Source organism: Felis catus, chromosome B1 (genome assembly GCF_018350175.1).
Source record: "Felis catus isolate Fca126 chromosome B1, F.catus_Fca126_mat1.0, whole genome shotgun sequence".
In the NCBI taxonomy this organism is placed as follows: Eukaryota; Metazoa; Chordata; class Mammalia; order Carnivora; family Felidae; genus Felis; species Felis catus.
Window position 1 is genome coordinate 89889512 of NC_058371.1, and position 144179 is coordinate 90033690.

Genomic DNA, 144179 nt, shown 5'->3' on the forward strand with positions numbered 1-144179 from the left:
AATTTTGTGTCTGTTATTTTGTTTTCAGGAAATTCTAATATATCTTCCCACTGGAAACCACTGTTCCAGAGTTTTCCAATTACATGCTTTTACTTGATTAACCACACACTGCCATTTAATAATACTACGTTCTTTTCTTAGAATTCTTTTCCCCTTGAATTCTACAGACCATTCTCTCTTTGTTTTACTTCTACCTCATGTGTTCTTTTCTCCCAGTGTTTTCCCTGTTCCAATACTCTAGAACCTTTTCTCAATCACCAGTTGGCCTTTTGATATTTCTGCTCTGCTGTCATAGCACCTGGTGTCTAAATACTTAGAGTGTGGTTTATGGAGTATAACAGCCTGAATGGAAAACGTCTGGCTTTCAGCAAGTCTTAAAACTATGTAAGACTCACTTTTTCTTCTATAAGGTACAGGTTAGTAACAGACACCTCATAATGGTAAAAAATGATACACACAATTCAGTTAATACTTTTAACACAGATCCTGATACATAATAAGTACTCCATAAATGAATTGTGTTTGTGTAGTGCATACTATTTTCCATTGGAATTGAAGATTTGCTTGCCAGATTCTCAGTTTTTTTGAGGGTCAAGATTTTGATTTTTTTTTAGATACGTTATTCCAAATTGGTAACATAGTGTCGGGTCCATAAGAAGATGTTGAATAATATATATGTATATACGTGATCCATATACATGTATACATAGATATATCTGTGTGTACATATTTGTACATGTATATATATATATATATATATGTGTATGTATATACATATATATGTATATATGTATATATAATAGAATTACCTAAGCCTGAATTTAACAATAATTAAAATAATTAAAAATAAAAAATTCTCACATTTGAAAAAAATCCTACTATTTTCACTATCTACTAGAAAAATATTTACACATTTAACAAAAAATTGGAAATTTTCAAAACACCCACTTAAGAAGGCCCTTAAATGTAAAGCAACAATATAATAATAATGATATTAGTAGTATAGTAAATGTATTTTCAGTTCTGTGCAACAGTAATTAATTGTAAAAGATTTTCCAAGAGTATGGAGCATTCAAAAAATGTTTTAATTTTTTTTTTAATTTTTTACTTATTTTTGAGAGAGAAACAGAGAGACAGAGATCATGAGTGGGGGAGGGGCAGAGAGAGAGGAAGACAGAATCTGAGCAGGTTCCAGGCTCTGACCTGTTAGCACAGAGCCCAATGCGGGGCTTGAACTCAAGAACCGTGAGATCATGACCTGAGTGGAAGCCTGGCGCTCAACCGACTGAGCTACCCAGACGCCCCAATGTTGATTTTTGAGAGAGAGATAGAGTTCAAGTGGGGGAGAGGCAGGAAAAGGGGGAGGCAGAATCCAAGGCAGGCTCTAGCCTCTGAGCTTTCAGCACAGAGCCTGATGCGGGGCTCGAATTCATGGACTGGGAGATCATGACCTGAGCCAATGTCGGATGCTTAACCGACTGAGCCACCCAGGTGCCTCTATGGGTATGGAGCATTCAAATATAAGCCAGACATATCCCCGATTGTAAGTAGTTCAAAATATAGAGAAACAAAACATTTATTGAAAAAAATTACCTCTATTACCAGGTAGATGGATTAGAAGAGAATATTCTTGGAATACGAAGACAAGAGAGATTAATTTACCCATAGAAAATTGGAGGTCTCTTTTTTTTTTTCCTTCACCTCCCCCATGGGTTTCTGTTAAGTTTCTCAGGATCCACATAAGAGTAAAAACATATGGTATCTGTCTTTCTCTGTATGGCTTATTTCACTTAGCATCACACTCTCCAGTTCCATCCACATTGCTACAAAGGTTAGAGTGGGAGAGAGCCAAAGCATAAGAGATTCTTAAAAACTGAGAACAAACAGAGGGCTGATGGGGGGTTGGTGATGGGTATTGAGGAGGACACCTGCTGGGAGGAACACTGGGTGTTGTATGGAAACCAATTTGAAAATAAATTTCATATATTTATTTTTTTTAATTTTTTTAACATTTATTTTTGAGACAGAGGGAGACAGAGCATGAACGGGGGAGGGGCAGAGAGAGAAGGAGACACAGAATCGGAAGCAGGCTCCAGTCTCTGAGCCATCAGCCCAGAGCCTGACGCGGGGCTCGAACTCACAGACCGCGAGATCGTGACCTGGCTGAAGTTGGACGCTTAACCGACTGCGCCACCCAGGCGCCCCTAAATTTCATATATTTAAAAAAAAAGAAAAGAAAAGAAAATTGGAGGTCTCAGGGAAACTCAATCTTGTCAATTTGACTCAAGTCTGACAAATGTTTTATTTTTAAAATAAAAAGCACATCAACTGTAGGAAATAACTTGAGTAAATTCATTGAGTTGTGGAAATGCAGTTCATATCCATAAAAGTAGTTCAGGGTGGATGAGTGTAAACTTAGTGAAAAGAAACAGTGTAAAGAGAAGGCCAGAGCAATTATAACAGGTTTCTAGTGGACATTGAATTTAGCATACAGACTAGTTTAATCATTCTTACTTAGGTATTGCTGGGGTAGTGAGAGAACCACGAACAAGGGAATTATGAGATATGAATTATCTGGATTTATACTGCTAAGTGTCAGATGGTGTGATATCTGTATTCATTGAAATAAAAACTGGAGGTGAGGAAGCAAGATGGAGACTTTCGCCAAACTGTGTTCTGGAATGAAAGAATGATACGGTAAGTTGAGAGACACTTATTAGTTTATATATTCCATGCACATGCTGCAAGATTACTGGCCATTATAAAAGTCTACAAAGTTAATATTATGGGAAAAAGAAAAATGTTATTATTAGGAGTAATTCTATACAGATACCTTTAAGGAAATATTTTGATAGATTTTGCTCACCTAGAAGAGAAAGGGACAAAGACACGGATGATTATGGTTAAATGAAAAAGATCTTTGCAAAACATCATAAACTTTTAATTATAACTTGTTATAGTAGAAGCTGATGGAAAAGTTATATGCTTTAAAAGTCTATCAATAATGTTTTCCTAATGTTCATATGTTTACCAGCAATTTCTAGCAATCTGTATCGGTGAAGAATAAATATGAAAATAACACAATCATCCTATAAAGGTTGGAATAACTTTCCCTGATTGTTATTTTATTTGACACTATGTCATGAAGTTTATATTAACATTAGTAATGCCAAACTTTTTTGCAGACAGATGAGATACCATAATGTATTTAATGATATCTTGACAGTATGTTGATGATTGCATTGCAACATTTATATGGGAAGATAAGCATTTTTAATCTGCTGTCAGATTAAACCAGTTGGAGAAAAATGCGCTTGAATGTTCCACTGTTACTTTCTATGCCTTTGACATCAAGCTTTAGAACAGCAAAATTCAGTGAATGATAGCCTGTTATCTTTCAGATGTTTGTAAAGAAATATGTGATTCAATTAAATTTTCCAAAGTTATTTCTGTAGGCAAAATACATTATCAGTTGCTGGATGTCTGTTGACACAAATATAAAGTCATAGTTATGGTTACATGCTTATTTGCACACACTATCTCTTTTAACAAATGGACTTCAGTTTTAGAACTGTTTTAAGTGCACCTCAAAATTGAGCTGAAAGTACAGATATTTCCATATATTCTTGCCCCCACACATTTATAGCTTCTTCCACTATTCACACACCCCCAAAAGAGTGGGAAATTTGGTATAATCAATAAACCTACACTGACACATCATTCTCACCAAGAATCCATAGTTTACATTACACACTTTTAATGCATATTCTGTAAGTTTGGACAAATACATAATGACATGTATCCACTATCATAGCGACATACAGAGAAGCTTCACTCCCTAAAAATCCTTGGTGCTCCACTTATTCATCCCTCATTCCCCTCTGTCAGCTCTTTTTAAATGGTGTGAAAAATAAGATGATGATCACTCAGACAGCAATGGTAAAAAATAAGAAAGGTAGAATGGATAAAATGAAGTAAATGACAGTCACTCTTATTGAAGTGATGAATTAATGTAATTTTAGTTTAAAAAATCATTGATTAGGGGCGCCTGGGTGGCGCAGTCGGTTAAGCGTCCGACTTCAGCCAGGTCACGATCTCGCGGTCCGTGAGTTCGAGCCCCGCGTCAGGCTCTGGGCTGATGGCTCAGAGCCTGGAGCCTGTTTCCGATTCTGTGTCTCCCTCTCTCTCTGCCCCTCCCCCGTTCATGCTCTGTCTCTCTCTGTCCCAAAAAATAAATAAACGTTGAAAAAAAAATTTTAAAAATCATTGATTAACTGTATTATATAGATCAGCATATCTTTGTGGTGATTTCATGCTTTTATTAAATGGAAGTTTTCAAATTATAACTCATTGTAACCATTATTTTTTTTAAAGGAGATAGAAGTTTATTGGATACCCTGCAAGGAAGCAGTGGCGAAGACACCAGAGGAGAGGCTGTCTGCCTTATTGAGACCATTCATATTCCATAACGATAAAGATGAAAAGTACAATCTGAAAAAGGATAGCATATCTACAGTGATATATGCCTTTGTCGTTTTAACAATATGCCAGGTATTTTTATATTTTGTGAGTAAATGAACAAATCATTTGGAACATCAAAGGAGTTCATTCAATTGCAAGTAGTGTTGCTATTTATTGTAGTTGGAAAATGAATATTTATTTTAATGTAGATTAGAATTAATTTTCATTTCTGTTTTAGTCATCCATAAAACCATGTATGAAATATAGCAAAAAGAGAAAACAGAGTAACTCAATGTCATATAATCTGTCTCAGACAGATGCTATTTGTTTAAGTGTATTTTCTTTAATGTTGCCTTTGGAACATGAGTCTGCCAAGACATAATTTTCCTCAAAACTTAATCATCGTTCTTTCAAACACCAAAGTTTAAAATAACTGCTACTTTTTTGTATTTATTTTGGCCTAACTGAATTCCACAAAGGTTTTAATGTAGTTTACCAGGTAACTATAACATTAAAAAAAAAACACCATGTTAAAATCTGAAAAAGTAACATAGACATAACATTGAGGACTTAGAAAAAAAGTAAATTTAATTCTGAGTCCCACTTAATGTAAAATTTGGGCAGCAATGTTTTATTCTCTTCATCTGAGCTTTTAAAGCAGAACAGGAATCACAATAATTTATATGATTGATGTCGAATAAAATGAAAGTCATTTCTAGCTGATTCCCAAGAGAGACCTTCAAAGCACATCAGTCATTTAAACGATTTTGTTCTCTTTCTCTGTCTCAGACTAACTCAAGTCACCAACATCTTGCCTGTGGACTAATAAAACATTTTCCTGTTGGTCTTTTCATCCACTTTTTACTAGTCTTCTACACACACATAGCAGTATGTTCTCCACACAGACGTGTGATCCTTTAAGAATGAGCAGATTTTGTATGATTGCTTCCCAGAAAACTTCCAATGGTTATCTCAAACCCTTGGAATGCAATATGAACTTCTTACTCTGACTTGTATGTTCTCACGTTATGAGGCTATTGAAGACCACTGTGGCTCAAATAACACATCCCATCTCTTCCATTCCAGTCATATTGAACCTTTCTACCACTCTAGAACACTTCACAAAACTCTTAAATGGAGGACTGGACACATGCTATGACAGAAACATGAAACCCTCTTCTTTTTTCTTTTAAAACAAACATTTATTTGTTTGTTTATTTATTTATTTATTTATTTATTTATTTATTATTTATATTTTGAGGGGGAGGGGAAATGGGAGAGGGAAAGAGAGAATTCCAAGAAGGCAGGCTCTGCGCTGTCATCACAGAGCCCAAGTAGGGGCTCACTGTCAGGACCATAAGATGATGATCTGAGCTGAAATCAAGAGTTGGCTACTTACCCGACTGAGCCGCCAAGGAGCCCCACATGAAACACTTTTCATTCTGATATGCAAATGTCTCACTTCCTTGTTTCGTATCTGAAGTGTCAGGAGTCTTTCCTTACAAACCTGTATTTTCAAAAAGCAACCTCAGTGGAGCCTTGTGCAAACATCATCTCAGTGAAACCTCTGACCACCCTGGCTCGCCCTGTCCAAATTCCTCTATATATCTTCATGGCATTCATTTTCTTCTAATATACTTTTTCACTTATTATTTTTTCTGTGTTTGCCTCTCTCTCTCTCTCTGTCTACTAGAATGAAAGCTTCTTGTGGGAACGAATTTTTGACTTCTTTGTTCCATACGGTGTCGCCAGTGCCTGTCACAGTGTATAGCACTTTGTAGGTGTTCAATAGACATTTGTTGGCTGAATGAAAAAACTAATTTTTTTTTAAAGCAACCTTAGTCTTTCTCTCATCTATTACTTACCCCACTTAGCTTTTCTATACAGCATTTAATGTGATCCGTTATTGTATGTTTATTGATTTTAATGTGTCCTCATTGGAATTAAGCCCTAGAAGCTAAAGGACTGTTTTTGTCTGTTTTGATGAGACCACTGGACATAAAGTAGTATCCAACATATATAAAAAAATCAATAAAATTTTAGCAAGTAATGCAAGAATTGATAATTGACACAAAACCATAGATATTTTTTTTTTCTGGCACTTATAACTGAGACAATTTATTTTAAAGGCTTCTCATAAAGGAGAAGACAATGTTAATCACTATGTGCAATAATTTATCTAAATGGTTATAATGGTTGGTTTTGTAGAACTTTACAAACTTTAATTTCAAAGCATAACTCAAGAGCAGAATACTTTGGGGGTAAGGCATGAAGGAAGGACATGCAAGACAAGGTGATCTAAGTTGCATCTTGGTGCAATTCCAGCTTGATCCTTGCATAATAAATAATTATAAGAATGGTTGACGATACCCTTCGTATGCTGTCTGTAAATTTCTCTCGAAGGGGCTTTTGATCAAAGTTTGGCAATAAAAATTTGAGGTTACATTTTATGCAAGGACTTGGGAGTGCTTTAAATATAGCATTAAACCCAAACCAAGAGAAAAATGATTCATAAATCACATAAACATATTATTTAAAATATTTTCCATAATTTTGAAGTTTCTGTTCCAACTTGAAAATGATTACCACCTTTTTAATTGTCTATTATGGTTGGGAGCACTCCTTGTAGATCTTACCCGGCTTTTCAGCAGAAAAGACATCTTTCTATAAAAGAGAAATATTAAAAATGATGTATAGGTGTGGAGACACTCCAGACATTCTTTTATTCCATACTGGCAACTGTTTCTGAATTTTAAATCTAATCCTAAAAGCCCCTCATGAGTCTATCTAAATAACTAAAAATCTTAAGTCTTAAATTCAAAATTTTAATGTTAGAAAAATAAATATAAAATTAAAAGCTATAGATTTTATGAAAAATAATATATTTTCTCCAATTCGCCTTTATAATATTATTCCCAATTATTTTTTAATATAACCAAATCCTGAAGGTCAGTATCATTCTACATTATGCCCTAATTTTCTCATGGGAAATAAAAAACAAATGGCTCATCACTAGATTGGCCAAAGGTAATATGAGGCTTTGGAATTTATTCTAACAGTTAAAATGAAAATACTTTTATATCTGGATTAAATGGGAAATCCAAAGTTTACCTTAAAATAGTCCATTTGTCTTATTAGGAAATTAATGCTGCAAATAATTCATCAATATTTAGGAATAGATCTTGATGATCTAAAGAAACAAATAAACTATAGTGATATGTGCTAAAAATATCATGGATAATTGATTTAAAATTTTAGTCAATAGTAATTTGATATTTTACTAGTGTGTTATTTTTAAGTACTGTTTTTATAGCTAACAAATATACTAAAATCAATTGTATTGTCTATATTTTTTAGTATTAAATAGTTTTTTTTATTTGTTATGGAAACATCATTTTCACAAGATGCATCCCCAAAAAGGAGGAATTCTCTATAAAAGTGGTAATATGTCCACCATATTGCTCATTTTGGATAGTCATGTGCACATTAGCATGTTAAATGCTGTCAAAAATTGTATAAACACATATTCCAAAAACTGAGGCAGACAACTGCTTTACTTTCATGGATGTTATCTTGATTGCAAGGCAAAAGGAGAAATGGAAACAAAGGGAGGTTTCCTCTCACATACCCTACAAAATAAAAAAGAAGTATATACACACAGTTGTATAAAAAACTACATAATATCGCTTTCTAATAGAGATGTATATTTGAAACCTATTACTAACAGCAAAATAGCTACCTGTTAAAGAACATTCAATATGCATTAGGTAGGGGTAAAGTTATTAAAATTGTGTATCACAGTTTAGTTTCCTACAACGCTACCAGATGGAGAAAATGAGGATTGATGATGTCAATTAACTTGGCCAAGGACAATCACCTAGACATTGGCAGAGCCCGGATTGGTTGACACCGAATTATAATTCCTAAACACCACAATACATGTTGTCTAGGATCCTAGGTAAATCTATGAGTTTGTCAAAGGTTTCTTGAATGTTAACTATGTGTCAAATAGTCTTCTAAATGCTGGTAGTTGAAAAGCCACAGTTTTAAGATCTAGTAACAAAACTGTTAGAAAAAACAAAAAAAGTCTAGCTTTTGTGGAGCTTAGTGGGGAGAAATATACAATACAATGAATAAATACAGCATTTCAGAAAATGGTAGATGCTCTGGAAATGAATAAAGCTAGATAAGTGAGATCAGGACTGAGAAGGCAAGGGTAGTGGTGGCAATAAGGAACACATTTTTGCAATTTAGAACGGAAAACTAGCAGTGAATTCATCATTCATATCACCTCTTATTCTGATAATAAAAAATTAATCTATGAAGCAAAGAAAAAAGTAGAAAAAGGCATTTTTATTCATTTTGAATGCTGTTAAATATACATAGATACTATAAAATTAACATTTTATCCATTTTTAAGTGTATATTTCAGTAGCATTAACTGCATTCACACTGTTGTGAACGATCACCACTACCCATCTTCAGAACATTTTTTATCAGAATATTTTTATCATCACAAAAACTCTTTGTCCATTAAATAATAATTTTCCATTTGCCCTCTCTCCAGTGGGTGGTAACAACTATTCTATTTTCTGTATCGTGAATTTGGCCTATTCTAATTACCTCATAAAAAAATGCACAATATTGGTCCTTTTGTGTCCGGCCTAATATCCTTAATACTTATCTACCTTGTAGTATGTTGGAATTTCATTTCTTTCTAAGGTTGAATAATATTCCATTGTATATCTATCTATCTATCTATCTATCTATCTCTCTCTCTATCTATCTATACCTTATGTTGTTGCTCCATTCATGTATTGATGGACATTTGGGTTGTTGTATCTTTTGGATTTTTTTAATAATATTGCTGTCAATATGGATGCACAAATGTCTGTTTCAGTCCCTGCTTTAATTGTTGGATGGTATGTATTCATAGGTGGAAATGTTGGATCTTATGGTAATACTATGTTTGTTTGTGTGTTTCTTTGTTTGTTTGTTTATTTATTTTGAGGAATCACCATACTTTTTCCACAGTGGGTGCACCATGTTACGTGGTACCAGCAATTCAAAGGGTTCCAATTTCACCACTACCTAACCAAACCTTGTTATTATTAGTTTTGGGGTTTTGTTTGTTTGTGTGTTTGTTTTGCATTTCCTTAATGATTTGTGATTTTGAACATCATTACATGTTCATTTAGCAGTATTTACATGTTACATGTGCTGTATACATGTGTATATCTTCTTTGAAGAAATGTCTATTCAAATCCTTTGCCCATTTTATAAGGAATTTATTGTTACTGTTGTTGTTTTTGCTGAGTTTTAGTACATACTGGAATTTAATCCTTTAACAGGTATATGACTTACAAATATTACTTCTATTCTGTGGGTTGCTGTTGTTGTCTGCTGATAATGTCCTTTCCTGCACAGAAGTTTAAACTTTGATGTGCCACATTTTTTCCCTTTTTTTCTTATTCTTTTTGTGCCATATCCAAGAATTAATAGTTGAATCCAACATGATGAATATTTTCTCTATGTTTTTCTCTAGTTTTATAATTTTAGGTCTTATGTTTAGGTATTTGATGCATTTTGAGTTAATTTTTGCACATAGTGTAAGGTATTATTCTTTTAAATAATGGTATTGTTTTCCCAGCACTATTTGACTTGCTTTCCCTTTGAAACATCTTAGCACATTTGTAAAAATAATTTAACCATGTATGTGAAGATTTATTTCTGGGTTCTCCATTCCATTCCCTCCCGTTCCATTCATTTTCAAGTTAATCTTTATGCTAGTACACGGTTGTAATAGGTTTGAAATTAGAAGTGTGATTAATTTCTTTAACTTTGTTTTTCTTTTGATTTCTCCAGCTTTGTTATTTTTCAAGATTATTTTGGCTATTTGATGTGCCTTGAGATTCCACATGAATTTTAGGACAGTTTTTCTGTATCTGAAAAAAATGTTCATTGGGATTTTGATCATTTGTAATCACTGGGTAATATTGAGATCCGAACAATAAGTCTTCCAATTCATGAACATAGGATGTCTTTCCATTTATTCATTATTTACATTTAATTACCTGCATAAATGCCTTATGGTTTTCAGTGTACAGGTCATTTGCTTCCTTAAGTTCATTCTGAAGTACTTTATTCTTTTTGATGTTCTTGCTAAGGGAATTTTGTTAAATCTTCTTTTTGTGGTTTTCATTGTATAAAAATGCAACTGATTTTTACATGTTGATTTTCTATACTTAAAGTTTGCTTAATATATTTATTAGATCTAATAGTGGTGTGTGTGTGTGTGTGTGTGTGTGTGTAAGAGAGAGAGAGAGAGAGAGAGAGAGAGAGAGATCACTCTGGATGTTTCTATGAGGGTGTTTTTGCATGACATTAATAATTAAATCAATAGAGGGGCGCCTGGGTGGCGCTGTCGGTTAAGCGTCCGACTTCAGCCAGGTCACGATCTCGCGGTCCGGCAGTTCGAGCCCCGCGTCGGGCTCTGGGCTGATGGCTGGGAGCCTGGAGCCTGTTTCCGATTCTGTGTCTCCCTCTCTCTCTGCCCCTCCCCCGTTCATGCTCTGTCTCTCTCTATCCCAAAAATAAATAAATGTTGAAAAAAAAATTAAAAAAAAAAATAATTAAATCAATAGATTCTCAGTGAAGCAGTGACTGTCCATAATGTAGATGAGCCTCACTCAATTGTTTGAAGACCTGAATAGAACAAAAGACTAACCTCTCCCAAGCAAGAGGGAATTCTGCCAATAGTCTTCAGATCAACTGCAACATTGGCTTTTTCCTGAGTTCCAGACTTCCAGCCTACCCTAAAAATTTTGGACTTATAAGCCTTCATAATTGCATGAGCCAATTTCTTATTTTTTTTAATATGTTATCTATTCTTAAGAGAGAGAGACAGAGAGAGGGAGAGAGAGACCATTCATGAGCAAAGGAGGGACATGGAGAGAGGGGGACACAGAATCTGAAGCAGGCTCCAGGTTCTGAACTGTCAACACAGAGCCCCATGTGGGGCTCGAACTCACAAGCCATGAGATCATGACCCTAGCCAAAATCGGATGCTCAACCAACTAAGCCACGCAGGTGTCCCTTCTTTTTTAATTTCTTAAAATAAATATTTTTGTCTATACATACATATATATACGTATATATATATACGTATATATATGTATATATATACGTATATATATACATATATATACATATATATACATATACACACACACACACACACACACACACATCCTATTAGGTCTGTTTCTCTGGAAAAGCCTAATACAAGCTCCAAATCTGGACTAGAAGAGATGTGGGCAACATGACAGCTATTTTAGGGCAAATATTAAATGCAGAGGCAATTTTGGGAGGCTTAACAATGCTAATCTATAGAACAAGAGGTCATAGTAGCAAACTCAAATGAAGATGGAAAAGGATAGTGGGCTGTGTGATGTGCGCTATTGCTGCCACAGGAGACTAATGAGTGTTCTTGTGAGAGTAGTGATCAAATAATGAGCCCAGGGAAAAATCAATTTAATACATAAAGCAGGATTGTCAAGTAAAATAGTGACTCACAGGTTTGATACATCTGGAAACTGGAAAACTTTATTAGCTGCTCAGGGGATAAATTTTCCTATATAAATAAAAAAGATATTAACAGGATAAACAAAATGATGAGAAGCAAAGAGTACATGCAGAAGATCCAGTACGTATATAAATAAATTCCATATAGAAAACACAGTGTAGACAAAAGAAACTAATCATCAAAGTAAAGTTAAAAAAAAATTAATGATTTGTAAACCCATACAAACCTATGAAATTATGGGACAATTAATGGATATAAGCTAATTCTTTCTAGTGCACCCTCTGCACCACCACTCACATGCACACATGTAATGATAAAGTTTGCATATTTTTTTAATTATCAGGATTAAAATAAGGCTAAAATATGAACTCCATAAGGCTAAAATATGGACATGATGACTCTCATATTTCATAATGAAAAAGTCACTTTTGTATGTAAAGTTGAAAATAATATTTGATGACTCCATCCCAGATACAAATGTATCTGTAAAAGTGTTTTAAAATTTTTATTTATTTATTTATGTATTTTTAATGTTTGTTTATTTTTGAGAGAAAGAGAGAGAGAGGGAGAGAGAGAGAGAGAATGTGAGCAGGGAAGGGGGAAGGGCAGGAAGAGAGGGGGACAGAGGATCTCAAGTGGACTCATTAGTGAGTTCAGTGTGGGGCTTAAACTCACAAACCATGAGATTATGACCTGAGCTGAAGTTGGATGATCAACCAACTGAGCCATTCAGGTGCCCCCTATTATTATTTTAATTATTCACTGTGTCTACATCTGTATCTGTGTATATTTGTATTCATTCAGTTCCAGTTTATTTTGCTTTCCCATTAAATCTCAGAACAATAATTAGAAATATTCACATGTATTTCCCACCCAGGAATAATTAATGCAGGCAACATTCATGAACACTGTCTCACGAGCAGATGAAAGAATTTATTTATGTTTATACTTTTCACTACTACCTATTTTAGCTATTATTGTTAGTTATTATTACTTAATTAATATTTTATTTATTGCTTTTTTGTAGTAAGCATTTATTATTTATACTACCACAAGTCATTATACTTTGGGGAAAATGTCTTATTGGGTAAAACTAAGTTTTACCCACAGGAAATCAAGAAAAAGACTAATAGCTCAGCAAAAAGAGACTTAGTATGAAATGTGAGAAACTTTTTAAAAAAAATTTTTAATCCTTAATTTATTTTTTTGAGAGATAGACAGAGCTTGAGCAGGATAGGGGCAGAGAGAGAGGGAGACACAGAATCATTATTAGAGGATTAAAAAACTGAGTACTATGGGGCACCTGGGTGGCTCAATCAGTTAAGTATCAGATTCTTGATTAAGGTTCATGTCATGATCTTGTGGTTCACTGGTTCCAGTCCCACACTGGGCTCTGAGCTGGCAGTGTGGAGCCTGCTTGGGATTCTTCTCTCTGCCTCTCTCTCTCTCTCTCTCTCTCTCTCTCTCTCTCTCTCTCTCTCAAAATAAATGAATAAGCTTAAAAAACAAAGACAAAACAAAACAAAATAATAGCAATAAAACCTGAGAACTATGGGTGGAAACCCTCATCAAACAGATAGTAATCAAGGTCACATTTCAAAGGTCATAAAATGCAAGACTGGGCAAAAGAACATGACATTGAATGGAGGCTCCATGTATCTTATAACCCACAAGCAGCAGAATTGGTAGAAAGGGGGAAAAAAAAAAGGAACATTAAAGCAGCAGATTAAATTGTTAATAGGTAAAAACACCTTGGCCAGGGAGACTAAAGTACTATCCCAGTCTTTAAGACATTTGAGTGGTCAACCAGTAGGGCCCGTTGCCCCACATGCCAGACTGGGGCCCCTGCTGAGGCACCCAACACCATAAAGATGTGGAAGTCTTGGGAAGCAGCCCCGCCCTTATGTTCACTGTGAATCAATGTGCTATGCTGCTGAGAATACCAAGCCCCATCAGACCTAGAAAAGGAATCATCAACTGGAATTTGCAGTGGAAGAACCACCCTTGGGATCTTTGCACCCTTGAATAAGCAGGATCTGCTCAATCTCTGTTGGGATCCTTGGTCCTGCTGCAATGGACTATACCTGAAATGGAACATCTACCATTGGAAGAGGAGAGAAGATAATAGTCCTGGTCTGGCATATCCTGCCCCCAGTCCATCTCCTCATTCCTGGCAGTGTTATCTCTCTTAGCCAACATGTATGGTATGCATAGCCAGGTTAGATTCCTAAAGCTACAGCCACATTAACATCTAAAGATTAGGCCACAAGTGTAATTCTTATAGAAGCAGAAGATCTGCCCATATACATTTCTACTAAATTTCTATCTTTTCAGCCTTGCACCTCTGCTGCTCCTGTGGTATCCAATCACAAGATGAAAAACTTTTGAAAATATCTTTGTACAACAGGCCTACTCATATGCTCATCAAAGAAATCAATCCAACTGTTGAGTGTTTGGGTCGCTGCCCCTGTTTAGTTCCTGAGGATTTCCATGGTTGGTATCACCTCCGCCCCAGGAAAGGGATTAAAAGACACTAAAATAGTATATTAAAGAATAAGCTACACTGGACATAGGTATTCTTTTTTTGTACAACAAACTATAAAAGTAGTCTTTTATAATTATTAACCAAATTTTTACCAGAAGGATCCTGGAATACCACAATCGGAGCCGTGGGTGGTTATGCTCAGATCTGGAAGGGGTTTATATGGTTTGCCCAGGGTTATGGACCAAGTCACTCTAAGGAGAATCAACCCAATTATACTACAAATGTGGAGTGGATATCCCTGGAGCTATTTAGTCATCCTATCACATTAAGGGAGAATGACTGGTTTGGCACTGATTCGTTGTGACACCCAGGTATTTATGGGGTAGCACCAATGGAACCCCATGGTTGTATGGCCTAAATCTTCAGCCATTGATTCCACCTTCATGGTTGGGCTGCTGCACCCTGAGCTTGCCCTTGGCACAAGAAAGAATTTGCCCAGCAGTAACAATGGCTGTCAATCTCCCTCTCTTCAAGGCCATATGGACATGTTCTTTTACTGGTATGATCATTTGGCTGATGTCTTTGTTCCCTCCATAGGCCTGAAGGATGTTATAGCACACGATAGAAGCTCTTAATAAATTCACTCAGCAAGCCCTGAATGATAGCCAACAAAACTTGTCCTTATTAAATGCTGAAATGACTCTAATGAGAAAAGCTGTCCTCTAAAACAGGATGGCCTTGGACATTATTACTACCTTACAAGGAGGCACCTATGCCATTATCCAAACAGAGCATTATGTGTTTGTACCTGATGAGTCTGTTAATGTATCATCTTTATTAAATCACAGGAAGACACAAATGAATGCTCTAAGTGATCCAACCCCCAGCCAAGGGGATTTAATAAATTGATGGTTTAGATCCCAGGGCTTGTGATGGAAAACGTTGTCAGATTTGGAGAATTACTGTGTTAATCTGTATTTTCTCTTGCATGTGCCTATATTGTTGCTGGAGCACCCACCTCCAATGAAGCTAGATAGCTGCCCAAAGAGAGTCCTCCACATACATGAAATCCCTTGCTGACCACTCAGGGCCCATTGAAGAAGAGGGGGGACATGAGATTGTAATAACCAGTCACGAATGGTGAACTATTGGGGACTGTCATCAAAAAGACAAGACTCCAGGGACGCCTGGGTGGCGCAGTCGGTTAAGCGTCCGACTTCAGCCAGGTCACGATCTCGCGGTCCGTGAGTTCGAGCCCCGCATCAGGCTCTGGGCTGATGGCTCGGAGCCTGAAGCCTGTTCCGATTCTGTGTCTCCCTCTCTCTCTGCCCCTCCCCCGTTCATGCTCTGTCTCTCTCTCTCCCAAAAATAAATAAACGTTGAAAAAAAAGACAAGACTCCTAATTGACTCTTCAGTTGGACAGAGGCAACTGGAGGCTTCTCATCCCCTCCTCTGTCCTTAGAATATAGGTTTTGCATGTCTTTCCCTCTCTCAGAAGCTGCTCCAAGGACATAGGCTTGAGATGGTGATACGGTGTTGAAAACACCTGCATGGTATAGGTGACTGAGCACAGTTAAGGCCTCTTTATAAACTTCTAAGATTTGGAAGTCTGAGTGCAGGGATCCATTTGTCTTTCTACATCCAAGTCAAGCATGACATGTAAGTTACTCTTGCTTTTAAAACTACCAACCTGGGGGTGCCTGGGTGGCTCAGTTGGTTGGTTGAGCTTCCGACTTCAGCTCAGGTCATGATCTTACCGTCTGTGAGTTCGAACCCTGCATTGAGCTCTGTGATGACAGCTCAGAGCCTGGAGCCTGCTTCAGATTCTGTGTCTCCCTCTCTTTCTGACCCTCCCCCGTTCACGCTCTGTGTCTCTCTGTCTCAAAAATAAATACACATTAAAAAAAATGTTTTTTTAAAGTACCAACCTGGACTCTTTCCTTGGTTTCTCCCTGCCATCTGAATACAGGGGCCAAATTCAAATTTTATCAGGGAAGTCCTAGAGGTTTGCAAATCAACGATTATATATCCCTTCTTAAATAAATATCTATTCATAATCTTTCTCACATGTAATTGTGATATTTACCTCTTTTACTTAGTTCTAAGAGTACTTTTATGTACCAAACACAAGTCCTTTATCAGATAATATAATTTGCAAGTATTTTCTTCCATTCTGTGAGTTATCTTTTGACTGTATAAATTAGACTTTATCAAAATATAAAAAGTGATAAAATATTATTTCACTTTTGCTTTTTTTTTCCAGAAACCTTTGCCTAGAAAAAATTTTTACTTCTATTTTTTTGTTTTAGGGTTTTTATAGAATTAGCTCTTATATTTAGATCTATGATCCTTTTGAATATTTTTTGTGTGTATGCAGGGTATAATTTGAGAATCCAAATTCATGTTTTGCATGTATATATCCAATTGTTTCAGAATCGTTTGCTAACAAGAATTCTCCCCCCCCCCACTAAAATGTCTTGGCACCTTGTCAAGTATCAATTGATGATAAAAGTTAGAATTTATTTCTGGACTCTCTATTCTATTGCATTAAATCTATATGTTTGTGTTTATGCCAATACTACATAGCCTTAAATACAATGGTTGTATGAGAAGTTTTGAAATCAGAAGTGTAAGGCTCCAACTTTTTCTTTTTCCAGATTTTTTTTTTTTTTACTATTCTGGGTTACTTACATTTTTGTATTAATTGGAGTCAGCTAGATAGTTTCGGAAAAATTGGTAGAAACATGGTATTTTGATAGTGGCTTCATTGCATCTGTATTTAATTTGGTTGCATTGCCATCTAATAAGATTATCTTCTGAACCATAAACATAGAATGTTTTTTCTATTTATTTAGGTCTTCTTTAATTTCTTTCAATAATGTTTTCTGGTTTTCAGTATTTCAAAATAAATTTCAAAATTTATTTTCTTAAATTTATTCCTAAATATATTTTTCTTTTTGACAGTATTGGAAATAAAATTATTTTATAATTGTATTTTTTTCAGTTAAAGAGCATATAAATACAATTTCTTTTTCTGAATTCATCATGTATCCTGCAAGCTCCTTTATCCTGCCTAAAACCAAGGATTCTAGATAGCCAGATTTGGACATCATATCTAGAAGTTAAGCCTAACGAATTGCACATATTATTAATACAATTTATTTTTGTGTGTGTCCAATAAGTTAGTTGCTTCTAATCTCTCTCTGATGTAATAGGACATATTGGACATATTCTGCATATGAAAAGCAATGTTGAAAATACAAGTGTGAATGAAGAAATAGTAGAAGTGAACCATGAATTAGCTGACCTCCTGAGAGCAGGTCTTACACATCTCAATAATAAATACTAGCTTCCCCTTGTTCATTATTAGCATCAAGCACTTCATATAATCAAATATTTATATAGGTAGATGACATAAAAATATTAACAAATCATTTTTAAGATACCTTAATCAATACAAATAAATCAAGGGAGCTGAAAAACTACAGAACTCATATTTTAGCTACTTTTTTCCTGTGCTGCGGTCACTTTTCACTACTTTGGTTTTGGAACAAATCAGGATTACTATGTTCCTCTTCTGATTTGCCGAATGAACATGGCTCCCCACTGGCTCTTGTCCTGCTCTACTGAGAGTTGCTCAGTACATCAGTGTTGATACCATCTTGAACTCTGGAAGAAAATCCTCTTGATATCATAGTATGTTACAGTAGAGCAGCAGGTAATTGAATATGTGATTGCCCACGGTTACAGGTCGCAGTATTGTTCAGTCTCTTTAGTCTCACACAATTAGTGCATAAGAATGCTTGGATGTATAATATGTTACTACAGGCTCAAATGTTATAAAAATTATTCAGAAGAAAAATTGTAATAGCTGTTTTTTTAAATATATTATGCCAATATTCTCATACAATCCAAGGAAAAAGTACCCAAGAAGTTCCATCTTTTATAGGGATCACTATTTTCCAATTTAGCTCTATTAACCTCTAGTACCTCTAAGGCATTATCTTCTTTTAAACTCTATCACTAATAATCATGATATTTAGCACTTAGATAAAAATTGAGCTTATTTTAGGATTATCTCCCTATCTTTGAGTCTCAGTTCCTCAGTATAGATTAAACTTCCAAGAAGTTCAAATTAAGCAATGCTTAATTGCCTTGCACTCTGCTTTTTACACAACAGGTGAGGGTAAAGTTATTCTTGTTCCCTTCAATGTCTACTACTCTTTGGTACAGAGCAGAAAGGAAAAGGTCAAGAGCAGACGAATGCACATTCCCTCCAAAGCTAGGAATTTTGGGGAAACGAGTGATTTTGATCAGGCATCCCTGTACACAAAGTAAAGGTATTTACTAAAAAGGGTGGCTATAAAATGTTTCTGTAAGGTTATAGTAATATCTGGACCCTTTATAGAAAACAAACCTGGAACAAATTTATAGAGCAGATAGAATGGAGTGGTCATACAAGCAATGTAATTAAATTGAGAATAAAATGAAAGTATGCCAAAACTGAAGTATCTTCCCTCTATATTAATGTTTCTACTTATGAAATTCAAAAACGTGTCGATTTCTCCCAAAGTAAGAAAAAAATAGGGGGGTGGAGGTGGCGGGGGGAACTGCAAGGGAAAAAAAGAGCTTTTTAATGGAGTCATAACACATGTTTCGGGTTTCTTCAGGAAAAACATGTTACATCTGTGCATGATACATGTTTGCAACCTTTGAATCATTAGTAAAGCTTGATGTAGAGTAAGATTTATAATTTGCCTGAGTTACCAGTGAAGTTCAATCTTTTTTTTTTTTTAATACACAGTGATGCATTTCCCATTGTTCATGTTTCTTTGAGTTAAAGTCAGGTATATACTCAAATATACTCTTCCTTAGGATAAACACAGAGTTTCAGGGATACTCTAAATCCACTAGCGCAAAGAGAAAGAAGAGAGTCTTTGTCAAGAGCTACATGAGTTAATGCACAATTATCCACTTACCTGGGAAATCACAGCACTCATGATGACAGATATCAACAGCAGTGGTAGTAGTGGTGAAAGCAGAAGCAGTAAACACATATTTGTTATATGAATAAAAACGGATTCCAAATTTCAAACATTGGCCAAGAGACTGGCCTGGGGACCGTCATTAGTTTACTATTACCTGTGGTGCCTCAGATGATATCTGCTGGTAAACTGAATTAATATTTATTCTTTGCACTTACATCATAACCATAGGAAGATTTAAACATAAGAGATATTCTAGTTTATTGCTATCTTAATTAGTATATACATTTGAATTTGATTAAACAAGAAAATTCTATCTGAATCAATAAACTAGTAGTGCATTTAAAAAAAATTAGCTTTTGTTTATTACTGACAGAGACAGAGCATGAGCATGGGAGGGGCAGAGAGAGGGGAGGATACAGAATCGGAAACAGGCTCCAGGCTCTGAGCTGTCAACACAGAGCCCAACGCAGGGCTCGAACTTACAAACTTCAAGATTATGACCTGAGCTGAAGTTGGACGCTTAATGAACTGAGCCATGCCCCAAATAGTGCATTTTAATAGTTGTAAATACAGGATTGCTAGCCAGAGAAATAGAGTGTCACCTACTAGATATATTCATGATAAAACAATTTTCAGAATTCAAATGGTGAATAACAGCATCCAAAAAATTCTGAACATACTACCAAGTACTACCCCTATTTTTCCCACATTTCTTTTTTGCCAATCTGTGTGTTTTCATTCATGGGATATAAAACTTTCCATAAACATTTCAATTGACTGTGTGACATTTATAGGAATAACAAAATTAATTCAGATAGCCTGCAAGTTTAAGAGGAAAAAGCCACTATGTATTTGTGTCTAGGCTCCTGACAAGTCCTTTTAATAAATAAGGATGTTGTTAAAAATTAGTAATATGACAAGACTTCTTTCACACAAGCTGGGTTTTTTTTGCTAAATATATCATTATGCCTACTGCATATAAAGTTTCAAAAGATACATGTATAGAAGTAGATATATTACAAAAGACACTTAGAAGTATGTAGGTAGATATAAAAACCTAATCTCAGTTGTGATCAGAAATCATTATAAAAATTTATACACCATTCAAGAGGTAGTTTAATATATTTTCAGATACATTCTCACTTAAAAAAATTGTATTCCATTAACATAATTAATAGAAAATTCAGATTTTTCTACTTTGCATAAAACCCATATATTAACTAGGAATTTTAGGTAATTTTTTCTTAAATTTGCAACAAATTTATTTATAATTTTTTAACTTAAAAAATTTTTTTCTGTGTTTTATTTATTTTTTTTTGAGAGAGAGACAGAGTGTGAGTGAGGGAGGGAGGGGCAGAGAGAGAAAGGGAGACACGGAATCCAAAGCAGGCTCCAGGCTCTGAGCTGTCAACACAGAGCCCATGCGGGGTTCGAACCGACAATCTGTGAGATCATGACCTGAGCTGAAGTCAGACGCTTAACTGACTGAGCCACCCAGGTGCCCCTATTTTTATTTTTTTTAATGTTTATTTATTTATTGAGAGAGAGAAAGAGCATGAGTAGGAGCGGAGCACAGAGAGAAGGAAACAGAATCTGAAGCAGACTCCAGGCTCCAAGCTGTCAGCACAGAGCACGATGTGGGGCTTGAACCCACAAACCATGAGGTCATGACCTGAGCTGAAGTTGGACGCTTAACCAACTGAGCCACCTGGGTGCCCCAGTTTGCCACAGTTTATATTTAGGTGTTTATTCCCTACTGAACAATCATTAATATGCAGCCACAGACTTGCAAAATATTTCTAATTAAGTACATTTTTCAGATAAATGAAACAGAAGTCTTTAAAAGGTATAGTGGACAACTCTGATGAAAATATCTGTCAAAATGAATTACATTTTTCATACTTAATAAGCCTCAAAGTTAGAAATAGACACAAATTAGAAATTTCAACTCTTTTCATTACATTACAGTAATTCTACAATGCAAAAAATAAAAACTAAAAGTATTTTAACTTCTCACAGGAATGTATCTCTCTGCTCTGAGCCATCCACTTTAGAGTCAGAACTCAGGATTCACCATACCACTGACAGGTTAAAGTACCAGGACGCTTACCAGAAAATGTTTATGTTTTAGCACTTTTCAACTTTTCAGTTTTTCTGTATTAGCTTTCCTATTGAGGTCTTCTTTAATTATGAGATCTGTAGATAACTTGCTTAAGTTCAATGACCCCATTTATGAAATGGAGTTGATTGTTCGCAACTCGTGTAATTTAACAGAATTACCTAGAACTATTAGCCACTGTAAGTGATTTTGTTTTAGGCAAGGTATCATTCACCTAAGTAATCTACGTCGGAATTTGGCATACAGATAATGATCAAAAAAAGGTCAATTGCTTCTTCCAATTTATGATTAAACAGGTTATATCTGCTGCTGGTGTATCTAATAGGCTCTGGCAACATCCTTGATCTCAGCCTACATGACACCGACTAATAAGATAATCAGAGAGAAAAGTTACATTTTAGTAATTTGTATCCATATGACAATTATTCTGATTTTTAGGAGAGAATAAGTGAATCAATGAAAAATAAAAACTTTTAAAATATTCTTAAAATATTTTAGAGAACTTTGAGAAGCCTTTCAGAAACACACAAAAAAGAAAATAAACTGGCTAGGTCTGCTTATCCATTTATCTATATGCCTACCTACCTATTTAACGTCTGTTTAGAACGAATATGAGTCATAGCAAATAGTGCTTGTTACTTGGCAAGGATTCCTCAAATAGTGCTTTGCATTCAGTACTTACTTTAGCCCAGAAAGGTGGTTCTTTTTAGGATTCTTCTCTTCTTTGCTTTTTGTTTTTGAGTTTATCTATTTATTTTGAGAGAGAAAACGCAAGTGAAGGAAGGGCAGAGACAGAAGAAGAGAAAGAGAATCGCAAGAAGCTTCTGCACTGTCCATACAGAATCCGCAAGGACTCCAACTCACCAAACATGAGATCATGACCTGAAGCCGAAGTCAGACACTTAGCCAACTGAGCCACCCAGTAGCCCCAGGATTATTTTCTATAAAAGAAAATTATACATAACTCAGGAAACATCAGATACAGGGTAAATGCCAGCCCCAAAATCACATATGTAAAGAAAAACTTACAAATGTAAAGACACATTGATGTAGTTCATATTAAGATTTTTTTAAAGAAATTTCTTTTTTTTTTTTTAATTTTTTTTTCAACGTTTATTTATTTTGGGGACAGAGAGAGACAGAGCATGAACGGGGGAGGGGCAGAGAGAGAGGGAGACACAGAATCGGAAACAGGCTCCAGGCTCTGAGCCATCAGCCCAGAGCCTGACGCGGGGCTCGAACTCACAGACCGCGAGATCGTGACCTGGCTGAAGTCGGACACTTAACCGACTGCGCCACCCAGGCGCCCCTAAAGAAATTTCTAATATTGAATTCTAAATTGAAGCTCAGAGAAGGTAGATAGTTTCCCTCAAATCACATATGAAACAGCCAGAGTTTGAATCCAGAGTTACTCCTCCTGGAAGCTAGAGTTTGAACCATCACATAGCACTAAGTAATCCTTATTTCAGTAATAGCATTATCTTATGCAGTATCACCTTTCCCTGAGTACTTGTCCATAATAACACCTTCTGAGCTTTGTTGCCCACAATTCACCTTTCCCAAATCCCTTCTTTCTTAAATTTCTTCTGATACATCATAATGGACTTGAGAAAGCACATATCAAAGATATTGAATTGTGTTAGATAATTCATCTTCCCGTTATAACGTAGCATTTTCCATTAAATTTTGTGGTGACTAACGTGGGTTATTTCAAGCAATAGGGCAGGCTTGAGTCAGATCATCTAAGATCTCTTTAAAACATGCCATGGAACTCTCAAACAAATATCATCAACAGGATACAAAAATTATATATTCACATATTCTGGGAAGACACAGGGTGATTGGCTATGTTTACATGTTTACAGCTGAAGAACAATAAATCGTACTTAATACTATTCTAAGAATACATAACTCAGGAAACATCAATAAAGACCATGGGAATCACTTCCTCTAAACAGACAAATTAAATTTCACTATAGAAATGTCCTTTCCTGAGAGTATTGCATACCACATACGGTCATGTCTATAACAAATGAAACGGATGAATAGAATCTGACACATGATCAACATTTAATGTATGTTGCTACAGTGATAGTGACGATGCATGCACGCATAAAGTTTTGAATCTGCTTTCGCAAGCATCTAAGTTGTTTTAAGTAATACATTACACCTATAGAGAAATTTTAAAAAGGATCATGAAGCTTGTAGTGGGTTTGGTTGTTTTCCTGTGTTAAAAGTCAAAGTTTGTCTTGCCATACAACCTTTGCAAAAAGTGTGTCCTTACAACTGAGTTTCATATAGAGTAAGTATAATGACCTTTCTTTATTCTCACATATTTTCCATCTGCAATGTGTTGAACAAATGCATTCATAGGAAGGGCTTCTAACCAGAAACAAATTTAAAAACCTCCTTCTAATATGTGTATATAAATGGATAAAACTTCATTTTCAACCGCAATACCTTTATCTTGGAATCCATATCAAAACTGGAAGAGAAACCAGGAAATATTCTGATGTTGCTTAAATCCTGGTTTGTGCCAAATCACTTTCATATGCTTATATTTCTATCATAACAACAATTTTACATTAAACTCATTTCTATTTTGACATTAAAAACGGAGATTTCAAGGGGTGCCTGGGTGGCTCAGTTGGTTAAGCAACTGACTCTTAATTTCAACTCAGGTCATGATCTCACAGTTTGTGAGTTTGAGCCCCACATCAGGCTCTGCATTGACAATGTGGAACCTTCTTGGGATTCTCTCTCTCCCTTTCCTGCTGTTCTCCTCCCCTCCCTCTCTCTCTCAAAATGGATCAATCAATCAATCAATCAATAACTTGAGACTTGAAGATTAAGTAACTATTGATTTCTAGCGCTTATAATTGTATGTTAAAAATTAGCCTTCAGGCTTTACAGACTACAAAGAAGAATATAATGTCTATTGGTATATTTTCCTTAAAACTTTCATAGTGTTTTCCATATTTAAGGACATCTAAAAATATTTGTATATTAAGTGAATGGATGAAAACCACATAGTTACATAAAAACACAAACTCAAGTTTATGCTCCTTCGGAACATTAATTACTGAAAGTCAAAACCTATGTGCATGACATGAAATAAAAATGAAAAACATGCGATGAAAGCAGATTATTTTGATCAGTGGAATGTTAAGTTGATGCTGTTCACTTCATCAGTACCCTATTCCCCTACAAAATTGCAGCTGCCAGTTTAAAACTTGGTGCCAATATTTCCACAGTCTACAGGTCATCCCTCTCTTACTTGTGGTGTTGTAAATTAGATTTTCAGGAAACAAACTCTGAGATTCTGAGATTGTTGTTCTGTATGTTAATCAGAATGTTCTTTAAGGAAAAATACGGTGCAGATGGAAGGAAGCAATATCAGACAGAGGGAGAAGTTGAGCTGTGATACAGTTGCTACGGAGAATTCATCTAAAAGGGGTGCTGGACCATTTAGAATGGGCCTGCAGAGTGGTCTCAGTCATGAAGAGTGCTGTGGGCTCTTATAACCCACTGTTGGCTAATCCTTAGCTGTGTGTTGCCTCCAGGGAGGGGTGCATAACTTTTGGAAAGGTAGCTGGATTTCTTAAGCTGAGGATAATTCCTGGAGAAGGATTTAGCTGAGAATGAAATCCATGTGCCAGAGCACAGCATACACATGGAGTTTTAGTGTCTAGATAAATGACAAAAGGGGTTTATCACATCAGTATGTCCAGTGAAACTCATGTAACATATTAGGGCAGAGACAGATGTCACTATTACTGGGCAGTTCTTGCAAGAAGTGCTTGATTCTGTCCAAGAAAAATGCCTCATGATTCCATTATGGGAAATAGAGTTTGTGTAGCTGCCTGGGAGCAGGTTATGTATGTGATCATCTTTCAAGATGGAAGTTTGCAGGGAACATTTCTCAACTTACCTTCTAGAAGCTGATAAAGAAAACATCCTCACTGGAATGGAAGTTGAGTGACCTAGTGGTGGTGACCAGACTTAGCTCCAGAACACTGCCGTCCGTGTTTTGCCCTTTGCTACAAGGTTCCTAATTCCTATTTCTGTCATGAGTAATTCTTAATTCCTTTCTCTGTAGTTTATTTCAGATAGACCCTTCCTACACACAAGCTAATAATACTTACTACATTATTAATAATGATAGTAATGGGTAAAACTTTCAATACTCAATATGTGCCTGAAATTTTCAAAAAAATTTTTTATGTGTTAGAGTACATTAAATGAGGGAAAACTTAGTTATGACAAAAGATCCAAAATTACAGTAGCACAAAGACAGTAAGTTTTATTTTCTCTCATGTCACAGTAATGGTATGAATGTTTCCCATCTAAAGGACATTTATGCTTTTCATAGTTATTTGGGAATCCAGCCTCCTTCTAAGCCGCTGATGTACCATACTTGAGAAAATTGTCATCCTTTTCATGATTGAAGTTCCATTGGGACTTTGTCCTGATCTTTGAAAGAGAAGGAGTGGGTGGAAGACTTACTTTCGATATCTTTGTCGCCAGACCAGAAATGGCACATATCACTTAAATCCATCAGCAGTTTTTGGTTACTTGCTGGTAACTCATTACAAGGGAAGATGGTACAAAGTATCTGACTTGGCAGAAATGTGTCTGACCAGAGCTATGTTATAATGAAAGAAAACAAACAAACAAACTGGATTTGGGTGGAAAACTAGCAGCTGCACTGGAAAATTCACCAGTGGATTTTCTGTTTTCAACACCTGTCCTTTTTCTTTACTTTCCTTAGGCTCAACATAAATACATTCTAGTCTTTGAGGGAAACAATACTCTCCTCAAATGATAACTATTACGAATACTTTTCCATGGATCTAGTCTTTAATATTCCCACCAGAAGGAGGGCATTTAGGAACTAAAATCAGACTTTTGTATTTTATGCTATTCTGAATCAGTATCTTAGCCACTTCGGTGAGAGGGATAGTAGTAAGAAAGAAGGGCTGAAGAGACAAGGGACAAAAAACATTAGAACTTCAAAAATATTGTCTTGTTATAAAAGTGCATGCAGAGATTAAAAATGTCATCCAGAAACCAATACTTTTAGTGAATAGTATGGAAAGAAGAAAAAATCATGGGAGAGAGGTTCTATCCAGAAATCCTCAAACTATTCTCTGCAACCCAAGCATTTTGAATATATCACATTATGACTCTTGTTTATTGTCCTTTTATTACCTTTTCTTTGGCTTGTCAATGCCTACATAGATGGAATCCTCTTTAATTCAACATGAAATTCATAACTCATAAAAAGAATTAGCTCTGCACAGGTCTTTGTCCCATGACCAGAAATGCATTAATCTGGACATTCTTCTCATTCTGAAATAAACGTGTTCCAATGACTGAACATATTTGAGTTAACTTTAAATGGTAGGAGAGATCTTGGAGATATTTCAGCTAAACTTTTTCATTTTAAACATTGGATGAGGAATTGTTAAATGCTTTCACATTATCACGTAGCTTATTTATTTCAGGTCAGGACTGGAATTTTGGTCTACTGACTCACTCTAATATTCATGCTAGCACACCCCACTGCCTTTCCATTCTTTTCCTCTCTTCTTTTTCAACATAATTATCCTTGTCACCCACTTTCTAACCATCTGACATTTTAATTAACTTTTCTAACATCAGAATCTAAAAGCTGATGAGCATTCCATTTTTCCCCCTTGTAATTCTTTTTGCTTTTAGTGTGGCATTTCCCAAAGTATATTCAGCTCAACTCTAGACACATAGAAATGTTCTAGGTAAAATAGACTCCTGGGCAATTAATTTGAGAAATATTGTGCATTATGACTTTTCTAATATGTATAATATACAGTAGTGTAATAAGCACTCTATGAAATAAATCTTTGAAATAGAAAAATGTTTAGCTGCTTAAACCATTATTTTTCAAATTTATATTTGTGATCTTTCTTCTATCTGCCTATCCCATTTGTTCCGTGTATTGTTTGGGAGAGTTGTTCAGAGTCATGTCCCATTACTTTTAAGATATCTCTCAATTGAAAGAATGATCAATCTGGACATAGTATTTCATATACTGAAACTTCTAGAAAAAGTCTGCTGACAGAATTGAAAGCGTCTGTGCAAGACACTGTTAACTTAATGAACATTTGTAAAGAACTCAGAATGATCTATATTATTAGAATTTCATATCACATATTCTCAGCATGTTTGCTGATAACATAGGAATATATATTATATTTATATTTTATTTTTTATATTATGTATGTTATATATATTTTAGCCAAATAACAGATTGGGAGAGGAGAAAGAGGATGCGAAAATGTAATAAAATATATTTGGAATATCAGATGCCTAAATTTAAAGGCCAAAATAAAAGTGTCAGAAAGAAGATACTACACCGGAAGACTTGATTCAGGGAAATATAATTACGTTATATAATGCACACGCACACACACACACACACACACACATAGATTAGATATAGATATAGATATAGATAGATATACTCAATCCAAATATTATTTCAAGAATAAAATCTATGCATACATATATTCAACTAATTTTGATTAACAATCTCAACATTGAGAACTTGGTTTTGATTGGCAAAGTACCAGTACTTTTTTTAAGATTTTTTTACTTATGTTTTTATACATTTTGTTGTTGTTGTTGTTGTTGTTGTTGTTGTTGTTGTTAGTAATCTCTACACCCAATGCGGGGCTCAAAGTCATGACCCTGAGATCAAGAGTTGTATGCCCTGCCAGCTGAGCCAGCTAGGTGCCCCTTTACTGCCACATATATTTTAAGCTTTGAAACATTTGGGTATAAAAATAAAGTCCTAATTCAATTCTATTTAGATTGCACTGATATTTATTAAATATAGTTTATATACATAGTTTCTTAAAATGTCTATAGTTTCAAAATATTATGCTAAACATAAAAGTTTTAAACACTTTGCCAACACAAATAATGCAAATGATTACCATTATTAGTATTAAATATTTTAAGGGCAATTTTACATTTTCACATAAAAGCTGCATTTTCCTAACTTGGTTTAAAAAGTCGGGTTAATTTCTAAGATATTTTATTTATAATTCCAAAATAATTAGAAAAGATATATGCTTTCGGTTCATTTTATGCTATATTTCAATAGTCTTTTGTGCTTATAAAAGGTTTAATACACATAATCTGTTATGCTTGAAAAATGATATGTAAAAAGTGATTGCATTCATTGTAGGAAAAAGGAAAATGAGTAGTTAAAATTATTTGTAACTTTTCTAGGGTCATAATATTAAAAGGAAAATCAAAGAGTTTGGTATAACTTCTTTATTTCTAAACTTTATTTCAGTTCCACCTTGTATAAAGTACTTCTGCATTTTGTTGGTGAAATAAATCTCCTGATTAGAAGATGGAAGTCTAGTGTCTTAAATCACAGTCCTTTTGAAAGATTCTAAAACATAAATATTTGGTCACAGTATATCTTTAATAAGTAATGATAATCATCAGAAGAAAGTGAAGCAGTGGGATGTGAGGTCAGACATTATGAGTTCTAATTCAGTTCTAACAAGGAACATCCAAACCTGGGTATTTTTGAGTTAATTATTCACATGGCATGTGATAGACAATCTTCATGTTAAGCTGCAAAGAGGAGTGAAATAACTGTTCAGAGAAAATAAATACATAATTAACTTATATAACAAAACAGTAACCAGCCGTTGGAAAAAAAAATGAAGTTGGAAAATTCTTCCTTCCCTTATTTCTTCAAATCCTAATCTTAAGAATGTTGAACCGAGAAAAAAAATGTCAAGTTTTAATTTAGCTTTCATTTATGGAAACGATCATTCTGATATTTTAATTGAAATCCTTTAAAATTCCCAACATTTTTAGGTCCAAAGCAATCTAGTTATGGTTAGCTATCTAGATGGATAGAAGCCTTTCCTGCTTGCTTTAAAAGGCATATCTCAAACTACTATGTCTTTATCATTCACCATGGAACAAAATTCTATTTACTGTTATTCAAACACTTGGAAGTCCTATCTTTTCCTTTTCATATTTTTCTTCACTGAAAGGAAAATCATTCTTGGTCTCCACTGGATCTTTGTTCCAAAATAGCCACTTGCCCACATTTATTTTATTTGTATACCTACATCTTGAAATATACATATGGGAGTGACTCAGCAAATAAGTGGATCCTTTTAAATACGTCACTCCAATAGTTTCTTTTTTCTTTCATTGACCTGCAAATATTATCTACTACTATGCTTTCTAAATCTCTTACGACTTGGAGATCATGACCTGAGCCAAAGTCGGACACTTAACCAACTGAGCCACCCAGATGCCTCCTACCTAAGTTACTTATTAAAATTTGTATATTTTCTGGTTTTATTCATCATCTCCTCTAAAAGCTACTAAATCAGAATATCTGGGTTTAGGTCCAGTAATAATTTTTAAGAAAATAATGATAAGATGTCCAGACAAATGTAGTTGGAAGTAAATAATTTTCTTTATTTTAATTAAATAAAGTTTAATCCATAGTTTATGGGAATATATAACTAATTTAAAATAATTTGAACATGAATTTTAATAGTCAATCTTTTCAACATAAAATTCTAGATGAATAATCACATATAAACAAATCAGATACCTTGGTTTATAGTAGATCGCAAAGTGATTTTATCATGTTACTTATACAGATAAAACTCTTTACTTTTAATTTTACTATTGATCATAGAGCTTTTCCATTTTAGTATGCTGTTTCTAAAATACAAATGTGATTTCATATTCACTATGTTTGAAGACTAACCTGCTTAACGTAATCTTCTACAATCTGATGAGAAGCTCTCCCTAACTTCTTGTTTTATCCTGCCCTTCATCAATTTCAGGGCTTCAGTAATAAGTAGCTTCTTTCAGTTTCTTGAATGAAATGGTCTCTTTTCCTTTTACCCTAATAAAAATGTTCACTCCTAATTTAACAAGTCATAACAGTGGAGTAAATCTACATATTTTATATAATATACCAAAAAACTGTATTAATAGGTATATACTTCAGATATAAACCAATAATGCAATAAATATAATAGCATGTGTGCAAATACAATTTATTTTAAAAATTAGCATATTTAAATGTACACTGATTGATAACAATGTTGAAAAGTTTATGGTGATATTGGAATAAATCAGGCATTGGTGTTGAGTTTTTATGTCTTAAAATTGAGAATATTTTAATGTGATTTTATGTTTTCCTCCAGGCATCTTCTGTTGGTTTATCTGCTCGTGCTGAAAAGTGCATTTGAAATAAGAAATGTTGCCACAGTGTACGCTCCAGATTATAACCACATATGTCTTTATTTTCCCCTAGAGTATCTATCATATAAATAATATCTTAAAAAAGTCCCCAAAGGATTAAATAAAACAATAAACATTAAGATTTTGCTGTTTATATTTTAAAATTTTATTTATATATAGGTCAAATAAAATTAATATTTTTCAGCTTTCAAATCCAATTAAGACTGAGAAACTGTGAAGCTAGTGACTGCTTTCTTCTATGTGTTTGTAGATAAAAGTTGTTTTAGGAAGGACATTTGCATATTTACTATATTTTTTAAGGAATGTGAAGGTTAACTTATTCTAAAGCATGTTCAGTGTCTGATATCTTAGAATTTTTTTTTTAAAGAGCAACAAGGCTAATGAAAAGGATTCCATTTATTCAAATGTCACTTCAGAGTGCATACAAGACTTAAAATTATGAAAATGGTTTACTAAGAACCTGTAGCTGGAGATGCTTTGAAATTAAAAGATGATCAGAGTCAAGTTTCAGGCATAAACATTAAATTACCTGAGCAGCTTTTGTCCACCATTATTTTCAGTTCAAGGAAAAAACTGACATTACTGATTTAGAGCCCTATCATCCAATCATTTCTTCATTTATAATAGCCTCAGGATTGAAATGAAATATCAGTTACAAAGTTAGGCAAGATTTAACAGATATTTCCAAGGCAAAAAAAAAAAAATCTACCAACACTATTTCTGACAGAGGCTTAATTATGACCCAAATTTTGCTATTACATTTCAAATTTAAAGTGGGTCTCAATTTCACTCTCCTGATCAAATAATTTCTTCTCAATCCTTCATCTTAACACTTCTTTACAATCTTAAGAATCTAGTTTATTTTCATCTCACCAGTGTCCTTGTCTGTTCCAGCCGTTATACTCTTTTTTCTCTTGATTCTTATACTACATTGGCTCATAGTGCATAGTAGTTACATTCAGCTTTTAAAACTTTCCCATTGTTTCATGTTCTTAGTCTTGTATCTCCAACTATCGAGGAGGAATTTTAATGACCAGGATGTGTCTCTGATTCCTTCTCCAATACTAAAGCTTGATAGAACTAAATAAACCACAGACGCCTATCATGATGATTGAGAGAGTAATCTGAAAGACTTTTATGGAGAGTATCTGAACAAAAAAACTATAGGCCACAAGAAAATTAGTGCCTTCTATATGCATTGAAATTCTGGGTGATTTTTTTCATCCCTTTTCTTTTTTTTTATGACTGAATTATGTTTATCAATATCATACAAGGCTAAAGAGTTTGCTAAAGTCCTGATTTATATATTCCAATTTGGGTAAATATATCAATGGAATATATTTTTATTATCTACATTATGGTGCAAATATCAGTAAGGGATACAAAAAATAGCCATGAGAATTCTTTTTAATTACTCCTTTTACTTTTTGCCTTTTTTTTCCCCCAAATGACTTCATGTTCTGAAATATTATTTCAGTCAGGCTGGGATAGTTAAGAAATGGAAAATTAAGCTTTTATTGTATTAGTATTGTTATGGCTCTGAATCAATATAAATTTAGACCAGAGCAAAATAATTTTGCCTTTAGCTGTGTCAATTTGACTAGCTATATATCTGTTAAGGTCAATAAAGCATGGCATGTAGTTCATAAATCTATCATTTATGGGATTTCTAGGGCTTGTGTGACATAGAATTGGAAATCACTGTGAAGTCTTCATAGAAGGTTTTTGTTTGCTTTGGTTTTGTTTGAATATATTTCGTGATTTCATTTAGCTGATTTGATAACTACATCCTGGAAATATGTATATATATCTTCACAGTCTCCATTTAATCTCAAACAAAATGTTTGTGTATCTGCAGTTTGAGGGGTGAGCAGAATGAAAAGATTCAATCTTGAATAGGTGCAAATGAAATTGGTCTCTGTTCCTCAGAAGTTTTGTGAATAATAGTGTTAACCATACATAATGAACCAGATCCTTTATTTTCCCCTAGAGCTTTCTATCATGTCTAAAATAAAGTCCGAAAAAGATTAAATAAAATAATAAACATTGAGATTTTTCTGTTTATATTTTAAATTATTATTTATATATAGGTCAAATAAAATTAATATTTTTCAGCTTTCAAATCCAATTAATGGATTGTAATCTAGTGCTATTGGCTATGAGTGTGAAGGCACCCACTATGACCTTTTTCTGCTTGTGGTAAACTCACACAGACATTTTCCCCATTGAAGCCAATGACTAGACCGGTTCTTGTGGTTCTTATTATGATTGCATGAGACACCTCTGCAACAACCATCAAGGGACTTTACAAAAAATGTGTATGACTCACAATTCCTGGAGGATACATGGCACATCTGGGGCCATACAACCAGGTCATAGATAGAGTGTATGTGTGTGTGTGTGTGTGTGTACCTGGGATTCTTCCTTTACTGGATCAGAGGGTGAAGTACCCAGGGTTTTGAGGCTTCACTCTTTATTGGTGAATTTAACACATAATGGCAGGAATGAAAGTACATGAAGGGAAACCCGGGTCCATTCAAGAAATCAGTCAGTTAACTGTGTCACCCAGGGCTTTCTAAAAAGGGGAGCTTCATGGGCAGGATGGCCTTGTTCTTCATCCAGTTGTGGGCTGGCAATGTGCTTATTTGAGATGGATGCCTTGGCAATCAAAAGCTTAACATCACTTACACTATATACCCTGTTTGCTTTTTTGTGCCTAAAGTTTTTCAGCAAAGGACAATCGTCTTCAAACTTCTTAAAGATAAGTTTTCTAATCTAGATATCTTAGTAATAGATAATACACCAAACATGCACGACTAGGTGTAAATGATTCATCAAATGGGTTTAAGAGCTTATTAGTAGAGCGAGTGGAGAAGGGAGAGGTGGTGACAAAGAGAACAAAGGCCTGAAGGACAGAGGAAAGAAGATCCATGTAAACAAGAACTTAACTTCAAAGCAGTTGAATTCATTAAAGATCTATTATGCCAATTTATTTTTTTTTTAATTTTTTTAACGTTTATTTATTTTTGAGACAGAGAGAGACAGAGCATGAACGGGGGAGGGACAGAGAGAGAGGGAGACACAGAATCGGAAGCAGGCTCCAGGCTCTGAGCCATCAGCCCAGAGTCCCACGCAGCGCTGGGACTCACGGACCGCGAGATCGTGACCTGAGCTAAAGTCGGACGCTTAACCGACTGAGCCACCCAGGCGCCCCAATTATGCCAATTTAAAAATGTTGCCTTTGGTAAAGGACATAATGTGGTTAGAGTTTAGAGAAATAAAAAATTATTTAACACCTTTCAGTGAACTGATAAAGTTAATAATCATTTTATTATCATAGTTATTTATTTGTTTATTTGTTTGTTTTTAGTGTTGACTACATGCCAAATACCATGTTTTGTGTTTTGAATAAATTATGTCATTAAATCCTTATGTTATTCTTGGCTATAAGTCATATTACTATTTCTACTGTACAGATAAGCATATTGGCCCTTTGAGTTCTCAGAAAACTTATGTTGGATTATCATTTAGTAAATGGCATAACAGTAATGTAGGATAGTTATGACTGATTTCAAAGTTTATACTCTTAACTACTGTACAGTTATGCACTTTTTCAGAGTAGTTGTATATGGAATTTAGAGAGGAAATTAGAAAAAGTGTATAAAAAGGGACAATTTAAAACCTCTACATATAGGTACCTGGGTGGCTCAGTCAGTTAAGTGTCTGACTTTGGCTCAGGTCATGATCTCACGGTTCATGGGTTTGAGCCCCACATGGGGCTCTGTGCTGACAGCTTAGACTGGTGCCTGCTTCAGATTCTGTGTCTCCCTCTCTGTCTGCTCCTCCCCCACTCACTCTCTGTTTCTCTGTCTCTCTCTCTCTCAAAAATAAAAATAATCTTAAAAAAAAAAAACACAACAACTCTACATAAACTTCATTGAGCAAAAAAAGTGAAGATGGTCACTAAATACTCTGCGGAACATAAAGTATAATTGGCATATTGATTCTTCACTAGGTCCCAAATCATGTATTGGCCATTAGACTTTCAGAAGCCAAATATGCCTAGTCCTATATTGGCCCTGGGGATGAAGCTCTTAGATCCTGATGTTCTTCTGTTTGAAGAAACAGAGACTGCTTCCGATAGAGGAAGTCCAAATCTTCTTAGCAGAGGCCATGCTTTTCTGTAAGACACCACAAAAAGTGTAGTTTCTCAACTGGAAAAAAAAAATGCAAATAGAAATGTTCTGAAGAAAGCAAACAAACAAACAAATATGTCATTTATAGTTTTACTACCAGGTTATTGTCAGGTAAAAGCTGGGGTGCAAGATTTTTCCCAACTAAGATACAATGTCGACTAGAAAACTACAATCCATTCCAAGTTTGCTTAAAGATCAATCTTGAAGAAGTCCTTTAACCTTCTATTCCAGATCTTATCTCTCTTCCTGGAAATGGAGCAGCAGGCTCATTGAAATCTCTCAACATCAAAAAAGCAATCTGAGTAGAAGAGTAGAACTTGGATTTGTTCTTTGCCCCTTCCTCTCTCACAAACTAGTCTTATTTATTTGATCATCGTACATAAATTCGGCTTCCTCAGAAACAGACTTTGAAACTAATATTTGCATTAGGGATATTTCTTGGCAAGGGATTTGGGAAGACATCCTTGTGATGGAGCAAGGAAAAGAGACTGTATGGATGGAAAAGTTGAATGGGAGTTAGGATGAGTCTCCAGAGAAGATGGAAACAGATGTAGCTGGCGGGCCTTTGAACTCCTGAATGGACCAATCATTGGATGAAGGCCACGCGGGAGAGGTAGAGCAGGTAATCTGGAACCCAGCAGCTTCCTTCCACAGAGGATTCCCTTAGGGAGAGTCTCGGTTGTGAGCTACCAGCAGGCAACACTTCTGCCCTGAGGAGAAGAGCTCTGAAAGGGAATCTGGGTGTTCTGCCCAAGTATCTACAACAATGAAGAACTACCAGCTCTAACTGTGCATGTGTATGTGTGGGGAGGGGTTATACAAACATCTAATTATATCTGTTAGAGTCCTGTCCATTATTAAAACAAAACAAAGGCCAAACTGCTTTTGTCACATTCACGTTGATTTAGGCTGAAAAGATGACTCACTTAAAAGTTATTACAGTATGGGGCGCCTGGGTGGCGCAGTCGGTTAAGCGTCCGACTTCAGCCAGGTCACGATCTCGCGGTCCGGGAGTTCGAGCCCCGCGTCGGGCTCTGGGCTGATGGCTCAGAGCCTGGAGCCTGTTTCCGATTCTGTGTCTCCCTCTCTCTGCCCCTCCCCCGTTCATGCTCTGTCTCTCTCTGTCCCAAAAATAAATAAAAAAACGTTGAAAAAAATTAAAAAAAAAAGTTATTACAGTACATGTGGTTACCCAAGAAACATTGAAAAATCAAACGTCTGGGTTTGTAGCAATTTAGTTCAGCATTGCCAAATAATGGGTGTGTGTGGATTATTTGTAATCATAGGTCCCTTGACTGTATCTGCAGTTTTAATTTCCCTAAGGTGAATTCTTCCAAATCCTGCTAAAGTCCAGGTTGTGCAAAGTGTGCTGGCTGCCCCGAGGCAAAGGGTGAAAGAGGTGAACTGAATATTAAAATGTCCCCAATAGTCAGTTTCACTGCTTATCAGTCTTTCCTAGAAGAAAGGTGAAAAACAACAGTTGCTGAGGCTCAGCAGTTAAACTGGGGAATCAGCCATATTCTGATGTAGAGTAAATTACATTCTGGGATTTGGGTAGATAAACGAATTAATGAGTGTCTTAACACACCTCTATTGCTTTCTCTTCCCGAGGCTTTTCACATCTTCAACTCACCTTCTCATTAATGTCTCCAAAATCACTCTTATTCTAAATGCAAAACATTGTGTCTATCATTGGCTCCAGACCAAAGGGAAATGTTTAAACTTCTTACCTATCTTGTGCACATCTATTCATAGAAGACAGACAGATGGACATCACTTATGAATTTTTTTTCAAGAAAGACTATTTTGTCTTTTCATATTTCAATTATACAGATCCAAAGTCTTTAAATGTATCCACAAAATCCATGAAGATACAATGCTCAACACAGTTAATTTAGATTCCCATTTCTACATATTGGAATATTCTGTCCATGAATGTATAGCAAATATATGAATCATACTTCTTTAGAGTCATGTACATTGCTTAGTACTGAAATGCACTTGTAATATCCATATCGACAGCGATGAGCAGAATATCTTGAATAGAAGAGACACATAATAATTGTGAAAAAGGTAACACTGAATTAAAAATTTCAAGAGAAAATAGGATGGATCATGCATTAGGTTTATCATACAAAATGTATTATTTTCCCACCCAATAAATTAAGGGAGATGCTTAGCTCTGCCTACCTGTTAATGAGGAATAACTAAATATTTTATAATTGTAAAGTGCTTTAAATTTGTGGATGGACACATAACAAGAGGCATTTTGCCCTCTTTGCATACCGCCCCCCATCACTTTAAAACAATGGAAGGTACAGAGGTCTCATTGAATCCTGCAACTAGGGATTTGTTAGGCCCCAAGATAGCGCTCACTGCTACTGTTTTGCATTTTATTTTCTTGAAGGAAATGTTTGTGACAGCTTAGGGGCTTCCTAGCTGGGAAATCAATTCCAAAAGGTTGGCATTGCAGTGACATGGAAACAACAATAATTTCAGGGATACATGGCCCTGACACTGGCATTCTGAAATTGGAAACCATGCAAATGGATGCGCAGGCATACACAAATACACAGGGGAGACCAAAAGAAAGAGACATACTAAGAAAAGACTACTGGCACCAACTGTGGTGGCCAAAGAGGATCACCATGAAATGGACACAAAGTCAGAAGATGACATTGTTAGTGCACATGTATGTACTTCCAAATTTAGTTAAGATAGTATTTTAGTACTCTTCTTTAAGTATTTGAGAATTACCTTAGAATAGAAAGTATAGACATATTGAAATGAGGAATAAAGTATTATATGATTAAATAGGTCCTAGATTTAGGTCAACTAGAATGGAGAACTCATTTGAATAAGTTGACAACAAATAAAATAATATAAAACAAAAAGTAAAAAATTGTTCCATAAGATTATAATATCATAGTATAAAACTCAATATGGTCAATTGAATGTAATAGCTGACTTTAATAAAGAATAACTACGTCAATTTAAAAAAAATCAGTTTCCTCCAGGATGGGTTGAATATTACTTTAAAAATTACCATTTTCCTTTGACAGGCATGGATCCATTGGCATATTTTTTTTCTTAGGGACAAATATCAGATATTTGAGCATATCCATATTTTTAGGTATTGGCTGCAATATCAATATTCATGTACTATATATTTAGATGAAAGCACTTTAGTTCTTTATACAGTGCCAACTGCCCCAAGAAGAATTTTAAAAAATATATGTTCTGTACATTTTAAGATATCTAGTTGTCTGGTATCATACCAATAATCACCTAGACATTTTCTGATATTTTCAATAGACACATTTTTCAATGCGCACACTGCCTTAATATATAAGTATTATTTTAATATCTTGAAGAAGCATAGGTTGGAAGGAAGGAAATATATATACACATATACTTTATACATTTGATTTCCCAATCTATTCTTTTTTCACAAAAAAATATGCATTTTACAATCTTTTAAGCTTTATCTAGAGTGCAAATATAACATATATAAAATTCTAAATGAGCAAGAGAAGGTTTAGAAAAATTCATATAAACTAATTATGCCATTTCAAAATTTTATCACACAGATCTACTTACACTCTTGTAGAGAAAAGTAACATTTGTCAAATGTTGGGGTGGGCTACTGACAAAGGCTTCAATCATGCAGAAAGCTGTTTTCAAATCCATTAAAAAAAAAAAGCAGGCACCATTTACATGATAAATTACTCCTAGACAAGAATCTTAGCTGACTACCCAAGTGCTTGATTCTGTTATCACTGATTTGTCCTTCAGTCTTCAACAGAATGAAAATGAAGGACTTACAACTAATTGTGCCAGGAAACAGAGCTAATTTCCTCATACTGCCAAAAAAAAAAATGCATTGTAAGCCATTAAACTGGAGAGAGAGAATAATATCATGTGCAATAACAAAGTATTATTAATGTCTTTATTGTCCTACGAAACGTCTTGATTGCTATTCTTAAGTAAATTTGCTTCTGAAAAGTTCTACAGATTTCCCTAAAGAACAATGAAAACCAAAGGTCTCAGTTAATAAAGTTTCAACATTTCTGAAAGAACTTTAAATTTTTTTCAGTTTAATTTGAAAATCAGAAGCCTTACCTGTGTAGGATAAATACAGGCTACTAGCATAAATATGACCTTTCATCTGAAGATATGTTATTAAAGTTAAAACTAAGAAATCACTTGCTCTCCACTCCTTTAACCTGATTAGTCATCAGTGAAATGAAAATGGAAACCACAATGTGAAACCATTTTATATGTGCCAAATTGGAAAAGATTAAAAATTAGGTAAAAGCAATTTTGGGAGTATTGTGAGATATGGAGTCTCTCATCCGCTGTTAATGAGGGCAACCGTTTTGGAAGAGATTTTGGCATTGTAAAACCAAACGGAAATGGAGTCATGTCAGGGACAAAATGGATACAGTCAATGCAGGCACATTAAGGAAACTTAACCTAACCATCTAGAAATTTACAGTTCTTCTCAGAAATCAGCAGAGGATATCAGCCAATCCCCAAATGCCAAGTCTGTTATCATCTCTGTACTTCCTTATTCCCTTGACTTAGCTACCCTGATCCAAATAAATAAAAAGACCACTATGCAACCTTTCAGCTGAAAAAACAAATTAACTTCACATTTACCCCATAAAAATCCTTTAGACTCTGAGCAATTCGAAACTCATTGTTCCTATGGCCTTGATTTTCTCAGACTGCAGATTCAAACTCTTGCAATAAACGAATCTTTCCCCCTTTGTTTTATTCAGTTTGTAGAGTCTAATTTTTGACATCATAATCGGTACAGTTAAATATGACTTATAACCATAACTATCCCCTTAGGAAGAGAACCTAAAGAATCTTCTGATAGAGATACCTTCAAAGAAAAAGGACACTTTCAAGGATAAAGAGAGGGACTTTCAAAGGTAAAGCTTTTTGGTTTTTTTGTTTGTTTGTTTGTTTTGTTTTTTTTAAATTGGGCTGTGGCTATGGAGGGTTTTTGTGTGTGTGTGTGTGTGATTTTCCTTTAAACTGGTCAGATAATTTTCATATGCATTGGTGTGTGTATAATACACTTAGCGACAAGAGGCATTTTATTTTCCTTTCCTTTCCTTTTCCCTTTTATGTCAAGTTAGAAAGCTGGTTTACTAAAATTCCTCCAGTGAGAATAAATATAATTGGCCATTTGGAATTCTCTCAGCTATAGCTGTGTCCTTGATGAGAAGAGGAGTCAAGCAAGACAGTATTTAAAGTTGTGAAGGATAATTGGGGCACATGGGTGGCTCAGTTGGTTGAGCATCTGACTTAGGCTTAGGTCATGATCTTGCCTTTGTGAGTTTAAGTGTCACATTGGGCTCTGTGCCTACAGCTCAGAGCCTAGAGCCTGCTTCAGATTCTGTGCCTCCCTCTCTCCCTCTCTGCCCCTCCCTGTTCAGGCTGTCTCTCTATCTCTCTCAAAGATAAACAAACATTAAGAAAAAAAAAAGGAAGGAGAACACTTTTTATTTATAAAATACTATATACTTTAGATTTTGTGTAAATTTGACCTATTTAGTACTTATGCAAGCACATATACTTGCAATAGGTTCTACCGAAACATTAGTGTTATTTGAAATTTTATTAACACACTAAAAGAGAAGTCTGCATGGAGAAGTTTGCCTATTTGCTCTTCTTATATTTTACCTCTTTTAAGCCCACCACGACATTCCTTCATGATTATTTGTTTAGAGGTTAAAGTGAAACAGCAGAGCCCCTACATGCATACTTGGAATTTCTTGATATTTTCCAGCTAAGTTAAGGTGTCTAAACTGGTTTCCTTTTCTATAAGGAAACAGACACAAAGATCTCTCATTCAGTTTTGCTCCTATCTCTACCTTCCTTCATATTTATCTACTACAAATTACAAATACAACATTCATAAGTCTATCTCAGTGGCAAAAGTAATTGTAAGTGACATTATTCTTCCATATAGATGAGTAATTGCAATTGATTATATAGCCTCCATTTATCACCTGCATAGGTTGTGCTATAACATCCATATCCACAATGCAGTGATAGCCCATGTTGCTGAGGAACCTAAACATTGCTACATCTTCTGATTTCTCATGATGTTCAGTTGGAGAGAGGGAGGATTACCTGGAGTACCATTTCACTGTTTATAAAATATTTACCTTGCATGAGAGAAATTTCCCTCTTATCTACACTGGATATTATATATCTGGTAGCAACAATAAATTTCTCAGTATTTATGTTTTTGATCACTTAGTTGTTACTTTTTTAATATTTATTGACTGTGTGTGTGTGTGTGTGTGTGTGTGTGACTTCCTATGTGTATTCATTCCCTATGTTCTTTTTTTCAATTCTTTTCCTTTTCCTTTTTTAAACTGTTTACCTGTTTTTCTATTGAATTAGATTAATTGCTTTCAAATTGTTTTGGGGTAATATATGATTACTATCTGATATATATGATTTCTATATACTATAAGGAACTGGCTCATTAGATTATGGAAGCTGAGAAATTCAAGATGTACAGGTGACAAACTGAAGACCCAGTAAAGCCAATGGTATTGTTACAGTGAAAGTCTGAGTTTGAAGGCAGAAGACAAATGTTTCAGCTGGAAGAGAGACAGAGAGAAAGAATTCTTTCTTACACTTTTATTCCATTCAGACCTTCAACAGATTGGATGAGGCCCACCCACAATGGGGAGAACTATCTGCTTTACATATGCAAATTACTTATACAGATGGTAATTACATATTCAAATGGTAACCATTCAAATGTTAATTCAAATCATTTATTCAAATGTTAATCTCATCCAGAAACACACTCACAGTCACACTGATAGATAATGTTTAACCAAATATCTGGGTACTCCATGACCCCAGTGAAGATGACACATACAATTACCATCACAGCTATATTAACATTAGACTCATATAAGCTGAAACACTTTTCTTGTTCTCATTTTTAGCTTTTAACTGTAGCTACATTGTCTTTTACCCAAAAATAATTAAATTTTTTTAATCTAATAAAATATTTCAATAATTACTTTATGACTTTTTTGCTTCCCTTGCTTAATAATTTCATAAAATTTAACTTTGACTTCAGATTAGGTCTGCATATTCTATCAATCCATTTACATGCTAATAAACTGGAGTTATAATTTGGAATTCATCAAACTGCATGAACTTTTTTTTTTCCCCTCATTCCTCAATCCCTTTATTTTCTTTTCATTTTCTTCCTCCAGGCCTATTAAGGTAAACATGGATATTGTTCAACTCTTTGAACAATACTTAAAGCTAACCTGGGATTTAGATGCATAAATTGGGTATTCAAAAACTAGAGGGCTTTACTCTTACAAATAAAATTAAAATATGAGCTCTTATCACATTTGCTACTAAAGAATAGTGTTGAATGAATGCTTCCTAACTGGTGATTTATGAAGACCCTGGGGCTTCTAATGATTTGAAAATATGCCACAGGCCAACTACTGTATATATTCTCAAGGCACTTACCAAGCCACAGTAAACACAGGTTACTATAATTTCTTTCCAGTAAATGAAGTCCTGATAAATTCTAGTAACATTTCCTTCTCCAAATAGCCTCCATTATTATATACATGAAGAACAAACATTGAAATCAGGTTTATTTTGCTGTCTGACGTTTTTAATAAACCTAGAATAAAATCTACAAATACTACATACATACATATTCCAAAATTTTAATATTTATTTGGGTCTGCAAAACAGTGGTTTCGTTATAAAAATATGTGGGAAAAATCCTTAGCACTGTGACCAGTGATATCCAAAGTAAATTAGATTTTCTTGTTAGTTTTCCTGGTTAAAATACTAAGCCTTTTTTTCTCTATTGTTCAGCCCAATTCCTTACCCTGTGAGCTCAGGGAAGGACAACTATAAAGAAAAAAAAAAAAAAAGGTACGCTCTGTGCATTATTTGACTATGATGTACATTTTACTATATAACTTCAAAAGAACTACAAATGAGTTATGAATTAATTTTCCTGTAACCCAGCTGTTCTCATTTTTCCCTTCATGATTTTTCCCTAAAGTTCCACTCCATCGCCTAATGAATTAAGAGAAAATTCAGTTCTAAAACTTGCATATTCAGGGACCTCCATACCGGTCTCATTTTATTTCTCACTAAGGAGCTTTACAAAACTTATGATTGCACTAACCAAAAATACCCAAATAAATGATTCTATTCATTGCTATTTGTCTTTGATCTTTGGGTTATTATAAATAATGTGGCAATAAACATTCACATATAAGTTTCTGAGTATACAAACATTTTTAGTTCTCTTGAATATATACCTAGAAGTAGAATTGCTTGCTGATAGGGGAAATATATGTTTAATATTTTAAGAAACTGTCAAACTATTTTCCAAAGAGATGAGACCATTTTATATACCCATTAACAGTGTATGAATTTTCTAGTTTCTCCACACACTTGCCTATACTTGTTATTTTTTTTTTAATAGATGTTATTTTTTAGAGCAGTGTCAGGTTCACAGCACCAGTGAGAAGGTATAAAGATTTCCCATGTAACCTTGCCCCTATATATGCTTACAGCTCCTTCCATTGTCAACATCCCACAGTAGAGTGGTGCATTTTGTACAACTGGTGAATTATATTGATACATCATTATTACCAAATATCTATACATTATGGTTCACTCTTGGTGGTGTTCACTCTATGGGTTTGGATAAATGTATAATGACAAATATCCATCATTATAGTATCATACAGAGTACTTTTACTGCCCTAGAAATCCTCTGTGCTCAATCTATTCATTCCTTCCCCCTCCCCCAGCCCGACTCCATAGAAAGCACTGATCCTATAAAATATAAACATTTTTTTGCCAATAGAACTACATTTTCCCTCCCTTTCTTTGTGTTAAATGTATATATTACATCTAAATATGTTCTAAACCCTGTGTTTTAATTAATGTTTTGTATACCTACATATTCCTATATGTATAAAATATACACATAAATATAAACCTATAAAATACAAACATTTTTTTGCCAATAGAACTACATTTTCTCTCCCTTTCTTTGTGTTAAATGTATATATTACATCTAAATATGTTCTAAACCCTGTGTTATAATTAATGTTTTGTATACCTACATATTCCAATATGTATAAAATATACACATAAATATAAACCTATAAAATACAAACATTTTTTTGCCAATAGAACTACATTTTCTCTCCCTTTCTTTCTGTTAAATGTATATATTACATCTAAATATGTTCTAAACCCTGTGTTATAATTAATGTTTTGTATACCCCTATGCCTTTTAAAGAAGCTAAGAGCAAAACGGCAATATTTATAGAGTTCTGTATATTAATCTACTTATTTTATCACTTCTTAGATTATAAATTTCTTCTTTTAGGTTTAACAACTGGGTGTCATTTCCTCAATCCAAATTAACTTCTTTACCCCATTCTTCCTTTACCCTGTTAGCATGTATATATCTCTATAAATCCAAAGATATAATTTTGTAATTATTGCTTTAAGTAGATTTAAAAAGTCAATGAAGAGAATGGAAATAAATATGTAATTATATGGTATTTCATAATTAGTTCCTCAATTACTTTTACCAATGCTCTTTATTTCTTCATGTCTATTTGAATCACTTCTGTTCCCACTTCTTTTCAACCTATATATCTTTAAAATATATATATTCTTATAAACTGTCTCTGATAGCAATAAATTCTAACAGTCTTTGTTACTAGTGACTATCTTTAATTCATCTTTATTTTTGAAAGATAGTTTTTCCAGATATAAGATTCTTGGTTGACAAGGTTTTTGTTTTTGTTTTTGCTTTTGTTTGGTTTAGTTTTTTTTTTTTTTTTCTACTTATTGTTTTACTGGCAGCATTTTGAATATGTCATTGTAGCAAGATTCTCACACAGAATTGTGACACTGAGGGAGGCTTTTCTGTCTAGGAAGCAACTTTATTTTTGCCAGCAATGGCTCAGTTGGGTTTGTACCTGAAGAACTGAGCCCTGAATACCATGTGATGTAGTTTTTTTAAATATATTTTTTACTTCTCTGTTTCCCATATATGGTAACACACAAACATGCAGTCTGATTAGGTGGTCTCATGTTACAAGGTCATGAGGGATGTCATGTACACATATAGCCAAGTTGCCTTGAGGTTTTTTGTTTTTTGTTTTTTGTTTTTTCTGTTTTTCCTTAGGGAGAGGACCCTACCACATCATCACACTGCCTTCCAGCCTTCTTCATCTTTGATGAGAAGTCAGTTTTTATACTTCATGTGATTTACTTGTATGTGATGTATCAATTTTTTCTTGCTGCTTGGAGATTTTCTTTTTGTCATTATATTTCAATTGGTTGACTATATGTGTCTAGGTATATATATCTATACCTTTGTTTTACCCCAGTTAGAGTTTGTTGAGATTCTTAGATATATAGATTGATGTGTTTAAAAGTAAGCTTGTTAAATTTGGAAAGATTTGGGCCATTATTTCTTCAAACATTTTTTTTCTTTTGTTCTGTTTTGTTCCTGTCCTTTCTCTTGTTCTTTCTGGTACTCCTTTACATGCAGGTTGATATACTCAATGGTGCTTCCTAGGTCTATGAGTCACCATTTTTTTTTCTCCATTACTCTTTCTGTTTTCAGAATGAATACTGTCTATTGATCTATCTTCAAATCTTATGCTTTCTTTATGCCAATCAAATCTATTGTCGCTCTCTTCTAGTATTTTTTTCATTTTAGTTATTGTATTTGTTAACTCTAGATTTCCATGTGATTAAATTATATAATTTTTTATCCTTTTATTCATATTCTCTATTTGATGAGTCGTCATCATTGTATTCTCCTTTAATTCTTTTAAAATAAGTCCCTTTAGTCTTTTGGACATATTTAAAGCACTCTGAAGTCTTTGTTTGCTAAATTCATTATGTTAGCCCTGCTTCCCAGGATTATCCCAGGTATGCCTAGCTTGGTGGTCAATCAGTGATTGGCCAGAGGTTATGCTTAAACCTTGAGCCATAAGGCTTTGACCTTTTGAATTATGCCTGTTTGTAACTTTAGGAATGCTTCCATACTTGGGGGAAGTTAAAAATCTGCCTTACATTCAACCAGTGACAATTGCTCACAACTCTCTCTGGTGTCTCCTGAATAGGCACAGCGTTGCACAGGTGAATACATTTCTGCACCAGAAGGGATGGAATTTGACATTAAGAGAACCCTCTATGATTATATCTATCCTTAACACTCCTTGTTAAATTTCTGATCAGTATGCCATTACTTCTCTTGCCCCCTTTGCATCACAGTGATATTAGCCCCCTCTAATTGTTTTCCACTGTGATTTCTACAAATTGTCTTTCGAAATTGATTTTTCGATGTTCTGCTCTACATAAAGTCAAACACCTAAGGTAAATCCATGAATAGACGTTTCTCAACATAGTGCTTGTAGTGAGGATGATGTGAAATACCTATCCTCATGGCCACCCAGAAGGGAATCTCTGTGCACTGAAGCTACAAATAAGTGCAGGAGGGAGTAGAAAGGGAACTGCCATTTTTCATGGCCTTCCTTTCTTGTCTGAAGTGGATTTGCTACACCATTCAGTCAGAGTTATGGCATGAGGAAGGAAACTGGGAGCACAACCCAGAACATAATATGCCCAAGAAGATACTGGGAGTGGGGGAGAGTAGAAAGGAGAAACCCTTGGCTTAATTGTCATAGACTTCATTGTTTTTACTGAGAATCAGCACATTTTTTGAATAAATTATTTTTAACTTGTATTCTCTCTGGTGAATTTCCAGAGATTTTATATGCTTGTATTTGGATATTTTGTCTACTTTTATTGTTGCTTTACTCTAGAGGGTTTTTGTTTTTTGAGCTCCTTACATAGACATTTAAGAAGTCCACCATATATTAACTTTTAATAATAGAAGTATTATTTTAGGAAAATATAAGCATCAATGCAGAACAAATGGGTTACCTATAAATCATTTATTTGAAACTAAACTGTAGTGACAAATATATTTTTACTTTAAAAGTTTTGATCAAAGAGTCTTGTACTCTTCAATGTATCATTAAAGTTTTAAAGAGAAATGCAGATATTTTACAATATGCACAGATTGAGAATATTTTATGTAAAATAATACTTAAAGATATGCTCTCATAAGAAAAGAAGTGTGATAACTAATTCAAGGCTGTCCTTATGCAAATGATTACATAAGACATAAAAGTAGTATAGATCGCTTTTCTTAGAGATTTATGTAAAATCATCATAAATACTATCCTAGGTATTGGATACCAATACCAATACCAAAAATTGGATATCCAATTTTTTCTCTAAAATTTCATCACGTTTTGCTTGTATATATGTTGCCATTAAACGCTTGATGTCACTCACAATTAATTCAAATATATGTCCAATTTCTTTGATTTTCCTACTAAACATTGCTTACATAGGCTTATCTTGCAAGGTATTCATTTTATTGGAAATTTGGGGAGTTACAATGAAATAGGTTAAATTACAGCACAGTAGAGAAATTAAAACCTAATGAAAGTATTATAGATTTCCACTTTAAAAATATCTGTCTTTGACATGTAATTGCACAACATAAGAAATAAATCCAAAAGTGATATGTAAACCCAGAAATATATTATAAAACAGAAGTGATGAATAAAATCAATATTAAAGAAGTTTAAAGCAATATACATTAAGCAATATAAGGTATTTATAAAAATAAATTTATAATAAAAATTAAGAGCCCTGTTATTCAGATTTTGTGTCCATGTTGAATATTTAAATACGAAAACTAAAACTGTTTAGAAATGAAAATAGAAATAGAATCATTAGCTACATGGAGACTTCAATATTCTGTATTGATATATGTAGGAAGCACAAAAATAAGTGCCTAGTGCATGACTTTGTAATAATTTCTCTACCTAAAGCTACAAAATATCTTAAAGATATTTTTATTTTATTCTTAACCACTCAGACCAACATAAATCTTAATGAAACATAAAGTATAGTCAAATACTTATGCTGAGAATATGCCTCACATGCATACGTTTATAGTTACTTTATTTTGTCTGTTCATTGTAGATTTAGGATTTATGAAGAGATATATAAAATAAACTTTTACAAAATTATGAAAAGCATTAATTTTTATTTTCTTAATTTTAGGATTTTAATTTAGTTTTCGTTTCTTCTATGCCGCACAGCAAAAGTCAAGGCCCTACTAATGTTATGTTATGCTTATGCCAGTAATTTGATCTCTTGTGAATAGACTTCTCCAAGGCGAGGAGCTCCCAGCTGTTTACCCATTTGGCTCATATTTAAGAGCAAGTAGGAAATCATGCTTCTTCATTGCCAAAATATTTCCCACTGCCAGTAGTACTGATAGCTTTCCCAGTGATGCTGAGGAAACCATAAGGTGATGTTTGAAAAATATAATTCAGAATATGTTCTTTCAACTTTCTAGTGTATATGCTGATATTTCAGATAAGGAGAAATACCATGAGAGTGAAGGAAATGCAATAATTAAGTTTTTCATATGGAGCTTAATTTTTGAAACCTTTAAAAATGTATAAGTTATAGTGGGTTCCCACAGGGATGTCATTAGGACCCTTGCGAGGAAAATAAATATAAGCCCTATTACTTGGAGTTTCAAAAAACATGTTTTAAAAGCATAGCAAATTTAGAAAGAAAAACTCATTTAAAAATCTACATGAATAGTAAGACTGATTCAAACAACATGTACAAAAAGAACACATTTCAGGAAAAATGAGATCTAAGGAACATCAAGAAATCAGTGCACTTTCAAAACAACTTGGATATCATAGTTTATCATTTAAGGTAGCCCAAACCTCCCATGTATTTAAAAGCCATATATATATATATATATATATATATATATATATATGTGTGTGTGTGTCTAATATATATATATATGTCTAATATATATATATATGTCTAATATATATATATATAAGTCTAATATATATATATATTAGACTTAGTTGGAAATATTGTTTTATTTGATCTGTGAAGCATGTTTATTTATACTTCTTTATAGAAGTAATTGTAATCCTCATACCTTAAATTTAAGTATTGAGGAAGCAATCATTTCAAAAGTTGTGAAGAAATTCCTAAGTAGAGAGAGTCTCCAGGATCCAGAAACAGTGCCTGGGTGGATCAAAGCAAAGCCTCTACGTGTTAATTTTAATATGGAGAAGTGGCAGTTGCAGAATCTTTCTAGGACCACACTTTAAGCTGAGGAGGAGGTAAGGACACTGGGATCAAGAACTGAGGACCGAATGAGTAGTAGGGACTTATCTGTTATCCTCCTCCTTGACCACTCCGTGTCAGCCACAAGCCACTCCCTGCTGTTCTTCAAACATGCCAGGCATACTCCAACCTTAGGGCTTTACACTAGCTGTTCACCTGCTTGGAATGCTCTTCCCCCATATATCTGTTGGCTCAATTTTATTCCTCCTTCAATCTTTGCTCACATAACATTTTTATGCTGACTTCCCTGTAGAATTACAGAAACCTGCCCACCATCCCTTCCATTGCTTTACCCTACTCTCCTTTCCATTTTATATTTATAATATGCTTTCCTTATTAGGGCACCTGGGTGACTCAGTCAGTGAAGCATCTGACTCTTGATTTTGGCTCAAGTCATGATCTCACAGTTCTGTGAGTTCTAGCCCCACATTGGCTCTGTGCTGACAGCACGGAGCCTGCTTGGGATTCTGCCTCCCTCTCTCTCTCTCTGCCACTTCCTTGCTCTCTCTCTCTCTCTCTCTCCCTCCTTCCCTCAAAAATAAATAAATAATCTTTAAAAGTAATATGCTTTCCTTATTATATAACTGTGTCCTCTCAATAAATAATTTACCCCTTTTTTTTTGTTATTGCCTGCTTTGTTTCTACCTTCTGGAATATATGCATACTGAGGTCAAGTGTATGCATAACTTAGTTATGTTAACTGGGGTGTTCTGCAGAGAATAATCTCCGCTACATAATAGACACCTGGTACATATTTCTTGAGTGAGTGACTAATGAGCATACCTTACAGACTAAACTCTAAACAGCATAGTAAACCACTGGTAGTACAGTCGTCTCAATCAATGCACAGACATTGCTATAAATGGGCTCTTGGTTTAATTCGTAGTTACTAATTATCCAATAATTAGTGACCATGATATTCAGAAATCATTTTAATTGCATCTTGATGCTAATCTGAATTCTTTCTTAGTTTTCCAAATACTTGTTGGCATTTCTCACCCCTAAATCTAGTTTTCCTTTATTCTATTCTCACATATTTATTCTAAACAATTTATATCTCACATATCTGTAATTTATTAAAATGCCTTTAAATGTAAATATCTTCTACAAGATATTTATCAGAAGTTTTGTTGGCTGGTTATTTATGTATTTTTTTCTTCTGCTGTCATGTGCATAAGTGCTACAATAGAGAATATTTGATAAAATTAAGAAAGAAAGAAAAAAAAAATACCACTATACACTCACCTCCCCAGAAGAATTCTGGAGAGGTAGTATAAGAGCTTTATTGATTTCTGTGGTTTTAGGTGGGACAAAAATAATTTGTGAGGATCAATAGATGAGCAATTTCCTTCTCACTAATTTTATATTGGATATTTTTAGCCTCCATTCTGTTATGCTATGTACCAGTTACCAAAGCATCCACCCCCACCATCTCCAAAACCCCTCCTTAGTGCCATATCTGAGATTAAACCCTGGAGTCCTGCTATCTACTTGTGAATACTGATACAAGATCTGAAGACATATTTTAGTTGACATTGCTGCTGGCTAGGACAGCTTCTCAGATTAAATACAAACTTTGACTTCAATCTGACTGGCTTTCTCTCTGTGACTTAGTCACTTAATATTATCATTTTTTCTGTTTTCTTTTCCTCATTTTAACTGTAAAGAATTAATCGAAATTATCTTAAATTTTTTTCATTTATCTAACTTTCTTTAAATCCAACATTCTCTTATAGATAGGAACTACATTCTGGTAATCTTTTCTTACATAAGGCCTCATTCAACTGTTATTGGTCACCAGATCCCTATAGTTAGTTGCTGCTTTCATAGAAAGGTGCTACTTTAACTCATGTACACAGACTCAGAAAGTAATTTCTTCTGGAAACACTACATAGAGCATGCATACAAACAGACAACCTGATAAGGTTAGTAATGTGATTCAAATTTGAAAAACTTACCATGATAGGCTCTTCAAATAGTCTACATCTGTAATTTTCACTGTAGTACTTGAACTAAACCAATATAAAGATCTGAAAGGCCCACATACCAAGAATCAAAGACCTTAAATCACAAGTCAAGGGAAGCATATATGTACATATGTGCACATATGTGATTGGCATACCACACCTATGTATAGCTAGTTTCTAATAAAGTTTTTTGGATAGTATTTTATATATCAAAAACTAGTATTTGTAATATCATACATTTACCTAAGATAAGAAAATCTAATTAGTTGCAAATTCTTCACTTAATAATGTGACTTAGCTTATTATCTAGATATGTCAGCTTTCGGCACCTGTGAAAAACAGCTTAATAAACTATAGTTTTCAAGAAGCTACGGTAAAATAAATAATGTATTTTGTGTTTTAATCTTCAAATATTAAAGCAGTTTGCCTCTCTCTGTCTCAAAAATAAATAAAAACATTAAAAAATAAAATAAAAAAATTAATAATAGATTTAGAGACAAAAGGATATAGAGTTACTCTTCAAGATAATAAATTAACACTTGCTAATTCTATTTTATGTATTGCAGGCTGTATATTACATCACATAACATAGGATTGTGAAGTTAGAAACATCATTAATCTCAAACAATTTAATACCAACTTTGGAGCCAAGAAATATAAAATAAGTTTCAGTTTTTAAATTTTTCAAAGTTCTATTAGGATTGAAATACATTTAAAAGAAAAAAAAAGAAAAACAGGGAATTTTTCAAAATGGAAACAACAAAATCAAAACAATGAAACAAATATAGAGAATGAGAATCAAAATGAAAGGAGATATAATCAAGAAGGAAGTGGATGAATTACAGAAATTGACACAGTTGATAAAAAAAATTGACCAAAATAATTAAATCCCAAACATTTGGTTTTGGGACAAATTATGTTTGTATTTTACAAATTTGTAAAAGTACTACGATTGATTGGTACTTGCCTTGCTTGCAAAATCAGTTTAAATTAAATCAAGCATTGGGTTCCTCCTATAGTTCCAAGATTTCCTTGTGTACTTGGAAAACCTGTAGATACCTAAGGTTACACATTAATACTTAAATGGACTTTCACTTTCAATTCCAAGATGTAGAGTCTGAAAGTTGACATTAGAAAATGTTGGACAGACTCAAAATCAATGATTTTTCTTGGATCCGTCTAAGAATCACGGTTTCCTGGCCAACAGCCATCCCAATTATTTAGAGAGATCAAGCACACCCAGAGAGAAAGAGCAACCAGGATGTGCTTACCTGAAGCCAACACTGTTGTTTCTGATAATTGCCTGTGTTGAAGTTGGCTGATATATCCTTCTCAGAATATTAAATGCTACTACACATCCATTGTCAAATCTAAGCATTCATCAACTCGCTCTGCCACAAAAGGAGCAGGAGAGACAAATATCAATACAACTACAAGCTACATTTTCCAAATTGTTTTCTAGTCAGCAAAATTTCAACAGTGGTAAAGATCCTTATATCCTAGATTAATATCCTACAGTCTGACCTCATCTGTCTTTGGTCAGAAAAGGGAGGAAGGACATAAAAAATGTAGTTGCAACAGTTAGGAATTGGCCTTTTGTTGCCAGGAGCTAACCTGACATTCACAGCCAAGTAAGTACAGCTAACCTTTGTGTTTTATTGAAAATAAAAATTATCAGGATACAGACAAAAGACAAGACCACTCTTTGATCTTGATAAATGAAGACCAAAATAAGACCACCCCATAGTCATATTTGAACTCATATAAAAATAAATCACAAAAATGACTATCCTAACATAAATGGCTACTGCTTATTCACCAATTAAAAGTCCCTCTGACTATACTTGCCCTTACATGATTACCCACACTTCATTCCTAACGTTTCTAGGTTAGCCTTTTTAAGATACTCAATCATAGATATACAACTATTTCCACACAACATCCGATCCAAAACAAAGCACCCCTTTCTTGAAAACTCTAAATCTACTAGTATCCTACAGTTCTCCATGGTGTTCATGGAGCCCCACAGTTCTCCATGGTGTTCATTCCTCTTTCACTGCAATGAGTTAATAGCCAACTTTTTTTTTAAAACTATATGTGTGTTCTTGGTGATCTTTAGTTGGAGAACACTGATATCTGTAATAAGAAAGATTTTACTCTGATATGAATAATCAGCTATTATTTCATTAATGGAAGTAATGAATCCAATTTGTATGCAATTATAATTGCTACTTCAACTGTGTTGTTTCCTTAAATTTATCTATAAAACTTTTTACTTAAAATTTTGTATCCCCCAAGGGTGCCTGGGTGGCTCAGTTAGTTAAGGGTCCAATTCTGGGTTTCAGCTCTGGTAATGATCTCATGCTTCATGAGTTCAACCCCCACATTAAGCTCTGAGCTGACAATGCTTAGCTTGTTTGAGATTTTCTCTCACTATCTCTCTCTCTCTCTCTCTCTCTCTCTCTCTGCTGCTCCCCAGGGTCTCTCTCTCTCTCTCTCTCTCTCTCTCTCCCTCTCTCAAAAATAAAATAAAATAATAAAATAAAATAAATAAAATTTTGTGTCTCCCAGAAGTTCACACATGTGGTCAGATCTATCCATACATGGCTCAGCCCTGGAGACCAATCCTAGGGAGTAATCGGGGACCTTTAAGCTTTTGTGTACAGGGACTGCCCCAGCCCTGCAAGCCATTTTCTGGGAACAGCAGTTTCCCTTACACTATGTTCCTGATATAAGCAGGGAAGGTCATTTGAGCCAGAGCCTTTTGGCCATGTGCCCAGAAGTTGCACAGGTCCTCTATAGAGGTCAGTTTTCCCAGATGTCCTGCATCAGGGACCTGTTAACTGTCCTGGTCCCTGGGCAGAAGCATTGAATAGACATTTTTCTAAAGAAGACATGCAGATGGCCAACAGGTACATGAAAAGATGCTCAACATCACTAATCATCAGGGAAATGCAAATTAAAACCACAATGGGATATCACCTCACATCTGTTAGAATGATTATTATCAAAAAGACTAGAAATAAAGGCACCTAGGTGGCTTAGTTGGTTAAGTGTCTGACTTCAACTCAGGTCATGATCTCATGGTTGGTGAGTTCAAGCCTACATTGGTCTCTGTAATGACAGCTCAGAGCCTAGAGCCTGCTTCAATTTTTGTGTCTCCCTCTCTCTCTGCCCCTCCCCCCTCTCATGCCCTGTCTCTCTCTTTCTCAAAAATAAATAAACATTAAAAACCTTTTTAAAAAGATTAGAAAATAACAAATGTTTTGTGAGGATGTGAAGAAAAGGAAACCTTGCTGGGATAGCAAACTGGTGCAGCCACTGTGGAAAACAATATGGAGGTCACAGAAAAAATTAAAGGTAGAACTACCATATGATGAAGAAGTTCTACTTTCTTGTGTTTATCGGAAGAAAAATGAAAACACTAATTCAGAAAAGATAGATGCACTCCTATGTTAATTGCATCATTATATATAATAGCCAAAATATGGAAGCAACTGAACTGTCCATCAATGGATGAATGCATAAAGAACTTGTGATACATGGGGCGCCTGGGTGGCTCAGTCGGTTAAGCTTCCAACTTTGGCTCAGGTCATGATCTTACAGTTTGTGTTCAAGCCCCGTGTCAGGCTCTATGCGGACAGCTCTGAGCCTGGAGCCTATTTCAAAATTTGTGTCTCCCTCTCTCTCTGCCCCTCTCCTGCTTGTGCTCTCTGTCTCATAAATAAATACATAAATAAATGTATATATATATATTTAAAGTTAGAAATTGTGATATGTGTATAACATGTAGTATTATTAAGCCATTAAAAAGTTAAAATCTCACCGTTTTTAACAACATGGATGGGCCTTGAGGTCATTATGCTAGGTGAAATAAGTAAGACAGAGAAATGGAAATTCCATATGATCTCTCATACGTGGAATCTTAAAACAAAAGAAAAGAAAACACAAGCTCATAGACACAGAGAACACACTGGTGGTTGCCAGGGGCAGGGGTGGGGGACAGGACAAATAGGTGAGTTGTTTTTGTTTTTTAGTTTAAATAAATTGAAAGATAAAAAAGGAAATTCACAATAGATTATGTGAAATGCTCCAGATCAGAGGTTTCTGGACACTCTACTGATTAATACGCATCCTAATTGACCTCTATATGTTAGCACTACACCTTCAGAAATGCATGCCTCATCACCAACATCTCCCTCCACTTCTTGCCCTACTGTGTTCTTGATAGTTTTAACTCTGTATAATTGTGTGTGTGTGTGTTTGTGTCTGTGTGTGTGTGCACATGTATGCATGTGTGTGTTCACATGTGCTGTTGAGAGAATTGTAAGTATGTTTTTCAATCAAGTGGCTGAAAGACAAAAAACAATTCACCAAAATGTCAATTCATTGTGTAGTATTATTTTGTAAATAGCCAGTTTGTTTAGTAACACATTCACTAAATAAACAAAGCTTTTTATATTATCTACATAAAGGTTTAGAAGAGTTCATGGACAAATGTATTTATTTCCAAAGTATATAAGTATCAAGATGTTTTTTCCAGGTTATATTTGAAACTGTCTTTTCACCAAAATTGGCTACATTTTGGATGCTTTTATGTCTTTTAAAAGTTATTATAGAAGAAACATTTCCAAAAACATAGTGAAAAGAGTTGAGTGAAACTGCAGTTTCATTAGATGGAATTATGAATAGGTATTGCAGAACATATTGAAGTAAATTCAGTGAGTAGCATCATAGTAGGGTTTGCTTTTTGGATGCTGTTTTTGCTACACATTTAAGCATACTCTCTCCTTTTGTGTCCATTAATTTTGCCCATAGTTGATAACATCACCTTATTTTCTTTTTAATTTATATATATATATATATATATATATATATATATATATATTTGCTTATTGTCTATGTTTCCTACACTGAAATGTAAGCTTTCAGAAACAGGAAGCTTTTTTTGTTCAGTGCCGAGTTCCCAGTGCCTATAAATAGTATATACTCAATAATAAAATAATAACTGTGGTAGATAGTGTTCCCAATACCTATTCACTCCTTTCAGCACACCCTTTTGTAAGAGAATTGTATACTTCCTTACTTCTTGTTATTGAATTTAGTCACATGATTTGCCTTGGCCAAAATAATATGAATAGATTGTTGGCTGGCCCATTTTAAAAGGGTTTTAAATGATCTGTAGATCAGTGAACAAACAATATTTTTTTAAGTTTATTTATTTATTGAGAGAGAGAGAAAGAGAGCCGAGGAGGGGCAGAGAGAAAGAGAGATCTCATGAATTGCAAAATTGAGAGGGACTCAATCTTATAAACCACAAAATTATGACCTGAGCTCAAATCAAGAGTTGGATGTTTAACTGACTGAGCTACCCAGGCGTCCTAAGAAATAAATATTTTTTGTGGTAAGTCAATGAGTTTAGTGTAGTTATACTGCATTATCGAAGCAAAGGCTACAAAGTACTGTAATTTATACTTATATAATGTTTACTATAAACCAGATACTGTTCATGCTACATTACATATTTATCATATATATAGTGAGGATAACATATTCAATCTATCAGTGAGGTAGATACTACTATCAGCTAAATTTTACATATGACAAATCTGAGGCATAGAGTTTATTTTACATACTTAGGTTTATATAAACTATCAGTTGTAGAGCTAAGATTTCAACTAAGCCTTTTAGTCCAGGATTAAGTTTGTCAGATTTAGCAAATAAAAACTTCAGGGTGCTAGTTAATTTGAATTGTGTATAAATGATGGATGAGTTGGTTGTGTGTGTGTGTGTGTGTGTGTGTGTGTGTCTGTTTCTCCCAAATGTTGTAAAGGTGTCCTGCATTTTATCTGCACTCTTATCCCAAGTTTTTTTTTTCTTAACCACAATTGTATTATTTCTTTATAAATATTTGTAGAACAAATGGATGACCAAAAATGATAAGAATGCCATTTGTGTTAGGACTCAATTTGTGTTTGTGTTAATTCTCTTAAGATGTTTATGGCATATACTTGTTGCTTGTTTCTAAGTCAGCAAGCCTCACTGCATCATCAAACTATGATCAGACTTGTAGGTTGAATCCATTGTTTCCATTCTGTCTTAGTGCATCTGGGCTGTGTTGGACACAGCCAGCTAGGAGACCAAAAGAATGGCTTTGAGAAAGAGGCATCCATGGGAGACATTCTGAGTTGGCCATCGACCTCTGTGTAGGGAAGGATGGCTCATATGTTAGGTACTTGTGGACCACTGTGTGAGTATGGGAACACTTTGAAAATGCTAGTTGGTCTAATGTTTGAGGAACTGTGCCCAGCACACTGTGACAAAGAAGGGAGATGAAGGACTGCCACAGTTGGCTGGCCTCTACTGTGGGCTATTCAGTCGGATTCTGATGCCCAAAGAGAAGTTGAAACTCAAATCAGAAAATTAGAAGAGCTGAGGTTAGAGAAGGACATGCGGTTGTCCATCACTACTCTGGCTTCTGAGGTGGCTTAGGAGGTGGGACAACAAGAAGTTAGAGACCTTAGCATGCAATTTGTAGATTAAAGTCTAAGCATGTGTGATAAATCCTGATTAGGATGCTAAAAGGTGGAATCCCTGGGCAAGTGATGAGGAGGATGTTACGGTGATTGATAAGGAAAGGGACCAAACACCCTGTGCCATGCGACCCTAAGACAAAAGAAAGCAAAAGCACAGCAATAGCAACCCCAGCCAGTTTATCAGCTCCAATTGAGGAAGCATTTGTGATGAGAGAAAACACTTGTGCCTAGTTTATTGGCATAGCTGTCCAGTTCCAGCAAAAGGCTCAGAAAAGTATCCCAACATAGTGTGGCTATAGGCTACAGGGGGGTGATGGCATACCTCTGACCAGGCAGAAGGCAGAGAAAATGAGCAACATGCCATACACCCTGCCCTCTGCCAGTGACTGCATGGCTCTTGGGATTTCAAGGTACTTATTCCCTTATGGATTGGATTATTCTAGCCTGCAGGGAGGCTTGGTCCAATGAGGAAGTTCTCCCTGGGCATGTGGACCCTCACATATTATAGAAGAGGTGCATCAAATCTTTAGGGAGTTGGGAATAAGATAGACCATTTACACCCCTGTCTTTGAAGGCCCTGATTGGTCCTCATTTACTGGAAGAATGAAGTTAAGATATTCTAGTCCACCCCATCACTTTGTATAGTACACTGATATCCATGCTGAGCCCAGTTATGGGACAAGACATTTATGATGTTGGACAATCCATTGCTGATCTAGGAGAAACTGACAAATCCTAGAAACAGAAAGGGCTATGGTAAAGATTCGAGATAGAATGAGAGTTTTGGAAAACCAAGGAGCTATTTGAATCAGCTGTGAAAGGTTTGGTAAAAGTAACCCAGAGTCGAATGTAGTCTGACCTAATTGCTGCCAGGACACCCCTGAATAGAGAAACCAACAACCCAGTACTATGTTGGTTGACCTATGGAAAGCCTTACTACCTGAACAGTTCAGACCTGTCCCATCGGCCGCTATCATCCTTGATGCTCTATATGCTTCTACATAGGCCTTATAGATACAGTCTTGTTTGGGGTGTGTGCTTCTCATACCCCAGGTATAAGATACAGGCCAAGGCTGGAGTCCTCATGTTGACCTTACTACTTACTGGTCCTCCAAGAACAAACAAAAGGTGATGGCTCTGGTGGCTATCGGAGCCAAATGTGCTCTAATACACAGTAAGCCTTAGAAATTTCCTGACCCTCTCAGTATAATTGGTGGTTATGGAGGGCAAAGAATGATGGAAAGGAAGGTCCTTTGGCCCTGCAAATTGGGCATTCTCTCCACCAAGAATATGAGGATATTATCTTCTCAATACCAGAGAACATACTGATATTCTATAAGGTCAAACTAGAAAACTTTATTGGTAAATTTCACCTCTAGGTTAGAATAATCAAACAAGCGCTGAGGGGAAATGCCGACTGGGAACTGGTAAGCCCGCCGGCTCTGTGAAGAGTGTGGCAGCTGTCAGACAATAGTATGCCTGAGGGACATAGGGAGATAGGAGAAACCATCCAAGAACTGCACTGAGTGGGTATTATGTGTCCATCTATTGTGCTTCAGTAGCGGTATGGTCAGTAAAAAAGCCAGATGATTCATGGCAGACATGACGACCAAGGACATAATGACCAAGGACTACCCAGAATTGTATAAGATAGTGTTCCCTATCCATGTGGCTGTGGTCAACATCGCCACCATCTTAGATATATTGGCCATGGTTCTAGGAGTATGCCATACGGTACTGGACTTTACAAATGAAGTATATCCTTGGCCATTGGATCACAAGATCAGTTTGCCTTCATTTGGGATGGGCAACAATAGATCTTTAAACTGCTTCCCCAGGGTCACTTGTAAAGCCTCACCATATGTCATGGATGGTAGCTTGAGACTTCTCCTTTCCCCTTTCCTACATCAGTAAAATGGGTCTATTACACTGATAATATAATATTAACATGTGAAGACTTGCCTCTGCTACAGGACAATCTATAGGCTCTGCTAGAACATCTACCAGGGAAAGGATGGACAGTGAATCCACAGAAAATGTGAGGTTCAGGCCCTACCATAAAGTTTTTGGGAGTCATCCAGTCAGATGAGTGTTGTCCCAGAAACTATGATAAGGTGCAAGTTTATTCAAAACCTTGGATAACTTGAAAGAGGTGTAGGCTTTTGCAGGGATTTGTGCATTTTGGAGGACTTTTATTCCCCACCTGGCACAGTGCCTGAGTATCTTACCACCTAGCAAAGAAAGGGAAAACACGGGACTGAGGGTCAGAGAAGCAAGTTACCTTTAAAAAAGCAAAAATACTATTGAAGCAGTTTAAAGCTCTGGGTATCTCCCAAGAAGAGCTACCTTTTGAATCAGATATATCTGTGACTCCAGAAGTTATGGGTGAGGCACTATGGAAGAGAAAACAGAAGGGGAGAGTGCCCTTAGGATCTTGATCTCAGCTCTGGAAGGCTCCTGCAGGTATAAACTGTCACACAGGAATAGCATACCATCATAAGAACTTCCCTACCTATCAAGGGGGTAGGTTGAGAATATGACCCCCTTCTGCTATGGCTCACATTCCTACTTTGCTAAATGCTATGCCTATTTGTAACAGGGAAGCACCCTGTCCACTGGCCCACTGTCTAGCAATGCAAGCACTACTAGGCCCCATAGAAATTGTAGATTGTCCAGGGACACCTGGCTGGCTCAGTCGGTTGAGCGTCTGACTCTTGGTTTCAGCTCAGGTCATGATTCCAGGGTATGGGATCAAGGGTCATGGGATCAAGCTCCACAGCAGGATCCATGCTGAGTGAAGAGCCTGAGCCTGCTTAAGATTCTTTCTCTCTCTCCCTCTGCCCTTCTCCCCCTCTCGTACTCTCTCTCTCTCTCTCTCAAAAAAAAAAAAAAAAGAATAAAAGAAAAAGTGTAGATTGTAAAAATCCTCCACCTCTATCCTTGTAGTGGTTACGACAACCTGTAGAAAGGGAATGGAAGAAATTCCTACTGATGCCTGGTATATAGATGGAGATAGTGGAGGCAACCTGGCCACTGAGATTATAGTTGCTATTCAGCCCAACACTGACACCATTTGGGTGGAAACAGGAACAAATCACAACAGCCAGAACTCAGAGCAATGTGGCTGGTGATCTCATGAGCCCTGGCTATTGACCCTTTTCACTGACAGTTGTACTATTCTAAAAGGATTAACCCTTTGTCTTGGACAAGCTGATGACTGGATGATCATGAATAACCTTCATGGAGTCAGAATATGCGGAAAGACATTTGGAAGAGAGTCTGATGTAGTCCTCTCTGTTTTCTATGTCCTCGCTCATAAGGCACTGACAACCCCTTTAATCAGGAAGGTGATGCACTGGCTCAGGTACAAGCCCTAGCAACCCATCCTTCTGTAGCCATGAAAATTGAGTGCATAGAAAGAGTGGCCACTGGAGTGTTTGGGTGAGATGGCAAATTGCCAAGAATGCTTGATTGCCCTTGAAATACAGTGACTTGGTTAATGCAGTAACAGCGTGCCTTCTGTGTTTTAAACAATATCCAAAGCAACTGCCAAAGGAGTCTGAGGCCACCTATTGGAATTTCCAGCTGGTGAGGGATTAGCATATTGATTATATTGGGCTGTTCCCTCTGAGTGAGCGTTCTAAATATGCCCTGATTTGTGTGGACACAGCTTGTGGTTTAACTCAAGCTTTCCTTTGTTGCTTCATAAACCAGGCTGCCACTATTAGGGGATTAGAGAAATTAAGTACCACGTGTGGATATTCTCATTAAATGGATAGTGATCAAAGGTCACATTTAAAAAGTCATGATGTACAAGACTGGGCAAAAGAATATGATATTGAATGGAGGTTCCATCTCCCCTATGACTCATAAACAACAGGACTGGCATAAAGGAAAAATGGAATATTAAAGCATATTAAATTAATAACAGGTAAAACTTTGACCAGGTGGACTAAAGTAGTGTCTCAAGATTTCATATATTTGAACGATCAACCAGTGAGGCCTACTGCCTTACATGCCAGACTGGGGGTCTCTGACAAAACACCTAATTCTGTAAAGGCATCGAAGACTCAGACCAAAGCCATTGCCACAATGCTCACCATGGATCAAAATGTTATGCCACTAAGAACACCAAAAACCATCATAAGTGTGAAATTAATTTGCAATGGGATGTCCCACTGGGATGGGTGAACTACTTCATCTCCACTAGGAGCTTGTTGTCCTGCTGTAAGCTGGGCATGTTGAAATGTATTCTACCTGAAATGGAACATGTGCCATTGAAAGCAAAGAGAAGATGAGAGTCTGGATCTGACAATGTGGCCAGTGCTGCCTCCCCTGGCAAATATGAATGGTATGTATGATCTGGCCAAATTCTTAAAGCTGCAGTCACACTGATATCCAAGGATCAGGATACAAGTATATTTCTTTTAGAAGGGGAAGACCTTCCCACTCAAGTTCCTACTAAATGTTTGTCTGTTTTGACTCTAGATTCCTGCTGTTTCTGTGGTGTTCAGACGTGGGATGGACACCCAATGGAAATACTTTATTACAGCGGGTCTACTCACTTGCCTGACAAAGAAATAAATCCAACTGCTAGGCATATGGGCAGCTGCGCTTCTCTAGCTCATCAGACTGCCATGATGAGTATATTACAAATCCAAGGAGGTGACTAGAAGGCCCTAAAGCAGTGTATTAAGAAAGAACAAGCTAGATTTAGTAATCTTAATTCATCTGATATTACCAATATTGATCCAGAGACCTCATGTGTCACACGCTATTAATAACATTGGGCATGGGTATTCTTTTTCTGTCAATAAATCTACATAGGCAATCTGTTAAACTTCTGACTGGAAGGGTCCTAAAAATACCACTATTCGAGCCGTGGGTGGTTATGCTCAGATTTGGGATGGGTTTATATATCTTACCCTAGGTTGTGGGTATTTGAGCACCCAGGCACCTTTATGTTGGAAACAAACAAACAAACAAAAAACTATTCTGAACAGAACCAACCCAATTATACCAAGAATATGGGATGAAAATGAGCAGAACTGCATTGTCATTCTGTATTATTAAAGAATGGCAACTGGTTTGGCACTCACTGGTTGCACCATCTAGGTATTTATTGGGTTCTCCTCAGTGGAATCCAATGGTTTTGTAATACAGATCTTTGGCTGTGGCTTCCATGTGGGTGATTAGGCTGCTGTACCCTGTGTTTTCCCTAGGCACAAAGGAGATTCCATCCCACGGTAACAACAATTGCTAATTTCCCTCTTCTCAAGGCCAGGTGGACACGTTCTGTATTCACTAACACAATCATTTAGTCACCATCTTTGTCCCCTCCATAGGCCTGGATGATATTATAGAAACCTTTACTTAGGTCACCCAGAAAGTCTTAAATAATAGGCCACAAAGCCTGTGCTTACTGAACACTGAAATGTCTCCAATGAGAAAAGCTGTCTTCCAAAATAGGATGACCATGGTCATTTATTGCCCACAAGGACGCACCTGTGTCATTATCCAAACAGTATGTGTGTGTGTTTATACCTGATGAATCTGCTAATGTATCGTCTTTATTGAATTACATGAGGGTACAAGTGAATACCCTAGGTGATCCAAACCCCAGTTTAGCAGACTTAATAAATCAATGGTTTGAATCATAGGACTCTTGATGGAAAAAGTTGTCACTGATTTTTGGAATTACTGTCTTAACTCCTGTTTTCTCTTGAATGTGTTTGTATTGTTGCTACAACATTTGCCTCCAAGACAGCCAGATAGCTAACAAATCAGCCACCTCACATGATGGAGAGAATGAGAGAGCTCTGTGTGCCCTCTTTTATATGGGCCCTAAACTCATTCAGGAGGGTTCCACCCACATGAACTAATCACCTTCCAAAGGTCCTGCCTCCAAATACCTTCACACTGGGAATTAGCTCTCAATATATATATATATATATATATATATATATATATATATATATATATATATTGGGGGTGGGTGGGTAAGGGTTGGGACAAAAACATTGACTCTATAGCACATTTCAAATGATACATTGGCAAAATCTCATCATGGATATCAAAGAAATGTTTTCCCATATGGAAAAAGGTAATGTTAATTATTCTTTTTTTTTTTTTTTTTTGCATTGCACATTCAAGTCTTTTAGCAATTCAAGAGCAGGTGTAATAGAAAAAAAAATAGCACACCCAACAATTTAGAGCCAAAAATACTCAAAAAATAAAATAAGATTAAGGTAAATTAATATTGTTCTTAGCTTCTTTTCAAATATTGGTAGCTCTAACTGCAACTACAATAACTTAGGTTCAAGCACAACTTTATGTATTACATTTGTGAAAATAAAGTTCACTGAGTGATTCATAACTATTTACGCCAACATCATTTACTATAAACTAAATAATGAATGAATATAGCTCCCTTTACTCATTTTTTCATCCAAAAATACTTTTTTCAAAAGTTAATTCTATGGGTAAGGCACTATTCTATAATGTAAAAATATAGCTTTCTGTCCTCAGAGAGTGCTAAAATAATAGTCATTTTGCCTACCCTCAAGGATTTGAATTGAAAAATATACACATGCACATCTAATTATAATATTTATATATTTATATAATTTATATATTTATATAATATATATATAATTTATATATATGTATAATTTATATATAATTTATATATATATATATATATATCAGATGGTAAGTAGGTATTTTAGAGAACTTTGGAAAATGTGGGGAGGATTAAAAGAATGAATGAGAAAAGACTTACTGATAAGTTGATATTTGAATTAGATCTTTAAAGAGTAGTAGATGTTAAACAACAGAGATTCTTAGTTTTCAAATGTATGGAAAAGTAATATGATATGTTATGTTTGAGGAATGTAAAGAAGCTGAATGTGGCTGAAGTAAAAGGAGTTTCTTTTTTTTTTCTTTTTTCTTTTTTTTTAATTTTGTCTTGGGAAATCATGGAGGATGGGACTGAGAAAAATACCTTGTTTGTAAAAAGACAGATGATAGTAAAAGGATTTTTTTTCTGTGAGTCATGGGAGGCAACATAGATCCATAAGCAGGTATGTGCCATTCTAAATTTTTTTTTAACGTTTATTTATTTTTGAGACAGAGAGAGACAAAGCATGAATGGGGGAGGGTCAGAGAGAGGGAGACACAGAATCTGAAACAGGCTCCAGGCTCTGAGCTGTCAGCACAGAACCCGACGCGGGGCTCGAACTAACGGACTGCGAGATCATGACCTGGGGCGAAGTCGGCGGCTTAACCGACTGAGCCACCCAGGCACCTCATGGTATGTGCCATTCTAATGTATGTGTCTGGCAAGGAAAATGCCAAATCCATCATGGTACCTCATGTTTACCCTCTGAAATGACCTGAACCCCAGAGCAGAAGGCATTCTAGAGTCTCTCTGATTATATCAGTTTAGTAGTTTCAAATGAAATTTAACAATGGGAAATATTTCTCTGATTCATAACACCTTTCGTATTACAAAGACTGGAATATTCTCTGTCTAAGAGGAATAATGGGTGTTTCTGTAGAACTGAAGTGCAGCCACTCCTGTGGCTAGGAGGTGACATCCTGTCTGCAGTATGTAACTATAGCTGTATTCTGCTGCTGGGATTCCTTAGGCACTCTTAACCTGGGCGTTGGTTTATTGGTGGTGATTTTAAGATCAGATGAAAAGTTGTCAACTTAAACAAATTTGAATAACCTTACTGATTATTTTGAATATTTAGGTGCATGGGTTCAGTCAAAGAAGAGGAATAAATTATTTTGCTTCCTATACACCTCTTATGTGTATTTATTTAGAGCAAGTACTATTACGTAAAATAATAAATGTTGCTTAATTAATCAATAAGTAAATTAGATAAATCTTAAGTATATTTTAATAAAAAAGTTAGTTTTAAAATATAATAGTCTTTGTATTAATAATGTGGTATTAAAGACATTTCTTATTCACTCTATTCTATGAAACCAATTGAAGACAAGAATATGATTTAAAAAAAAGATAAAGCTACCTTCAGTAAAACTAGAAAGCATCTCAGATTTCATATTTCAAACTAAAAAGAATATTTTAAATACAATGAATCACCTCACGCCAGTCAGAGTGGCCAAAATGAACAAATCAGGAGACTATAGATGCTGGCGAGGATGTGGAGAAACGGGAACCCTCTTGCACTATTGGTGGGAATGCAAATTGGTGCAGCCACTTTGGAAAACAGTGTGGAGGTTCCTCAAAAAATTAAAAATAGACCTACCCTATGACCCAGCAGTAGCACTGCTAGGAATTTACCCAAGGGATACAGGAGTGCTGATGCATAGGGGCACTTGTATCTCAATGTTTATAGCAGCACTCTCAACAACAGCCAAATTATGGAAAGAGCCTAAATGTCCATTAACTGATGAATAGATAAAGAAATTGTGGTTTATACACACAATAGAGTACTACGTGGCAATGAGAAAGAATGAAATATGGCCCTTTGTAGCAACGTGGATGGAACTGGAGAGTGTGATGCTAAGTGAAATAAGCCATACAGAGAAAGACAGATACCATATGGTTTCACTCTTATGTGGATCCTGAGAAACTTAACAGAAACCCATGGGGGAGGGGAAGGAAAAAAAAAAAAAAAAAGGTTAGAGTAAGAGAGAGCCAAAGCATAAGAGACTCTTAAAAACTGAGAACACGGGCACCTGGGTGGCTCAGTCGGTTAAGCGTCCGACTTCGGCTCAGGTCAGGATCTTGCGGTCCATGAGTTCGAGCCCCATGTCGGGCTCTGTGCTGACAGCTCAGAGCCTGGAGCCTGTTTCAGATTCTGTGTCTCCCTCTCTCTCTGACCCTCCCCCGTTCATGCTCTGTCTCTCTCTGTCTCAAAAAATAAATAAACGTTAAAAAAATATTTAAAAAAAAACTGAGAACAAGCTGAGGGTTGATGGGGGGTGGGTGGGAGGGAGGGGAAAGTAAGTAATGGACATTGAGGAAGGCACCTTTTGGGATGAGCACTGAGTGTTGTATGGAAAACAATTTGACAATAAATTTCAAATAAATAAATAAATAAAATGAATATTAAGTGCTTACTTTGTTCCAGGTACTTTTCTATCATTCAGGATATATCAGAAGGGTTAAAAAAAATTAGGAAAAGATTCCAACACTTGCAAAGCTTGCATTTTAATAAGTGGTAAACAAACAATGAACATAATAAGCATTATGATCATGTGAATTATATATTATATAAAAAGATGACCAGTGATGTGAAGCAGGGAAAGTATAGCAGGGTAAAACTGGATGGGGAGTTTCTGGTGGTGTCAAAGAGAGATTGCATCTGACAGAGTTAAATGGACAAGGGAGACTTCATTTTAGACTATTGCTGTACGTTATATCCCCAGTAGAGGAGAGAGATTGAACTCAACTGTGTTGAAACAAATGCTGAGGTGAGCTAGTGGAAAAGTGCTAGAGGATATTGGAAGAATTGTTGGTCAATGACATTAGGCTGTCTGTGTTGCTAATTGGTACTTATTGATGTCAGGCTCCTACCCTCCCACAGAGACTGGTAGGTAGTGGCACTATCTTGATCATTACATTTCAAAGGGATAGCTCCCAGGTCCTTGAGAAAGATATTTTTGTGTTGTAAAACTAGCAAGAGCTGGGAGAAAATTTACATCTTAAAGGATCAGAGAGTGCATTTACAATTGTAGGTTTTGTAAAGTAAACGTTCTAAGAAAAGGCAAGTCAGTGGCCTCTCAAGTGGAAAAAAAAACAAAACTCTACAATTTAGTCCAACTGAGGAGAATTTTAAGGCCATCAGTGGTTTGGAAAGGTAAGATCTAGGTTGTAATCATTATTAACAGGAGAGACATTGAGAATGGCACAGATACACGCTCTTGGAAAAGGTGTCTCAGCAATTGTGGTAGGGAAATTTGGAAAGTACCTATATTAAAGATGCCTGTGAAACCCACTTGTTCTCCTCAACCTGAACTGACATTATGGTGAGCAAGCCAGAGGTCCAGGGAAACGTGGCCTCAGACAAGGATGAGAGAAAGAGAAGGAGCATGTTCATAGACACTATAAAAAGAAAATTAAAGTTATAAAAGGATCTAGCAAACAATGTTGGTTAAAACGCACACAAGGAGGGCCTAAAAATGCAGAGTGTATTTCAGAAAAAAAATTCTTGGTATCTCAAAGATATATTGTGGTTTTATTAGCTCATAGACATGGTGCAATAAAAAAAATGAGAGTCACGGGGTGCCTGGGTGGCGCAGTCGGTTAAGCGTCCGACTTCAGCCAGGTCACCATCTCGCGGTCCGTGAGTTCGAGCCCCGCGTCAGGCTCTGGGCTGATGGCTCAGAGCCTGGAGCCTGTTTCCGATTCTGTGTCTCCTTCTCTCTCTGCCCCTCCCCTGTTCATGCTCTGTCTCTCTCTGTCCCAAAAATAATAAACGTTGGAAAAATAAAATAAAAATAAATAAAAATAAATGAGAGTCATGGAAATAAAAGGTATAACATATGAAATATAGTCGATGATATTCAAATAGATGGTAGCTACAGTTGTGGTGAGCATAGTGTAGTGTATAGAGAGGTTGAATCCCTATATTGTATACCTGATAATGTAACAGTTATGTCAACTATACTAAAAAAGTACATATAAAATTAAAAAAAAAAAAGAACTTGGGATGCCTGCGTGGCTCAGTCGGTTAAGCATCTGGCTTTTGACTTTGGGTCAGCTCATAATCTTATGGTTTGTGAGTTTGAGCATCTTGGGATTCTCTCTTTTTTCCTCCTCCTACCCCTCCCCCACTCACTCACGTGCATGCTCTCTTTCTCTCTCTCAAAATTGATAAATCAACTTAGAAAAAAAAAGAACTTAAAAAATAAAAAGAAATGAAAGAAAAATTAAGCCCGTTATTAACCTCATTCCATTAGTGAAGCAACTCAGAGTTTAGGTTAGGTGGCCGGTATCCCCCAAAGGTATGGTTTTGTCTTATAAAGTTAGAATTCTGGGGCCAGTGTCCCAAAGCCTTGTTCTATACAGTTTTACCTATTCGTTTAGATTAGACATCTTGATAAAGTGCATTCATTGGTGAATTAAACTCAAACTAGTGAAACTGTGTATAGAAGAAAGTTACCAAAGCCTGCTTAAGACTGCTAATTTTAAGGAAGTCCTGCTTGCGAGTTCGGCCTGTAGCTGGCATATGGAAACGTGGATTTCAGGAGGATTCCAACTATTTGCACAGCAGATAAGAGTTTGCTTAAATTATGCCTAAAATGTTGGTGCAAAAAATGTGGTGTAATAGTGAATATAGTGACTACTTGCCTTCCTTCTGGGAGTCTTGAATTTTGGTATCATTCTAAGCACAGAGTTCCTGTGTGGGCCAGTCCCCTGTAAAAACCCTGGACATTCCACATGCGTTGTCACTACTTCTAGCTTGAAGAATTAAACACATTTTTTAAATTTTTTTAATGTTTATTTACTTTTGAGACAGAGAGAGACAGAGCATGAACGGGGGAGGGTCAGAGAGAGGGAGACCCAGAATCTGAAATAGGCTCCAGGCTCTGAGCTGTCAACACAGAGCCTGATGCGGGGCTTGAACTCACGGACCGCGAGATCATGACCTGAGCCGAAGTCAGCTGCTTAACCACTGAGCCACCCAGGTGCTCCTAAACACATTTTTTTTTTAACTCGACGGGGGGAAGCCTCTTGGAAGCTAGCATCTAATATCCTCTGGACTTGGCCCCATCTACCTTTTTTCCCTGTGCTGATCTGGCTTTGTATAATTTGACTGTAATGAATCTGAGCTATAAGTGGGACTATCTACTGAGTCCTGTGAGTTCTTTAGTGAGTCATCAAACCTAGAGCTGGTTCTGCAGACCCCACAAATACTGTAGTTTACCTGGTATATTACATATTTATAAATCTTGAAAATGCTTTTGTTTACTTTTTTGAAATGTTTTATTTATTTTTGAGACAAAGAGAGAGCGAAAGTGGAGGGGAGGCAGGCAGAGGGTGGACAGACATCTGAAATGGACTCTGTGCTGACAGCAGAGTCCAACGTGGGACTCGAACTCAGGAACCCTAAGGACAAGGCCTGAGCTGAAGTTGGATGCTTAACCAACTGAGCCACACAGGCATCCTGAAAGTGTTTTTTTGAAAGCACATTATTAAAAACAGTGAATATGTGTAACATTTGTGAAACTACACCACTTCTTTTTGGGAACATACCTGACCCGTTTTCCTTATAATGCATATGAGTTTATTAATCACAATATCCTCTATTGTTATTCTCATCAAATAAATAGCAAAGTCACCTAGTTAGGGTAATTGTAAAACTGTATTAATGACAAGTATAAAAATTTATTAATTTTCAAAATTTCTTAATTTTAATCATTTAGGGTTGAGCTTATCTTGCGTCTATCACAAAGAAACCCTGTCTATAGAGGCAGATAAATAACCCACAATTTAAAAAAGAAATAGGTAACAATCACCGATGTAGAAGGATCAAGAGAAATGAAGAGAAAGATTGAGTTTGAACCTTTAGTTAAAAGAATAAAATTAACAAAATGCAAGTCTGGGAAAAGAGACATGAAAGTTACTATAGACAAGTTGATTGTCTCATTTTTCATTAAAGGGCTTTAAGAAATAATTTCTCAAACTTATAAATAAAAGGTAAGATTTAAGGTATCAATTTAAAGGCAAAATTTAACATTGGATTGTCTGAAACACTAACTTGTAGTTTCACAAACTTGTGAAACACAGACAGTTGTATATGCAAATGTATAACTTTGCATAGAATAAAAGGAAAATCATTTTAATATATTAATATAATTAATACATTGCAATATATAAACATTTATATGGTACATGGAATACATTTGATTATCTCTACTTTCCTTATAGAATCCAATGAAATATGAAAAAGATATTAAGTACATGGAATAGAATTTGTTATCTCCACTTACCTAATTAATCAACTAAAAATATGGTAAGAATAAAAATACATAAAACTCACAAGAATAATGAAAAAGGAAAGGACAACCACAGGAGATAAGGAATATCAAAAAAACTTTGGAAATAGAAGAAAAACGGCAATTTTTCAGGATTTACAAAGTGATTTCATCTATTACAGAAGGAGAAGCTAACAAGACTTACATAAAGGGGAAGTCAAAAAATGCCAAGTCTTAGAAAGTGAAGATACAAGGTAACATTAAAAGTGAATGATGTATGGAGTTAACAGTGGAAGTGAATTATTGTACAAGGAATAGACCCTTAAATGCTCTCCTTCATCTCTTTGTGTCAAGACTAGAACCTCTTTGGGGCACCCGGGTGGCTCAGTTGGTTAAGCATCCAACTCTTGAGTTGGGCTCAGGTTGTGATCTCACAGTTCAGTTAGTGACACCGAGCCCCATGTCCGGCTCTGCACTGACAGTGAAGAGCCTGTTTGGGGTTCTCTCTCTCTGCCCCTCCTCCATGCTCCCTCCCCATCTCTCTAAAAGAATATAAATAAATAAAAGTAAATTTTTTAAAAAAAGACTAAAACTTCTTTCCCATTATGGTTAAAGTTAAGAGATTTAATTTCTGGTGATACTGATCCATAAAAAGTAAACTAAAACAAAATTCTAGAGATAAGGCTATCAAGAAAATGGGGAAACTTGATCTAAGTATCATTTTATTTTTTTATTTTTATTTTTATTTTTTTTATTTTTTTTAATTTTTATTTTAACGTTTATTTATTTTTGAGACAGGAAGAGACACAGCATGAACAGGGGAGGGTCAGAGAGAGGGAGACACAGAATCTGAAACAGGCTCCAGGCTCTGAGCTGTCAGCGCAGAGCCCGACGCGGGGCTCGAACTCACGGACCGCGAGATCATGACCTGAGCCGAAGTCGGCCGCTTAACCCACTGACCCACCCAGGCGACCCTGTAAGTATCATTTTAAATACTTTTAACATGCATTCCTTTAGTAAGAGAAAACCTACATTCTCTTATTTCCTTTCTCTCCATTGGTGTCTCAGAACTGGGCGCCCAGTGCAAACTGGCCAGTTAAAGGAGGCTATACTGCCATAGTGAGGGCCGGTTGAATGGTCACAACTTTATTGAAAACCCCTTTGGTTATTGCTTACTTCTCATGCTTCCCAAATAGTTGTTGAAAAAAAAAAGAGCTTTAACATGAATTTGCAGAGGTCAAAATGGAAGCAAAAATTCTGAATGCAGAGTAGAACTTCAAAGAAACTATAATTAATATCCTCAGAGTTCAAAGAAGATATTGTAACCATAAACAAAAGAGTGCTATGTAGAAAGGAAAGAGAGGCATTTCATGAAATCAATAATTCTTGAAAATTAATTATGTCATTAAACCTTAAAAATCGTAATATTCCAGTTATGGAATGAATAAGTCACAGGGATGAAAAGCACAGTATAGGGCATATAGTTAATAGTATTTTAATAATGGGGTCTGCTGACATATGGTAGCTACCCTGTGGTGAGCAAAGCATAACACATACACTTGCCAAAACACTATGTTGTTAACCTGAAACAAATGTAACATTGCATGTCAACTATACTTCAATTAAAAAAAAAATCTCAATAATAATTGAAAGCTACTTTCACTCAACATACAATGGAACTAATTAGGCATAATATATATATAAATTTAGGAACCAATACGGCTGTTCTAAACTGATCTATGGACATTTCAGAAAGTGAATTTACTGGTAGAGATAAAAATGATCGAAGAAATACAGTACTGGAAAATTGTTCAGACTGAAGGACTCGATTTCCCAACTGAAAAGTGTCCATAAAAGATGCAACATAATGGATGACATAAAACTAACACCAAGTTACATAATTAGGAAATTTCAAAGCAAGTATGTTTTAGAATATGTTCTAAGAGCTTATAAATAAGAAAAAGAAAACAGCACGCATGCAGTATACAGAGAATGACAATGACTCAAATTGCTATCAATAATGGGAACTAGAAATAGTAAAGCAATTCCTGCCCAAACTTGAGTGGAAATTATTTCCCATCTAAATTCTTCACCCAGCTAACACATGGTGGAAATGTGACGGTAAGATAAATATATTTTCAGCCATAGATCACCCTCCACGCTCCTGCTCACTGAAAACTATCGAAGGCTGTGTGTTATTGACGGGAACAAGAAAAAGGGACTCATACAACTTAGAAAAAAAAGGAACTCAGAATAGAATAGGCTCAAGGGTATTTCCTAGGGGAAAATATTTTTGTGTGTGCAAATCTGAATATCTGCAGAATTGTGCCTATATAAATGCTGAAGGCTAATTTAAGCAAATTTTATAATCATGGTTTTTGAGAGGTTTGGAGAAATACAAGTGTTGCTTGTTTGTTTGTTTAATAAGAGTTTAAAAAACTTACATTTTTTACATATTAGGAAAAATATGCTGAAAATGGAAAAAATAATGTGTATTCTTCTATAAATGTATTTATTTTTTAAAACAGTTAAACAGTAAAAGAGTAAACACATTGTTCAAGATAAATATTTGTTTCTTCCATTTAATTTTTAAGTACATTGAAATAAAAGCTGTCCCAGTTTCCTGAATATTCAATACAAAGTTCTAATTTTTATTTTTATTTATTTAATTTTTTTTAACATTTATTCATTTTTGAGAGTGAGAGAGACAGAGCATTAGTGGGAGAGGGGCAGAGAGAGAGAGAGACACAAAATCCGAGGCAGGCTCCAGGCTCTGAGCCCTCAGCACAGAGCCCACGCGGGGCTTGAACTCACAGAGTGTGAGATCACGACCTGAGCTGAAGTCAGACACTTAATCGACTGAGCCACCCAGGTGCCCACAAAGTTCTAATTTTAATGATCACACACATTCCTGTAAGCTCGCTACACTTTTAATATCTCTCCAAAATTAACAACCGTTATATGAAATAATTGTCCCTCACTTTTGAAACAGATAAATTAGACTAATAAAATCAATTTCCAAAAATAATCCTCAAGTTACCCTGGCTCAAAAAAATAGGGAGGTGGTAATTTCTTTTCCCAAAGTGAACATCACAGCCTTTAAATTTTATTCAGAATTATTTAAAAGTTTTAAAAATAGTTGGTGCCAGTACCATGCCATAGAAGCTTACCAATTTATAAACAGTTTACACTCATGCAGGGTTTCACTGCCGGTGTTTGTAAGCTGTAACTCAACATGTTGATTCATTGAAAATGGCTTGCAAAGTGCTAGCTGCATAAAATGTGTGTACAAATAATTTCTAACTGTAATGAAGCCAGCTGACTGGCATTTCACAGTGAAAAATACATACAGAAGTTATGTGCCGTAAGTACTTCCTATATGCTCCTTAAACAGAGTGCATGAAATGAGTCGATATATATATCCTTATTTCTTTTGATTAGCATAAATTTTAATTCCTTTATAAGCTATAATATTGCTATCTTAGCTAAAGGTCTCATTGAGCAGATACACTCTCCAGAATGTTAGAACTTTGCTATTTTATATTCAGAAAAATCTTGAGCATTCTTGAACAAGAAAGTAGTAATACAAGATAAAGTTTACTGGATTTACCCACAAAGAAATCCATATTCATCAGGCAACCATATCACCCTACTCTCTACCTTACTCTATTTACAGCTCCTTGTATGTTATTGTCATTAAGTTTTGTTTTCAAAGACTATCTAAAATTTTAGCTACATCATTCTTTATCAAATTAAAGGTTGTATATATAATTATTTATCAAATTAAAGGTCAAATTATATTCACTTTGATATAATTTAAGTAAATATCAAATAGATGGCTGGGTTAACATTTTAGGCAACGGTGTTCCTAGAACTCCTAAAAATACATGACATAGGCCAGCCACACCTATTTAGCTAAGTCAGTTCTTTATGAAGCATTAAGGGAATCATCATTAGACAATAAAAACTGGCATTTTTGAATGGTGTGTAGTAAGATCCTATAAACCATATATTTATTTTTTAAAAATTTTTTTTCAACGTTTATTTATTTTTGGGACAGAGAGAGACAGAGCATGAATGGGGGAGGGGCAGAGAGAGAGGGAGACACAGAATCGGAAACAGGCTCCAGGCTCTGGGCCATCAGCCCAGAGCCTGACGCAGGGCTCGAACTCACGGACCTCGAGATCGTGACCTGGCTGAAGTCAGAGGCTTAACCGACTGCACCACCCAGGCGCCCCTAAAACATATATTTAAATTCACTTAGAATGTGTCACATATTTAGTCTTTGAAGGCTAATCTAGTAATCATTGGTCTATGATTTTTTCTTTTCCTTCAGATTGCTTTAGTAAATAGTACTACAATGATCTAAAAGAGTTGCATAACTCTGTGTTTTTTAAATACTTGGCTTAATATTTAGGGCCCATGAGGTATTTTGGAATTTCTTATTTAATCAAATATAATTAAGTTATTAGTTGAAAATTAAGTTACTGTGGTAGTTACTTAAAAAACTTGATGTTCTTGATGTTCGTTCTATTCTCTTGAAGCTAATCTATAGTGTCTAATGATAAGAAAGACATTCTGAATCAGGACTGGGCTCAACTACAGTCAAACCCTTATTAATCTGCTAAGGTACATATAAATGTGTAGCTTTAAATGGAAAAATGTGGACAGCTGTTACTTTAAATGTAAAACTAAACAGCAGACCAAAATTACATCATAGCTCTTTAAGCTATAGTCAAAACAATTTCTTTATTCTATTTTACATTTATTTATTTATTTGTTTTGAGAGACAGAGGCAGAGAGAATCTCAAGCAGGCTCCGCCCTGCCAGTACAGGACCCTACATCAGGCATGAACCCACAAACAGGGAGGTCATGAGCTGAGCTTAAACCAAGAGTTAGACTCTTAACTGTCTGGTCCACCCAGATGTCCCTAAATAAACCAATTTCTTACACAATGACTACAGTATCTTTGAATTTAAACAAACAAACAAAAACAACAACAACAACAAAAACCCTGCAAATTTCCTGCAAAGAAAAAGTTGTTTCCTTGTTTACTTTTCACACTGAAGGATGAACAAGGGCAAGGATCAGCTCACAACTTAGACATTTGACGTTTAACATGTGCAAAAAAATAATTGTACTTATCAGTCTGGGATTTTTTTTCAAATAAATCTTACATTTTAAACCTTACATCTAATTTGGTGCATTCTAATCTAATAAGGTTTTGACTTCTGCATTGCCACTTCTAGTTTTGAATTGCGTGCTACTTTATCCTACTTATACATTTTAAAAGCTGAATATATATTGGTTATCTCTCACAAGTTATTTTAAATGTCATATAGTCCACAATACCTATGAATTTCTGTGATATCTTTTACCTTAAGATAATTGGCCACTTTTACAATATTCTGAACACTTCTTTCTCACAACAGTAACATAATGTTTTTTATAAAGCATTGCCTAACAGTGACCATAGTAGTATTTCAATCTGAGAACTTTCCCCGTCTTCAAAGTTGTCTTAATCTAATAGAGCATGCCAAGTCTCTGAGATTTTTGTTTAATTTTTTTTAATGTTTATTCATTTATTTTGAGAGAGAGAAAGAGAAAGAGAGAGGGAGAAAGAGAAGAGCATGAGCAGGGGAGGGGCAGAGAGACAGAGAGAGGAGAAGAGAGAAAGAGAAAGAGTGAGAGAATCCCAAGCAGGCTCTCTGCTATCAGCACAGAGCTTGAACCCACAAACTGTTACTTCATGACCTGACCCGAGATCAAGAGTCAGATGCTTAACCAACTAAGCCACCCAGGCATCTCACAATATTTATTACCATAGTTCTAGAATATGCTCAAGTGTTTTAGTTAAAATCTAAACTTCTAATATTATTAATTGATTATGTTTTGAGACACATTATTTCTATATATTTCCTCAGAGTGAGTTCCATAACTCTTTTCTGGAAGTGAGGGAGTGATTAATCTCTCTCTCTCTCTCTCTCTCTCTCTCTCTCTCTCTCTCTTTTTTTTTTTTTTTTTGTTTACTAGGACAATAGGCATATGAAAAGTCTTTAATATATAATCCTGTGTTGAAGTGAATACTCTTGGACCATGACACCTACCACCTTCTAATATAAAGAAGGTGATAGCATCGTGGACACACACACACACACACACTCACACAAATGATGAAAGAAAGAATATGAAGTCTGTCTATTACAGTCCACAAAGAAACAAACAAGGATAAGGTAAAATATGGTCCATTAAAAGTAAACAGTTAAAATGATGTAATCTTTAGTGTAGGGATTAAGTGAAAGGCCCCAGGCTAAACTGCCTGAGTTTCTTGTCTTCAGTCAAACTCTTACCTGGATGTGCCATCATGGCAAGTCACCTAATCTTTATTATTTCTCTTTCTTTAAGTGGAAAAAATGCCAATAGTAATTTAAGTACATATTTGTTAGTAGTGCCATGTCAAGCCATATTGGATGGAGTCTGAAGCAAAAGGAAAAATCAGTAATATTGAAACTGCCTTTATTCAAAATATTGATATTTTGTTCATTTTGAGTATTCTTGCATTGATTTTTATTTTTCAGTATTGCAATAAAATATTACTTACCTTAATTACTGATTATTTGCATGACCTGTTCTATTTTGCACAAAGTTGAGGACCTCACTGGTCTGACCCTAGCTCTTGACCTGTCTCCTAAGATTGTCCTAAGATTTAGATAAATTAAAATATGTAAATCACTTACGTGAGGCGTAGCACATACTAAGTTTTAACAGAATGGTCAACACTATTATTTAAAATTTTGAAGAGGTCAATAACTTCAAGCATGTAAAAAGAACAGAAATTTATAATACATGAAATATAGTTATCAATGTGGCTTTAATATTGCAATTTTAGATGTTTTGTTCTAGTTATAATCTTCATAACATTAATTCTGAAGTATTTGACTTACTTCTCTAACTGAAAGTCTTAAGCCCTTAGATAAATATCTGTTGGAATTTAGGAGAATGTTTAGGAAAAAAAACACACATGTTTTGCAATAGTGGGGCAACTTTTAAAACACTTATTTTTATAATTTGTGGAAACTAAAACACACAAAACAATGAAGAATAACAAAAAGATATTGAAAATCATTGTTTTAAATCACAACTGTAAGCAGTAGCCCTGTAAAAATGATATATCCCTAACATTGCACACACATACACATGTGTGTATATATTACTATTTTTAAAAAGATATTCATATTTTATACACTTTTTGTTATTTTTTCTTTGGAATTTTTTTTAAGTTTCTTGATTTTAAGAAAGAGTGGAAGATAGAAAGAGGGGAAAGGGCAGAGAGAGAGAATCCCAAACAGGCTCTCCTTTGTCAGCATAGAGCCCAATTTGGGCCTCGATCTCATAAATCACAAGCTCATGACTTGAGTGGAAATCAAGGGTTGGATACTTAACCAACTGAGCCATGCAGGTGCCCTTTTCTTTGGAATTCTTTAAGACTGTTTGCTTGATATTAAATATTCTTTGAAAACGGTATTTAAATCATTATATTATATCCCTTTACTAAATTTGTTTAATCATTTTCTGTGTTTTGACTAAGTTACTTCTGAAATGTATCATGCTGCTACCCCCAAGTTACAAAATCTCTAATAATTAACACATAGGAAGGATTTTTAATTGAAAAATTAAATTTAATTGAGTTTACTGTACATTTTTTTCAATTCTCATATTTGTTAGTGTTAGTCACTTCATGTAGAAAAAATGAAAATAACGACATGGATGATATTATACTCTGTGCCCTATGAGTAGAAACCAGGAAAATCAGTGAACGGCTGACTTAGCATTTTTTTTTTAATGTTTATTTGGTTTTGAGAAACAGAGAATGAGTGTGGGAGGGAAAGAGAGAGGGGCGGGGATAGAATATCCACAGTAGGCTCTGCACTGACATTAGCAAGTATTATGGGGCTGGAATTCACGAACCGTGAGATCATGATCTTAGCCGAAGTTGGAGGTTCAACTGACTGAGCCACCGAGGCATCCCTGAATGACCATTTTAATTATAATATATCCATGTAATTGGCAATAGGTTTTATCTAAAAGGTTTTTTTTTAATAAATGAAATACATATTTTAATGATTCCGTAAACTTGTTCTCACCCAGTTACTGACTACAGAATCCCTTATGAGAAATATATTAAGGGTCAGATTTTCTTTAATTGTTTATTTACTTATTTTTTGAGGTGGGGGAAAGGCCGAAGTAGAGGGAGAGAGAGAATTCCAAGCAGGCTCTGCACTTTCAGCTCAGAAATTGACGCAGGACTGGAACTGATGAGCCATGAGATCATGATCTGAGCCAAAATTAAGAGTTGGAAGCTTGAACAACTAAGTCACCCAGGAGCGGAGGTCAAAATGTTGTTGTTGTTTTTTTTTTTTTTCCAAGCCTATGCTTGAGTTGACCAAGAAATGAACTTGCCAGTTCTGTTCAACTATAAACCTCTTCTTTTACTGTAATTTCAAGAAGACAAACTCTTTTTTTAGTGACTATGTTAAGCAGGATGACTATCCTAAATTATACTCATTTTTTTTTTATCTGCACTGTTTCTCCATTTGTAACCTAGGGATTAGCCCCTTTGTTGCTGTTAACTTTGTTATACATTAACAGTACTTTCTGTATCTCTGTCATGTAACTTACTTGATTTGTCTTTGTCTTCCTGATATGAAGTTTGTTATCTATTTTCTTATCTGCACCAAAAGATCTTTTAAGTTAAATTTCTCACTCTGTTGCTTCTTCTATTTTCTGTCCTTATCTCTGTCTCTCTTACTCTGCCTCACCATCAATTAAACACCCAGTCTAAGATTTGACACTAATTGTTTGCTTATTCAACAAACACTTGTTGACTGCTTACAATGGTTATAGATGCAAAAATGCATCTACAGAAGAACAAGCAATGATCCATACTTTCATGGAGTTTATGTTCTAAAAACATATTTTTTAACATTTTATTTTATTTTTGAGAGACAGAGAGAGACAGAGCACGAGCAAGGGAGGAGTAGAGAGAGAGGAAGACACAGACTCTGAAGCAGGCTCCGGGACCTAAGCTGTCAGCACAAAGCCCGATATGGGGCTCGAACCCACAGACACAAGATCATGACCTGAGCCACAGTTGGATGCTCAACCGACTGAGTCACCCAGGCGCCCCATGGAGTTTATATTCTAAAAGAAGAGACAAGCAAAAGCATTAAGAAAAATATATTGTATGTACTATGAAGATTTATCCTAAGAAGGGAAGGGAAAAGGGAATATTGGAGAGGGAGTTTCAGTTTTAAACAGTACTTTGGGCAGGTCTCTTTTATAGGAATATATATACATATATTTATATATGTTATATATTTACATAGGGGTTGCAGCATCACACAGCTTCGGAGAGCATCATTCACTCTGTAATCTATGTGAACAATGCCTCTGGGTGTGCAGGCCACAAACTATGCAGCTGTAAGTAGGGCCATGATAAACATGTGAAGGAGTTCACAGGGAGAAAGCCATACACTTATCTGGAAAAGAGAATTCTAGGCAGAGGAACCAAATGTCTTCCTTAAGAAAGAAGCAGGTTTAGATGTTTGTGTATCATCAGAGAAGCCAGTGTGTCTGAAAGGTGCTCAGTAAATATTTGATACATTTAAATATCATCCACAATCAATTATGTTGATTACATATTGATCCAAATTGACACTTCTAACATTTTAGAACACTAAAAAAGAAGTTATTCTGTTCATTTTTTTTCTGCACTATGCAACTCAAACTTTGTCACATTGAACATTTATCATTACTAAGATTGCATTTTTGAAACCAGATGTAGCTAGATAAACACAGATGACAAAAAAATATCACACATTGGGATTTATATATTATTATTCCATTTAGTATTTGAGAAGAAATTTTCTGCAGGTTAATTATATTCATCTTGTGATCTGTGCAATGAGGTTGCATAAACAAATCCTGAATTAGTTTAGGAGTATGGAAATAAGTAAGGACACACATTTTGCACACATTAATTGCTTTGGATTTCTTTCTAGATACTTACATTGTGTAGCATCTTGTTAAAAATATTTCTGAATTCCGTGGAAAGATGCCCATACTCCGAAGAAATCTAAAAGCATCTGCGTAGTGATTGAAAAATAAATAGAGCTGTGGTTTCTTTTGAGTTGATGCCGCACTTCTTCCCATCTGGGACTTTTAGCTCAGACAAAACAAAAGGGATGTTTTGGAGAGAGAATAAAAGAAGTCTTCTGAGCTTTTTCAGATACACTGTCTGCTTTAACCCTTTTTGAGTTTCAAGTTTTAGATCTCTTTTCCCCCACCCCAGATATGTTCTAGGGGAATTGTAATTCTTTGTTCCAGTCCCAGAATTTTCTGTTTTTCCAAAAGAGTACTTTAAATGTCAACAACACAAACTAAGCCACCAATTTTAAAGCAAAAAATAACAGCCAGTCCTCTCTAGCCTACACTTTGGGATATTAAATTCTAAGTGTATTGTGAGCAACTCATTTCAACAACCAATTACTGCTTCAGAGACACAACGAAGACTAAGTAAGAAAGCACCATCCACCTCACATTTCTGAAGTATATGTGCTCTGTGTGCGCCAAACCCCATGAAGCGTTGAACCAAACAGCCACAGCAGGTTCCTATCCTCTTGGTTATTCAGCATTAATTTCTTAATGCCTGGTTGGGCTTGCTGATGAGTGGCCTCTCTCTCTCAGGTATTCTGCAACATTGATTTCCAGCCTCGGAGTGAATTATTTGTTCGTTTTCTCTTTGCATGATTTAACACAGTGGGATTGCTAGGAAGGAGGGGGGGGGAGGGAAAGGAAGCTCTTGAATAGATGTGCCCTACTTGAGGCTTCTGTTTAGTAATACTGATGTGAATGTACATGTTTTTGAAAAGACTGCTAAGATTTCTTCCGGGTACAAAGTTTTAACATTTTGCATTTAACTCTCAAATGCTTATAATTAAGAATTTTCACACCCAACATTTACACATTTACAGTTGACAATTAAGATCACTGTGGTAAAATTAAAAAAAAAAAAAAAAAAAGAGGTCCGTCCAAACAGTGAGTTTTTTTTTTTTTTTTTGGGAAAAAAAAGTTCCAGCAGAAATGTCTTATTAATGTATTTTCCAAAATAGTTTCTAAACCAGTTATCGCTATCTTATAATGTAGTAAATCGCTTTGAGCAAAATCGTCATGTTTTCAATCTGTTTTGGATTCTTTTTACTTACTTTAACACTGAGTAAGTGCTCTAAAATTTTGATTACTACATCTGGATAGCATTTAGGCACCAGTGTTTTAATATTGGAAAATTTTTTATCTGATATAAAATTATTTAGAAATGAAAACAGTACACATACAAAACGCATAGTGTATATTTCTGAGTAATAGCCAATTTTATTGTTAATGTTCCTATTTTCATCATCTGACCATCTTATCTTTATCAACATATAGAATTTTTCCGTTGAAAAATAAGGTTATTGATTATACATTTGAGAATAATCATCTGCGATTAATATTGTGTTTTATTAGAAATTACTGTGCCAAAAAAGAAATTACTGTCCATAGTATATATAAACATACAAAATATATCTAAAATTTATTCTTAAAGAGAGTTATAAAAATCTTACGTACTTCTAAAAGAAATCTTTACTGAGAGACGTGATGAATTTTTATATCAATACTCAGTAACTTTCCCAATGTCTCTCCAAATATAATTCTACTTTCAAAAATTTCAAATAAGTACTTAAAAGTACACATATATTTCTGAGCACCAAGAATGGTATAATACCTAATTGATATTTCATAGTAAGAGAGAAGATTTCTCATGTTCAGATAAAATATTTAGAACTTTTGGTTAAACAAAAGTGTAAATTGTCTTAGTAGTTTCAGATGTGTCTCCGTATCAGATTCCTTCTCAAAAAAGGTACTATATTGCTTTTTAAAGCCAGTGTCAAAACATTTTTAGATGAATGAAGTTTCAAAATTTCCCTAATCTACCAATCCAACAAATTCACATGTCATGAAGAGTTAGAAATTGAATACAATTGCATGTTATGCTGAACATATAAGATTCATCACACTGTCAACTGGTCAACTAATTCTTCTGAATTTCATAAAGCATAGTAGAACCAAAAGATGGAAGAGAGGCTGTCTTCTGGTGAACACTGTAATCTTAACACTAGATGTTAAAGCAGGGAAAAATATCATTGTGACCTGGTTAATTATTTAGCCACCAGAAAGGTCAACCAATAAATCATAAGATTAATATTTCAAAAATCTCTACATATTTGATAATTTTTAACACATTTTGTGTAACTTTTATATCATTGTATGCAAAAATGTCAAATGGATATGAGTTTTAAATGACCTATGGACATACGTAAGCACTTTTACTTGTTTCCAAAAAATGTTGGTCAATATGCTTGTTAATTTCAATCACCACTCAATTTTTCTCATAATGATTAAGAACATTGACAATAACAACAGCAACAACATCATCAACAACAGGAAACCACTAAAATCAGAAGCACCTTTGTGCTTTTCTATCTGTGAAGGACATGCATGTATGAGTATGGAGATGAAAGAGAAGGAGCCTCATAAACAAATCCATCATACACAGAATCATAATTATAGATTTATTAAAATGAATTTAGTTTTTAATGGTCAGTCAATATGCCAAAGAGTATTTCTAATTATCCCGTAAATTGTTTGCATCTGTGACTAATCCTACTGTAATACATCTTTGCCAATCAACTCACACCATTTCTGACTATTGCTTATTTATTTATATCTTCACCAGTGTTCATTGTAATTTTACACAACACCTTCACATTTTTCCCTTCTGCAATTATTTTTCACCTACTGTACATACATAGCTATTGCTTTTCTAAAAAAACATGCAGGATTTAAGTTACATTGTTATAACTTCTGAAATAAAGTTGTGTTGGGCTTAGTTTGCTCTTATTTTTAGCTTTAGAAGCATAAGTGGAGGCCATTTATGCATGTAACTAAAATCCAAACATATAATTAAAACATCCATTAAAACGGGTAATATTTGAACATTGTGAAGTCAGCATGTGAGGTAACTAAACAATCCAAAGTTCTGAAATTTATCATCCACTGCAAGACCTGGCAATTCTGTTTGGGGAAAGAGAGAAAGGTATTATTTTAGATCACCTCTCAAAGGTCCCTTGTAAACCTGAAATCCAAGGAAAGGAAAAGCAAATTTCAGTATTAATAAATAAACCAAACCTTCCTGTGGGGACTTCTGCTTTCAAAAAGGGGAATAAAAGGATAGCTTGTACCAGGCAAAATCAATCTATAAAGTGCTCTCTTAGGCCTATAATGAATGATGGAGAAAGAAGCTACACTCTTCAAACTTACTTTTTTGCTAAGAGGACATTTACTTTAAAGTTTCTGCCATTTTTTATTACTAACAGATAAAGTTCTTATGACGTAAGTAGACAGGTAGAATTTAGTTAAGCTCCTTAACAATGTTTGAGGTATGTAAAGGAAGTTCCAGAATTTTGTTTGACATTGGGGAAAGAGAGAACAGAATAATTTAGGGAAGCTGGGAGGAACTTTCCACTTCTGGACCCAGCCTAAGTGAAACAGGTTGAGAAAACAAAGGAAAGAGATTCCAAATCAGGCATACCCTGTACTTAAGGTGACCATGAGACTTTTAAGAACAAGGGTATTTATTATTTAATTTTACTTTTTAAAAATCAGCTATTTGTGATAATGTAACCTCTGTATTCAGCGCTGCATTGTTGGCAAAGCTTTCTACAGAGAATAAGCACTAGAAGTTCTTTGGAAGGGCTGGTTTCCAGGGGAGCCAAGAAATGACAGAGAGGTAGCATATCTGGAAGTAAGCTAAAATAAATATGGAATATTCACTAGAGGTAGAGTGTAAAAGTAGAAATTGCTCAGAAAAATAGAAACATTTGAAATATCCTTCAGGAAATTGATAGAAATGTGTGCTTTCTTAAAAAAAAAAAAAGTGGTCTCATGACAATGGAGAGAATTAGGAAAGTGAAATTGTGCAATAATTTGAAGACTTCTCTGAACACAAATAAACATTTTTGAGTTTTATCCTAAATAATTTTTTAAATTTTTTTAATGCTTATTCATTTTTTGAGAGACAGAGACAGAGCATGAGTGGGGGAGGGGCAAAGAGAGAGACACACACAGAATCTGAAGCAGGCGCCAGGCTCTGGGCTGTTAGCACAGAGCCTGATGGGGGGATCTAACCCACGGACCATGTGATCATGACCTGAGCTGAAGTTGGACGCCTAACTGACAGAGCCCCCCAGCGCCCCTTAGCCTAAATAATTTGAGTAGAGATTCACCAAGAAGATAGTAACAGGCTTTCAAACTTAGAGGTACTGGCTAATTTCCCAATTATATATTCTTTCAGTTCCTACATTCTGGAACAAGGTTACAACATGGGTACAAAAGAAATTTCAACCCTAGAGAATATTTGTAGTTAAGGGAATTGTAGCTAGTAATAACTTTAAATATAAAAGAGATATCTATGAGTTCTAATTCTATGACCCCTTGTCTGGCCACCGTTTATCACTCCCATGCTTTTACCAACCTCTTTTCTTAAATCACAAGAATATGGAAACTGCTACTTCTGCCCACAGGTCATTGACCAGAGCAAACCACAAGGTCAAGCCAGATAACAAGGCCATGGGAAGGAATGCTCCTTCTGTAGTGGTGCAAAGGTGGTGTAAAGGGGTCCTACTATACCTTCCAACAAAATATGTATGTGGAGGGTTTCCTTTTGAACAGTGTATGATTGATACATTTTATTGGTATACTTTATTTGATGTGTTCCTGAAGGTTGAAATTGTTCTAATTGTATTGCATTGTTGACTGTGAGAACAATAAAAAACATTTTATGGCTAACATTCTGAAAACTTTTGATGTGAGCATACTTAAAATTTATCTTTCTAAATGGTTAATATGACTTTGTTACCTTTTTTCCTAAAATTTTTTTTCAAAGAAAATTTCCACTCATAGGCTAATATCTATGTTCATTTACCTGATCTTAAGTTCATATAATTACAAATAGAGCTTTAAGGAATAGCTTGCTCAAACAAAAATATATCAGCTTTATTTATATCACAAAACATGGTATTATTACAATAATGAATACACACAACAGAAGTTACCATACTCAGTAAATCAGATATCTGGTTTTACTTCTGCTCCCCAAATTAACTTGTTGACCTTATGTAAGGCAACAGAGCATTCTCAACAATTAGTTGTCTTCATTTATCTATTTGTAAAGAGAACTATTTTATATTAGTGTTGCAAGGAAAGAAAAAAAAGACAAAAATCCCATAAAAGATGTAAAGTTCTTAGCACAGTGAGTGACACAGGCAAAAATGATGCTGATGGCCTGCATGGCCATGGTTGTTATAAGTTTGACAATTATCATTTATGATTCCTTAATTTTTGTTAGGTAATCTGTTAAGCAACGTTTTAAGTTGTTTTTTTTTCATTTATTCACCACCCCTTCCCTTCAAATAAACACACACACACACACACACACACACACACACACACACACACATCCTCGAGAAGATACTAGTATTAGCCTTATATAATAAATACAGAAAAAAAAACACAAGGGAGTCAATTGGCCAAATTTACACAGCTAGTTATGGCATAACTGGGTTCTCTGATAGCCTCATCAAAATTTCTCAAGGGCGAGGTATGTGAACGTTTAGCTCAGAAATAGCCACTACCCTATGCTGTGCCCTTGCATATGTCAATAATTAGCGAAGGAGTGCTTATTCATTTAGCCCACAAGTGGAAAGTCTTCTTAGCACAGGCTTGCAAGCAGCCACTACCAATTAATCAGAGTTTGTATTCAATTGGAAATATGTTTATCATCTGGCTCTAAAAGGATATAATTCTGTTAATGAACACTATTGTATAACTACTAACTAGCCCACTAGCTCTAGCCAAACCCATTCATATTCTGCATTTGGTCTAGTTTCAGGTGGGATTTTAAAACCCAACTGCATGTTAAGTAGTGAAAGACGGAATTGATTTGGCCATGAATAAGGACAGCAGGAGAAGTGCTTCCCATATTTTAAATTAATGCTTTCTAGTCATTGCTTTTAAGTGGAGCTTATGTACCCTGCCATCATTTTTGTATTAGGAAGGTTTCTTATGGAAAAAATAAAATATTTTTTAAAAGGTGGATTATTTATGGAATTACTCTTTGCTAGTTAAAAGGACTCCCAAGAAAAACTAAGTAGATATTGTCTATTTCCAGAAAATGAAACTTTATTTCAGACATTTAGAATATGAAAAGGAAAACCAAACTAGGTTCATCAATAAGTGTCTATATTCATATGAAAAGATGCTCAACATCACTCATCATCAGGGACATCCAATGAGATATCACATCACACTTGTCAGAGGGGCAAAAATTAACAACACAGGTATTGGCAAGGATGTGGAGAAAAGGGAACTCTCTTATACTGTTGGTGGGAATGCAAACTGGTGAAGCCACTCTGGAAAACGGTATAGAGGTTCCTCAAATATTTAGAAATAAAGCTACCTTATGATCCAGTAATTGTACCACTAGGTATTTACCCAAAGGATGCAAAAATACTAGTTCAAAAGGATACATGCACCCCAATGTTTATAGCAGCACTATCAACATAGCCAAATTGTGGAAAGAGACCAAATGACCATCAACTGATGGATGGATAAAGAAGAGCTGTACAAACACACACACACACACACACACACACACACACACACATTACTCAGCCATAAGAAAGAATGAAATCTTGGCATTTGCAAGGACGTGGATGGAGCCAGAGAATATTATGCCATATGATTTCACCCAGATGTGGAATTTAAGAAACAAAACAAATGAACACAGTGTACGAAAAGACAGGAAAACCAAGAAACATACTCTTAACTATAGAGAAAAGACTGATGGTTCACTGGAGGGGAGATGGGTGAGGGGATGAACTAAATGGGTGATGTGTATAAGGAAGGCACTTGTTGTGACGAGTACAGGGTATTGTATGTAGGTGATGAATCACTAAATTCTACACCTGAAACTAATACTACACTCCATTTTAACTAACTGGAATTTAAATAAAAACTTGGAGGGCCACCTGGGTAGCTCAGTCGGTTAAGTGTCCAACTTCAGCTCAGGTCATGATCTCACAGTTTGTGAGCTGAAGCCCCTCAGCAGGCTCTGCACTGACAGCTCAGAGCCTGGAGCCTGTTTTGGATTCTGTGTCTCCCTCTCTTTCTGCCCCTCCCCTGCTCATGCTCTGTCTCTCTTAAAAAATGAATAAATATTTTTTTAATTTAAAAAATAAATAAAAACTTAGAAAAAAAAGAAAAAAAGGCTATTCATAACTACAAAAACGTGTCTATATTATAAAATTAGAGTGCAGAAACATTGCAAATATAGTAGCAAAGATGTCAGGGATACCATTAAAATAATCCTTACATCTTTGCTTTTCTTATTTAACACCATTCTCAAAATACAGTACAGTGTACTTGGAGTATAAGCATATGTAATGGCATAAAGGTGGTGTTTGTAGTACAAGAATAATTCTGTGAAAGTTGGTCCCTGGCAATTCGGTAACATCACACAGATGTATGACCTGTTCTCTTTACTATGATAACGAATAAACCCTAACCTTAAAAAAATACCATTTCAACTTATAGTCCTAATGATCCCAGGTAAACCAGCTAAAGGTACCCTTATTATACCTATGAGAGCAGTATAAATAACTCCCAAATGAAGAGAAAAGGTATATGATCTTCTGAATAAACAACAAAAACACAGCAGTCAAGTACAAGGGTGTAGACAAATGCCTTTGGTGCCCTGCATTACATACCTTTGGCCTATCTCTGATTTCAGCTCAGCACCTGTAGATGATGTCCTGTGAATTCAGATTAATCTCTCTTTGATCGCATCCTGCTTCTAGCATCATTGTGATTGTGGGTCTTTTTGCTTTCTCCCTCAGAGACTTTTCTGATCATGTGGGAGCCCACTTGGCTTTTGGACACATGAGCCTTAGAAATGAGAGGTGATTACAGTTCACAAGGGGAACGATTCTGGGTAGCAAGCCTTGACTTGCCAATGGTCCCAGAGTGAATGAGTCCCTGTTACCTACCACAGCAGCTTTGACAACTTCACACTCGTATGAAACTTTTCTCTTTTAGCCCACTCTATCTGGACTTCTCGGGATCACTTCTCATACCTACATCTGGGTTGGGTACTGTTTCAGAAGCACACAAACTAAATTAAAGGATTGTATATTCACTTGAGTAATCAGTGACATTTTTTGCCTAAGAATAAAATGAAAATCTTTATACATTATTGGCACTTATTTTATTTTCTAGTTTTTATCACAACCTCTTATACCAGTAAGTAATATGACTTATTTTTCTATTAAATAGTTTTATTTTATTCCATGACATAACAAAAATAGAAAACACTGGTATAAATTTGTGTATGATTCATTTCTACACCCCTATGCCAGCCGTTCAAGTTTCTTGTTCTATTAAGCGTAAATGGTTGTATGGCCTTTATGTGAACCTTCTGTGCCCCAAAAACACAGAAGAATTTCAGACCTCAGCAGATGTGTCTGTGATGTTCTAAATATGTTTTCTTCAATAGGCAACATTATAACTCTCAAGGAAAACATATGTTTCTGATGTGTGGCTTCTGTATATCTTAGATGGGAATTATCATCTGTGGTCAATTTGTACCACTGGTCATGTACAGAGATGAGGAACTGGTGCAGAGCACAGAGCACATTATTCTACACCTGGTGTTGACAAACTATGATCTATGGACTAAATTTGGCCCAGCACTGGTTTTGGAAAAAGTTTTATTGGAACACAACCACACTCATTTGTTTATATATTGTCTGTGCTGCTTTCACATAGCAAAGTCAGAGCTAGTAGTTGCCACAGAGACTCTGTGGCATAAAAGCTAAATAAATAAATAAATAAATACCTAGCCATTAGAAAAGAAGTTTGCTGGTGTGTGTCTATAACTCTGAAGTTGCTTTTATTCTTCATTTTGTTGCTACCTGTTCATTGATATGTTGTATCACAGGGAGCTGTGGATTTTTATCTTATTCTCCGATTACAAACCATAACATCATTCATCTTTAATAATGTCTTCCCAGGATGGAAAGCTTTGAAACATTTATGAAACAGAGGATATTCCAAGGCAGAAGTAAATTGTGGCTATTTTACAATCCTTGAAAGTATCACTATCCTTGCTACAGCAACAGTACAAATGTTCTGATGAGATCTCTCAAGAGAGATCTTGCTTCTAGGTGAATATGTAGCTAATATGCTATCAGGTACAGGATCCAACATGGCGTATAAAGCAAGCACATAAGACGTGCCCATGCTCTCCCCAGACTGCTCCCAGTCAATGTCTGAACTAGCATGAGTACTAGAGTTAGCCTCCTCTACCAGATAATTTTTGCTCTGAGGCTCCTCATAGAATCGGATGAGCATTTCTCAGAATTTCAACTGCAATCTAAGTCTCTTCCCATCCACCCCCTTTTACCCCTCTGCTCTTTCACAGGTGCTAGATGCACGCACATTGTTTTCTGAAAGCTCTCTCTGCCTAACTCTGTTTCTTTTTCTGTTTATCTACAAAAGCCTTTTCTTTCAACAAATATCTGGCATGTCTAATTCTGACTTGGTATCTATTTTTGGAGGACCCAAACTTACATTCCTACTTTGTTCTTTTTTCCATTTGCCGTATGTTATCATTCTACTCAAAACAAAGAAATAAAAGCAAAAGGAAAGTTATAAATACTATCAAAATAAAGCATATATGGAGAGTGACGGTTTCTAAAAATCATCTATCAGATTATAGGTTGGAAAATATGTTGGGAGATTACATCTATTAATCTCTTGTGTTTCCTCACATCTTGTAAGCGGGGACATTATTCTGCTATATTTTTGTGAACTACATTTTCAAGGCTGAAAATAGGGATAATTTCTCCATGTGGGGCAGATAGTAGATTTGATGGCTGTCCAGGATAATAATGATAATCTCTCTCTCTGGGACAAACATTGGGCAGGGTCTCTGGTATATCCTTTATTTTATTTTAGATTTTTAAAATGTTTTCAAGATTTTTTAAAGTTTATTTTGAGAGAGAGAGAGAGAGAGAGAGAGATAACCCCAAGCAGGCTCCACACTATCAGAGCAGAACCCAACGTGGGGCTGAAACCCACAAAAAATGAGATCATGACATGATGTCAAAGTCAAGAGTCAGATGCTTAACCCTCTGAGGCATGCTGGCACCCCTATGGTAGATCCTTTAAAAGACTGGGATTTTCTAAGTTTCTATTTCTTTTTTTTAATTTTTTTAATGCTTATTTATTATTGAGAGACAGAGACAGAGCATGAGCAGGGGAAAGGCCAAGAGATGCGGAGACACAGAATGTGGAGCAGACTCCAGGTTCCGAGATATCAGCACAGAACCTGATGCGGGGCTCGAACTCACAAACTGTGAGATCATGACCTGAGCCGAAGTCGGACGCTCAACCACCTGAGCCACCCAGGTGCCCCTTAAGTTTCTATTTCTTAGTTGTGACACAAACCAACTGTGTGGACAGCAGCCACCTAGGTAGCTCCACACCATCCCATAGGGCACAGGGAACAAGAAAAATGGATGCAAACACGCAGCTTCTGCTGTATTCAGTGCCATGGATAATAGTCTTTTGTTTCTGACCAACGAGCCTCTTCCACAAACCACAAAACTGACAGACTAACTTGCTAGCACACAAAATGCAAAATCTTAAACCATCTCCAGTTCTTAAAAAGTCTAATCAAAACGCTTAATTTAAAGAAAAATTTAAAAAAATAATGATTTTGTCAAATTATTGAATGTGGAACAAATAACCATTAAACTCCCTTTCCTCAAGTACACGTTTTGCTATCTTACCTTTATGAAAAGGTAAATGTTCCTTCATTGCAAATTATACTTTAACATTTGATAGACTTGTGAAAGCCATTTGTGGATGCCACTTGAGAATTCGGGAAGCAAAGGAAAAAGCGTTTGCAAGCAAACCTATAAAGACGTCACTTAGTTATGTTTTCAAAATATTTTTATCAAGCAGTGTGCCCATTGATTTAGGTAAATAGATCACTTCAGTATTCTTATTCCTTCAAAAGCCACACCATTACTTTAAACGGCCCAGATCTGTGGTCTAAATTATGGCTCTAGCAAGTATTGAAGAAATGAATGAGAGGACAGTACCTCATGTAGGAGTCTCCTTGATTACCCTTCAGCAGTCTAGCTGTCTGTATGTTCAGCTCATGTTCAGCTATGATGATTATTTTATGCTAATAAGTAATATTATGTAGTTTCTACTGAGACAGGAAAAAGCAAAATGAGCCTGGAGAGGACTCTGCAGCTGTGTGGATTGACTGTATATGGTCCTTGGGGGATGTGATTATCAGACGACTGAATCATCATTAGGATAATTAGTGTCCTTGGCAACTGCATTAGTGGAATTATTGTCATTGCTCACAGCTTGTCAGTGCAGCGTTTTTTGACTTGATAAGATTCATTTTTATAAATGCAACTGACCATATGAATGAAATCAAGAGAGGTAAATACTTCCATTTTTTCTATTCAGTCAGTTTAAGAGTGAGTCAAGGAAAAGTGACTTGTAACCTGTTAACTTGTAAGTTTCCTGAATGTGAACTTAGAACATTAAAACAAAAACATATTATTGTTTATGAACAGATTATCTGTTTAAGTTAATTCTTCATTACTAGTTGTGAGTTAATTCTTAAAAGATAAATGCTGAGGCCATTCTTATATATCTTTTCTCATTACTACTTTAATGTTCTTTGGGTCGGCCATTATTGTTCACAAGTGGCTTCCACTCTCTAGATTACATTTTGGAAAAAAAATCATACCTTGAAAAGTATAAAAGGAATATTCACATATAGTTAGTGCCTGTTGTTGTTTCTGTTTGTTTAATTAAATAAGCGGGCTTTCTGATTAAGGATAACTCATCTCTAAATATTATGATGACCCATGACAATAGATCAATGATGATTCAGGTTTGGTAAAGTCATCTCTTCTGCCATTAACAATGATAACCTTGTTCCAGATAATGTTTGAGATTTCTTTTGCCAAACTGAACCTTAAAGCACAAAAGTCTCCTGTTTATCTCCAATTTTGTTTCTTTCATGGGATTGATTGGTTGAGATTACACTGTATGGAAACTCAGTTTTTCCAACTTCTCTTCTCATCATGTTTAACCATCATTTCTTAACAAGGAAATGAAAGATCAAGTGTCTGTCTTTACTGAAACAATTTGAATTATTGCTGGAAGTTTTATTTTATTTGTTTTGTTATGCACATGTGGGTCTTATATACTCCCTGAGCACTTTTTACTTTCCATTGTTTTCATTTCCTGTCCTTACAAGAGTAGTGAGACTTGGCAAAAGTCAAAGAGCTGACTTGTGTTCAAGAGACAGAAATTGGAAGAAGTTCCTTGACATTAGTCTTGGTAATATTTTTTTTGGATATGATCCTAAAAATAAAAACAACACAAGCAAAAATCAACAAATGGGACTACATAAAAATAAAAAGCTTTGACACAGAAAAAGAAACAATTACCACAATGAAAAGACAACCTACAGAAGAGAGAAAATCTTTGCAAATCATATTTCTGATAAAGGGTTAATATGCAAAATATATAAAGAAATTAGACCAATCAATAGCAACAACAATAAATCCAATTTTGAAATGGGCACAGGGGGACTCCTGGGTGTCTCAGTTGATTGAGAGGTTCATGGGTTCAAACCCCACATCAGGTTCTGTGCTGACAGCTCAGAACCTGAAGCCTGCTTCAGATTCTGTATCTCCCTCTCTCTCTGCCCCTTCTCACTCATGCTCTTTCTCTCTCTCTCTCTCTCTCTCTCACAAATTAATACACATTATTTTTTTTAAATGGCAGAGACATTATTCTAAAGAAGACATCCAAACGACAAATGTGTACATGAAACAAATGACCAACATGTTCATTACGAGTCATCAGGGAAATGAAAAGCAAACCACAATAAATATCACTTTATACCTATTAGAATGGCTATCATCAAGAATATGAGACAGTAAGTATTGGTGAGAATGTGTTTTAGGAAACTTTGTGCAGTTACTGAGAATAAATTCGTGCAACCATTATGAAAAACAGTATAGAAGTGGCTCAAAAAAATAAAAATAGAATTACTATGTGATCCAGCAATTCCACTTTTGTGTGTATAATCAAAGAAAATGAAAATAAGATATCAAATAGATATATGCACTCTCATGTTTATTGCAGCATTACTTATAATAGCCAAAATATGGAAACACTTAAATGTGCATTAATGGATGAATGGATAAAGAGGATGTGGCGTGTGTGTGTGTGTGTGTGTGTACACACACATCTATGCACACACACACACACACACACACAGGAGTATTACTCAGTTATGAGAAAGAAGGACATTCTGCCATTTTTGACAACATGGATAGAGCTTAAGCACATGATGTTAAGTGAAATAAGTCAAAAAACACAAATACTACATAACATCACTTATATTTAAAATATAAAAAAATGTATAAAAACACAAAGTAAAAATGGTGTTGGTAAGGAAATGGGGGATTGAGGGGTAGAACAGATGGTGTTTCAGGGAACAAACTTGGAATGAGTGACACATAAATCCTAGAGATCTAATGCACACTATCATGAATATATTATATCATGAATTGTGCATATTGTATTATAATTCCCAACTTGCTAAAAGAGTGGAACTTAAATATTCCAACCACTAAAAATAAATGTTTATTATGTAATGTGATAGAGTTGTTAATTATCACTGTAATGGCAGCCATATTATAATACATGGATGTGTCAAGTTAACATGCTGTACACCTTAAATTTAAATTTATATGACAAGTATATTTAAAAAAAATAACTGGGCAGTTGGGTGGCTCAGTTGGTTAAGCATCCAACCCTTGGTTTTGGCTCAAGTCATGATCTCAGAGTGTATGGATTCAAGCCCCACATCACGCTCTGTGCTGACAGCCTGGAATCTCCTTGGGATTTTGTCTCTCCCTCTTTCTCTGTCCCTCCCCCACTCCTTCTCTCTCTGTCTCTCTCTCTCTCAAAAATAAATAAAGTTTAAAAAAAAGAACCTGGAGAATCCAGCTAATGGTACTCAGGAATATCAACACCCACTCCTCTAACTTATTATCTTTTTTATGAAAGATTAAAAATGTAATTTACCAGATTTTCTCCTTTAAATTGAATCCAGTATGTGCACTTGGAAAAAGGGTTTTACATTTTCTCCCAGCAAATAAAGATCCCAACAAACAAATTAATAAGAAGTTAAATAGAGATCGAAATTCATTTCCAAAAGCTTACTAAATGATTTTTGTTTAGTTTTGAGAAAAAAATAAAAACAGGAATAAAACATTGGAAAACTAGTCAAACTATAACCCACAGATGGTAAACATTATAACTCATTATAGGAAAATGGATTTGAAGTGGGCATATGACATAATTCTGTGTTCCCGGGCAGGGAAGGAAGATAAGCCTAAAGAAAACTCTACCCTTTTTCCTGTTTCTTCAAGCATTATTGAAATGCAGCACGTTTTTACCTTCTCTTTTTAACATCACCTCCTCAGTTCTACCATTCTTTATAAAATCTCTATGCCAACGGTATTCACAATACCCAATTTATTATATACAATAAGAGCTTACTATAGTCAAGGGAAAATAAAGAACATTCAATAAACAGCTCTATGTAATTTAATTAATATTAGCTTTGAAAATCCAATGGCAGCAAAAGTATTTTCCCAGAATGAATTGTTTTAGTAGACATGTCAATACTTAAAAGGTAAATGATTTAAAAAGTATTATGTCCAAATCACTGCAGGCTACTAAATATTCTACTCAGAATAACTGCATTGCATTTTAAACCATTCATACTTGTTACTATTAAGAGTTTCTATTCAAGAAAAGTGTTATTTCATTAGAGAGAATTAATCCTCTTGATAAATTCCTCCTGTACTCCAGGTACTTGGGCAATGTAATTTTTATTTCAGTTAATCTTTTCTTTATTGTAACTGTTATGTGTAATGGATGAGGCTAGAATATTTTCTTTCTCTTTAAGGCTGGGAAATCTAGACACAAATTCCACAAGTGAATGGGGAAGATACATCTCCCTACATTACTTTATATACAGAATTATTAAGCACGTATAAGAGGTTTCACAAATTCATAACCTAAATCTAAGATAAAATTGAGACAAAGTTCAAGTAACAAATATCTATATAATCTATGAGTTTGTCGTAATTCAGATTTCATTGATAAATTAATGGTACTGCTGGGCCAGCATTTCATCCTCACAATTAGAGACAGCTATTCTGGCCACAGTTTTGTTTTTCCTGCTTTCAAAGTCTTGGCTGGTGCTTCTTCTATTCAGGATTTTATATAATGCTTAATATATGGGTCACAGCACAGCATCTTACCAGGGAATCCACTTTACAGTGAAGCACGTAGAGGAGTGGGCTCATGACATTGGAATCCACTGGTGGTAGTATGTACCACATCATCTCACGTTTGCTAGCCTCAGAGAATGCTGGAACTCTCTCCTAAAAGTGCAGCTCAAGCACCAAATTAGAGGCAACATTCTGAAAAAAAATAGGGTGTCATTGTTTAGGATACAGTTTATTTGTTAAATTGAAGATCTCTACATGGTGCTGTGGTCCCAACATGGACAATACATGGGTCTGAGAAATAAGGATTGGAAGCAAGTGTGGCCCACTCGTCATCATTCACAAAGACCCAGTGGGGGGTTTTGTGATTCCTGTTCCCACAACTCTGACTCTGCAGAGTGGGAGATCCTGATCTCCAAAGAGGACTCACTCTTCACAGGGGGAAAATAAAGATCTCTCTGAATTCTAAGGTATAGCTGCTAGCAGGGCACTTTAGATATCTTGTGTCCATAGACAAACAGGCAAAAAGAGGCTCACCATCATAATTTATCCTGATCATCAGGAAGCGAGAGCAGTGGTCTTATGGAGGCCTGAATATCAAGTAGAGACAATCCACTTGTGTGGGTGTTAGTACTCCCATGCCCCCTTGTAACTGACATGGATATGTGCAGCAACCCCCAAATGAGAAGGGTATATTTACCAAAGCTTCAGACCCTTCTGGAATGAATATTTCAGTCACACCATCAGATAAGTCACCAAGACTGCCCAATATCATAGCTTAAGGTGGGAGAATCTAGAATGAATGTGGAGGAAGGAGATGTTAAGTAGCAGCTGTGGCCCAAAAGTCAACAGTAGTGACTAGAGCAGTATTTCATTCCACTAACTTCCTTTCTCTGACTTCCCCCTTAGGAAGACAGGCCCCCTTAAAGGAAGATCCATTCCCTAAATGTTTAAGAAGTAAATTCTTACTGTGCAAAGGATGGACGCAGGTGGCAATGGCACGCGTCTCATAGACCTCCAACAATGGGGGGCACAAGTGGCCGAGGACCCCAGGTTCTGCATTCTGAAATCTGTCATCACCTTTTTCTTTTATTATCATGGTTAAAAACACATAACATGAAATCTGCTTCATTAAAAAACATTTTAAGTGTACAGTATTGTTAACTAAATGCTCATTGTTGCATTATTCACCATAGCCAAGAGGTGGGAACATTAAATGTCCACTGACAGATGAATGCATAAAAAGTATATGGTACACACACACACACACACACACACACACACTATGGAATATCATGCATCCTTAAAAAGGGAAATCCTGTTATATGCTGCAAACTGGAACCTTTAGGGCATTATGCTAAGTGTAATAAGCTAGATATAGAAAGACAATTACTGCATGATTTGCATGGAAGTCATGCTCCCCAAAGGCTGCTCCTGTTCCTGCAAGACATGGGATTTCTTTGACAGCCGAATTTGATTCTAGAAATTCCCAAGTGCTTTGCCAAACCTTTTTAAATGGTGCGACAGTCTAGGATTCCTCCCAACTATCTCTAATTTCTTCCTTTGGAATCATACTTGAATTACCGTCTGGGGCTCATCCAGTCTTATTGGCTCCTTCCCTAATTTCTCTCTCCAGTATTTCTCCTAATGTAAAATCTATGCACTCTAATCCTTTCTTGGCATCTGCTTCTTAGAAGACATGGAGTTACATATATGTTAATTAAAAATTGTGGTAAATTGCACGCCTATGCTGATGAAATGATTATTGGAGAAAATTATATTGTTCAATTGGGAAGGAAAGCTCAAATTTAAAGAGTAGACAATATAGGATTAATTATGCTAACAAAAGCAAAGCTTTCTTTCATAATACTTATTAAAAGGTGTTAAAAATGAGTTAAGCAAGGTCACTACAATCTTGAAAATACTGCTTACCTTAAAAAAATGACAGCTTGGGGCGCCTGGGTGGCTCAGTCGGTTAAGCGTCCAACTTCGGTTCAGGTCATGATCTCGCGGTCCGTGAGTTGGAGCCCCGCGTCGGGTTCTGTGCTGACAGCTCAGAGCCTGGAGCCTGTTTCAGATTCTGTGTCTCCCTCTCTCTCTGACCCTCCCCATTCATGCTCTGTCTCTCTCTGTCTCAAAAATAAATAAAAATGTTAAAAAAATTTTTAAAAATGACAGCTTGATGTGAACTATGTTTGCCACAAATATAACTGTCAACTGAAAACATTGTTATTAAGTAATCCAAATAAAATGCAAAATTATGAGAATGACAATTTTAAATGTGTAGAATTCTTAAGTAGACAAAGAAATTGAAAAAAATAATATGGGAGACTAATTCAACTGGTAATAATTTAAGAAATAATGAAAATATCAAGAGATAATTTGTTGGCGACCAGTTTAGTGTTTAGCTTTCATTCTGGGCTAGCATCTAGTGAGAATGACAGTCTGATAATACTTATCAGATTATACTTTCTATGTATAATTTAATTTATTTATATTTATATTATAATTTATTTTCTAACATATAATTTTCAAGTTTTATCAAGGACTAGAAAACATTTATACCCTTTAGCCGAACTATTTTTTTTCTTGAATATATTTTAGAAATAAAAGATTTATCTGAATGTATATACAGCGGTATATAAAGCTACATATAATCAAAACATGAATAACAAAATCAATGTCTCTCAGGAATGATGTATTTGTATCGTTTACAATGAATTGCCAAACTCAATATTGGACTGCAGGGTCCAGGAGGGCCTTATCTATGCTTATTCACAACAGAACTGTAGAACCTGACAGTGCCCAAAATATTAGGAGCAATCAATACATAATTATGGAGCAAATTCATAAAATTGTAGTGATCAGTTACTGCATATTAGATCATATAAATTGAAACAAATGTTAGGAAATAGTATAAACTGTGACTACTTTATGTCTAAACATATAAATACAAATACAGAGTGTGAGCTGGCAGGGGGTAGGGGGGAGGGGGTGTGGGCAAAGAGAGAGAGAGACAAGGCCTCAGAATCTGAGGCAGGCTCCAGGCCCCAAGCCGTCAACACAACAGAGCCTGGTGAGGGGCTCAAACTCACAAACTGTAAGATCATGACCTAAGCTGTAATCTTAAATGACTGAGCTACCCAGGAGCTCTTGAAATGGTATTTTAAAAATAATGTATATATTCCTCCTTTCACTTTATCCCATGTCTTTCCTTACCCAACAAACTAATGAAGATTAAACTTGAGTTAGAAAGCAGTACAATTATATGTATCAAAAGAAAATGCATATATAAAATATTTCTTTATGTTTATGTGATAAATAATTATTTTATGGCTCTTCAAAATAAGGTAAAATATTAAGGAAATAACTTATAGAATAGCCAGTCCAACAATGTCAGTTTTCCTTTATACAAGAGAAAACTGAGAGTATAGAAACAGACTATCTCAAAACCAGGATGAAAACAAAATAGACGTTTAAAAATTTCACCAACACAAAATAAAGGTTTAGAAATTTCACCAAAATAAGCAATCTTCTAAATAAGAGCTAAAAAATTTGGTAGAGAACGAACAGAAAACAAAAAATAATATACATTGGAGAAGAATCGTTTTAAATGGAGAATCTGAAAGTTAAAAACAGATCAGTTTGATACATAAAGTGAAACACCTTCACCGTATGACCATCTAGCTGTTTACCTTAGAGAAATGAAAACTTACATTCACACAAAAACTGGGCATGAATGTATCTTCATAATCACTGTAAAATGAACACAACGCAAAAGTCCTTTATCAAGTAAGTGGATAAACAAACTGTAGAACATCCATGCAATGGAATAAAACGCAACAAGAAAAGGGAACAGACTATTGATAAATCCAGTATCAGACGTGAATCTCAAAGGCACTTTGCTGAGTGAAGGAAACTTACCTCAAAATGTTGCCTACTACAGATCCCATTTATATAATATTCTAGAAAAAGAAGAACTATAGGGGTGAAGATTGACAAAGGTTAGGTTGGTTGACTACAAAGAGACAGTGAAAATGAGTTTTTTGGATTGTAAAACTCTTCTGTATCCTAATCATAGTGGTCACTAGATAAACCTATACACGTACTGAACTCATACTTATACACCAAAACCAGTCCATTTTAATCCATATATATTTAGGGAAAAAAACAGACATAATGGAAAAGAAAGGAAGGAATGGAGGGAAGGAGAAGAGGGAAAAAGAGAGTGGGAAAAAGAGGAACGGAAGCAATAGTGTTGTGTGTTAAATTGGCAAATCTGTGGAAATCCTTCTTTAGTTATTCCTAAGAAAATTTCAAAGTAAAGCACACAAGTTTGTTTCACTTACAGTGTCCAGATGTTAAAATGATTTATTTTCCTAAATAAGGTGGAACAAAATCTGTTTTTTAAGCATTTCTGGGTAGTTAACGTAGAGTGTAATTTTAGTTTCAGGTGTACAATACAGTGATTCAACACTTCCATACAATGCCCAGTGCTCATCACAAGTGCCCTCCTTTATCCCCATCACCTATTTCACCCATCCCCCCACCCACCAGTTCTCTATAGTTAAGAGTCTGTTTCTTGGTTTTTATTGCTTATATTTGGTGCCACCTAATAAAGTATGCCAGCCATTAACTCCAATATAAAAACTAAAAATATCTTTCATTTTATAAAAATAGTTTAAAATTGAGATTTTGATATACATTTTCAGCACAATAACAAATACATTTTAATAGTTGTACTCTTTCAAAACCATTACTCTCAATAAGTGTTTTTATGTTATAAATCCAGACCATTATAATAGCACTCAACTTTTTTATTGATTCTCATAAAATATCATCATGATTTTGATTGGTATAAAATAGTTACTGAGGTTTTGGGTTCAGGAGATAGAAAACCTGAATGTGAAACATGTCTATGCCCTTGCAATATGGGATGTTGATTTAAAAATGTAAATTCTTTTTTTTTTTAATTTTTTTAAATGTTTTATTTTATTTTTGAGACAGAGAGAGACAGAGCAAGACCGGGGGAGGGGCAGAGAGAGAGGAAGACACAGAATCTGAAGAGGCTCCAGGCTCTGAGCTGTCAGCACCGAGCGGACGCGGGGCTCAAACTCACAGACCGTGAGATCATGACCTGAGCGGAAGTCGGAAGCTCAACCGACTGAGCCACCCAGGAGCCCCAAAAATGTAAATTCTTGAAACTTAGTTTCTTTTGTTATAAAATATGAGTAATCATAACATGAATTGATCCAGTGATTGTAAAGTTAAAAATGCTGCTCTATGCAAAATAGCACAGTTCTTGCACATAATAAATTTTCAGTTACTATGAACTACTATTGTTGTAGTTATTATGATTGTTGACAAAGATAGCTGTATTCGATACATACTTTAAAATATGAATAAATCTCTTAAATTCTTAAATTCTCATTATGCCAATAATAACTCATACCCCTTACAATGAAACACATTTGATATTCTTACATATTTAACTATGTACTTTATGTATGTAATGATTGGGTGTATTTTACTGTTTATGTGCATAAATGTATTGGGAGTAATTCAGAAATTACAATGCACCATGAACAACATGTACATGAACTTCAAAAATTTTATTTTTGTAAAAATATTTGTATTGCTCTTGCTTGGAAAAATGTAAGCATTGATGTTTCTTTCTCTACCACTAGAGGCCATCATACCCTTTCTTAAACAAATAAGTACATATGCAAATCAAAACTTTAATTAGAGAGGCATTTATAAATAATCTAGAAGAACTCATATATGATATAACACAATAGATTCCAGATAGATTCAGGGTGGATCACTCTACTCTGCTATTTGACATACTCGATTAGATAAGTAGCTGTAATGAAGGCAACATGATTTTCTAGTAGAAGACTAACTTGTTATAGCAAATTCCAATAAATAAATAATTAAGTAAAAATAGCATGAGAGGATTTCAGAATTAACCAAAGATTTTTCATGTAGATTATTTTGGTTGCTTTTTTGGAATGTGTTGAAGGACAAGATGTCAATCAAATGAATGGAAAACATTAGAATTCTTGGAGTGTGTTAATTTATCAAGTGAAGTGATGATAACCTACAAAGTTATTGCAATTATTTCTCTTAGGAACAACTGTGTAGGATATTTTTAAAATAAATATATATTAATATCATGCATGTGTAAAGTAAAGAAGTATGCAAATACTGAAGTAATTCCAAAAGTTAGCATGTGGCTTTATCATCAAATTTCTCTTATTTTAAATTTTACTTAACTTAGCTTTTTATGGTGTATGTAATAGTCCCTTAAGCTCTTCCTCTGAGGTTAGAGCACAAACTCAAAAATTTTGTTGCTATTTTTCTTTTATCATTAGGTGATTTTCAAGAGCTAATCTAACCAAGATTTATATAAATAAATTCATGACACACTCCTTATTTGCATTATGAAGTTAGTTTTTCCCCAAAATATATTGTTAACTTCATAATACACCTAAATATAACATCACTAAAAGCAATACCCATTATAACATAATGTATGTAGAGTGTGTTTGGAAGATCAGGCGTAAGAATTAAACCATAAAATAATAATTACAATATGTTACTATGTTTTGAACATAATCTAAAACATTATTGCAAAGTATGAAAATCATTTGAAATCATGCTATTATTTTTAGCAATTAATGAGCAGATAAAAGAATAAAGAAAAGATATGTAAATCTGATTATCTGCTTCCTCTACTGAAGTCTATTTATTTTCATTTCCCCTATATTTTTATATAAGAACAATGTAATTTTTGATACCAATTTTAAACATAATGAAACATAATCAGGGAAGTTGTATGTGATCATTCGTATTGATGGCAATGTAATTGCTACTTGTCCTGAATTTTAATTTTAGTTGCAAAAATATTTGTCCTTATGTTACACTTTTAAATGTTAAAACACAAAATAGACTTGTTGTTTAATAAAATTAAGGTATATGATTATCTCAAAATATTACCCTAGTACTATGTAGTGTAATATAAAATAAATGTTGTCTCCCTTAGGATTTAGCATGTCGTTTCCTTACAGGTCCATATATTCAGATTGTTTTCACATGTCATCCACCAGGGCACTTTTCTAGTTCTATATTTAATTATGACAATTCTAAAAAGTGATGTAATCCTTCATGATTTAACAATGATCAATAAATGCTATGCATGTTGTAAGGTTAAGGGAATTTTGATTCTTGAAAAATGGGTTCCATTCTATGTGCCAGTACTATCTTCTCCATTTATTTTACATATTGTGATCTTTAGTTTTCTTGCTAAGTAATCTAAATCAAGTTAATGGACATTATACTTGGGGAAACTAGTGGCTTAGACCATCAACATCCAAATCCAACCAGACTAAACACAGTATAACAGGGAAAACAAGAAATGATATAGCAAGAATGGAAGGACAAAGACAGGAAAATATGGATGTATTTAGCAGTTCAATGAAAACATTTTATTAACAAAAGTACTGACGAAGAGGAGCCTCAGTGTCTCAATTGATTGAGTGTCTGGCTCTTGATTTCAGCTCAGGAACTGTGAGATAGAATCCCACATGAGGCTCTGTGCTGATGGTGTGGAGCCTGCTTGAGATTCTCTCTCTCTCTCTCTCTCTCTCTCTCTCTCTGACCCTCCTTTGCTCTTGCTCTCTCTCTCAAAATAAATAAACATTTTTTTAAAAAGTATTAACTTAAATTTGTATTTTCACTGTAATAAAAAAAAACATTTAAACCAGGAAAAAGAGAAAAAAGAATGCTGTTGCATGAATGTTCTGAATAAGAATTAACAACTAACCACATATAGAAACTAACTCAATCAAATCAGCAAATATTCTTTGCATGTTGCATTATAGTCAATGATATTTCAATGATATTGGTTCATAAAATTGTTTTGTAGTTAATTATTATACGCAGTATGAATGCTATGCGTTTGTTTCCTTCCACTTGCCCCTTTCTTTTAATGGAAAATAAGTATAAACAAACGTTTCTCTCTGCTGACTTTATGCATTTACATAAATAATTTTGATACTGATTTAGATGATCGAGGCAAATATGGAAAGTCAAGGTTGCCAGTTACCTGTTAATAGTTTCTGGAATTCTCTGCCCTTTCTACCCAAACCTTGTTAGTTCTTTTCAGAGAACTGGGAAAATTGTTGATTTTTAACCTAACTTTTTATAAGGCTTCAGGTGATGCTTATCTTTAATATTAGGAAATAAGTCTGACTTTCATCAGTTGGTCCACCTAAAATATGGTACAAAGTTCATGGAAGCATCAATAAAGATAGTTAAAAATGTTCAATAGCAAATGCACTGCTTTCTACTAGCATCTTCAGCTATGCATTTACCTTTGTGTAGACATTTCTCCATAGCTCCGAGTTGGGCAGCCCAAGCTTAAAGAATAGATGACATTTCTCATGATATTTCTGTGTTTTCTAATCTAGTCAGGTATGATTCCAGATGGAAAAAGAAATGACCTAGTCACCATCTGCTGCCAGAGCCTTGTCATTCACTATCTTGGGGGGTGGAGTGATCTATGCTCTTTTGTGGATTTGTCTACATGACAGCAAACTAACACTTTGAAATTAATTAACATGAACATATGGAAGTGGGTGTTAGTTTCATAACATACAAACTGGTTCAATTTTACAAAATGTTTCATCCAAATATTTCTTCCTGTACAGATAAAATAGGCTCCTAGAATCATTTGGAAACTGGTGATTCAGACTTACTAATTACTATAGAAGATAATACATCTACATGAAAATATTTTCTATTTTAGAAATTAAATAAGAAATTCTGAGACAAAAAGAAAGAGTTCACCTTAAATTACCCAGATTCACTTTTAAAGATCAACTCATGATTTTTATATTGATACATGTTTACATGGCAAATAATCTAGTTTAAAATTCTCTTTTGTGTATTTTTAAGCTTTCTAATTTTTTTATATTGAGAAAGAGAGAGAGAGAGAGAGAGTAGGGAAGGGGTACAAGGAGTAGGAGACAGAGAAGCCCAAGCAGCCTTCACACTGTCAGCACAGCAACAAGGCTGAACCATGAGATGAAATCAAGAGTTAGACATTTAACCAACTGAGTCACCAAAGGGCCCCTGCTTTTGTGTATTTTTAAGTAAGCAAAACTATTAAATTGAATTAAGTAAAACATTTCAAGTTACTGAATAACTATAGGATATTTTTACATTTGCGTATTTTCAAATAACTGATTTGATTATATTTTCCATTTTGGCTGAGAATTTACTGGTAAAATTGGTAAATATGTGGAAGATAGTTCAAGTTAAAAAAATCATTAATTAAAGTTAAAACCATCACAGAATATCACAGAATTAGACACCCAGTTCTTCCTGTACTGTAGTTGGATCCAAAGTTACTCACTAATTTTGCTGACATATTTGTGATAACCTATCAATACTCTACCTCTGCCTGAAGATAAGATACATCCACTCATAATAATCCATGATCTGTTTAAGGCAAGTTTCACAAGAACTGTTAACATAATATTATTTTCAGAAAGATTACAGAGATTTGTATCCCATAATATTATATTTTAAAGGGAATTATATTGATAGTTAATTGATACATAAATTAGTTTTTTAAACAACTTCTTTGATATCTTCAAATATCTTTGTGTATTGGTTCAAATATGACCTCTTAATATCTTTTTAATATGCTTTCAACTAGATAGAAAAGTTACTTAAACTGGCTATTTTGTAACAGAAATAATATTTTAACTTCATCAATGTAAAAAATATATAAAATATAAAAAATAAAAGGGGCGCCTGGGTGGCTCTGTCGATTAAGCGGCCGACTTCGGCTCAGGTCATGATCTCGCTGGTCTGTGAGTTCAAGTCCCGCATCAGGCTCTGTGCTAACAGCTCAGAGCCTGGAGCCTGTTTCGGATTCTGTGTCTCCCTCTCTCCGACCCTCTCCCGTTCATGCTCTGTCTCTCTCTGTCTCAAAGATAAATAAACGTTAAAAAAAATTAAAAAAAATATAAAAAATAAAAAAAAGTTTTCCTTACTAAATTCTAAAATAGCTTTTTAAATATATATATATATATATATATATATATATATATATATACTAGAATCTATGTAAAGATTATTATAAGTCTATGACAGGTAAAAATGACTTGTGCAATTTTAGAACAAAGTTGCACATACACCTTTTTGATCAAGTTAGTTTCCCCAATGCAAATTAAAACCATAATATATTTTTACCATTGTCTTCTCTGAAATAGCTGATGTTTTAAAATAAAATTGTGCTTATTTTAGTTTTTTCTCATTTTTTGATAAGATTTATGAATCCCAAATAATGTTCTTAGTGCATTTTAGAGTAATAGAATTCTCAGAGCTTGTAAACACAATTTAAAATTTTCCAACCTCTCTGGGAAAAAGAAATATATTAATTACAACATTTATTCTCATCTTTTCCTACAGCCACTAGAACTATTTTTGTCCAAAAATTGTGTCTTTTTAAAATCTTTTTTTATGTTTATTTATTTTTGAGAGAGAGAGGCAGAGGTGAGTGGGAGAAGGGCAGAGAGAGATACACACACAGAATCCAAAGCAGGCTTCAGGCTCTGAGCTGTCAGCACAGAGCCTGACACGGGGCTGGAACCCACAAAATGTGAGATCATGACCTGAGCCAAAGTCGGGTGCTCATCCTAAGGAGCCACCTGGGAGCCCCCCAAAATTGTGTCTTTTATGTGAAGAGAAACATTTCCCAATACACTGATTTTAAACATTGTGTTTGTAGAGGGTCCCAAACACATGGAATCTATTTCAGGGATTACCATTACTCCTGATTTCTTCAACTTCACCAAAACTCGGATAGCCACAAAAGCAATGACAAAGTATTCTTACACAAAAGATATTTTTTAAAGAAATAGGTACTGTCTCTTTCCCAGAACTACAAAGAAAATGGGATTATTTTCTAATTATTTAACCTCAGTGGTTTTGTAGGATATGAATAACAATAATGTAATTTTAATACATAATATATTTATTTCTCATTTCACACAAAACAAGTGTAACTATTGCTACTTAACCAGTGGAAATTGTAGCAAATCTCTAGCCAATATACATATAGAAAAAGAAATTTATGAAGACAAATTCATTCTCCATACAGTGAGTGACATAAAGAGCCTTTGTCATAGGTCTGGCACCATAATCATTTCCTTTGACAAAGAATGTATATGTATGTAACATTATGGAAATGCAGGTTCCACTGTTAAGGACAAATATCATTGAGCACATTTTCCAAGGAGACAATAAAATAGGTGATGAGGAAGCACTTATTTCAGCTACCAGCCCCTTGAAATTCTAAAGCTGTAATCAGATGGGCTGCAGGACACCTAACCCTGGGACATCTATTTGTTCTAGACTGAGCCTATCCATAGAGACGTGGAGAATTTGTGACTTTGGTCTGCAGTCAGACAGCATATACATCACTCTACATTTGAGATGTATGCATATCTTCTATCCCACACTCTTCTCTCCTTCAACAGTTTTAATTTATTAAATGCTGCTGTGTTCTCTGAGGTAGATGTGAATAGATAAATTGGCATATATGGGCCATATTACAATTAAACAAATATTTATGCTGTGCACTTTTAAAGTCATTTTGTTTGAAATAATCTTTATTGCTTAATAGAGTTTTAGATTTGTAGAAAAAAAATGGAAAAGATAGCACAGAGTTTCCACCTACCAATTTTCCCTTCTATTAACATTCTTATAATGCAGTACCTTTGTTATAATTTCCGAACCAATATTGACACAATACTATTAGCTAGAGCCCATGCTTTATTCAGATTTCCTTAATTTTTGCTTAAAATCCTTGTTCTGTTCCAAGATCCTATCCACGATATCACATTACATTTAGTCATCATGTTTCCTTATGCTAATGATTCTTGGCTGTGTCAGTTTCTCAGATTTCCCTTGTGTTTGATATTTACACTATTGAAGAACACTGGTCAGATATTTCTTAGAAGGACTATATTAAAATTTTGTGATATTTTCTTATATTTGGATTTGGGTTATGGGTCTTTAAGAGAAAGGACGCCCAATAAAATCCCATGTAGGACACATTATATAAAGGGTAAACACCAACAATGTGATTTTCACTATTGATGTTGACTTTGATTACCGGCCTAAGGTAGCATTTGACAGATTGCTCTACTGTGAAGTTACTATGGAGTAAATTTAGTCTGTGTGTTCCACTAAAAAGTTAATTTTTCTCTTTCTCCAGTGTACTTTTTAGAAGGAAGTTACTATGTGTAGCCCACACTTACAGATTGGGAAGTTATGCTCTACCTCCTTGAAGGCGGTGTATGTAAATTAATTATTTAGGATACTTCTGCATGGGAGCTTTGTCTTTTCTCTCTAATGTATTTATTCATTCAGTAATTTTTATATATCTATATGAACTCATGTATATTCATTTTATCTTTGGGTTATGAACAAAAACTAATTTATTACTTGTTTGCCCAAATTGTTCTGGCTGTTGCTGCTAGGACCTCTTTTCAGTTGTCTGCTTTATGGCCCTTTAGCATAATCCCATCAGTGTAGAATAATCACTAGTGCACAATGATATAAAGAATTTTTTGAATAAAAAAGTGAGAGAGTAGAGACAAAACTCTAGTCAGAAGAATTCCAAATAATTTATACAGATATCTGTCTTCAAGGAGATGGTTTTCGTAGGTTTTGTATAGTGACTTCCTTCCAAAGAGTCAGTATAGAAAAAAGAACAGAACTAAGGACTTTACAGTGGAAAATCTGAAAAACACTATCTACCCAGATAATCAAGGATAATATTATGGGAAAAGAAAACTGGAGACCAAAATTCCTCTTGAACTTAGATGTAAAAAATTATTTTTAAGAAATAGCAACACTTCAAGAAACATGAAGTTGATACTACTTTATGATCAAGGTGGATTTTCTTGGAAATTTAAAGTTGTTTCAGCATTCAGAAAATAGTAATTGTAAGTCACTAATATACAGACTAAACAACAAAATCTATATAATCAATTGAATTGATAGAGAAACATAAAATCAAGAACTTTTTTTTTAAGTTTATTCATTTGACAGGGGCAGGGGGCAGAAGAGATGGAGAGAGAATCCTAAGCAGGCGCTGCCATATGTGTGAGAAGCCTGATGTGGGACTCAAACTTACAAATTATAAGATTATGACCTGAGCTGAAGTTGGACACTTAACTGACAGAACCACCCAGGCACCCTGGAGAAAAATAAAATTATAAAATCCAAAGTTGAACTATCATTGTTGATAAAAAAAATTGTCAAAAAATTATGAACTGAAGATTTCATTAATATGATAAGGACCATCTACAAAAAAATTACAACTTATATTTTTATTGATGGCAAACAGATGAGCATTTTACCTGTGATTAGGAATAGGCAAGTGTACCTGCTCTCCTCATTGCTATTCTACATTGCAATGGAAGTTCTAGCCAATGTGATAAGACAAAAAAAATTAAAATGCAGACAGATTCAAAAGAAGAAATGGATGTATGTATTCTCAGATGACATGATTTGTTTATGTTGGTAATTCCAAAGAATCTACAAAAAAAAGTTATCAGAACTCATATGTGAGTTTAGCAGTATCACAGGATTCAAGGTTAGTTTTTTGAAATCCAGTTCATTTATTTAAAATGGAAATTAAAGCAAAAATAGTACCATATTGTGTAGGAGAAAAACTCTCTTGTTTCTTTTCTACTAGTTAAATCATTTCACTTCTGTGACCAGAGGTATGGTATTTTTTTTCCACACTAATTCTCTGACACCAGCTGAGTGTCCTATAATTCAATTTGATTCTGACACTCTCTAACTGCAGGTAGCATCAGATCCCAGGAGTTAAGGATTCAGTCTGAAAAGACTGCCCCACTTTAGATGCTAGTCATAAATCTCAGGTCGTCGCATGTACTTCTGACCAGGCAACTAAATTCAAGTTCCCACAACTCCCTTTTTGAGTTCAATAATTTGCTAGAGTGACACAGAGAACTCAGAGGAGCATTTACTTATGTTTACCTGCTTATTATATAATAAAATATATGATGTAGGATACAGAAGTTTAGACAGATGAAGTTATATACAGGGCAAGGTCCAGAAGGGTCCTGAGTAGAGGAGCTTCTGTCCCTGTGAATTGGGGTGTCAATGTATTCACCAAACCAGAAGTTTAGGGATTTTATAGAAGCTTCCTCATGTAGGCATGGTTAACTCAAGATTCAGGCCTTCTTTTCTCTGAAAGTTTCAAACTTCTTTTTTTTTATGTTTATTTTGAGAGAGAGAGAGAAGAGGGGAGGGACAGAGAGAGATGGAGAGAGACAATCCCAAGTAAGCTCTGGACTGTCAGCAAAGGGCTTGATCTATGAACCTTGACATCATGACCTGAGCTGAAATCTAGAGTCAGCAGCTTAACTGACTGAGCCACCTAGGCACCCCTGAAAGCTGCAAACTTTAAATCCTTCTTGGTCTGGTGGTCTGGTGGCCAGTCCTCATCCCAAAGCTATCTACGAGGCCAACATAAATTGCCCCATTAGAACAAATGATGCCCCTATCATCTAGGAAATTCTAAAGCATTTAGGAATTCTGTGTCATGAACCAAGGTCAAAAATCAAATATTACAATGAAAGATGTTCCTAACATTTTTATTGCTTAGGAAATTACAAAGATTTTAGGAATTCTGGCCAGGAGCCCGAGATGAAAACAAAAATATATATTTCTTATTATATCCCAATATCACACATAGAAAATTTCAGCCAGAATCATTAACTACTGAGGTATAAATCTAATAAAATAAGTGAAATATATATGAAAAGAAAAACAAACCTACAAATTGTGATAAAAGAAATCCAACATGATCTAAATAATTGACAAATATAAGTAGAAGACACATTTGTTAAGATGCTAATTCTTCCCAAATTGATCTATAGATTGAAGGCAATTTCAATAAATTCCTTGGGAATTGTTTTAGTTGTTGTTGTTGTAAAAATAGAAACACTAGTTATAAAATTAGATGGAGATTCAAAACAACTAACTGCATCAATAATTTTGGAAAATAACAGATGATTCTAACTGTCTGATTTCCAGATTTACTATAAAATTTCTGTGACCAAGACAACGTGGTATAGAGGAAAATATAAACCTACTGGTAATGGCATTGACTCCAGGGTTCAAAAATAGAACCCACACATACAAGGTAAAGTGATTCTTGATAAAGTCACAAGGCAATTCAATGCAGAAAAGATAGTCTTTTCAGCAAATAATCTTGTAATTATTGCATATTAATATGCAAAAGTACCCTGATCCATACCTCCAAATTGACTATAGATATAAATGTAAAATATAAAACTTACATATTCCAAAAGAAAACATCTGTAAAAAATTTTGTGGTGTTAGATTATAATTTCTTAGATAGGACACCAAAGGCTTGATACCTAAAGAAAAAAAATATATATATATATACATTGGACTTAATCAATATTTAAAACTTCTATTCTTTGAAAGGCAGTATTAAGAAAATATAAATACAAGACACAGACTGAAATTATTTGCAAAACACATATCTGATAAAGCAATTGTGTGCATAATATATAAAGAACTCTCTGAACTCAAACATAAGCAACTATATAAAAAATGGGCAAAACTTTTGCACAGGCATTTTACAAAATGACCACCTGAAGATGGCAAATAAATACACAGAAAGATGTTCATTATTATTGGTGGTTGGGAAGATAAACTAAGATATCCTTCATTTAGTGAGTGGATAAATTCCCCTCATTACAATAAGACAATGGAATACTATTCAGCACAAAGAAGAAATGAGCTATCAAGCCATGAAAAGACATGAAGAAGTATTGAAAGCATATTAAGTGAAAAAAATCCAGTCTGAGAAGGATTCACACTGTATGATTCCAATATATGAGATGCCAACTATATGAGATTATGAAAAGACAATACTGGAAAGAATAAAAAGATCAGTGGTTCCAGAAGTTGGGGATGGGAAAGATGAATGAACAGAGCACAGAGAGTTTTTAGGGAAGTGAAAATACTCAATATGATAACGATAAATATATGTCATTTTATTCTTGTCCAAACCGCAGAATGTATAACATCAAGATTGAAGCCTAAGGTTAACTATGGGCTTTGACTCATTTTAATGTGTCAGTGTGGTATACCTTTCCAAAAAAAGGTACCATTCTGAGGGTGCCTGGGTGGCTCAGTTGGTTAAGCATCCAACTTTTGATTTCATCTCAGGTCATGATCTCATGGTTTGTGAATTTGAGCCCTGCGTCAGGCTCTGCACTGGCAGTGTGGAGCCTGATTAGGATTCTATCTCTCTCTGCCCCTCCCCTGCTGTCTCTCTCTCTCTCTCCTTCTCAAAAATAAATAAATAAAATTTTTAAAAAGTTAAAAAAGTGTACCATTCTCATGAGTGATGTTATAATAGGGGAGGCTGTAAATGTGTGGGGGCAAAAAAATTGTGGGGAAACTGTATCTCCCACTCAATTTTATTCTAAACTTAAAACTTCTCAAAATAAAAGTCTATAGTTAAACAAAACCAAGTACTGTAAAGTACATATTGCTGAGGAAAATGACTTTCTTTGTTATATCGTGCTGAAATTTGCAGTTTCACTGCAAATTTTAGTTCACACTCAAATTTAGTTCACACTCATAATAATTCAAAATGCTGCTGTTACTTATGTTATTAATATTTCAGATATCCAATGCCTGATCTAGTTCTTTGATAAGCACTAATGATAATAATAGATAATGCCCTTTTCAATTTGGGAGAAATTAGCAATATAAAGTGTGAAAATTAATAAAATATATTCTTATGCATACCTAATTAAATCACCTATATTTAGGGGACCCTGGGTGGCTCAGTCAAGCATCCGGCTTCTGCTCAGGTCATGATCTCATGGTTCCTCAGTTTGAGCCCCATATTGGATTCTGTGCTAAAGCTTGGAGCCTGGAGCCTGCTTTGGATTCTGTGTCTCCTTCTCTGCCTTTCCCCTGTTCACACTCTGTCTCTCTCTCTCTCTCAAAACTAAATAAACATTAACTAAAAACACCAAGATTTATTTAAATTCAACTTTTAAAAAAATTCTTGTTGCATAGTGTATTTAGGATATCAGAAAAAAGTTTTATTTTTGCTAGATTTTAAATTCAATATTAAATAGAAATTCTAGGAAGAAAAAATTTATTATTTTACCTTTAATAACTTTATCTGGTAATACAATAGCCTTTAAAAATTACCAATATATGATATAATATATACTTATATATTACACATAACATCTGTGGATATTATGTATTTTTATTTCCAAAGCCAATGTTATCGCTTTTTCAACAAATCCATGTTAAGACACACTTTCTAATTTATAAGTTGTTCATTAATGTGATTGTTTTGCAGTAATATCATGACACCAATGACCAATTGAATTGTTTAATTGAAAGTTACTTTAATAAGTGTATTTCCTTAAAAAATGACATTATAATATAATATTAGAGAGTTTAGAAGTACTATGAGATAAACTAGATTTAAAAAGATTACAATTGATACTGATGAACTAAAAAAGAGGTAATCTACCAGAAGACTATCGCACTCTGAAATTATTCCAATGTCTTAAAAAAAAAGATGACTAAAATATTTTAGTTAAGAGTAGATTTTTTTTAGGTTAGAGTATTATAATTTTATAATTTTTTTCTTTTTACTGATCTCTTAAGCTTAAATCCTCCTTTAAAATTCATGATGACAAAAGTAAAAATTAATTTGCAAGAACCCCAATGTCATTTTTAGCTAAAATAATAATTTACTCGAACTTAATAAAGTTGCTTCAAATGTTCAAAATATTATTAGGCATATCACTTAAAGAATTCAAATGAATCTTGAAAGTGCTAAGCTTATGAGATTTGCAAAATTAACTTTGTAATTACTGCGTGTCACAAAACACAGTGCTGATAGGCATTTTCCAACTGAATGAAGCTCAATTTAAGCAATGAAGACTTTGCACAGCAGAATATCAGTAGATAATTTTGGCATCACCAAAACTTACTTGTAAGAGTGCATCAGAAAATAAATATTAAAATTTTGTATAAAATCCATACAGTTTATTTTATTATCTGACTTGGATGTTCCACTGAAATATCTACATTACTTATGTCAAGTTTTTTGAATAATGCATGCATTGAATAACAACAAAAATGTTTAATTTTCTTTCTGAAATTTATTTTATTTTTATTTGAGTGATTATACTGAGCTGTCTCGAAACATGTTTTGTCTGTATTGATTGGTATACTATTTTTTATGTACTAAGCAGATGATACAAATAAACAATTATAATTCAATAAGAATTTGCTTTAACTACTGTTTTACTTAATTCTAGAATAAACATGAAGCAAACAAAATACTACAATTTTTAAATTGTATACTTTATTTTGTGATTTTTAATGTTTTAATTGTTTACTGACAAAATACTTTTTCTAGATCTTTGTGTGATGCAACTTATCTGCAAAATATAATAACAAAGCTATTTCCTATTTATAATCTTGTTTTCTAATCTTATAACCTTGCATATTAAAATGGGACATCTAATAGTATAACGTGAAAATAATACAAATTTTAAATTTAATATTGAGGGGCACCTGGGTGGCTCAGTGGGCTAAGCGTCTGACTTGGGCTCAGGTCAAGATCTCAAGGCTGGTGAGTTTGAACCCTGCATCAGGAGCTCGGCTGGTTATCAGAGAGGAGCCTGTTTCTGTTTCTGTCTCCCTCTGTCTCTGCCCCTCCCCAGCTCATGCTTTCTGCCTCAAAAATAAATAAAAAGATTAAAAAAAAAATTAAAAATTAGTCTTGAAATACAGTTCAAATTGGGTGACTGATGTGAAATTGTGATTCGATATTATTTGAAGAAACTTACTTTACCTTGTTTCATTTTAAATGTTTTTAAATATGAAATAAACTGTAAAGAAAGAGTTCCCATCATGCAGTCTCATTATCCATTTCTTTCCTAATCAGCTAGCTGGACTTTAAATTTCAGTAATGGTTACCAGCATAGATAATATCTTTAAAGTAACCTTGATTAAAGTTTTTGATATGAGCTCCATAGGTGCTTTATGTGATCCTGGAAAATGTAGTTAGATATCACCAGGATTCAAAGGAGATATTGATAGATAGTTATTATGAGAACACCATAAGTCATGTTAGCACTATATCCTGACCTACATCAGAAAAATGCAAGTAAACCAAATCTTTCTTTCACTGAAAGCTCAGGTCATTTCTGGAATAGAGCAATATCCCTGTAATTCCAAAACACTTGAAATATCTGGAATAAAACGTCAACTCCTAGGTGTTTTCCATTTCTGTTTGGAATTTATGGACCTACACTTTCATAATTGGTATAATAACAATTAGAATTGTATAGTTCATAACTGGGAAGGCATAGGGTGAAAGTAGAGATGTAGTGTGATTTTTTCATGAGCTGAATAATAAGTGCCATTCTTAGGTAACAATGATGCCTTAAATATAATATTTCTCAGGTCCAGACCCTACAAGTTCAAAGAAAAGCATACAGAGAAAAAATATACTCAAAAATAGAGAAAGACAGTGAGCATTGTTTATTACATGTTTGTGATCATACACATGACCTCTGTGTATGTTCTCCTTACATTTTCTAAGACGAAATTTATTTTGACATATACCTTCCAGTAGGCAATAATTACCTTTAGGGACGCTTTCTTTAGAAACCACTGTTACGCAATGACTAGAGTGAAAACTTAGAGTTAACTGAGTTTAAAAAATTCTCTCCTTCCTAAATCCCTTCTATTTTTTGAATAAGCTCTAACAGATGCAAAGTTGCAAAGAAATGTTCTTCAAATAGATTTGTGGAAGATTGAGCAACTGAAACAGTAATTTATCTACTTAGAGAAATTTTTTTTTTAATTAGTTAGGGTTTAAAATGTACTGGACGGGGTCGGTCCCTTCAGAACCACTACTAAGACCAGGAGTCAGAAAGACTTCAGCGTCAATACACAGGGTTTAGGGAGTGGGATTTACTGAGACAGGAGAAAAATCACAAGTCCAGAATCAGCAAGACAGAGTTGCATGATTGCTCCGTCTCCCCATCCTTCAACCGGGTGGCGTGCCAGGGCCAGGGTCCCCGGGGCAGCTGCAACTTTGATTCCCGTAGAGAAACCCCACATTGCTCTTTGGGTTTCCTTAAAATGTGAAAAAAAAACAAAAAACAAAAACAAAAACAAACCCAAACTGGTCCACCTGGCTGCTTAGTGCCATTTAGTCTGGAGTGCCTGCTACTTCCAGGAGTTGCCTGGGCACTCCAGCTATGGCACATCTGAGGAATTAGATTCTGTGGTGCCTGTGGACTGTCCCAACCCCGTCCACCTTAACACCTGTGCTTAAGGACTGACAGCTGGAAAAAATGTGGTGTTGTCCAGACCATCCAGAGTCATTCTTAGCTCATTCTGCTCCCGGCGTAATTAATGTTGGTTTTTTTTTTGTTTTTTTTTTTCTTATTTGACTAAGTAACGCAATGACTGTATAGTAAATTGGGACGTGAAGAGCCATTTCCCATGAGTGCTTTGGTTAAATTATTATGGTTCAACCTTGAAAAAGATATATATATATATATATATATATATATATATATATATATATAATCATTGAAGTTTTATACACACTACAACCCCTATATCTGTCAGCATCTAACTGACTCTCACGGTACCATTGGTGCTTCCAAGCTTTCGTAGATGTCATATCCTCCTGTTTTAGCAGCTTAAGTTCTTACTCTACTTTTTTGCTTCCCTAGCAAAATAGGCCTATTGGCTCCCCACACATTATGTGTTCTACATGGGAACTGAGCACTGAAAAAAACAAATTAGTCTCTCTTTCTTCCTGGTCATGTTAACTATACTATAGCTGCCTGGAACTAACCTTCTCAAAAGTCCCATACCAGAGACCCAAGTTAGGGGTGGCCCAGGCACTGTTTATCTTTTCCAAAATTTCTTCTTCTTTTCTGCTGAGAAACAGCCAAGCACCATATATTTTTCCTTTTTATTTCTTCCTCAGTGCCTTTCATAGTCTCATAAGGCTGGAGAACTTTTCTCCAAAGGCTTTTCATGAAGCTCTAACATTTCACATGTGCTTAATACAAAAAGAAAAAAAGAAAGTTAGGAAGCAAACCTCAAAGTTGAATTATTTTTCCTTGGAGAGAATAAATCAACTCAAATACATTTTGTATGTTAGCCTAGCAAAAGCACTAAAAAAATCCAGTCTAGTAGAATCATTTTAAATTGAGAAGAAATAAAGACCTAAGAGGTCAAATTCCTTAGAGAAGTAAGAGACAGTGGAGAAATTACATCTTTTTGACTGCAGGCCCAATATTCTTCCATGTCTCTCAAGAAATTCTAAGATCCTGTAGACTTTGTAGATCCTGAGGCTAATAAACTTTTGGAAAACATTTTTATATGAATTTTCATCTAAATGCATTCACCACAGAGGCAAGCATGTTTAAAAGAAAGTTTAAAGAACTTTATGCAATGTCCCTGCATAGCATTCTCAAGTTTATGTTGTAGAAAACAGCAACAAAAATACCATGAAACACTAACTAACCAGGACAATGGAAAAATGGAAAATCCATGGACATCAAAGGAAACCCATTTTCCTCTGTTGAGAAATCAAAACTCCAGAGCCTTCTCCGGTGTGGAAGGCTTTAATCTTTCCACCTTGCTAAGGAAATAAATAAACAATAATAATAATGATAATAATAATAATAATAATAATAATAATAATAAAATGTTCTTATCTATAAAATCACAGATACATAAACCTTAGCATTGAGCACAAAATCCAAAAATTCTAAAAAGAATATGCAGTTAATCAATAATACATGATTTTTTACACTATCTTTAGAGTCTCATGATGCATTCACACATCCACATTTGAGAAATGATGTGTCACATATTTTTAAAAACTGATAAAAGAAAAATTAAGTTATATAAATATGAAATAGTAATAAATGCACATTGCACATTTTTAGTACTTGGAAAGACTTTCTGGTTTCACTGTTCAACATATTCATAATTCTCTTATTACTACTAAGATCCATTTAAATCCATAATTGTCTCATTTTAGCTCAGCATGGTTACCATTTAAAACCTTTTTTTTTAAGGTGTCCATACTGCTCTAGTGCATAATAAGCTGTTTGCAATCTTGTGATAACATGATGAGACCCTCACTTGAGCCTGAAATGATTGCATCTTAGCTCAGTATGAATGCTGGATTGATGCTTTGTTTTTCATGCTTTGAACAAAAGAAACAATAAATTAAAATAGCAATTGAAGTCTGATATATTAGTTCAGATTTCAAACCACAGGTGTTCTAAGTGCCTTAAATGCAAAGTGCTACTGAAAGTTTATCTCATATGGATAAAGAATGATGTCATTAGAACATGTCTTTCATTAAGAAATCATAGTTATTTATGATGATATAAAACCAAATAAACAATTTTGGTTTTGCTTATGTGCTTTTATCTTAAGTAATTTATTGGTTATCAGTTAATTATATTTGAAATGTTACCTGTAGTTCCAGAGTACTTTGAATTCACCATTTTTGTGGAATTTAAAGAAAAAGTAATTAAAACAAATGCATATACTCAACTGACCTGTAAGTAAATAAAATAAAGCAAATATTTTGTTAACATATATAACTATAGCTAAATATTAGTATACTTTATTAACCTATATTTTAAAGTCATTTCAATTTTCCCTAGAATATCATTTTTAAATCATTTAATCTCTTAAAATATATTTCAATTTAATCAGTGATAGAAAATTTTAGTTTTTTGTACAATTACAATTCAGAGAATGAAAAAGATGGGCAATGCAGAAAGGTGTATTTTATCACTAGTTGGCATTAACCACAAATTTTGTAGTTGGCTTGTTTCTTGAATAAGTACATTTTTTACAAGAGCAATACCTAAACTAACTGAATCACACTGCTTTAATTAAGGACTATACAAAAATCTTGCTTTCATTATTTAATTTAAATCTTTTAGATAATTTATATTATAAATAAATGAAGTAAACAGAGTATCTATTTAGGAAACTTTCTTTATCTGACTCTTATTCACGGTATGACTCAGTGTTTAACTAAGAAGATAAAACTCATCTGAGAATACTTATTCAAACCAAAAGACTGTTTTTGGAAAGCATACATTTGTGTTTCTCATATAAGAGCAGAATATAAAAAGGCACTTTCAAAATATGAATTTTATGTAATATACATGCAAAAAAGTTTCAGCTTATCAAAGCAAAATTATTTGATGTTCTCTTTTAAAATATACGATTCAACACATTCATTGAGCTTAGCATCAACTATATACTGCATAATAACACATCTCTTTTCCTTCTTTAATTTCCTTATATTTATGTTTTAATAACTCATAATTCACTTCTTCCTACCCTTTGTCTTATTCAGGATTTAGTACATATAAGCAAACTTTGTTTATTTATGAGACATGTAAATTACTAAAATTAGTTATTAGGGAATCTTATATTAGGGGTGCCTGGGTGGCTCAGCTGGTTGAGCATCCGAATTCCACTCAGGTGACTGGTACTAACAACTCAAAGCCTAGAGCCTGTTTCGGATTCTGTCTTCCTCTCTGCCCCTCCCCCGCTCTCTCTCTCTCTCTCTCTCTCTCTCTCTCTCTCAAACATAAATAAACATGAAAAAAATTCAAAAAGAAAAGAAAATAGTCATAGTTCTAAACAACTAATAATTAGTTGTTTATAAAATACATACAACAAATAGTATGAGGATATATTTCTAAAGTAATTTATAATCCAAAGTTTCTGAGACTCAAAATGTTTAAATGTAAGGCATATTCTTATGTATTTCAAAGGAAAAAATTTCAAGAGTAATAAGTAACCCATTTCCAGTGCTCTTGTTTTTGTTTTCAAAATGTTGCTATTAATTTGAATGGAACATGGTAGTACTTTTCAAATTATTAAAGGGGCCCATGTACATTTACCTCGAATGTATAAATAAAGATGTTTTATATTCATTTAAGTTTCCTTTGCAGTTTCAAAAAGGTTTATACTGGTCTTCATTCTCAGTCGGGATCATTTTGATTAACTAATTGTTTGGCATTAATACTAGAGGTATTCAAAATTTACCTTTCAAACACACAACTTGTGCTATAACGGAAGAGACAATAGGAAAGATAATGTGTTTAGAAAACATTCTGCCTTTTGAAATAAATTGGTGGCAAAAAAGAATTATTTTACCATGTAATGGATGATTATATTTTATCAGGATGTTTCACAATCCTGCTTCCATTAATATCTATTGAAAATATAAAACAAACATAAACACCATGATTTCTAAAACAACACTAACTCTCCAAATTCTATCAATATGTTCCAAGCCCAAAGAACCTAATTGAAAATATTGTTTGAAGTTTTTTCAAAGAAAGCCAAATTAAAAACAAAATCAAAATTTGAGATACTCCTAAAATATTTTGTTTCACTACCTTGCATGTAGAACTACTGTGATTTTTTATATTAGAGCAGCTCTTATAATATATGAATAATATTTAAAATGAAATATTAGTTACTAGATTATTTGACTCATAAAAAGTTAAGGCTTTTTTTAAATAAGATTTGAGAATGAGTTATATTTTTAAAAGATATATATGCAACAGTTTAAATAGTGATATTTTCCAAGTGACATCACAAATAAAATAAGATCATTTTAACTACATGCCTCATTATGCAGTTTAATTTTAATTTTAATCTACGGTTAGTGTGAGTTTCTTTAATGTGCTGCATACAGGATTAGACCTTATACCACGCACCAGATGTAAAATAGCATTTTCCCTCAATAAATTATAGTTTATATGCACATTTTATTTCCTGATTAATGGAGTACCAAAGTTACTGTGCATAATTTCTGCATAATATCTACAATTGTATTATTAAAATTTAACTTAATTTAATTCCATTTTATGGTTAAAATAAAATATAATTCAGTATACTAATGGGAATAAATAAAACTAAAGATATTCCTTAAGGTGATTTTTAAAAGGAATGGAACTATATAAAACCATTTTAAAACATAGCTACATTTATGTTGAGAAATAAATTCCTTCTTTCTTTAGATTTAGAGGGTATAAATGCCTTGATAAACTGCTTTTTTTCCATTAAAAAGTGGATGTTCCCTCAAGTTAGGCTTTAACTATTGATTTCAATACTATGTTTTGTGTTTTGATATTTCACAGCTCCCCAAATAACATCTAGTTACTCAATATCAATGCTTGGAAAGTGATAATTTTCTTTTTAAATTATGCATAATGAAGAATATTAACTTTGCATTAGAATAAATCTTTGTAAGTATTATTTCCAGACTTAGAGTATTATTTTGTATAAACTTAAAAAAATAACCGCATAAAATACAGTTTTAATAAAAAAAATCACTTCATCTATTTTTATGAATATGCAACATATAAATAAATTATAACTGTAATACATGTCATAATATAGAATTTAGAAAATACCTTTGTCTAAATGTGTTTTCTTTCATGAAATGGATTTGCACTTTGAAAAATTAGACAAATATCAATTTTAAATTATTTAAATATACAAAAAAACTATTACGAGGTTTCTGCTTCCTAGTAGGTAAGAAAGAATAAAATTAAAGTGAGCTGACAGATCAAAATTGGTTTGCTTCAAATTTTAACATTCTGAAAAAAAAAAAAAAAAAAAAAGGGGCGCCTGGGTGGCGCAGTCGGTTAAGCGTCCGACTTCAGCTAGGTCACGATCTTGCGGTCCGTGAGTTCGAGCCCCGCATCAGGCTCTGGGCTGATGGCTCGGAGCCTGGAGCCTGTTTCCGATTCTGTGTCTCCCTCTCTCTCTGCCCCTCCCCCGTTCATGCTCTGTCTCTCTCTGTCCCAAAAATAAATAAACGTTGAAAAAAAAAAAATTAAAAAAAAAAAAATTTTAACATTCTGAGACTACTGAAACTAAATAACGTCCCAAGTTATTTTATTATTGGCATTATTTTCTTTCAAAAGGAAATATCAAGTAACATTCTGAGTCCCATCTTGCTTGATCTCTAGCATTTGGCACTATTGACTATTTTCTCCACCTTGAAATTCTTAATTACTTTGATTTCTATAATAATTCTATTTCCTACTTCATCTTCATTATTAATTCCTCAATTTCAGTGTTTTATGTCCCTTACTTAGATCTTAAATGGTATCTTTTACCATTCTAATATCCCAGGGGCGCCTGGGTGGCTCAGTCGGTTGAGCTTCCGACTTCTGCTCAAGTCATGATCTCATGGTCTGTGAGACTGAGCCCCAAGTCGGGCTCTGTGCTGACAGCTTGTGGGCCTGGAGCCTGCTTCAGATTCTGTTTCCCTCTCTCTCTGCTCCTCCCCTGCTCACACACTGTCTCTCTCTCAAAAATAAAGGTTTTAACAAAATATTCTAATCTCCCAGTTTTTGTAATTTTGTTTACTCATTCTACATGAGATCCCTTTAAAGTTTCTACCGAGCCTGATATCATCCCACAACTCAAATGAATACAGGCAGAACCTTGCCTGATAATGAACAGTTTCCTAGAGTGCACATGGAACATGTATATAATATCCCCAAACTAACTCAGTATAATTCTCCTCAATATAACTTTCTTCATTTTATATTATATGCTTGATTAATGACAACACCACTGGAACATTTACCAAAGAAACCTGCTACAAAAATTTATTATAAAATCACTTCTTCAATACCTGCATTCAGTCACTTACTTGTCTTGTTTCTACTTTCTTAACAACTTCTACCCCTGCCCTTTTCATCACAAGGACCGCTGCTTATTTCTGATCATGACTTACTTCTGCTGTTAACAATACGAAAACAAACGATAGAACTACAGGATAAAAACACCTGGTGTACTGGGTAAAAAGCTACTTAATGTATCCTGTGGCCCAGGCAGTGTTCTAATGGCTTTACACGAATCATCTCGATTTATTCACAAAACTGCTCATGAGTTTGGTTTTTATTATCTTTTTCACAGATGAGGAAACTGGGACCTGAAGTGATGAGGTGAACCACCCATGGTTACTCACAGAACAAATGGCAGAGCTGAGACGGGAAAGGAAGACTCTGGAATTCTAGTCCTGAACTCTTGAACCCTCCTCTAGATTAACTATCAGTTTCTTTAAATTTTTTTTGTGTTTATTTATTTATTCATTTTGAGGACTCGAGGGAGACAGAGAAAGAGAGAGACAGAGAGACAGAGAGACAAAGAGCATGGGGAAGGGACAGAGAGCAAGGGAGAGAGAGCATCCCAAGCAGGTTCCGTGTTTCCAGTGCAGAGATGGATCTGAGCCAAAATCAAGAGTCAGGTGCTTAACCTACTGAGACACCCAGGTGCCCCGAGATTATCTATGATTTTAAAAATCTAATTTGCTTAGTGTAAAGATCTTCCATAATTAAACAGCAACCTCTCTCTCCTATATAATCTGATAATATTCTCTCTTGAGACTTTCATCTCAGGCATTTCAACCCCAAATATTACCCTGCGTATTTAACATTTTTCCTGTCTCCGTATGTTTATATTTGTTGTTGCTTCTGAAATATCATGCATTTTTCTCCTTCCTTTCTGCTTCTTGAACTATTCTATTTTCTGAATACTGCTTCATTACTTCCCAGTCTGTGACTTCATCTTTGAGAATAAGAGCATAGTTTATCAAGTTTTTCTTTTGCTATCACTATATCTATGCTCTTATAGCAGTGGACTTATATCATTTATATACTTTTCTGATTCACCTATAATATGGCACAGGAACATGTTATGGTTTATTTATTTTTGCTCTTTTATACTATAGAGATTTAATATATTTACTAAATGGTTTCCAGTCTTCTCAATTTTTTTCCCTAGCAATAGAACAGGCACTACTTTATTTTTTTAAAACTTTTTTTTTAACCCTTATTTATTTTCTTGACACAGACAACGGACGGGAGAGAGTCAGAGAGAGTCAAAGAGAGCGGCAGGCACAGAATCCGAAACAGGCTCCCAGCGACGGGCACGGAGACTGACGTGGGCTCGAACTCGCAGACCGCGAGATTTCGACCTGAGATACAGTCAGACGCGCAACCAACTGAGCCACCCAGGCGCCCCAAACAGGCACTACTTTAAAATGGGGCTCCTTAGAGTTAATGTGTTTCTTATATTTTAATCACCTAACAATGTTAACTCATGAGAGAAAAGCTATCTGGGTGAAAGAATCAGAAGCAATGAGTTGAAGGGACCTACCCATCATATGGTGAATATGATGCACCTGTCTTCTGACATATTCCTTTTGTCATATTCATGGTCTACTTTACTTTTTCTCCTTGGCTTCTAATATGATTTTGTTCTTAATCTGCAAAACGATATACTCTTGCCAGCGATTATCACATTGGTCTTTCCAACCTTCAGTAAATTTCCAGGACTTCATCACTTGAGCCAGCAAGCAAAGGTCAAATATAGTTTCTTTAATAATGCACATTCTCATTTGTAACACTATTTGAAACAATTGGCAGTTTTATGCATTAAATATGTCCAGCTTCATGAAATCCCAAACTAATAGTCAGGATCCCAACAGGGAATAAATGAGCTCATTATGAATAAATGAATCATATAGAAAGGCCAAAATTGTATACATTAAATAGAAACTAACTTAACTTATAACAAATTATGATACATTAGTGTTTTTATCCTCCATCATTTCGAATATTTACATAATAAATACTAGCCACCTGGAAACTTTTATATTATACTATAAATAAATATTAAATTTAACAGTTGAACAAAGAGATCATTTGGATATTGCAGCAGTTCAGCTTTGTTGCAAGTCTGAGAGGCTAAGGCAATTCATTTCATTGTTTCATTAATTTTGCAATTTAAATGTGGTATTATAATACTTATCTATAAAAACAAATGAGTTTTTGCTTTCTTAATGTTTGGGTTATTAAATGCTGCCAAACAAACTATCCAAAAAGATTTTGAATTAAAATTACAATCACTTGGGGTGCCTGGGGTGCGAAGTCGGTTAGGTGTCCAACAGGTCTTCGTGGGTTCGTGGGTTAGAGCCCCACGTTGGACTCTGTGCTGACAGCTTGGATCCTGAAGCCTGCTTTGGATTCTGTGTCTCCCTCTCTCTCTGCCCCTCCTCTCCTCACACTCTCTCTCTATCTTAAAAATAAACACTAAAATAAAAAATAAAAACAAAATTGCAATTACTTTACTATGTTTCATAATTTTGTGGCTCAGAAAATTGAGCAGCACTCAGCTGGACAATTTTGTTCCAGGGAGCGAAAGCTGGGTTCACTTAGTGGTGTTCAGCTGGTTCCTGGCCTGGTCTGGAGGGTCAAAGACAAATTAACCTAGAGGCCTGACATCTTGATAGGTATAGCTGGATGGTTAGGCTTAGCTGGAACATTTTCTTTCTCAGTATGATCGGGAGGCCTCTCCAGGAATTTCTTCAGGGTCCACAAAAGCCTCTCAGGGGTAAGAGTGAGTACTCCATGAGGCCGAGGGCAGAATTACAAGATTCTAGGAACCTAGGCTCAAAAGCTCCAGAACATCTTACCTACCACATCCAGTTAGTCAAGCAAGTCCTTACTCAAGGCTTGATTCAAGAGAAAGGAGGAAATAGACTGTAGATCTTTTTGGAGAAATGAGGTACATGTTTAAGAAGAGAAAAAAATACTGATGGAAATCTTAGAAATCTGTTACCATAGTTTAAATTACTCATAGCAGTACATCTATAAGAACCACGACCCAAACTCCAAGATTCCACTAACGTTGCCCTGTAATCTTACTTTATTTTTTATCAAAATTATGCATATTTTACCAGTTCTTGCTCTAATGAGCAAGTTATTGCCGTTTTCTTCTAAGGAATGTGCTTAAAACTTAGCCCACATGAAATAAATAAAATGGTAGTCTATATTTACTCAATTTCAACTTGCTTTCAAACCCCACTCCTTATTATCTGATACATTTCTATTCTCTGTCTCCTTGGGATACAGATGGCTCAAGTTTCAGGGACGAAGATTTTGATTTTTTTTCACAAATAAATGCAAGAAAAATTGGGATTAAGTCTGGAACAGCAAAAATAACTGTTTTGTTTTGTTTTGTTTTGTTCTTCCTATCATGTACTGAGTCCAAAACTGTTTTTGGCCACTGGCAGTATTTTGAGGATGGGTTTAACATCAGTGGAGTAGATTCCTAAAACTCTTTCTTATGCTTTTCAAGATGGGTTATTTTCCAAAGAGTTAGATTCCACTTGCTCCTAAGGTTTGATCCTTCGTTCTTCAATATTTTCACCTATGGGTCCCAGAATTTCTCTTGGTTGACATTATTTCAAGCAAACATCACTTTATAACATGATTTAAATTTTTGTTGGGTGAAACAAAACACTGACTGCTAATTTAAATGTATTTCTTCATCAATAAATTAATTGCATGTGAGGAAAGAGGGTTTAGCATGAACAAATAACTTCAGAATATACTGAGCTTGAACCCTGGAGTAATTGAAAGATCCCCACTTACTAACTTTAGAAACTTTATTCCAAATATTAGGATCTTTGTGTTGTAAAAATACATCCACATGATCACTTTAATAAAAATACTCATTGTACTAAATTTCCATTGTATCATCCCATTCCTTGAGTAAATCCAACTTAACCAATTCATTGTTTCTTTTTAAAATTTAACCTAGGATGGATTTAATATGTAAAACTTTTGTTTAGGATTTGTGCAACCATGCTTCTGAGTGAAATTGCCCTTGTCTGGTTTAGTAGCGAGCTCACGTAAGCCTCATGTAAAAAGATGGGAGCAGTTCTCCCTTTTTGCATTTTCTGCAAATGCTTATATAATATTGAAATTATTCATATATTCATATATATGTAGTGTAAATTGACAGAATCCCTTCTTTGCACAATGTTTTATTTGTGGTTTTTTATCTATTTTTAATGATCATTTTATTAGGCTTTTTAAAATTTTTTTTAATGTTTATTTATTTTTGAGACAGAGGGAGACAGAGCACGAGTGGGGGAGGGGCAGAGAGAGAGGGAGACAGAATCCGAGACAGGCTCCAGGCTCTGAGTTGTCAGCACAGAGCCCGATGCGGGGCTCGAACCCATGAACCGTGAGTTCATGATTTGAGCAGAAGTCAAATGCTCAAGCGACTGAGCCACCCAGGTGCCCAGGTGTTAGGCTTTTTATATCTTGTTATTTCAATATCTGTAAGATGTTTTAAAGGAAACTATACATGTTGTATATAATATTTAAAGTTACTCAAAATTAATTAATTAAAATATTCCAAAGGACTATATTTTACTCTAAAATTGTTTATATATATATATATATATATATGAGAAGAAATTACAAATCATCACCATTTAAAGATGAATAATAAATGATTCCCATCACCCAGCTGAAAATAAAAGAGCATTGCCGAAATCCTTGAAGCTGCTATTCTGCCCTACCTTATTCTCATGTTCCTGTCCCCACAAAAGTAAAGTTACATAAACATAGAGATATATATCACACCTCATTTTATTTTATGCTATTAGTACATATCTAGCTAATCATATAAAGTAACAATTGTTTAGGTTTTCCTTTTATATAAATTGAATTACAGATTGTGTGAAGTTGATGATATTGCACAAAATTAGTTTTGACTCTATGATGAGAATGACACCCCAAAGATGTCCACAGTCTAATCTCTGAAACCTGTAAATATGCTACATGGCAAAAGGGACTCTGCAGACGTAACTAAATTTATGGACCTTAAAATTGAGAGACTGCCAGGATTATTTGGGTGAGCCCAATAGAATTATATGAGCCCTTAAAAGCTGAGAACTTTCTCTGGAGTCAGAAAGATGTGGCTCAAGAATTCAGGGACCACAAGCCCAAGAAGGAACCTCTGTGCTGTCGCTGCTTTGATGATGTAACAGGGGACTATGTGGAAAGCATAAAAAGGAAAAGAATTCTATCAATAACCAGTCAGCTTGGAAAAGGATTCTGAGCTTCAGATGAGAATTACAGCCCTAGCTTCATTTTAATTTAAACCCAGTAAAACCACATGTACCAATTGAACCTCCTAGACTTCTGACCTGGAGAAATTATGAGATAATAAATGAATGTTATTTTAAGCCACAAAGTGGTGATGATTTTCATGGTATAATAGAAAATTAATGCAGATTGATTAACGGTAATTCCTGTTTCTGTGTGTAATTAATTTTACGGAACAATATTCCATTTTTTTGACAATTCTACATCATCTATCCATCCACCCATTAATGGGCATGGACACTCCTTCCATTTATTTGGTATGAGGAATAATGCATATATAAATATTTGCACATTTATCACATATATGAAGTCTTCCTCTAGGATACAGAGAAGGGAGGAAATGTTAGATTATAGATCTCACCTCTATTAAACTTCATAATTCCTAGTAGTTTTTTTAAGTGATGTGAAAGTTTGCACTCTTACCTTTACAACAGTAGATTGCTTCACATCTTCTATGACAACTGACAGTATCTAACTTCAGTTATGTTGTGATGCTGATGTTTATGTAACGATACCCTGTTAGGACTTTAATTTAATTGTCTTGATTACTAATAAGGCTAAGAATATTACCGGGAAATACCTGTATAAACAATTTCTACCCTCCCTCCTTTAAAAAAAAAGTCTTAATGATTTGAATGTGCTCCTAAATATTCTGGGTTATAAATTTTTTTCTAGTTATTGATATTTTCTCCTAGTTTGTGGTTTGACTTTTGCTCTCTTTATAAGATATTTAATAAACAAGAACACTAATATTTATTTTAACATAATAAAATGTATTTATATCTTCCTTTGTAATGATCACGTGCTTTACTGCAGAAAGATTATCTCTATCCTAAAGTCATACACTCTTTAATGTATTTTTATAAAAGATTTAAAATTTGTTTTACAGCCAGTACATTTTTATATCTGAATATGAACTTTTTTTGGTGAAGCAAAGATCAATTTCCATTGCTTTTGAATATGGATAAATGGTGATCTCAGTAACACATATGCAATTTTCAACTTTTTCCCTGTTAGTGTTGGCATTATAAACTATGTGTGCTATTAATATTAATTACTCTATCTATCACTGCAACAACAATATACTTTTTAAAATTACAATAGCTTTATACTTTACGTTGTATCTGGTACAACAAGCTCTTACTGTTAGTACTTCAAGAGAATTTTACCTTTTCTTGTAACTACTCATCCCCACAAATTTAAATATCCATTGTTAATCTCAAGGAAAATTTCTACTGTCATTTTGTTATATGCTGTATATCTATATCTACCTTATCTTTATCGATATCAATTCTTTGAGAACATATGATAAATTTACAATATTGAGTCTTCCTTTCCGTAAGCTTAGTATGTTTTTTCTAAAGAAAACTATTTATTAAATATTTAAACCAATCATATGTTCCCAAATACTGTATCATTATTGTGCATTACTTTAGTTCTTACTTGTGTTTTCTAAATGTACCACAGTTGCACGTTATTGTTATTTTTTGATGCAGTGATTTAAAAAAAAATCCCCAGTGTATGATGATTTATTTTCTCACCATTTCCTTGTACATCTCAGAACATCCTTGTTAAATCATCTTCTATGTTTCTGAAGTATATCCTAGAAGTTAACTTAGTAAGGTTCTGTTATTGGAACATTCTCTGCATTTTGACCTATTTTTGAATGATAATTTACCAGAAATAAATTCCATTTCACACAGCATTTGAAGACACTTCACTGTCTTGTGTGTTTCAATGCTGCTGCTCAGCTGGCTGGTGTCAGTTAAACTGACACTTCTTTGCAATCATCTGTCCTTTCTATCCGGCTTCTTTTAAAATATTCTTTCCCTTTCGTGTTGAGAAATTTTTCTAGGTTGTATGAAGGTATGCCTCTCTCAGCGCCATACTGGTAAAATAACTCAGCAGAGAAAATCCCTTGACCTATACTGTTTATTGATTTCCATTGCGTAAATATTTCCACCATGGTGCATTCAAGCTACCAATATTTTCAAAGATTGGCTGATAAATTCCTGAATATTTAACAAATGACTCTCATGGAACAATGTGAACTGGCTCCAGCACACCATTGTTTTTCTTTAGTTTATCCTGTAGTGTGGCCATTTATTTACTGACTCTGAGACTTCATGAATTCCATCAGTTTTGGAAAATCCTTGATATTTCTTTGCATTTTTTATTTCTGTCCCATCCTGGAACTTCAGTTAGTGTATATCAGAACTTTTCATGCTCTCAGCCATGTTCCCCATGCTCCTCCCTTCTGTGAATCTTCCTCTATGCTGCGTTTTTTTTTTTTTTTTAATGTTTATGTATTTTAGAGACAGGGAGAGCACAAGCCGGAGTGGGGCAGAGAGAGAGGGAGACACAGAATCTGAAGCACATTCCAGGCTCTGAGCTGTCAGCACACAGCCCAACACGGGGCTCGAACCCACAACACATGAGATCATGACCTGAGCCAAATTTCAACACCCAACCAACTGAGCCACCCAGGCGCCCCTATGCTGAGTTCTGAATAATACATTTAGAAATGTCTTTCTGTTAAATAAATTTATTTCCAACAATAATCTGATGAATTACCTATATACTATTATTATTTATATCATTTTTAATTTAAAGATTGAACTTGGCCCTTTTTACAAATACACTGCCACATTTTCATAATCTTGTAGTTTGTATTTGTGTTTTTCATTCTGTCTTTATATACATATATTTTTAAGTGTATCTGTTTCCTCTATTATCTGATGTTCTAGTAGTCATATGTTTTGATATTTTATTCTGTTGCTTGATATTTTATTGGCCTGTAGTTGTATAACTAGTTTCCTTTTTGATTGAGGGTTCACATTTGCCCAATCTTATGAGAATCTTAAAGAATATGTCTTTCAGGTGTTCTACCACAGAAAATTTGTGTTTGTTTTTTCCATGTGCCCCATGGCAAAACTTCTTTTGTTTCTTTGGTCTTCGGCTTCCTAGACCAAACATACCAAGAAAATTGAAGTACCAAACCCATGTGAGGTCAGACTTGTACCTGCAGATCCTCAAGGGAAATTATTGACCTTCACAAGTTTTTAGGCCTAAGATATACAAGTTACCTTGCAGACTTCTTTTGTCAATAGATTTTTCTTTTACTCATTTTTATTTTCATTTAGGTTGGAGCCTACTAGTGTTCTTTTTGTTTGTTTGTCATGTTGTTGTTGTTGTTGTTTTTTGTAACATTCACTATTACAACACCCCAAAAAGTGATCACTAAAAATTTTATCTAATAACTCATCATAAACTCCAAGGTTCCAAGTTACTGACATCACTAGAAATTTGCAGGATTACCTTTGTGTTTGGCTTATTTATTTTTGTTTGATTGTTTGTTTAATTCTTCGTAGCTCTTTCTACATTTCTCTCCTTGGTTAATATTATTCTTGCTTAATTATGAATACAGTCAGAAATATAAAACTGTGTTTGTTATATCATATTCAGCATTTCTAAGTATTTGCAATAGGAGAGTTTCAGAATATTTAATCTGACATATTGCCAAGAGTAGAAGCACTAATGTGTTTTTAAATGCAAATAAATGACAGGTGAAGTAAAAGGGAAAATTACACAAACAATAACAGTCAGTGAGTGATGTCTATGACACTGCCTTTTTTCTAAACAAAAAAAGGTAGGAATAGTATACTGCTACTGGCTTCTCTTTTATCCATTATCTATTTATTATGGTATAGTTATAGATTTGGTATGTCACTTGAGTTTAGGTTACAATTATTTATTTAGCACAAAAAAGTCCAAATTATGTTTCAATGTCGAGACTGTTTTGGATGGCATCCTAAAAAGCCAATGTTTAATATGAGCAATATATAAAGATACAAAGAAGCTCAAGTGGGAAAACCTGTAAATGGGTTCATTTTGTTTTATAAAACAGTTTGCATTCATGTATAGGACCCATCTTGATGAAACGTACAGGGTTTTTTTTTTTTTTTAAGACATGATGTATTATTCTAAAATTCTCTCTACTTTAAGAGGTATAACTTGTTATTTGCAGTTACTGGGATTTTTATATTTTAGTTTCGCTACTCTATGTTGAGCCCAAATACACTCAGTAGAAAACATAATAGCATTTCGTATTTAAGTGAATTTTATTTTATGTAATTAGCATCATTTAGAGACTTGAAACTAGAGAAATGCAGGATTTGATATAAAGGTCTATTTGTTTTCTGTTATTAACTTGATATATATCTTGACATCAACGTTCTGAAAGGTAACCTAGTGAAAATAAAGTACTTTTTGCAGTCTGTTTTATGTCTTTTATTTCTGCACCTGATACATGGAAGTGAGACAATAAGTTATTGTGGAAATAAACTGAATATATAGTGAGCTATTTACAAATGCCTCTTAAAGATAATCTAATGCTATTTGAAAAGGAAGCAAAAAAGACGTATCAAGTTGTACTTCCTCAAATTATTTGCATAGAGTGTATGACATTTTCAAAATCAACACTGTCATGGAAAAACAAAGTACTTTCTTATATTCTGAATTATTAAATTTTGCTTAGTGGTTCTAATAGTGAAAATGTTTAACTGTATTAAATCCAGATTGTAATTATATGCATAAAGCATTTCTCTAGAATTAACATGGAAGTACCTTATTACTGAATTAAAATTATAGGTCAAATAATTACAGAAACAATAACCCCCAAGAATCCTAATGTGAAAACTCCAGTGGATTATGTTGCATTTTTACTTCCTGGAGCAAAGTAGATCAAGCAGGTGAGACCCTCATATATTGATTTATAAAAAACTCAATAAATCTTACTGTATTGCCGTTTGAGCTCCTGATAAATTTAGAAAATTTTGAAAAAGGAATTTATTTTTGCCAGTTTTCTAATCGTTTGCATATTCCTCTTAACAGCTCTTTTCTAAATTCAATAGTAAAATCTGTGCATTGTGGATATCTACATTGCCTTTATTAGAGACTTCTGGGGCACCTGGGTATCTCAGTCAGCGAAGGGTTCGAGTCTGACTATAGGTTTTTGCTCAGGTCATGATCTCATGGTCCTGAAAGTGAGACCCCAACAGGGCTTTGTGCTGGGTGTGGAGCCTACTTAAGATTCTTAAGATTCTCGTTCTCCCTTTCCCTCTGACCCTCCCCCATCCAGTCTCTGTCTCTCTCTCTCTCTCTCTGTCTCTCTCTCTCTCAAAAACAAAAACACAAACATATTTTCTTCATATTTTTGAATCTCTTTTAAAGTCACAATATGAATTGACCATAGTGAGCATATGCATCTACCTGGATCCAGAATGTTCATTTTACATGACTTCACACCTTAAAAGTTTTAATCCAAATTTTCTTATTTTATTTGCCTTTCTTATTTAGCAGATGTTCATGTAACTTAAAATTCTTATAACTTAAAATAACTGTTTTAATTTAAAACTTAGTGTACAATGCATAATTTAGTGACATTTCATGCTTTTGTGATGTTGTGCAACTATTATGTCTGTTCTCAAAACTTTTCACCACTGCACAAAAACCACTATCATTCTTCATCCTTTTCCATATATCCTGAAAATCACTCATCTACTTTGTGTCTCTATGGATTTGCCTATTCTGGGTATTTCATACAAAGTAACCATACAATTTTTGCACTTTTTGTGTCTGACTTCTTTCGTATAGTGTTTGTGGGGGTCATCATCAGTGTTTGAGGATTCCTATTTTTTGACACCCTTAGCAATATTGTTATATTTTTATTATTGTTATTAAAGTTTTCCTTGTTAGTCTGAAGTGTTATCTTATTGTGGTTTTGATTTGCATTTCTGTAATAGTCATCTTTTTTTGTGCTTGTTGGTTATTTGCACATTTTCTTTGGAGTAATCTCAAAGTCCTCTGTTAATTTTTAAAATTGTTTTATTTTTCTTTTCTGTTGGTGAGTTGTAAGAGTTCTTTATATATTCTAGGTACTGAGTCTTTATCAGATTCATTATTGCAAATATATATATACATATATATATATTCCATTCTATAGGTTATATTTTTACTTTTTTGATAATATCTACTATAGACTGAACGTTGTATGCCACCCATCCACCCTGAAATAAATTCCTGTGTTGAAATTGAATCTCCAATGTGATGGTATTTGGGGTGGGAACTTTGGGAGGGGATTAGGTAATGAGAGTAGAGCCCTCATGATGGGATTAGTTTTTTTATAAAAGAGACATCACTGTTTTCCTTACCCCTTCTGCCCTATGCTGACACAGCAAGAAGTTAGCCATATTTAAACCAAGACCCTCATCAAACACTTAATCTGCTGGCACCTTGATCTTTGACTCTCACCCTCTAGAACTGTGAAAAATAAATTTCTGCTTTTTAGAAATCATTTCATCTATTGTATTTTTTTATAGCAGCCAAATGGTTTAAGACAATATCCTTCGAGGCACAAGTCTTTAATTTTATAACATCTAATGTATCTATTTTTTGTTGTTGCTTGTGCTTTTGGTGTCCAAAATAAGAATCCACTGTCAAAATATGGGCTCATGAAGATTTACACCTACTTTTTCTTCTAATGCTTTTTATAATTTTAGCAGTTATATTACAGTTGTTCGTCCATTTTCAGTGAATTTTTGCATATGGAGTGAGGTAGTGATTCCAACTTGATTTTGTTTGCATGGTCCTATCCTATTGTCACAACACCATTTGTGGCAAAGATTATTCTTTTCCTCCAGTGAATGATCTTGACACATTTTCCTAAATAATTTGACCATAAATATTTGGGTTTATTTCTAAACTCTCAATTCTATTTTATTGCTCTGTATGTCTATTCTTATGCTCACACCATACTGTTTTGATTGCGGTAGCTTTGTGGGAAGTTTTGACATCAAGAGTGTGAGTCGTTCAAATTAGCTTTTCTTTTTCAATATTGTTTGACTATCCAGGACATCTTCTAATTCCATATAAATGTGAGATTCATTTTTTCTATTTCATTTAAAAAAAAGCCATTGGAAATTTGGTATAATTGCACTGAACAGGCAGATCACTTTAGGGAGTATTACAATCTTAACTATATTAAGTCTTTCAATCCATAAACATGGCATGGCTTTTTGTTTCAGTATTCTTTAATTTTGTAGTTTCTAATATACATGTCTTTCATCTTTTTGGTTAATTTTATTACTAGGTATTTTATTATTTGCAATACTATTATAATTCAAATTTTTTTCTTAACTTCTTTTTACAGATAGTTCAATGCTTTTGTATAAAAGCACAACTGATTTGTGTGAGTTGATTTTGTACCCTACAACTTTGCTGAATTCATTTATTAGCTCTAGTAGCTTTTTTGTGGATTGCATCAGATTTTCTATATATAAAATTATGTCCTTTGTAAGTAGAAATAGTTATATATATATATGTGTGTGTGTGTGTGTGTGTGTGTGTGTATGTATATATGTATATATATGTATATATATATATGTGTGTGTGTGTGTGTGTGTGTGTGTGTTTTGCAATTGGGGTGAGTTTTATTTATTTTACTTGCCTAACTGCTCTTTCCAGAACCTCCAACGCAATATTGAAAAGTAGTGGTAAAAACAGACATTATTGACTTGTTCTTGATTGTAGGAGAAAAGTTTTTCCTCTTTCACCATTGAGCATGATGGTGGATTGGGTTTTGCAAAAATGTTATATATCATATTAAAGAATTTCCCTTTATTGTTAGTTTTCTAAGTGTTATTTTTTTAAAATAAAAAATATTTTTTCTGTATCTATTAGAATATTTTTTTCTGTATCTATTAGGATAATTATGTGTTTTTATTCCTCCATCCTATTAATGTGGTTTATTAACATTTTTTTAATTGAAAATCACCATTCTTCTGAAATAAACCTCACTTGATTAAGATGTATAATATATTATTATATTGGGCTTGGTGGATTTGATGGTGTTATTTGTAATTGCATCTATATTCATAAAGCATATTAGTCCCTAGTTTTCTTTTCCTGTGTTATCAAGGTAATGTTGGCTTCATAAAATGTGTTTGGAAATGTTCCTTCATCTTTTATTATTATTATTTAAAGAACTTAAGTGGAGTTGGTTTAATTCTTCTTACATGTTTGTCAGAATTCGCCAGTGAAGCCAGCTGGTTGGGAAGTTTGATTACTGATTATGCTTCTTATTATATGTCTGTTGAGACTACATATTTCTTCTTGGTTCAGTTTGATAATTTTTATGTTTCTAGAAATCCATCCCTTTCTTCTGGATTATCAAATTTGTTGGCATACAAGTTTTTTAATATTCTCTTGTTATTCCATTTTTCCATAATGCCAATATTTTTGTATCTTATTTCTGATTTTAGTTATTCACTTCTTCACTCTTTTTCCCCCATTGATTTTAACTAATTGTCAGACACTATCCTTGAAAAGGCCAAGACAAAAAACTGCTAGAACTGATTCATGAATTCAGCAAAGTTGCAGGATATAAAATCAATGCACAGAAATTGGTTGCATTCCTATACACCAGCAATGAAGCAACACAAAGACAAATCAAGGAATTGATCCCATTTATAGTTGCACAAAAAAACACAAAATACCTAAGAATAAATCTAACCAATGAGGTGAAAAATCTATACACTGAAAACTATAGAAAGCTTATGAAAGAAATTGAAGAAGACACACCAAAAAAAAAAATGGAAAAAGATTGCATGCTCCTGGATAGGATGAAAAAATATTGTTAAAATGTCGATACTACCCAAAGCAATCTACATATTCAATGCAATCCCTATCAAACTAACACCAGCATCTTCCCAAAGCTAGAACAAATAACCTCAAAATCTGTATGGAACCAGAAAAGACCTCAAATAGCCAAAGCAATCTTGTAAAAGAAAACCAAAGCAGGAGGCATCACAATCCCAGATTTCAAACTATACTTCAAAGCTGTAATCATCAAGACAGTATGGTACTGGCACAAGAGCAAACACTCAGATCAATGGACCAGAATAGAGAACCCAGAAATGGACCCACAAGCATATGGCCAAAGAATCTTTGACAAAGCAGGAAAGACTATCCAATGGAATAAGACACTCTCTTCAGCAAGTGGTGCTGGGAAAACTGGACAGGAACAGGCAGAAGAATGAAATTAGACCACTTTCTTACACCATACACAAAAATAAACTCTACATGAATGAAAAACCTCAATGTAAGACAGGAAGCCATCAAAATCCTTGAGGAGAAAGCAGACAAAAACCTCTTTGATCTTGGCCAGAACAACTTACTCAACACGTCTCTGGAGGCAAGGGATACAAAAGCCAAAATGAACTACTGGGACCTCATCAAAATAAAAAGCTTCTGCACAGCAAAGGAAACAATCAGCAAAAGTAAAAGGCAACCGACAGAATGGGAGAGGATATTTGCAAAGGACATATCAGATAAAGGGTTAGTATCCAAAATCTATAAAGAACTTCTCAAACTCAACACCCAAAAAACAAATAATCCAGTGAAGAAATGGGCAAAGACATGAATAGAAACTTCTCCAAGGAAGATATTCAGATGGCCAACTGACACATGAAAAAATGCTCAACATCACTCATCATCAGGGAAATACAAATCAAAACCACAATGAGATACCACCTTATACTTGTCAGAATGGCTAACATGAACAACTCAGGCAACAAGAGATGTTGGCGAGGATGCGGAGAAAGAGGATCTCTTTTGCATTGTTGGTGGTAATGCAAGCTGGTGCAGCCACTCTGGAAAACAGTATGGAGGTTCCTCAAAAAACTAAAAAAATAGAACTACCCTATGACCCAGCAATTGCACTACTAGGAATTTATCCAAGGGATATAGGTATGCTGTTTCAAAGGGGCACATGCACCCCTATATTTGTAGCAGTGCTATCAACAATAGCCAAAGTATGGAAAGAGCCCAAATGTCCCTCGATGGATGAATAGATAAAGAAGATGTGGTATATATATACAATGGAGTATTACTCGGCAATCAAAAAGAATGAAATCTTGCCATTTGCAACTGCGTGGATGGACCGGGAGGGTATTATGCTAAGTGAAATTAGTCAATCAGAGAAAGACAAAAATATGACTTCACTCACATGAGGACTTTAAGAGACAAAACAAATGAACATAAGGGAAGGGAAACAAAAATAACATAAAAACAGGGAGGGGGACAAAACAGAAGAGACTCATAAATATGGAGAACAAATTGAGGGTTGCTGGAAGGGTTGTGGGAGGGGGGATGGGCTAAATGGGTAAGGGGCCTTGAGGAATCTACTTCTGAAATCATTGTTTCACTATATGCTAACTAATTTGGATGTAAGTTTTAAAAAAGAAAAAAGAAAATTAAAAAAGAAAGAAAAAGCCAAGGCATTAGACTTACTAGTAAAAGAATTTAACATTTAACATACTCGTTTAAACATGCTTAAAGAGCTATAGTTAATCATAGACAAAGAGCTAAAGGAAACCAGGATAATTATAGGGAATATCAAAAAAGAGAAAGAAATTATAAAGAGTAAACCAAATGAATACTATTGAATTGAAAAGTCAACAGCAGACAGGAAAATTATCAGTAGATAGGACTGACAACAGAGTTGAGCAAGCACACACACACACACACAAAATAGCAAAACTAATGATAGGACAGTTGAAATCACCCACTCTGAAAAGCAGAAAGAAGAAAAAATGAAGAAAAACAGAATGCAAGACACAGATGGGATACCATGAAGTATACAAATATACATCAATATGCACTATCTTCTTATTTACAATTCATTAATTATCTACTCAACTCTATATTCATACATAAAGAATAATTGATGCTTGAGGGTTTCTAGGTCTATCCTCTGTACTTTCACTCTTTTTCATTTTATTTTGAGAGAGAAAAAAGAGTTAAAGAGTGCAGAGGAGGGCAGAGAGAGAGAGAGAGAGAGAGAGAGAGAGAGAGACAAAATCCCAAGCAGGCTCTGTACTTTCAGCCTAAAGCCCAACTCTGGCCTTGACCTCATGAACTGTGAGATCATGACCTGAGCTGATATCAACAGTTGGACGCTCAACCTACTGAGCCACCCAGGTGCCCTTCTGCACTTTCATTCTTGTTACTTGTTTATTTTTACTTCAAAAAAAAAATACCTACAGTTAATACAGGCATTATGGAAAATAGAAGTTTTAAAAAGTCTATAATCCTTGAAAAAGAAGAAATACTGTACAATTTTCTATTGTATATGTATACCTAAATATTTATAATCAAACAAATAGCCTGCAAAATTACTCAAATTTAATTATTTAAAATTTACTGAATAAGTTTCTTAAAAAAGAGTTTAATATAATTAATATACATAACAGAGCCTATATATGTAATTAATTTATTATTAATAAAATTTAATTGTAAGAAGCACATATTTGACATTTAACATATAAGCTACCATGCTATTTATATTAATTAACACACTTATCAAATGTCAATTAGCAGTTTAAGAATTAATTGCTATGAAATTGATTTGCCATAGACTACTATTTAAATGTTAATGTCTCAAAATTCTTTGCAATTACAAGGCAAGTATGAAGTTTAGTCAAATGAACGTTTATTATTTACATGTGAAATAACAATAGTAACATAATTTTCTGAATATTTATGAATCAGTAACAATATTTATGAATTTACATTTAAAAGTTGTTTTAAAATAAAGTCTATTCTACAAAATAATCATATTTTATGTCAGTTTAAATACATTCTTTATGTTTATTTAGTTTTGAGAGAGAGAAAGAGAGAGAGAGAGAGAGAGACAGAGCGCGAATGGGGGAGGGGCAGAGAGAGACAGAGCAGGCTCCCGGCTCTGAGCTGTCAGCACCGAGCCTCATGCGAGGCTCGAACCCACGAAGGATATCATGACCTGAGCTGAAGTCGGATGCTTAATCAACTGAGCCACCCAGGTGCAGTCACTACCTCATTTTTAAAGAATCAATACCTTCTTTTAAATTATTCATTATATCATATATTTTATTATACCAATTAATCTAATACTTAAAGCAACGGCAAAAAAAATAAGAGTGAGCCAGAAGGTAGGGTTATGTAGGAAAGAGTTAACAAGAAACAGGACAGAACTTTGGATTTAACTTGTAATCTTTTTACTGTGTTTTATTTATGGCCTAGAAAACAGCTGCTCTGTATTGAAATAGGCATTGCATTGAAACTGCTTCCACTGCAGCAAGTGATAAGAACCCCAATTCAAACGGGCTTAGATGAAAAAAGCATATGTGTAGCCTTATGTAAAACATAATGGTGCCTGTGTTCACACAATACCACAGCATTGGGAGATTAGGAGTCTCTCTCCCTCTCTCTTCTAGGTTTGGCTTCCCTCTAGGTTTTCATCACCCTTAGGCAGGCTGTCAACTTCATAGCTGTTTTCTGACTCAGGCTTATACTTTCCTGGGAGTTAAAAAACTGTGCGTTTTCTTTTCATCCAATTGATTAAAATTCTCCAAATTGAGTTTCATTAATGTGAATTAGGTCATATGCTCATCTCTGAACAAATAATTATAGCCAATGAATAAAATACTCTTACTTATGAGGGCTAAGTCACATGCCCACCCCCAGTGCTCCTTGAGATTCATAAGATTAAAAACCATGCCAATGAAGAAAATGACGTTTGTTCAAAAATATTCTAAACTGCATATAAATTACATATATATGCATATACACATATACATGTGTATATACATGTATACACATATATATGTATATACATGTACATATATATATACATAAATATATATACATATATATGTAATTAATATATATGCCAGGCAAGCCACAGATGTCCACTACAAGAAGAGGTCTCACCTAGCCATTTCCAAAACCATAATCTAGGAAAAAGAAAGCTCAGTTCTAAGTTGAAACAGTGATAGTATAATACCCTGTGGACTAATAAAACACAGTTGTAGGCTGAAAACTACATGGGCGGCCAGTTGAGACTATGTCATAAAAGTTCTAGAAAAAAAGCATACGAATATATATTTTAGTTTTTCTTATAGTAGAGAAATAAATTTACAGACACTCTACTAATGCGAGGAGATGAAGTAAATCAGAGTACCTACTTATAGGACAAAAGTAAAATGTGATATAGATAGGAGGTAGGATATTGCTCATGACTAAAACTGAATGTACTAGATGTATTGAACTAATATAGATAATCCTCAAAATGATTTTGAATTTAAAGTCAGGTGCAGAAGATGTACAATATGATATAATTTTCATTCAAAACAATAAGAGTACTATATAACCTGTGCAGGTAGGTCATTGGTTATACAGTATTTTTGGAAGAGCAAAAATGTATTAGTTGCATTAGTATCCATTAAAAAGTAACCAACTAGGGGTGGCTGGGTGGCTCAGTTGGTTAAGTGTGCAACTTCAGCTGCTCAAGTCATGATCTCGCAGTTTGTGAGTTCGAGCCCTGCATCGGGCTCTGTGCTGACAGCTCAGAGCCTGGAGCCTGCTTCAGATTCTGTGTTTCCCTCTCTCTGCCCTTCCCCCCACTCTCACTCTTTCTCTGTCTCTCTCAATATTAAGTAAAATATTTTAAAAAATTAAAAGAAACAATTAACCAGTTAATTAAATTAGTAATTTTATTAATTAATTGCTTTTAATATGTAATATTAACTTAAGGATTATAAGTGGAACACAAGAAGAACCTGTACACAGGAAGAGAAGGTGAGTTATAGAATCCTAGGGAAACTCGGAGTGTATAAAGAGAAAGCTGGAAGAGAACACAGAGTGGGAAACAGAAGTATCTGAGATATAGCAGAGCAATGTCAATCAAATGTCTATGGATGAAAGCTGTAAGGTTCAACGTGTGGTCAACAGTGACATATGTTTTAAAGAATGAAGTCTTTGAGAATAGAAGGTCTAGGAAACCAAGGCAAACAGTTGGAATAGCGATGGCAAGTAGGATTATTGGCATTTTATTTTATTTTTACTTATTTATTTTTATTTGAGAGAGACAGAGAAAGAGTGCGAGGGGGCAGAGGGGCAGAGAAAGAGAGAGAGGAAGAGAGAGAGAGAGAGAGAGAGAGAGAGAGAGAGAGAATCTCAAGCAAGCTCCAAGTTCAGTGGAGCCCAGCTCAGGGCTTGATCCCATGAGCCTGGGATCATGTTCTGAGCTGACATCAAGAGTCAGATGCTCAACCGACTGAGCCATCCAGACACCCCAGATGACTGGTATTATAAATAGCAGGTGAGAAGTGAGATAGCAGAGTCAGTAAAAGCACTCTGGTTGTTTTAATAGGTAAGGTTACTTGAACTGTTCATACATAATTTTCTGTGTAGCCTTTGGTTCATATATATTTAATGCTCACAATAACTATAGGAGGTTGGTACTGTTATTTTAGATATGAAGAAACAAAGGTAGAGTGAGATGAAGGTACCTCCCTCGGTTTCAGAGCTAGTTAGTGCTGGTGCTGGAAGCCAACTACAAAGTCATTGTTTTTATCACTAAGTTATATTGAACAATTCAAATTCCAACTGAGATAAGGAGAGACTGAGTCATGAATTGCATCGGAGGCATTTTAAATTCTACTAACAGATTGAAATGCATTTTGTCTTTATTTGTTTTTCTGAAGGGGAATTTATTTTTGGTCATAGTAGATTAGAGAAATTATTGAAAAAAACAAAAACAAAAACAAAAATGAAAAAAAAAACAAAAACAAAAACAAAACAGAAGGTCCAGGAGAACATTGAAGTAAGATCTGGGGTATAGATTAGGAGATGGGACCACAAGTCTAAGTGGGGAAATTAGCTTTGTGGAAGAGAAGGAATGACTCTTGAGAGAAGAGAAGGGGGTAAGAGATTTATGCAGTCATGAACTCTGAGAAGAAAAACTAAAGATATTCACAGGAGATGGCTGCTATCTTCTCCACAAAATGGACAGTGAATTTGTCTGCAGAGAGTGAGGGTGACAAGGTTGAGGAGAAGGTTCATACCTAAAATTTGAAAAAAATATCTGTGGGAGCCAATTAGAGATTATTGTCATTTGTTGAGAATAAAAGCTGTGGATTGAATAGCATGAATATGTAATGGAATCAATCAGGCTGGTTTTGTTATTTTTGCTAGCATTCATTCATATTACTGCAGCGTTAATCTTATAAGAATATTCAGTGAGAAACCAAAAATACACTCCATGTATTAAACAAAGAGGATGTGATTTTCAGTAATTTGTAGGTTTTATGAAAATGATATGATTTTCATCTTACATGGTGTCTCCTCATTTACTCCATTATTCAGTCTGTACATTCTGCCATATTATTATTTAAACTAAATACATCTTAGTTTCCTAATGTTCAGTAACATATTTTAATAAAGTGGAATTAAAAATTGATCTTCCAGAGTAAAGTAGTTGAAATTTTAGCTTCATAATAATGTGTTTGGTTTTTAGTAAGGAAATAGATTTACTTTTTGATATATATTTTATGGAAATATTAAAAGGAAAGGGCTATTTAATTCCTTTTTTCTTTATAAATCTTTTTTTGAAAAACTTAATAT

General features: G+C 34.6%; 1 long non-coding RNA gene across 3 annotated transcripts; it reads left to right on the forward strand.

Moving 5' to 3' along the window:
* Positions 1–207: 207 nt before the first annotated feature.
* On the forward strand, positions 208–42517 carry LOC109499420. 3 transcript variants are annotated; one of them, XR_002741495.2, is made up of 4 exons: positions 208–384; positions 4375–4551; positions 39993–40075; positions 41636–42517. It is a non-coding gene; the product is annotated as an uncharacterized LOC109499420 (long non-coding RNA). The 3 variants fall into 3 exon arrangements; XR_006596757.1 differs by lacking the exons at positions 39993–40075; positions 41636–42517 and adding exons at positions 14381–14539; positions 15543–15783; XR_002741494.2 differs by lacking the exons at positions 39993–40075; positions 41636–42517 and adding an exon at positions 14381–14614 and having other exon boundaries at positions 209–384.
* Positions 42518–144179: the final 101662 nt, after the last annotated feature.